The following is a 142,686-nucleotide window of genomic DNA, read 5'->3' as shown; positions in this document are numbered from 1 at the left end:
AGTACTTTAAATGAATGACTAAATGAAAGGACAAAATGGCATTTGGGCATTTGAGTCAATTAATTTAGCTAGCTGTAAAGATATGTGAGTCGGTTAATTTAGCTCGATATAAAACCAAAGCTGTGCTTTCATTAAATGCATGGGAACAGGAAATTTTTATTAATTCAACTCTTCCATGGTAGTAGCCACAGTTAACCATTAAAGGAATGAGAAAATTTTCACTTTGCTTGTGGTGGGCACTCTGTGGACTTAGCACGCATGTCCCCCCGCCTGGGGCTGTGTCTAGCACTTATCTCTCGGTCGCTCTGCACACTGGGCCTGAGAACGCCGATTCCCACTTCTGTGAACTCTGGAGTTGGCCCGGAGGTGGAAAGAGCTCCTCATTTAGATCTAAGCACAGTAGCCAGTAGGGGATCCTACTTGAGCCTGAAGCCCAGGCCATTTTTACTAGGACTTAGCTTGTACCAGTTGTGTTTTGAGATATCAGGGGCTGGCCTAGGCAGTCATTGGGTATTATTTCCATTCTTACTGTCTTGCTGGTTTAGGGTGTTGTAACTCCCCAAAATGTCCTAACAGACATTTACTTCTAGAAGATCAGGGTGCCAGCATGGTTGGGTTTTGGGTAGGCTACAACCTGTTCCTTGTCTCCTCATGTGACGGATGAGAGGCTCAGAGAGCTCTCTGGAGTCCCTTTTCTAACCTTATTCATGAGGGCTCTAAACTCAAGATCACCTCCCTTAGGCCCCACTTCCTAATACTATATCACATTGGGAGTTAGGATTTCAACATGTGCAATTTTTCAGAAATTACTTATTTTATTTATTTGAAAGGCAGAGAGACAGAGACAGGGAGATGGGATCTGCCATGTGCTGGTGCACTCCTCAAATGTCCATAATAGCCTGGGCTGGGGCAGATAAAATCCAGGAGCCAACAGCTCAATCTGTGTCTTCCACATGGGTGGCAGGGACCCAAGTACTTCAGTATCCCAGGGTGCACATTAGCAGAAGCTGGAATCAGGCGTGGAGATGGAACTAGAACCCAGGCACTCCCATATGGGCTGCTGGCATCCCAAGCAACACCACGCCAAACACCCACCCCAACAGCATATGACTTTTGGAGAGACACAAACATTCAGTCCATAGCACTTCTTTTTTTTTTTTTTAAGATTTTATTTTATTTATTTGAAAGATAGAATTACAGAGAGAGGTAGAGACAGAAAGAGGTCTTCCATCCGCTGGTCCGCAACGGCCAGAGCTGCGCCGATCCAAAGCCAGGAGCCAGGAGTTTCATCCAGGTCTCTCACATAGGTGCACAGGCCCAAGGACTTGGACCATCTTCTACTGCTATCCCGGGCCACAGCAGAGAGCTGGATTGGAAGAGGAGCAGCCGGGACTAGAACCGGCGCTCATATGGGATGCCGGCGCTTCAGGTCAGGGCTTTAACCTGCTGCACCACAGCGCCGGCCCCGGCACTTTCAATATTGCAGCTGTGTGAGGAGCTCCATCAGGAAGGAGAAAGTTCCTGAGTTAATGCCACAAAGAAGCGACCTTTACTTTTACCATGAATTCTCACATCTGCGTCATCTTTCTCTTTCAGCGTCTTCATGAAGGCCAATGAAAGGTAACAACAGGCCTCTTCTGGAACAGAAGAAATAAGAAAGGACAACGAAGGCATCTTCGGACACCTCGACTAAAGTGTAAGCCCAAGAGAGCTCTGGAAACCAGACTGGTTTGCCTCTGGGGGAACTTTTGCAACTCAGGTTTGTTCCTGGGAGCTAAATTCTTTAGGTCCTTCTGTGCCCATTGAGATAAGGAAGAGGAGAGGGAAAGAAGGATCTGGTGCTTTGTGGATCCCGATGGCTTATCTAATGCAGTTCAGGGGATGTGGAGTAAGTTCCTTGAAAGTGTACAGCTGGCCGGCACCGCGGCTCACTAGGCTAATCCTCCGCCTTGCGGCGCTGGCACACCAGGTTCTAGTCCCGGTCGGGGCACCGGATTCTGTCCCGGTTGCCCCTCTTCCAGGCCAGCCCTCTGCTGTGGCCAGGGAGTGCAGTGGAGGAATGGCCCAAGTGCTTGGGCCCTGCACCCCATGGGAGACCAGGAGAAGTACCTGGCTCCTGCCATCAGATCAGCGCGGTGCGCTGGCCGCAGTGAGCCAGCCGCGGCGGCCATTGGAGGGTGAACCAACGGCAAAAGGAAGACCTTTCTCTCTGTCTCTCTCTCTCTCACTGTCCACTCTGCCTGTCAAAAAAAAAAAAAAAAAAAAAAAAAAAGTGTACAGCTGCCAGCCCTGGCTGAAGGGTCTCCCAAACGAACTCGCCCTGATCCGTGTGCCACTGGAATGCTGATAGCAAAATAGCATCTTGTCTAGAGCAGGCTGATAACTAGTGCGAAGGCCACACCCTAGAACAATACCCAGCATTTCATATGGAATAAAGACATTTTATGAGTGAATGAAAAAAAAAATTGAGTAAGAGAGAGGAGGAGACAATGCCCATATTTAAAAGCTTCCACTCCTTCATCACCCTTGGATGCGAGCTCAACTCGCTGCAATGACCTACAAGACCCCACGTGACCTTGGCTGTGACGCCTCTCATTTTTGCTCACTCAGTGCTCACACTGACCTCCTGGCCCTGGACAAGCCAACCTATCTGCCTTTGCCTGTGTCAGAAAGGCTCTTCCCCCAGATCTTCCCACGGGTGACTGCCTCACGTCCATCTGTCTAACTCATCTTCTGACAGCAGCTGCCACCAACTACCCCCCCCCGCCAACGCCTGCAATGGACCCTTTGTTTTCGTATGGAGCACTTAGCACTTTATGAAGTTAAGCTTGGATATTTATTTGTTTATTTTCTATCCCCTCTCCAAATAATAAGCTCCTTGGGAATTAGGACTTTATCTTACTCACTACACCCTTAGCTCCTAAGCCATGGCCAGTAGGGTATCAATACATATTGGTTGAATAAATAAATGGAAGAACACATTTCCTGCGAGGTCTTTCATCATGATCTAATTAATCACCTTTTGCACAAGACGCAGGTATACCCCCAAACCTCGTGAAGATCCTGAAAGGTAAGGTAAGAACAAATTCACCATGTGGGAGAATTCTCAAGAATGTCATGGGCAGGTATGTGTCAAAGAGTGGAGGTCTACCCAGTGAATCTTAGCCTGAGTTCCAAATGATCTCAGGAGGGGTGTGGCCAGAGGAGTTCCCATAAACCAAATCACCATTAAGGGTCTGAAATAACAGAAATTCGTTTGTTATCGTTCTGAGGGCCACAAGGACCAAACCAAGGTGCCCGCATGGCAGCATCCTCTCCAGGGGCCCCCCCAGCTTCTGTGGCTGCTGGCGTCGCTGGCCCTGTGGCTGTATCACTCCAACCTCTGCCTCCGTCCTCACGTGGCTTTCTCCTTTGTGATTCTGTCCTCTGCTGTCTCTGTCAAATACCCCTCTGCCTCTTATAGGCATACTTGTCATTAGATCTAGGGGCCATTTTCCATGTGATCTCATTTCTCAAGATCCTTAACTTTGGGGTGGATCTTAGATGAATTAAGATACTGCATGAGATGCCGGCATCCACACCAGAGGGCCTGGGTTCGAGTCCTGACTCCACTTCTGCTTCTAGCTTCCTGCCTGATGTGCATCTGAGAGGTAGCCGGCGATGGCTCAAATCCTTGGGTCCTTGCCACCCATGTGGGAGACCTGAATTGAGTTCCCAGCTCCTGGCTTCAGTGTAACCGAAACCTAGCTTTTATGGACATTTGAGGAGTGAACCAGTGAATGGAAAATCCATCTCTGACATTTTCTGCATTTCAAATGTATGAAAGAAATAAAAATAAACAAAACTGAACTTCTTCCAAATATTAATAAACAATCTTTAATTTTATCCCTGAAAAGATTCTTTTTCTAAATATGATAACATTCACAGTTTCTGGGGATTAGGTCATGGGCAGGAGGCAGACAAATCTTCTGGGGTCTCACCCTTCAACCCCATCCGTATTACTCATTATTTGATAAAGCTGACATAATTATCTATCTTTCTAATGTTTCCCGGGCTTCAAGTTGTGTAACCCAAAGAATATAGCCTCCACCTTACGAGTCTCTAATAAAAAGTGTTTGATGTCAACCATGCCTAATTTAATGTTATCATTTAACGTGCATTTTTTTTTCTAGGACCTGATTCAAGAGGCTCTGAAGAATAGCAACTGCCATTAGGAATGTCTAGTGTTCCAGAATGACCAACACTATTTCTAGCAGCTTCCATCTTGCCATCATTGACATGTTAATACTTGTGGTCAGAATCCAACCATCTGATGGGAGTGAGATTTCCATTAATATGTCCAAAACAGGCCTGCTCCATGTTCCCAAAGACCTGCCTCTGCAAACCACGGTCTTAGATATTTCGCAAAACTCCATATCTGCGCTTCAGACAGCAGATGTCCAATCACTCTCAAACCTGAGGATTTTGATAATTTCTCACAACAGAATCCGATATCTCGATTTCAGTGTGTTCAAATACAACCAGGAATTGGAATACTTGGATGTGTCCCACAATGAGCTGTGGAAGATTTCTTGCCACCCTAGTGTGAACTTCAAGCACTTAGACCTCTCGTTTAATGCGTTTGATGCTCTGCCCATATGCAAACAATTTGGCAACATGTCTCAGCTGAAATTCCTGGGGCTGAGTGCAAGCCAGTTACAAAAATCCAGCGTGCAGCCAATCGCTCATTTGAATATCAGTAAGGTTTTGTTGGTCTTAGGAGACCATTATGGGGAAAAAGAAGAGCCTGACGTGCTTCGAGACTTTAACACAGAGAGTTTGCATATTGTTTTCCCCTCCAAAAAGGAATTCAGCTTCCTGTTGGATGTGGCAGCCAGCCCTGCAGCAAGTCTGGAGTTGTCTAATATTAACTGCGTGCTACATGACAACGAAAGTTCTTTCTTCCTAAACGTTCTGTCAAAACTTCGAAAGAATCCAAGGTTATCAAATTTTACCTTACACAACATTGAAACGACTTGGAAGTCTTTCCTTAGGATCCTCCAGTTGGTTTGGCCCTCAACCATAGAGTATTTCTCAATTTCAAATGTGAATGTTCAGGGTCCACTTGACTTCATAGATTTTAATTATTCTAACACTTCCATAAAGGCCTTGTCTATAAACCAATTTTCCAGTAGTACGCTCAGTCTTTCCCAAGGTAACATCTACAAAATTTTGTCAAATATGAACATCCAAAATTTCACAGTGTCTGGGACACGTATGATCCATATGCTTTGTCCGCTCCAAATTAGCCCATTTTTGCATTTGGATTTTTCCAACAACCTCTTGACGGACACGATTTTTCAAAACTGTGGAACCTTAACTGAGTTAAAGACATTTAATCTGCAGAGGAATCAATTAAAGGACCTCACAAACTTAATTCATATGACCACGAAGATGAAGTCTCTACAACAGTTGGATGCTAGCCAAAATTCACTAAGAAATGATGAAAACGAGGTAGACTGTTCCTGGACTGGAAGTTTATTAAATTTAAATTTGTCTTCCAATGCACTTACGGACTCTGTTTTCAGATGTTTACCTCCCAAGGTCAAGGTGCTTGATCTCCACAATAACAGAATAACGGCCATTCCTAAAGATGTCACCCACCTGGAGGCTTTGCAAGAACTCAATGTTGCTCTCAACTCCCTCGTGGACCTCCCTGGGTGTGGCCCCTTCAGCAGCCTCTCTCTGCTGATCATTGAGCACAACGCAGTGTCCCACCCATCAGCTCGTTTCTTCCAGAGCTGCCAGAAGATTACGTCAATAAAAGCGGGAAGCAATCCATTCCACTGTACATGCGAGCTAAGAGAGTTCATCAAAAGTATGGGCCAGCTATCGAGTGAGGTGGCGGAGGGCTGGCCTGATTCCTATAAGTGTGCCTACCCAGAAGGCTACAAGGGAACCCTGCTCAAGGACTTTCATGTATCTCAGTTATCCTGCAACATAGCCCTGCTGATGGTCACCATTGGGGCCACCGTGCTGGTGGTGGCTGCTTCCGTGACCTGCCTCTGCGTCTACCTGGACGTGCCCTGGTATCTGAGGATGGTGTGTCAGTGGACCCAGGCCCGGCACAGGGCTCGGAACATCCCCCTAGTGGAACTCCAAAGAAATCTCCAGTTCCATGCTTTTATTTCATACAGTGGGCATGATTCTGCATGGGTGAAGAGTGAATTAGTACCCAACCTAGAAAAAGAAGATATCCAGATTTGTCTCCATGAGAGAGACTTTGTTCCTGGCAAGAGCATTGTGGAAAACATCATAAATTGTATTGAGAAGAGTTACAAGTCCATCTTTGTCTTGTCTCCCAACTTTGTCCAGAGTGAGTGGTGCCATTATGAGCTCTACTTTGCTCACCACAATCTCTTCCATGAAGGATCCAATAACTTAATCCTGATCTTGCTGGAGCCCATTCCACAGTACTCCATTCCGAACAGCTACCACAAGCTCAAAACCCTCATGGCACGGAGGACTTACTTGGAATGGCCGAAGGAGAAGACTAAACATGGACTTTTCTGGGCAAACCTAAGAGCAGTCATTAATGTTAAGTTGATGGAGCAAACAAAAGACATAGATCACACACAGGACTAAGAATATTCCTCTTGTCAGCATTGCTGTTCTTGAGATTTCCAACAATGACTTTATTTTGTATCCACACATATGTAAACACAATTTGGAGTTTACAACGTAGATGAACATACGTACAAGTACATGGTGGTTAAAGTTCATGAAATAATATGATTTTGATCTAAACAATTCATTTCTAACACATGGAGCATTCGCCTGTTTCTTGAATTACCATGAAATCCAAAGAAGTACATGTTTCTTTTTAGTGATGGAATCCTGGTTGCTGGTGTTGATATTAGAAACTCCATGACTTTTAGGCCAATAGATGGATTTCTGTTGCTGAATTGTAGAGCTGTTGGTGCCCACTGCGATTCTGCTCAGTATTTGCCTCTACAGGTTGAAGGTTGATCATTGCTCATGTTTGAGACTCAACACCCAAAGGGATTCCTTGCTGACCATCAGGGCCAGACAGTGAGTAATCCAGAAGTGTTGGACAGTTGCTCTTGGAAGCAGTCTTCAATCTGTCAGAAAGAGAACTGGTGGATAAACACCCCAACTTCCTCACCCACTTTTGAGATAAGACTGGGGTATACTTTTCACTCTCCTTGAGGTCTCCAGTGGGATAAAATTCTGGTTGTCCACAGTAGAAATGACTTGATAAAGTGTTCTTTATTTTCTTCTTTCATATTTTTTTCTCCTTTACTCACTCCTCAACAGGTGTTTGATGGAATCACTTCTGAAATAAACTAGTTTCAGTTGAACACTTGTCTCATACTCTGCTTATGGAGAACCTTGGCCAAGAGTGTGCTCTACTTCATTCCAGATGGAAACTCTGAGACCAATTTTCTATGGCTGGTGATTTTGCTCAGATTCCAGTTGTATGAACTGACATGAACAAGAATCTTAACTCTTTTTTGTCATTTTTAAGCACAGTTAAAATCATCTAGAAATTCTTTTGTTAATGAAAAGTCCTTTAGCAAGTCACTATTAAAAGTGAAAAACCTAGAGTACAAAATTGTATGACTTGGTCTCAACTATGTTAAAATATGTATAGAAAAAGGTCCAGATAAAATATGCAAAAGCAGGCCGGCGCCGCGGCTCAGTAGGCTAATCCTCCGCCTAGCGGCGCCGGCACACCGGGTTCTAGTCCCGGTCGGGGCGCCGGATTCTGTCCCGGTTGCCCCTCTTCCAGGCCAGCCCTCTGCTGTGGCCAGGGAGTGCAGTGGAGGATGGCCCAGGTGCTTGGGCCCTGCACCCCATGGGAGACCAGGAAAAGCACCTGGCTCCTGGCTCCTGCCATCGGATCAGCGCGGTGCGCCGGCAGCAGCGCGCCGGCCACGGCGGCCATTGGAGGGTGAACCAACGGCAAAGGAAGACCTTTCTCTCTGTCTCTCTCTCTCACTGTCCACTCTGCCTGTCAAAAAATAAAAAATAAAAAAAATAAAAATAAAAAATAAAAATATGCAAAAGCATTATCACTGCTTGCCTGAGGTTGTTGCTTGTTTTTGTTTTTATCCTCTTATACACTTTAAAAATTTGCAATCAACAAATAAGAGGTAGAACAGTAGAGAATAAAGGAGATGAGTCTGGGCTCTGGATTAAATCCTGGCTCAATGTCTTTGTAGCTCTGTGCCCTGGGATGAGTTCCTTAACCTCTCCCTGGTCTGTCAAGTGGGCATAGTAATGGTGCTTCTCTCATAAGGTTGTAAGAAGTCAATGGTTTAGTGGGTAGCAGGTCAGAGTCAAGCTATTCAGTGTAGAGGTGGCACTCAGTGAGCAGGTGGAGCGTCTCACACACAGAGCGCTCAGCCTGAATTCTGCCTCTTCCTCCTGCTCTTGACCTTGTGTGGTTCTGTACTTCTGTGCTTTATTATTCAGGATGTAAGGCTAGAATAATAATACCTGTGGGGAGCAGGGCCCGTCTCCCGTAACATGGCAGGGCCCATCGCCCGGGAGACAAATAAGTATTAAGACTGTGAACAAATAAATACTGAGGACAAATACTGAGATTACCGAGACTAGACTAAACTACTGGAACTGCTAAGACTAACTCTATGCATCTGATCTCCCACCATGTGGCGCTGAGAGGGAGTAAACAACTTCCACACAGCTGCCTCACCAATTTGACTAACAAGCTGCAGGAGCTGATCCTGCCCCTGATTGGAGGAGAGCAGCATGCTCAGCGCGTGGGGAGAGAACGCCAGCAGAGTTGGGATTGGTGGAAGAGGACTATAAAGGAGGAGAGAGACAACATGCAGGAGGAACATCTGAGGAACCCCTGAGAGAGCTGGCCGGCTGTGTGCCGCTCCTCCGCAGAAGCGGGGGAAGCAGTGGGGGAGCCGCCCCTCCGCGGAGGCGGGGGTGGGGGGGCGGCAGCTAATCCAGGGAGGACCAGGGAAAGAGACAACAGCAAATCCGTTGCCGCTCCTCTGCGAGCCTGCAGAGTGAGCGACAATACCTTGAACTATTATTACAAGAATTAGATGAGCTGATACATGTGATATACACAGAACAGAGCCTGGCCCAAAGCAAAGCTCAATAAATGTCCAGAATTATGATAGTCATTACTATCCTCATCATCTTTATTCTAAGGTGTATTTATTTGTTTGAAAGGCAGGGTGACAGAAAGAGAGGGACAGAGAGAGGAGGAGAGAGACCTTCCACCTGCTGGTTCACTCCCCAAATGCCCCCAACTGCAGGGCTAGGTCAGGCCAAAGCCAGGAGCCGGGAGCTCCATCTGGGTCTCTTGGGTAAGTGGCAGGAATCTAAGTACTTGGGCCATCATCAACTGCCTTCCAAAGTGGATTAACAGGAAGCTGGATCAGAAGCAGAGTAGCTGGGACTTGAACTGGCACTCCAAGCAACAGCTTAACCCGCTGCACCACAACAGCTGCTCCTATCCTCACTGTCTTACATCACCCAGTGTGGAAGTGGAATTGAGTTGCTGGTTGTGTTTAATCTAGACTATTCTGAGCTTTCAAAGAATAAATAAAGTCAGAAAAGAGACAAAATTTAACTACATAAAAACTGGAAACAGCTCTGTGTAAAAACATACAAGCAAAGGAACAAATAAATAGGACAACTAAAAATGGCAAGTAGGGAAATAAATCAGGAGGCAAACAGGTAGCAAATGAGAGAGAGAGAGACAGAGAAAGAGAGAGAGAGAGAGAATAGAATAGATAAGAAAGCACTACTAAGATCTCACTCGATATGCCAGCAATGAACATGGATAGCTCGAAACTGGACCTAGGGGGGCTGGTGCCATGGCTCACTTGGTTAATCCTCCGCCTGCGGCACCAGGCGCCCACATGGGTGCCAGGTTCTAGTCCCGGTTGCTCCTCTTCTAGTCCAGCTCTCTGCTGTGGCCTGGGAAGGCAGTGGAGGATGGCCCAAATGCTTGGGCCCTGCACCTGCATGGGAGACCAGGAGGAAGTACCTGACTCCTGGCTTTGGATCAGCGTAGCTCCAGCCGAGGCGGCCATTTGGGAGTTGAACCAATGGAAGGAAGACCTTTCTCTGTCTCTCTCGCTGTCTAACTGTCTAACTCTATCTGTGAAAAAAAAAAAAAAAACTGGACCTAGTTAGAGAACAACCCACAGGGTCTGTGTTGTGACAAAGTGGGTTCAGCTTCAGATACTAGCATCCCATTTGAATTCTAGCAGAAGATGATGGCCTGAGTCCTTGGGCTCCTGCCACCCAAGTAGGAAACCAGAATGGAGTTCCAGTCTCCTGGCTTTGGCCTGGACCATTCCTGGCCCTCGCAGGCCATTTGGGAAGAGAACCAGCTGATGGAAGCTCTCTGTCACTCTGCCTGTGGAATAAATAAATAATCTAGCTTTAAAGCAAGCAAAACAAACATGTGAAAGTTTTGAATCATGCAGCCAGGTATCCTCAAGCCTTCTAGTTTTTGAGCTGTCACTCCAAGCACAATCCCTGGCCTCCCCAGCCCGCCTGGCTGCAGGAGCGCAGTCTGACCCGGGGAGATCAGAGAACGGCTGGGTTTTCTGGCTGCCTCTCCCGTTCTCTTGCAGCGGCTGCCCTCAGGGACCAGCTCACCGCTGCCTTCATCGGTTGGTGCAGAGCGCCTGGCAGATCATACCCTCAAACTAGGACACTGTCACTTCCTGAGTTCCCCCAGGAAACACGCACGCAAGTGGATGAGAAGCCTTAATAAAAACCCATTATCAAAGTTAGCCAAAGAAGTCCCAAGCCAGGTGCTTTGTGAGGCAGGGGACAGGAGTGCTTCCTCTTGATGATAGCAGTCACGGGCAGCCCTACAGTGGTGTCACCCTCCCTTGCAAGACAACTGGAAGCTATGGTGGGTACTTCTGAGAACTTAAACATTGGAAAGTCTCCTCCCCCAAAGAAACAGAAGCATTGGAAAATATGCTAGTGAATTTCTAAAAGGGACCGGCGCTGTGGCACAGCAGGTTAAAGCCCTGGCCTGAAGTACCGGCATCCCATATGGGCACCGGTTCTAGTACCGGCTGCTCCTCTTCTGATCCAGCTCTCTGCTATGGCCTGGGATAGCAGTAGAAGATGGCCCAAGTCCTTGGGCCCCTGTACCCACATGGGAGACCCAGAAGAAGCTCCTGGCTTCGGATTGGTGTAGCTCCAGCCGTTGCGGCCATCTGGGGAGTGAACCAGCAGTTGGAAGACCTCTCTCTCTGTCTCTACCTCTTTCTGTAACTCTGGTTTTCAAATAAATAAAATAAATCTTTAAAAAAAAAAAAGAATTTCTAAGAAAGTAGAACACAATGACTACACCTCATAACAACGTTAGAGTTACTGGGAGCGAGCGAGCGAGCTACCTTCTACCCTTTGGTTACTCCCCAGGTGGCTGCAATAGCCAACCCTGAGCCAGGTGCTTCATCTGGGTCTCCCCCATGGGTGGCAGTGGCCCAGGCACTTGGACCGTCTTCTACCTCTTTTCCCAGGCCATTAGCAGGGAGCCAGATTGGAAGTGAAGCAGCCAGGACACAAACTGGTGCCCATGTTGGATGCTGGTGTTGCAGGCGGCAGCTTGACCTGCTATGCCACAATACCAGCCCTGATGCATTGTCTTAAAACACGTTCCTGTCATTAAATAATGCATAATGCAACTGCCAATGCAAGAGAAAAAAAATAAGAAATAAAAGCTTAGGTTTGAGAGGTTTATGTCCACCTAATAGGTGTCCCAGAAAAAACAGAGGGGAAGACATGACGAAAAAACACTAGGTTGTGTGAAAAGAACCAGCAGTCAAAATGAGACCGCGCATGTCAATAGAAGATGGAAAGCTGGAAAGTGCTAGAGCAATGTCTTCAAATTGTGTGGGAAAACTATTAGAACTGAGAACTTTGTATTCAAACAATCCATGAAACACAGGGCTTGATGTTCAAGTTCTCCCTTCCTGTTAACCAGGAAGGCATAATGCACCGTTTCTCCAGAAACTTCTGGAGAATTTGTTCTGCTATTACCAACAAAAACCAAGAAAGACGACACTATGCATTCCAGGAAATGGGGTCTAGAGGAAGGACAGCCTCCTGGGATGATAGCAGCTAAAGCCGGCTCTGTAGCAGTGTCTGGTCCACACCACAGCAAGTGACAGTCATTGGAAGGAGACAATAATTTGTAGATAGATTTGCTTTTAAACTTGATTTGAAACTTGATTTAAAAACTTGACTTGAGAGCTATTTGATAATGTGGGAAATTATCACAGATATATAAAAAAATGAACAAAATAAAATGCAAGGCGATTAACTAGAGGAGAACCAAGAAGGGTAGCTTCAGATGGTGATCACAGCATAACAGTTTTTAGCTATGCCCCAATAATTCCATAGATCATAATACTGTAAACACTGAATAATTTAACTGAAAGAAAGAGGTCATTCACATGTAAATCTCTGTCAAATTATTGCTTTTATGAGCAGTGAACCATTAAGTTAGAGAAATGTTTTTTTCTTTAATATCAGATATAAATAACACTAGATACAATGCTGGTTAATATAATGGACCTTCAAAAATTCATGGAAAATGTGTATGATGAAAAATCCATACGTGGATTTCAAACTCTTTTGCACCCCAATAACTTGTCTTTTAATTCTGCTGTCCACAAACTTTTTGAAGTTCTTTCATACTTAACCTCAAAAAATAAAATTCTGACAAATTGACATTTTCTCCACTGCTTTCATTTGTCAAGAAAATTAACAAAACAATAATGTATTGATTTACAGTGTTCACCAATGTCATGGTGTAAATACTCCCACAACAGTGAATTTCGAGGTACTAATGTGAAGTCTCAGAAGATGGAATTGGAGGGGCTGGCACTGTGGTGTAGCTGGTAAAGCCATTGCCTGCAGTGTTGGCATCCCACATGGATGCCAGTTCAATTCCTGGCTGCTCCACTTCAGATCCAGCTCCCTGCTAATGCACTTGGGAAAACACTGGAAGATGGCCCAAGTCCTTGGACCCATGCACCCATGTGGGAGACCCAGAAGAAGCTCCTGGCTCCTGACTTTGGATTGGCTCAGTCTTCAGATGGAAGACTCTCTCTCTCTTTCTCTCTGATTCTCCTTGTCTGTAACTCTGCCTTTCAAAAAAATGAAATCCTTTTTTTAGAAAAAGATGGAGTTGGAATCAATTGCACGGGATTGATGCTATATGTTTCTACCACACTATCTATATTTGATATGATTGATACTATATGTTTCTACCGCAGATATAATAGACATCAATACCCCAAGAACATAATAGTAATAAATAGTAAAATCATTAGTTTCCAGTACTTAAAACCTTTATTTTCAACATAGTTCATCTAAATGAATATATATAATTTGATTTTTAATAATGATTGCTTTTAAGAGCAGGATAATTGGGGCCTGTGGCACAGCAGGTTAACGCCCTGGCCTGAAACCCCGGCATCCCATATGGGTGCCAGTTCTAGTCCTGGCTGCTCCTCTTCTGATCCAGCTCTCTGCTGTGGCCTGGGAATGCAGTAGAGGATGGCCCAAGTCCTTGGGCCCCTGCACTTGCATAGGAGACCAGAAGGAAGCTCCTGGCTCCTGGCTTCAGATTGGTGCAGCTCCGGCTGTTGCGGCCATCTGGGGAGTGAACTAGCAGATGGAAGACCTCTCTCTCTGTCTCTACCTCTCTCTGTAACTCTGTCTTTCAAATAAATAAAATAAATCTTAAAAAAAAGAACAGGATAATGAAATTCTTGTAGATTAAAATTGGCCAGTACAAGCTAGTGTAAGCTGGCTCTAGCAAGACAGGAGGTATTGAAAAATATCTTAGCAAGTATGAGACAGTGTGTAATTTTTTAATAGTCAATCAGAACAATGGAATTTGGAAACAAGGAAATATGGAGGAATTCCTCATGCTGACTTTTTTAAAGGATGTTTATTAATTGCCCGAGATCAATGCCAAGCAACCCATCCATCATCCATGTACTTGTCAATGATAACTACCTGAAATCCAGTAATTCTCTTTTTCATTCTCTTTCTCCTTTGCTTTCCCTCTCTCCGATTTTCTCCATTCTTTTTCTCTCCATCCCCACCCTGTCCTTTGCATTCCAGTCTCATTCTCTCCATTTGGTTGTCCATTCTCTCTGCCGTTTGGCTTTCTCTTGACTACAAGGGAGAGAGCAGCCACAGGGACCTCCGTCCCCCAAGTGTGACTTTCCCGCCCAGCAAAACAGGAAATGGGAGCTGACTAGCAGGTGGTCCCCAAGCTCCTGCCAGTAGAAAGTCCATTTTGGGCTGGGCTGGGAGGCAGAAGTCCACTCGGTTTTCTATCTCGGGGCAGGTACTGTCAGGATGAGCTGCCTCCACTTTGACCATTGTGGGGAGCAACTCGGACTAGACTAAGTTACTGGAATTAAGACTTATTCTATGCATCTGCTCTCCCACAATATGGCGCTGGGAGAGGAGTAAACAACTTCTACATAGCTGCCTCCAGTTCGACCAATAACCTGCAGGAGCTGACCCTGCTCCTGATTGGAGGAGAGCAGCGTACTCGGCGTGTGGGTAGCAGAGTTGGGATTGGTGGAAGAGGACTATAAAGGAGGAGAGAGACAACATGCACCAGGAACATCTAAGGGGAACATCTATCTGAAGGAACACCTGTGCAGCCCCCGAGAGAGCCGGCCGGTGGTGTGACGCTCCCCCGCGGAAGTGGGGAAAGTGGCAGGGGGAACCGCCCTTCCACGGAGGTGGAGGGGTCAGCAGCCAACCCAGGAAGAACCAGCAGCAAACCCGGGAAGGGCCGAGCAGACAAAAGAACAGCACAGGGTCCTGTGTCGTTCCTCCGCGAATGGGGGAGCGACAACCATAAGCCACAATACAGAGCCAGGGCTGCAGGAAGATACAGAAGCAAAAGGCAACAAAGGCGAAGCAGATTGAGGAAGAATCAAAGAGAAGTCGCAGCCAGAGCAGAGAACAGCCCTGCCCACTTGGGACGGGCACAGTAAGATGTTCTGACCACCAGGGCAGGTTCTCTGCAGCAGCGGGGCTGGGAGGGGTCATTGCTCCAGGGCTCTGTGAGGCCTGTGGTACCACGATGCACTTCCCCACTTCTTGAAGGCATGGGGGGAGGGGCGGGGGAAGGATGGGGAAAGAGTGTGCGAGTGTGTGTGTGTGTGTGCGCGCGAGAGAGAGAGAGAGAGAGAGAGAGAGAGAGGAAAAATTTTTAAAGGCATAAAATAATTACATCCCCAAGTAATCAGCAGCTCTGATTGAGAGCACACTTTCCTTGGTGGCTAACTGTGGAGGAGGAATGAAAGATTTCAGACCCCCCCAAGCGAAGACAAAGAGGGCTGCATAAACCTTTGGACACCTGGACTAAAAAGACAACCGTGGCCTTGGGACCGGACAGACTCAGTTCTGAATCTGGGCTTCATGTCTTCCTGGATGAAAATCTCGGGAAAGTTTGCTGTCCTCGCTCAGTGTGTTTCCTCATCTGTCAAACGGAGATAACATGTATATTCGACGCGGATGGTGGCGAGGTTTAGCTGACAGCTGTGTGCCCTCATGTAATACTTCCTGCACCTAGGAAGCCAATGCAAGCTTTCATGATGATGATGAGAGGACACAAAGCACTGCTCCCTTAATACACTCAACTTGCTTTTGGCAAATAAATTAAAAAATAAGTAAAGAAAATGACTTCATTTTCCGACAGTGTGAAGAGTTTACACATGTGGCCTCCCGGCAAAGGGAAGTTCATTCTTTGAATGAGAAAAACCCCAATATGAATCCACATATGCCAGTGAACCCTACCCTTTAAAATGGTGAAAATGATGGGTGCCATGTTCTGTGTATTATACCATCGTTGAAAACAAGGTGCCCATGGCCGGTTCTGCGCCTTAATAGGCTAATCCTCCTCCTGCGGGGCCGGCACACCGGGTTCTAGTCCCGGTCGGGGCGCCGGATTCTGTCCCGGTTGCCCCTCTTCCAGGCCAGCTCTCTGCTGTGGCCCGGGAGTGCAGTGGAGGATGGCCCAAGTGCTTGGGCCCTGCACCCACATGGGAGACCAGGAGGAAGCATCTGGCTGCTGGCTTTGGATTGGTGCAGCGCCAGCAGTGGCGACCATTTGGGGGGTGAACCAACGGAAGGAAGACCTTTCTCCCTGTCTCTCTCTCTCTCTCTCTCACTGTCTAACTCTGCCTGTCAATAAAAAAGAAAGAAAGAAAGAAAGAAAGAAAGAAAGAAAGAAAGAAAGAAAGAAAGAGAAAGAAAGAGAGAGAGAGAGAGAGAGAGAGAGAGAGAGAGAGAGAGAGAGAACATGAGGTGCCCTGAGATGCTGACTTTACACAACATGCAATACCACTGGTGTGCAGTAGGGGGAAGGGACTTAAGCTTCACAGACAAGCTGGACTCAGCCCATTCCTGCAGCCACTCTGATCCTGCCAAGGCAGCCTCCACACACCTGCAGCTCTACTGAAACCGGCAAGGCCTGGGGTAAGAAGAACCGGCTTTGTTTGTTGTGATGCTTATGAAAAGATTTGCTTGGGTCTTTCCTAAAGAGGAGAGAATTTGAGCCAGTACAGATGGAAGCAAAGTAAACATTCATATTTTATTATTGATTATTTTGCCTGAAGATGAACAATTAGTGACCTTGGGGTGACTTATCTGGAGAAATGTCACACAGGTGCCTGAGGTTTGGCTGTCCCTTCACTTGGTGCAGATCAAACCTGGTCAGCCCCTCTATCCACAGTGGCCCACCCCAGGCACGGTGAGTTTTCTCTGCTTTTTATTTGCCTATGGTACATATTAACAAGAAATGTATGTAACATGTTTGTCCATAAGTGTACAAAATATTTCTGCAAAATATATATTAACAACACCTGCTGGATGAGACACTTGGCTATTTAAGGTACATTTGTTGCTGCTTTACTGAGTTCAAAAGTTCTGCCTTATTATGTGCATCTAAGAGTAGGGGAGCCCTGATGGGTCTTGTACAGTGCAATAGTGGCTCAATTTCCTGCTCAGAAGTCCAGAGCAGCCAAAAAGGCTGAGCGGCTGCTGTGCAGAGGACGGCTCTCGGCATCCAGGCATCAGACTCCGACGAGAGCTTGCTCACAGACCTACGTGAACTGTTAATTAGGATGTGTGCACTTCGAGTTGATTTCGAGTCCTATGAACTTCTAACTCTTCTCACAATATGTTTACACACAGGCAAAGCCTCTAGCTCTGTGACACCTAGCAGAGGGCCCTATAGCAGCGGTGCAACTATCTGGAGATGGGCACACAGGAGGGAAGGGAGGAAGAGGCAACTACAGCAGCCGCCCAGGCCGCCCAGGACCAGGAATCAACCTGGTCCTCTTGTGCCACCCTTCATGTCGGGACTTGAGATGCCTTCAGTCTGGGTTTGGCTGCCAACCAGAGGGGAACAGAGAGCCGACAGGTTGGGGACAAAACCCGTCCCTGCTGTTCATTTACAGGGTGGCCTTGGGCTTACCCTCTGGGCTTTAGCTCTCCTATCTGTAAAACACGAATAATTAAAGCTACCATTTTGTTGGATTTTTGAGAGAACTGAATAAAATAATGAACGGAATGCCCAAAAGTTGATGTCCTATTTTTAAAATGTTTTAACAAAATGCCGTAGTGCATATTCCTCACCTGAAACATAGGACCGTTGCATTTTATTAAGAGAAGTTCAAGAAAAGTTAGTTCCTCTCTCACTAGAGTTTCAGTTAAGGTTTCGGTATTGGGCAGGTGAGTAAGAGATGGAAACTCTGACGTCTCAACCCAGGGGACTCCAGATATAGCCACGCTGCTGCATTTCCAAGCCCACAGCTCTCAGACCTAAGCTTGAAGTGGCTACAAATTAAAGTGCTCCGGGGATAACACTGGAGACAGCTTTGTTAACATATGATTATGACTGCCAGAGCCCTGATGAGGCAAGAGAAAAAAAAAATCAGTAATACTGATCTTATCTCTATGAAAAATTTTGGTATTTTGTCCAAGACAGATTTTTGCATTAACTTTGATTTTAAGAAAGTTTTCGTTGACAAATTGTTTATCTTGATGATTGAGTTCCTTGGCATCCCCTTAAAGTCTGTGCCTTCCTAGCCTCACGCTGGCCTTGGCCTGATGCTTCCCTGTTATGCAGTGTGCATGGTGTTATGTGTGATGCGGCAGGCAGGGTGCTGAGTGGTTTATGTTTGTGATCTATTTTATGGCTCTGCACAGGCACTTTTTACTGATGAGAAAGAGGAACTCTTCAGAGGTTGAATAGGTGGTTCCGGTCCCACAGCCTGTGAGCAGTTAACATTGGACTTGAACGTAGGTCTATCGATCCCTGAAACCAGACTCATCTTTGTAACCATCATGCACTTCACCATAGGAGGTATTCACAACATCATTCATTCAACACGTTTTTGGAAAGCATATTAAGTACATTCTGTTCTAGGGAACAAAATGTTGGTATCATTCATTCCTTCCCACGTACACTCAACAGGCATTTACTGCCTTGTGCCAGGCGCACTCTAGGGGCAGGGGCTGTGGAGAGAACAGAGACAGATGGCTCCCCTGGCATGAGGGGCAGAGGAAAGAGCCAGCAGGCCCACAGACAAAGGCTCATCTATTAATAAGTCATTCAGAAGTAACAGTAAACTCATGGGAAATTATTTTCCATATCTAAGTAGTGCAAAAGTTAAGACTGTCCGAAACTCTATGAGTGGTTTTAAGGAAATAGAAAGAAAACGTCACTTTTAAAGTTACATATTAGATACCATGGCATAATATTTTGAGCAGTAATTATTCCTTGAGGCAACAGCTGTACACTGATTTTCTATTAGGAATATTTAGAAGGAGATGTCAAAAACTTATTCAGTATATAATAATTTGAAAATCCATAGGGAACTAAATTAAGTAAAATATGCACTTGTTTCTTCTTATAGTTTACATATTAATGCAGTGTATTTTTAGCATATATATCACTCCAAGGAGTCACTAACATCAGGGCCAAGAACAATATTACTGAAGACATCCTAAATCATTGGAAGCCATGTTTCTCTAAGTTGACATTTTAACAAATCATGTCATTGTGGCGACCTCACCAAAATTAGTGTGTTCTTTTCCCCCAAGATATTTGAGAGCGCTTACCAGAACAGCAGTTTATGGTAGATAAGGATTATATCATCGAGGCAGATCGTTCATATTTTAAAAACTGGAATTCTCCAGGAGCACAAGGTAAGAGAATTCACACAGACACCGTGAGGACACGTGTCACCAAGGTCAGGGATGAGAGGAGTAAGATTCTGTGTGGCTTTCGTGGTATTAATGGCTACCTGGAAAACCTAGGCTCGCCGGCTCTCTCGGTCTCTCTCTCATCCTTCACGTGACAATACAATGAGAAGGCACTGTCTCTAACTCAGGACTCGAGCCCGGACATCCTGTCATCCAAGACTGTGAGAAGTCCACACTTGTTGTCTAACCCAGTCGATGGTGGTTTGGGATAGCAAACTGAACTAAGACAAAGTACTTTTGTTTGTGAGTTATTTGGGGGAAATAGCCGCATATTTTCTAAAGGTTCTTCACTTCAAGAAAAAAAAATAAACACATTTGGGAAGTTTCTAGGGAAAAGAAATCCAAATGTGAGAGAGTATCCTACGTGGCCTTCTGTTTTGATTCTGCCAATTTGGTTGTCCCCCGTGTCTGCATGCCTCTCTCTCTCTCTCTCTCTCTCTCTCTCTCTCACACACACACACACACACACACACACACACACACACAGCTCTAGAACAACAGGACAGCATGAGAAGTCCAGAGGCCTCTGCTCTGGGTCTCATCCAACACCGTGAAGCCTAACCCCAAACACTCAGCATTCCACATCCAGGAGCTTCCTCATCTGTAAAGTCGGAGTGACAGTACTCCTTCACGGAGCAGTGTGATTGAAAAAACAGTCTAGCCGGCGCTGCGGCTCACTAGGCTAATCCTCCGCCTTGCGGCACCGGCACACCAGGTTCTAGTCCCAGTCGGGGCGCCAGATTCTGTCCCGGTTGCCCCTCTTCCAGGCCAGCTCTCTGCTGTGGCCAGGGAGTGCAGTGGAGGATGGCCCAAGTACTTGGACCCTGCACCCCATGGGAGACCAGGAGAAGCACCTGGCTCCTGGCTTCGGATCAGTGCGGTGCGCCTGCCACAGTGGCCATTGGAGGGTGAACCAACGGCAAAGGAAGACCTTTCTCTCTGTCTCTCTCTCTCACTATCCACTCTGCCTGTCAAAAAAAAAAAAAAAAAAAAAAGAAAAGAAAAGAAAAGAAAAAGCTTAGTCTATGTGTCGGCATATTGAAAGCCACCCAAAAAAAATAGAATTTTTTTTTATCATTGCTATTATTAATTGGCAGTGATCCAGACTGCTTTTGTCACCAACCTCAAGACCCACGGAGGTCAAAGGACAGGAATCGTCCCACTTCTGTGTTTTGGGCCGTCCATGTTTATGGGTAAGTGTTAACTGAAAGTCAGATATTCGCTTTGGGGCCTCTGTGGGAGTACAAAAATTGAGGAAGAACTCCATGGTATGAATTCGGTGATGCACAATAGTTGGAGGTTAAAAAAAAAAACACTTTCAATTTTCTTAAAAGCTTTGGTCTATATCAAAAGGAGATGTTAGAGAAAATGTTGAATCCAACCTGGAAATATAATTTCTAAGCTGAATTGGGAGTGAGGCACTTCTCCCACCCATGAAGCTATGTTAAAAAATTTGTGAAAAATGAAATTAAAAGTTTACTATAATTTGAAAATATTTTGTAAGCCATGGATAATTTTTTCATAATATTTATCTCCATGAACTTCATTGATGGCCCCGGCAACCTTGAATCATCTCAGGGATGGGACATGGGACATGGCACAGTAATTGGCTCAGAGCCTCTGAGACCAAGTCCAAGAAGCAGTGTGGGTTGGAACATTTTCCAATCTCTTGGTAAATACTCCCATAGTCAGATGTTGGCATGAAAAATAAAATTAAAGTCCTACAGGATTTAACAAAAGAAATGAAAAATGTAACATCATTTGCTGTTGTTCTAAGGGTTTGAACTCATCTTCATCATAAATTTGAGGGAACTGGAAAACCCTTGGAGAGACCATGAGACTTATCAGAAGCATTTACTTGTGTTGTACTATTGTGATATCAGTGGAGGGCTGGGCCCCAAAGCTGCCAGAGGAAAGAGAATTGACAACCAACCTCAGCAACTTGTCTCTGAGAAAGGTTCCCACAGACTTAGCCCCAGCCTCAACCACAGTAGATTTATCCTACAACCTCCTTTCCGAACTCCAGAATTCAGATTTTCATTCCGTCTCCAAACTGAAAATTTTGATTCTGTGCCATAATAGTCTCCAGCAACTGGATATCAAGAGCTTTGAGTTCAACAAAGAGTTACGATATTTAGATGTGTCTCACAACAGACTGAACGTCGTAACCTGGTATCCGTTGGCCAGTCTCAAACATGTAGATCTCTCCTTTAATCGTTTTGACACCATGCCCATCAGTGAGGAGACTGGCCACATGTCACAGCTGGAAACCCTGGGGCTGAGTGGGGCAAAAATCCAAAAATCGGATTTCCAGAAAATTTCTCACCTGCATCTCAATACTGTCATCTTAGGACTGAGAACCCTCTCTCATTATGAAGAAGGCAGCCTGCCCATCTTAAACACAACAAAACTTCATATTGTTCTACCGATGAACGTCAATTTTTGGGCACTCTTGTGTGATGGACTGAAGACTTCAAAAATACTAGAAATGACAAATATAGATGGCAAAAGCCAATTTGTAAGTTATGAAACTCGACACGATCTCATTTTGGAGAATGCCAAGACATCCATTCTGTTATTTAATAAAGTTGATTTGCTCTGGGATGACCTTCTCCTTGTATTCCAGTTTGTTTGGCATACTTCAGTGGAATACTTCCAAATCGAAAATGTGACTTTTGGAGGTATTGTTTATCTTGACCACGAATCCTTTGACTATACAAGCACTGTGATGAGAACTGTAAAATTGGAGCATGTTCATTTCAGAGTTTTTAATATCCCACAGGATAGAATCTACTTGCTTTTCACCAAAATGGACATAGAAAACCTGACAATATCAGATGCCCAAATGCCACACATGCTTTTCCCTAATTCTCCTACAAGGTTCCAGTATTTAAATTTTGCCAATAACATCTTAACGGATGACCTGCTTAAAAAACCTGCCCAACTGCCTGATCTGAAAACTCTCATTCTGAAGGGAAATAAACTGGAGACGCTTTCGTTGGCGAGTTGCTTTGTTAGCCTCACACCGGTAATGCACTTGGATCTGAGCCAAAATCTATTACAACATCAAAATGATGACAATTGCTCATGGCCAGACACCTTGCTTACCATGGATCTGTCGTCCAATAAATTGGCTGGCTCTGTTTTCAGGTGCTTGCCCAGAAGTATTCAAACACTCGATCTGAATAATAACAAAATTCAAACTATCCCTAAGGAGATTATCCATCTGACGTCCTTACAAGAGTTAAACATCGCATTGAATTTTCTAACTGATCTCCCTGAATGCAGTCATTTCAGAAAACTCTCAGTGCTGAACGTTGAAATGAACTTGATTCTCAGCCCCTCTCTGAATTTTTTGCAGAGCTGCCAGGAAGTTCGGACTCTAAATGTGGGGAAAAATCCATTCCAGTGTACTTGTGACTTAAGAGATTTCATTCAGCTTGGGAAACACTCAGAGGGCATGCTGCTTGGATGGTCCGACTCGTACCTCTGTGAATACCCTTTGAATCTAAAGGGCACTCAGCTAAAGGATGTTTACCTTCCCGAATTATCTTGCAACACCGCTCTGTTAATTGCCACCATTGTGGCTATTGTGCTAGTTCTGGGGATGGCTGTGGCCTTTAGCTGCCTCTGCCTGGACCTGCCCTGGTATCTCAGGATGCTAGGTCAATGGATACAAATACGTCTCAGGGTTGGGGAAGCAACCCAAGAACAACTCAGGAGAAATGTCCAGTTCCATGCCTTCATTGCATATAGTGAACGTGATTCTCTCTGGGTGAAGAGTGCATTGATCCCCAGTCTAGAGAAAGAAGATGGTTCTGTCTTGATTTGCATTTATGAGAGAAACTTTGACCCTGGCAAGAGCATGACTGAAAATATCATCGATTGCATTGAGAAAAGCTATAAATCCATCTTTATTTTGTCTCCCGACTTTGTGCAGAGTGAGTGGTGCCATTACGAAGGGATTGCCCACCATGATCTCTTCCGTGACAATTCTGATCATATAATTTTTATCTTACTGGAACCTGTCCCATTCTACTGCATTCCCACTAGGTATCAGAAGCTGAAAGATCTCATGGGAAGGAAAGCACTCTTGGAATGGCCCAAGAGTAGGCATAAGTGTAGGCTTGTTTTGGCAAACCTTCGAGCTGCTATTGATGTGAATTTATCAGATAACAGACAAGCGTGTGAACTACAGACATTCACAGGACTGAACGAACAGGCCCGAGGTTCTGCAAGCTCTCTGATAAGAACCGACTGCCTATAAACTGCGCCCTCCAGGGGAATTTGGGGACCACATACTCATTCACTGCTGCTGGCATAGACATTGGTATAACCTTATAATTGGCACTTTGGCAATATCTATTAAAATGAAAAATAATTATTCCTTTTACATCAGTTCCTGGAAGGATTTCTAAAAAGGTACCCTACAGAAATACCTGTACAAGTTTGTAAAGGTTTATGCAAAAAGATGTTCATTCCAGTATTATTTATAATCACGAAAAACTGAAAACATTCTAAATGTCCATGAAATTCAGACAAATCAATAAACTACAGTACCTTAGTGCAACAGAACACTGCATGCCACTGAAAAGAATGAGGTAGCTCTACATTTACTGGTGTGGAGAAAGTTATGTAAATATGTGTAAAATAATCTATAATTGGATTACAGGGGGCATTTGATTTCTAGAGTATGTTTTCACAATGCTAGAAGTGCTTAATATGAATCTGTATTTCTTATGTAAATACAAAATACAATAAAACTTTTTAAAGCCTACACATCCTACTCATTTTGTTTGCTTCTTCACTTCTTATCACAGGAAGAAAAGGAGTACTCCTGAATTTTGGAAAATTATACTTCTAAAACAAACATCATGTCACTTTCCTGGTTAGAAAAAATGCTGTGATTTCCTATACAATAAAGGAAGAAAATGTCACACACCTCAAGTTCTGACGCCACTTTCCTCGGAGGGCTTGGTAGCCGACGATTCTGCCCTATCGAGTTCTTGGCTCTTTCCAGAATGTTCAGTCTTCTTTCAGACTCTGGACACCACATTATGCATTGTGCTGGCCTGCGATACCTCTCCCTCCCTGGTTTGTTCAAGTTCCAAAGGTTAATTCTTGTTGGAAATCTTCCTCTAAGCAGGAAGCTCCTCAATTCTCCTTATCAGGTTGCAGGTATTTTTGTCACCAGACTAATTATGTTCTTTTACAGTTTCCATTTCTTCCTGGACTATGAATCCTCAAAGGCTAGGACATACTTATACTGCCCTTGTGGCCACAATGGTTTCCTCAGTGATCAAAGAATGCTTGTGGGTTGAAGTTGGATTAGCTAGAGGAATTAGTGGGGGCTCAACTGGCTTCAGGATAGATGATGGAATTTGTAGGAATTTTTAACAAATTCATTTGAGACACACGCACACATACACACAATGAGAGAGAGGGAGAGAGAGAGAGGGAGGGAGGGAGAATGGGCACACTCCCAACCCCTGGTTCCTTCCCCAAATGCCTGAAATGGCTAGTGGCTGGGCTGAGAACGAGGTCAGGAGCTGCAAACTCAACTCAGGTCTCCCGTGTGGGTGGCAGGAAGCTGACTACATGAGCTACTGCTTCTCAGTGTCTGCAGTAGCAGGAAGCTGGAGTCAGGAGCCAGAGTCAGGGATTAAACCCAGATACTCCGATATAGGACATGTTAACGGACATATTCCAGAGGGTGGGACTGGGAAGCACAGTGCGAGACACTGGGGAAGAAGAGCAGGAATAGTTTAACCTCAGGCAAGAAGTCAGAAAATCCAGAATGGAAGGATTCCTGAGCCAGCCCAAGTCGCGTGAAATTGCCAATATTTGCTTGCACTTGACCTACAAAGACATCAATTTTCCCCTTGTCCAACTGAACACATGTCCTAAGAGGTTCAAAGTGGATTCTCCCTCTGCTTTTATTTCCTTGTAGTCTGCACTCCCATGAATTCCTCGTGATTATTATGCTCAACAGGACCAGCCTGAGAGAACAGGGAGACAGCCAGGCACCTGACCAGAGCCAGGTTGCGCTAGCATTGGCTGTGGCTAGAGCTGAGGAGTGAGAACTTAGAAGTCTCGGTTGCGCTCTCTGCTGAGCCCACGATCTGTTTGGCAGAAGGGGAAAACCAAGGAGATCAGAGTGGTGAGGGTCTTTCCCGCGCAGAGCCACGGAGAGGAAGGTGGTTCATGGCTTCTGGGGCAGGGAGCCAGGTTCTACTCAGGGCTTGTAAATCATGGGTGGACCTCGTATTCTGAGCTCGGCTTCCCTCCTGGTGCGCTGTGCCCTTGGACCCCGAGCCCTCTGCAGCCCTCCTGGAAGGGTGACTTGAGGGAGGGCATCCTGCAGGTCCCATGGTGGTGGTGGGGGCACAACCAGCAGCTCCTGGGTTAGGAGGTGATCTCTGCCTTAGCAGCCAGCTGCTGGGACACTGCCTGGGACCCCTTCACAGACAAGGGCCCAGGAAGCTGCTGGGGGTGGGGGGAGACCCTGTCTTCCAGGGGTCTCAAGACAAAGGTGCAGCCAAAGGTAGGATTATGTGGGGTCCGGGCTACTGAGGCTGGGGTGGAGGGGCTCCTGGCCAGTGCCATGCCAGACATCAGCCTCACGTGTGCCTCTGTATAATGGGACACCTTGTCTCCAGAACGTGCCTCACCCAAGCTGCTCATGGGTAACCACTCTAACTGGGCACGCATGTCCAACCATCAGGGTGAAGGATTTGAATGAAAATGGAGCAGGTGCTAAGCCCGCTCACATTTTCCCACGACATGTCAATATTCCCACCGCCCTCTGGATCTCTGCTCCAGCCTTACTGGCCCAGTCGAACAGGGAGGCACTTCTTTGCCTCTCTCCTTGTTTCTAGTTTGCCCTTAGCGTTGGCCACCTCGTGAAGTCCAATGTCACTTTTCTGTTTCTTCAGTTAGAACTGACACTGTCTCGGAGCCACGCTTCTGTGCTCACGGGGATTGTCGGCATCCCTGCCACAGCCGTGCCGGGCTCACAGTCACTCCCCACATGCTCTCTGCAGAGAACGGTTTTCTGTGGACCCTTTGTCGATTGGGCTTGGCTCTGCTCTGCTGAAGTCCAGCAGAGCTTCTGCCACCATGGCTGCCTGTGCCAGGGTCATTTCCTGTTGTTATAAACCAAGGGTAGGGGCCGGAGCTGTGGCAGAGCAGGTAAAGTCACCACCTGCAGTGCTGGCATCCCATATGGGTGCTGGTTCGAGTCCTGGCTGCTCCACTTCTGATCCATCTCCCTGCTAATGGCCTGGGAAGGCAGTAGAAGATGGCCCAAGTTTTTGGGCCCCTGCACCCACATGGGAGACCCAGAAGAAGCCCATGACTCCTGACTTCAGATCAGCTCAGCTTCGCCATTGCAGCCATTTTGGGAGTGAACCAGCAGATAGATGACCTCATTCTCTCTCTCTGCCTCTGCCTCTCTGTAACTCTTCCAAATAAATAAATAAATCTTAAAAAAAAAAAAAAAAGTAAAGCAAGGGTACAGATTTTACTCCTCGGAGCATGCTTCTCACCTGCCTTAAATCTATTTTTGGCTGATGCTTTCTGGACACTGCCATCATTGCCCTGTTGGCCCCTATTGCCCCCCACCCCCACCCACACACTCACATCTTGTTTTTTTGGGAGCTGCCTGATCAGAAGACTTACTGTGGGCAGCCCTTGAACGATCTTGGAGCCTGCAGATTGCACGACTCACCACAAATGAGCTTGTATGGCTTCCCTGCCCCGACCACCAGCCTCTGTGCAAGAGACGGGCAGTACTGGGCCCACAAAGCCTTGGCCGTGACCTGTACCCAGCACTTTGGATGGCCCTCCTATATATCTGTGAGTCCTTCTCGGGGCCTGGCACTGTGCTCCTGAACACCGGTCCAGGCCCAGATACATATGAACCCCCATTTTCACTGTTCTCCTTCAAGGTGCCGCCTGACCTTCAATGGCAAACGTGGGGTCAACGGTCAACGTGGGGTCCCGAGGAGCTCTGGCACTCATACCTTTGAGGTCCTCTCAGACACTAGTGGTTGGGCCCTCATTTGAGGCAGGTGGCTGGCAAGCAGCCCACTCCTGGTGGCCCAGGCAGTGTGGGATCACCCCAGGTGGAACACGTGCCCCATGTGGACATGATGATTTGGGTGACTGTCACATTAAACACAAGGCTGTGTTCAGGGCTGTGGATGACTGACCGTTCACCCCCAAGCCTTGGGCTTGAGTCGCTGGTACAGGTCCCTGTCCCTCTGGGTTTTGGCTGCGGAGCTGCCTCCTGTCTATTACAACACCTGTGGATGGCAGGCATGGTGGTAGGGCCCCTGGGACAGGTGACACTATTCCTGCAGGTGCTGGGCTGTGTGCTGCCAGGCAGACCTTGGAGGATGGCTTTCCAGACCAAACACCAATAGACTGTCCCATCATGGGCCTCTCTTGCCTGCTGCGCATGCGGCCACATCATGCTCTCCCGGGCCCCGCCATACACTGGCCCTGACCAGGAAGGCTACTTCTCCTAGGGGCGGGCTACTCTTCTCTCTCCTTGCAGAGACATCTTCACCAGCGCTCGCTCCTGCTGTTGGTGGCTTGTGGAAGGCAGGAGTGCGGTCAGCAATGAAAGGGCTCCCGTTCCAGGACTGCAGTGAGCGCCACCTCAACAGGCCCAGAGGAGGCACGACTGGAAGATGCTGTATCGCCACTAGCAAATTCTGAAAGGTGGGGCCGGTGCTGTGGCATAGCGGGTAAAGCTGCTGCCTGCAGTGCCGGCATCCCATATGGGCACCGGTTCAAGTCCCGGCTCCTCTAATTCTGATCCAGATCACTGCTATGGCCTGGGAAAGCAGTGGAAGATGGCCTAAGTCTTTGGGTCCCCGCACGCATGTGGGAGACCCAGAGGAAGCTCCTGGCTCCTGGCTTCAGATCAACCCAGCTCCAGCCATTGTGACCATCTGGGAGTGAACCAGTAGATGGAAGACCTCTCTCTTTCTCTCTGTATCTTCCTCTCTCTTTGTAACTCTGCCTTTTAAATAAATTGTAAAAAGTCCTTAAAAACAAATTCTGGGCCGGCGCCGTGGCTCACTAGGCTAATCCTCCGCCTAGCGGCGCCGGCACACCGGGTTCTAGTCCCGGTCGGGGCGCCGGATTCTGTCCCGGTTGCCCCTCTTCCAGGCCAGCCCTCTGCTGTGGCCAGGGAGTGCAGTGGAGGATGGCCCAGGTGCTTGGGCCCTGCACCCCATGGGAGACCAGGAAAAGCACCTGGCTCCTGGCTCCTGCCATCGGATCAGCGCGGTGCGCCGGCCGCAGCGCGCCGGCCGCGGCGGCCATTGGAGGGTGAACCAACGGCAAAAGGAAGACCTTTCTCTCTGTCTCTCTCTCTCTCTCACTATCCACTCTGCCTGTCAAAAAAAAAAAAAAAAAAAAAATTCTGAAAGGTAAGCTCAACAGGCCCAGAAAACAAACAGGGGGCTCCTGTTCTCCTGCGTGCTCTAGGGAAGACACGCATGAATGAGCCTCATCTTCATTGCGACAGCTTAGAGAGTCACTGGGCGCCAGAGGGGGTGGACGGCGCAGTAAACATGTAACCAGCACTGTAGCCATGCTACAGAACCTCAGAGACAAGAGACTCAACATGGTTTCACATAAGTAGGTTCTGAACAACTGTGCCCCAGGGGGAGAAATGCACCCAGCAGTAACAGTACACTGGACAATAAGATGCACAAAAGAAATGGCTCTTGGAGTTGAACTTGGACTCTACAAAGAAGTGTCACATGTTCTGATGGGACAATAAACAACACATAAAGCCAGCACCACAGCTCACTAGGCTAATCCTCCGCCTGCGGCGCCGGCACCCCGGGTTCTAGTCCCAGTTGGGGCGCCGGATTCTGTCCCGGTTGCCCCTCTTCCAGGCCAGCTCTCTGCTGTGGCCCGGGAGGGCAGTGGAGGATGGCCCAAGTGCTTGGGCCCTGCACCCCATGGGAGACCAGGAAAGCACCCGGCTCCTGGCTTCAGATCAGCGTGGTGCGCCAGCCGTAGTAACCATTTGGGGGGTGAACCAACAGAAGGAAGACCTTTCTCTCTCTCTCTAACTCTGCCTGTCAAAAAAATAAAAAATAAATAAATAAACAACGTATAATTTACTGCTCTGCCCATCTCTGTGGATCCGTCACTAGGGCTCACATGGGTCCATATATTCTGGAACACATTTAAAAAAATCTATTCAGTTACATAGACAGGTGCTCTGCACTGTCAAAATCTAACAAATCTGTACCTGGTCCCTCCACCCCCGAGAGGCAGTCTTAAGAAGGGAAATAGATGAAGGGTCATCGAAAAGGTCACAGCATAGGTTAATTACCTTTTAATTCCATCCTCACTTCCGGAAACCCCTCGCACTGCCTGCGTCTCCGGTGATGATGGCGTGTTTGGGTGGCAGAGCAAGTCGCTGGCAGCGGGCCACTTTTTATCTCCATGCTGATGGATGATGCACGGAATTCAGTGCCGAGACCTAGTGCTCTCACAGATTGGAACAGGCATGTCCTAATGCCATAATGTTAATGTTAACACTTTTTTTTTTTTTTTGGCATTTCTTATTTTATGTCATGATGGTCAGAAGTGGTCAAGTTGCTGCCTAGGATACCAACACCCCATCTTGGAGCTCCTGGTTCAACTCCCGCCTCCTCTGCTTCCAATCAAGTTTCCCACTAATGTTCACCCTGGGAGGCAGCAGATGATGGCCCAAGTACTTGGGTCCCCTAACACCCATGTGGGAGACCAAGATGTATTTCCAGGCTCTTGGCATCAGCCAGGCATAGCCCTAACTGTTGTGGGCATTTGGGAGTGAGCCAACAGATGGAAGATCTCTCTGCCTTTCAAACAAAATGAAAATAAATACAAATTTAAAAAATAAAGTACCACATTTTTAGGTTCTGTTCTCTGTGTGGAAGAAGTTAGATCCTTAATGGTATCTGGGAAGTTTCTTTCTTTTTTTTTTTTTTTATTTAAAATGCAGAGTTACAGAGAGACAGAGAGAAATGTCTTCCATCCTCTGGTTCACTCCCCATATGGCCACAATGGCCAGAGCTGGGCCCATCCAAAGCCAGGAGCTTCTTCCAGGTCTCCCACATGCGTGCAGGGGCCCAAGCACCTGAACCATCTTGCACTGCCTTCCCAGACTGTAGCAGAAAGCTGGATCAGAAGAGGAACAGCCAGGACAAACCGGTACCTACATGGGATGCTTAGCCCCTCTGCCCACTATGCCGCAGCTCCAACCCTAGGAATTTCTAAGCTTAAGCTTAAGGACTTTGTCTTTCCTGGCACAGTACCTTTGGCCCTGGGGGAAAAAATAGACCAGAGGAAGATGGTGCAAGACCCTGTAAGGCCAGATTAGCTCTGCTGTTCCGACAGGACCAACCCTTTCATTTGCTTCTTGGACCCACAGCTCCAGGGAGATCCAGAGATCCACCGGCTCTCACCCTCCTGCTGGTTCTTTGATCCCTGGGGAAAGAGCTGAATCAGTGCACATGATACTATTGCTGGTGCCCTGGCCCTGTGCTTCACAATGTCACTTGGCGTGTACCAGCCACGGTTCCAAGGCTATTGCAAGTTATACTTGCTAAACCGTATAGGCCAATGAGTGTAATTTTATCATTATTCCCATTTAACAGATAGAGTGCCCAACTGAGAGTGAAGGTTTCATAGCTGATAAGAGACAGGGACCCGAGGCAGTCTGATCAGAGTCTGTTTCCACAGCAATTCTGTTACACCCCCTCCCAAGAGCTTGGTAACTCTACTCTTGATTTCTTTCAAACGAGGCATACTCAGAAAGTTCATGGACAAGTCATATAATGAGGAAACTATGTACAGATTTCCAAGAGTTTTTGCACCAGAGGACAGTGGAGTGGTATGGTAGGTTAAGCCACCACCTGCGACACCAGCATCCCATATGGGCACCAGTTGGAGTCCCAGCTGGTCCACTTCCGATCCAGTTCCCTGTTGATGTGCCTGGGAAAGCAGTGGAGGATGACCCAAGTGCTTGGGCCCACCTGGGAGACCCAGATGGAGTTCTAAGCTCCTGGCTTTGGCCTGTCCAGCTGAGGTTGTTGCAGCCATTTGGGGAGTGAGCCAGCAGATGAAAAGACCTCCCTCCTTCCCTCCAACTCTGCCTTTCAAATAAATAAATAAATCTTTAAAAAAAAATTTTTTTGCACCAAAATAGACTTTAACTCCACTTTACAACACAAACTTTTTGAAGTTCCCTGTTATTTGTAGTCACCCTGGAAACACTTGTTCCTGCAAACACTTATTCTCGGGTGGCGGTGTCTGGTTACATAAGAGCAATTCTCATCACGTATGAAGAGTATAACCCAAATGCCACCAGTCCTTGCTGGCCGAGGCTGCAAAGAAGGCACAGCAACATCAGCGACCCCACTTCTTGTTGTCACTCACAGTCCCCACGAGAGTCCCAGGAGCCTCACGAGTGTCCCACAGCACACTGTCAGCTGTTTTCTCCAGTGGTGCAGCCATGGTTGACTGCATTCCCGCCACAGGTGGCTACACCTGGAGACTTCCAAGGTCCTTGTGAATCTCTTATCATTGACATTGCTCAGTGGAGGTGCCTTGTAGATGATGCTAGTGTCCATGCTGAGGGTGCCTCCTCCCAATAACCCCCAGTCCATCATCCTTGAGATGAGGAGTCGCACTGGTTCAGTGTCTCCCTCTTCCAAACCCTGTGTTAGTTTCTCAGCATCCCATGGATGCCCATGTGATGCTGGGTGTCAGAGCCTCAGCATGGAGGCTCTCGGAGATCCATCTGTTCAGCACTTGCTCCCCTCCTGCAAACCCATCCACCGGGCGGGAGGCTGACACAGCAGCCTGCTCCTTCCGCTGAGCTTGCTCCTCTAACCTCTGCCTCCCGACCCCCTGAGTACTCCTCCCTCCTCCTACCTAAGCCACCAATCCGTGCACATAGAGGAAGGGGGCTGAGCCCAGGGAAAAGTCACCTTTTAGTTTCTGGCTGGGCATCGCTAAGGATACCCTGCTACATATTTTAGCCAAACTGGATAGGGAGGTATGTCCCATAAAGCTGCCTAGGAGAGGGTTAGGTCAGAGCCTTAGAGAAAACTTAGAGCCAACATGTCCCAGAGCAGGAAGCCAGATAAGCTTTAAACTGAACAGATAGGATAGACAAAAACGGTTTAGATGTAATTTTGGTTTTACTTTTTAATCCTGTCTCAAAATTCAGATTTAGGCCCCCCCAAAAAAAGGAAAAAAAATGACATAAGAGGATCATTAACAAGGAAAAGCCAAATCTAAAAAATGAAAGTAGCAGGGTGGACGTTTGGCACAGCAGTACGGATGCTGCCTGGGATGCCCCCTCCCCGTGTTAGAGTGGCGGCTCTGCTGCTGTCTCCAGCTTCCTACTAACGCACACCTGGCAGGCGGCGAGTGAAGACCCCAGGACTTGGGTCCCTGCCACCCACACGGGAGACCTGAACAGAGTTCCTGGCTCTTGACTTCGGCCTGGCCCAGCCTTGGCTATTGCGGAGCACCTGGAGGACTGAGCCAGTAGTTGGGAGAGCTCTGTCTCTCTGCCTTTCAAAGAAATAAAAATTTTAAAAATAAATAAATAAAAGTGCTAAGGGAAAAAGAAAGAGCAGGCGCTCTCGTGCAGCTTCTGATTTTGTACAATGTGACCGCTTTACCGCCAGGGTTGCTGAGAAGTCAGGCGCCCCACAGAGGGTTAGAAGTGGTTTCACTTCAGGAATTGCTCCTGAACAAGCCCTTCTCACTTGCGAAAGCAGAAGTTCATGGCATGAAAATAGACCTCACTGTGCATGCAAGAGCAACGCCATCAGCAAAGTGCCTCTTCCTGTTGCCGCACTTCTTCAAATCGGAGCGTGGCCCTCTCCCACCCTTCTCTATGGGATCTATTGCAAAGCTCGGCTTGGCTTGGGGGAAGCTGCGGAGTGCTTGCTGGAATATTTGTGGCCACTTCTTGTTTTGTAAATTCTGTACAGAGAACGAGTGTGACTGGAAGACCATTCTCCCCTTTTCCAAACTCCCCTTCCCCAGGGCACCTGTTTACAGGACAGCAGTGGTGGGATTGCAGTAAGGGAAAGCTGCCCTGGTTGTGTGTGTGTGTGTGTGTGTGTGTGTTTTCTTTCTCTTCCTCTTCATTACCTCCTACAGGCATAGACTTGGACTGCTTTGGGGTCTAATTAATTCTCTCTCCTGTCCCAAATCAGAAACAACAGCGGAGAATTGTGGAAAGCTGGCTAGAACCTGCAACAACACTGGCATCGCCCGAGCGCGTGTGAGAAATGCAGAATTTCAGGCGCCATCCCAGATTTACTGAAATATAATCTGCATTTTCATGAGATCCTGGCAGGCTTGCGCGCACAGAAAACATCTGACGGGGCACTGTTAAGGCTTTGAAAAAGAACTGAGGCTGCTGTGTGAGGGTTTTTGGTCATAGCGACACCTCGTGGTTCCTCGAGTCATTGCAGGTGAGCTGAGCTGCCCGTCAGGACAGCCGTGCGCTCCTTGGTCAGCGGTGGAAACAGCTGATGCTGGGGCTGGAGCTGAGGTCCACGACAGTGACCACAGTGTCCAAGGATGCTTCCCTCCGAGCTTGGGAGAACTCATAGGCTTGGCATGTTCTCCATTAAAATCAACCGCATCCGCAGTCCTTCCTTCTCCCAAGATGGTCCATAAGATTTGTAAAGCCACGAACTTAGAGACACAAAGGATCAGGTTTATTTTGGTGCAAAAACCAATTTTTAAACTCATGCATAGTTTTTTCACAATACCTTTTTTAAAAAAAGATTCATTTACTTATTTGAAAGAGTTAGAGAAGCAGAGGCAGAAAGAGAGGTCTTCCAATTGCAGGTTCACTCTCCTAGTGGCCGCAACAGCCAGAGCTGGGCCAATCCGAAGCCAGGAGCCAAGAGCTTCCGGGTCTCCCACACGGGTGCAGGGGTCCAAGGACTTGGGCCGTCTTCTGCTGCTTTCCCAGGCCATAGCAGAGAGCTGGATCAGAAGTGGAGCAGCCAGGACTCAAACCAGCGCCCATTTGGGATGCCGGCACACCAGCTGTGGCTTTATTTGCTACATCACAGCGCCGGCACGCCCCCAACACAGTACTTATTTTCTATGACTCTTTGAAGGCTCCTTCCACATTTATGTGAGTGTAATGACCACCAAAAATTAGTTTCCATTGAATAAAATCCATAACTTGTCATATAAGATTTATTGTCTACCCAGCCTCGGACTACTCCTCGGTTGAATTAGGACCTTTCGCATCAGCTGCAAAACCATCTAAAGGTTCTTACTCTAAGAGCTGGTGTTGTGGCCCAGCGGCTTAAGCCACCCCCTGCAATAGCAGCATCCCATATCGGAGTGCTGGTTTGGAGCCTGGGTGCTCTTCCTCTGGTTCAGCTCATTGAGTGCAAGATGACCCAAGTAGCCTGGGCAGTTTGCAAACAAAAATCTAATGCCAATCCACCTGACAGCTGCCTCTCCCTCCGTGTCCCTGTGACCTGCGTAGACTTCCTCCCGTTCTCTGGGTTGCCCAAAGAAAATGAAGGCATCTAAGGCCACCTAGTGGCCAAGATGAGCCTCCCGGGAGAGTGCCTTGGTGAAGTCACTTGGAAGGCAGTGATAGGTCCGGCCCAGCCCCCCAGCAGGGAGTTTCGGAGGGGAACAGAGCAAGACGGCCCTCCCTGGAGCCCACGCACCAGCGTGCAGGAAGCAGGATTACTCAGCTGACCCGGAAGCCACACTCTGGTGGCATCCTCCTCTCCAGGCCCCATTGGGAGAAACGGCCTAACCAGAACCCTGCTTGGTCAGCATGCATCTTGGATGTTTCTTGTATCTGGCTGCCCAGAGAGTGAATCATTGCCCTTTGAGGCCTTCTACCCTTCCATATGGTCTCCAAAGCAATCACCAGGATTCCTCCACTCTCTGGTTAGGGGCTGAAGTGGTCCCAGTTCGGACAACTGCATGCTCTCGTCCTGGTGTTTGGAGCTTGACCACAGCGCCAACGCGCTAGAAAATAACTGCTTCATTGCAACAGTGATGCCCCAGCCTTACTGGCCCACTTGAAGCCTTGTTGGTGTTCTGCTAATCCTATCCCCAAAATAGCCTGGGTTTTTGTTCTAGCAATAGCTGCCTGGTTTGGTGGCTTTTTGGTTGGAGAGGAACAGATGTTGGAGAGTCACTGAATTCATAAGAAGCCAGGAGCTTCATCCAGGTCTCCCACATGGTGGCAGAGGCCCAAACACTAGGACCATCTTCTGTGGTGAAGCGGCCAGGACTCCAACTGTCAGCCATGTGGGATGCCAGGGTCACGGGTGGCAGCTTTACCCACCACGCCACAATTCCCCCTTTTTCTCCTTAAATGCAACATTGTTGGAACAATCTGCTGTCCTACAGTCCATGGCCATAGCAAGTCACATGGTCTAGTTTCAACTCCACTGCGTGGGGACGCATCACCCACCTACTCGGGAACTGTAAGATCACATATAAAGGACATAGATCCATGACTGTACTGAGAGTACAGAGTACAGAGTTTGGGCCCATTGCCCTCCCTGTGTGAACCAGAACATTATAAAACCTTAACTGGCATTAATATGAACATAGTCCCATTGATCCGTCTTGCATTGAGATTTCTGACTCTTGTTCACCAAACTGTCTGCCGCTGCGCCATCAGGAGGACGTCCTTCTCTACCTGGTTCATCACACTTCCTTGTCCAGCGTCCAGCGGAGCTGGGGTAGAACTCTAATGACTGATCCGCGGCCTGATAGCATTGTGTTTTGTTTTACCAAGTCATCCTGTTCCCATTGATCTGTATCGCCCTCTGGGTCTTTCTGGGCTCTGTCTTCTGTTTCACTGTTCCATTTCTCAACTTCCAGATTACGAGTTCTTGAACACTGCTCAACAGCTTGCTTCGAGTTAAAGATTAATATAGAGAGAAGAAAAATATTCAAGACGACAAATCATCCTCCCTGTGAACGTGGAAGAACTTTGTATTTATTTGACTCATCTTTAATTATATTCAATAACATTTTATAATGTTTTCCCTAAAGGCTCTATTCATCATTTATTAATTTATTCCTAGACACCTTACCTCTATGTTATTATAAGTGATACAGATGAGATATTTTAAAATTATATATTTTAACTATGGGTTGCATTGTATGGAATATAATCTATTTTCACTTATCGATCTCAAAGCCACATCGAAATACAATCATAATAGTTAAAATGTACAGAACTCTCACTGCGTGCCAGGCACAATTCTAAGTGTCTCATATGAATGGAAGACATGTGGGGGTGTTTTTATTGTCACTATTTGTAGATGAGGTCCAAGGTCATGGGGGAAGAGCCAAGATTTTAACTCATTGTCTGATGTCCAGGGCTGGAACCATGACTTTATATTTGCCTCTTCCTTTTGTGGTGCTCTGTCATCCGTGCTAATAATTTGCCTATTCTTGGGTTTTCCACAAGAGCCACGACTAACCCACCACACTTTAAAAAGTCAGCTGGAAAACTCAGAGTTAACGCCCTAGGAAAGCAGTGCAGCTGTGGGTGTGGGTGTGTGTATGTTAGCAGGGGGCACGGAAGAAGAAAAGGGAATGGAATTCACCCAGCCCAGGGGATTGCTGCTCTACGCTTCCCCAGGAGCAAGGAATTTCATGCATTTCAGCCTGGGCCAAGTCAGGCCATCCTCAGAGAGGGCTGCAGGCTCTGGGAGGCCTGAATAGGGAGTGCGGCCCAGGGCCAAGCCCAACAAACAGAGCGCGCCCCATAACAGGCCTGACCTTCCCCACCCCCACCTCGGGCAGACTCAAAAGGCCATTCAAGCCCCTCCCTGCACAGGCAGAGGCCACTGGGGCCATCCCCCGAGGCTGGAGGGAGCGATCCCACGGGCTCCCACGCACCACACAGCCCTGTGTCTGAACCCACAATGTGCTTGGCTTCAGTTTTACGCACATTTCTTTCTTGTTAAAAAAAAAAAATGCTGCAAAAAAAAAAAAAAAAAAAAAAAAGGAATTAGAAGAATGAAAGGGAAAGTTTTTGAGAGATGGGGAATTCTTTTGCCAGTCTAGTGAATGAGGTTAATAAGTGGAAAAATAAAACTACTCTCCGTGAAGGGTCTTTGGAAGGGTTACCAGGCCAGGATCATTAAAGACAAATGAAAAGGCTCCATCTTTCATCCAGCCTCAACTCCCCCCCACCCCGCCCCGCCCCAAGGAAATGAAAATCTATTTGGGTGCCTGGGAGCTGGGAGAATGCGCCTCCCTGGTGGGGTGGGGAGTTAACTGTGAAACAGGAGTAGGACACCTGTGTGTGCTTCTCTGGGGCTGTCCCAAAGCTGATGGAGGGCTTGAATGCATGATAATGCACCTCAACTGTTTCCCAGTGTTCTGCACGGTGTGAAAAGCCACTGGAGTCTCTCTGGCTCTCAGGCTGTCCTCTAAGGAGACTGTAAACCAGACCAGAGTGCAGAGTCCTCTCGGAAGCTAGCACAGGGAGGAGGAAGGGAAATGGAGGAGTTCACCAAGCAAGTTGGCCCCTGCTTGCGTCTATCATCTTTGCCCTTGGACCACTTTCAACACAGCCTGGTGGGGCAGTGAATTCTAGCAGGGCTTGGGTCTGGGCTTTGCCACTGTCTTGACACTCGCAGGCGACTTCAAGGTAGGAGCCGCCGTCTCCACCCTGGCTGGGTTCGTGGGGTCACCTGAGGTGGGGTAGAAGGTCCATGGCAGCTTCAGGTCTTCCTCCAGAACCCCGGGGAGATGGTGCCCATCGCAGACTGTGCCAGTGGGAGGCTGTCGCCGGGCCTGTGTGGAAGCAAGGCCCGGCAGATTCCATCCGTATTTTCCAGAAGCACCACGTGAGGCTTTCCGTAAGATTCTGTCACCATCGCCCTGGGAAGCCACAGTTGGGTTGTGAAGCTTTTCCTGTGTTTTCCTCAGTTATGCACTGCGCTAGAGCATGAGAAGGCTGGTGTTTCTGCTTGGGAGTCTGCTCCCCACCTCTCCTTTCTAAGTCAGAAATGAGGATTTTCACTCGGAGACCCTAGGCCCTGGCAAAGTCCCTGCCCTACAGTGGTGACTGTATTTGCCAGAAATACAAACAGCAATATTTCCAGTTTCATGCATTCTTCCCCGGACCCCCAACTCTCCGTCACGAGGCATGATCTACTTTTCCCCCTGAGACCCTGGGTGCCTAGATAAGTAGAAGGTTCCAGAATGCTCCACTCCCAAGGCTAGATCACAGAAAGCAATTAGGCTCCTGCCTGCTTGCTCTCCCCTGGGTCAGTCGCCCTGGAGACCAGCCACCAGGTGGTGAGGGAGCCTAAAGCAGCCTGCTAGGGCCGGAAGTGGTTTGCCCCCACAGGTTCATGGGTTTGGTCCTCAATGCTGTGGTGTTGAGATGGTACAAGCTTTAAGAGGCGGGGTCTGGAGTGAGTCCTTATGACATTGGGGAGGGGACTACTCCTAGAGAAGATTAAGGCTCATCTGTAGGACTCTGGTTAATTCACGCAAGGGTGAGTTATGGGGTCAGGCATTTGGTACAGCGGTAAAGGCACTGCTTGGGACCGTCTCATCTATATGGGAGTGCCTGGGTTCGAGCCATGGCTGTGCTTTCCATTCCAGCGTCCTGCTGAGGCTCACCCCAGGAAGCAGCAGGTGAGGGCTCAAGTACTTGTAACCCTGCCACCCACGGGGAACCTCACTGAGTTTTTGGCTCCTGACTTCCGCCTGGCCTACCCCTGGCTACTGCAGGCATTTGAGGAGTGAACCGGTACCTGGAAGATCTCTGTCTCTATCTCTTTGCCTTTCAAAGACATTGAATAAAAAAATTATTGAATAAATAAAAATCATTCAATGAAAAAGCGAGCCAGACCCCCCCCTGCTCTCTGGCTTCCTGTCTTGCCACGAGGCCTCTCTGGCACCTGCTCCTACCATGGTATCTTTTGCTATTAGGTCCCTCACCAGAAGCCAAACCCATGGCACTGTTTGATCTTGGTTTTTCAGCCTCCAGTACTGTGAGCTAAATAAGTTTTAAAAAAAAATACATTACACAGCCTCAAGTATTTTGTTGCAACTATAGACAACCAACTCATACACAGTCCACGTAGACAGCAAAAGATGCCCCCCGCCCCAAAACTGGCTTCAACCACCAGCTGAGGGAGGAATGAGCCTCAAGATGATTCCCGTGCAGCCTTCAAGTCTTCTGTTCAGGCCTCAGACACGCTAGAGCTGAGCAGAGGCATCCCAGGTGTGCCAGTCCAAGCCTGGACCCACAGGACGTATGAGCACGCCGCCTGCCTGCAGCTCAGCACTCTGTGATGGGGCTCTCTGATACACAGCCACAGCCGCTGCAGCAAAGGGCCAGGGATTAGACTCTGAACACACTAATGAAGCAGCTGTTCAGACCCGTGTACCCACCCACAGGGTAGGGAAGACAAGACATATTCTAGGAAGTGGGTGAGAGCATACCATTTCACTTTGAAAGTCAGAGTTCCAGAGAGAGAAAGATCTTCCATTGGCTGGTTCACTTCCCAGATGGTCACAATGGCCAGAGCCGGGCCAGGCTGAGTTTGGGGATTCATCCAGGTGGGTAGCAGTGGCTCAAACACTTGGGCCATCCTCCACTGCTTTTCCCAGGCCATTGGCAGGCAGCTGGGTTGGAAGTGGAGCAGCCAGGACACGAGCCAGCGCCCATATGGGATGTCAGGGTCACAGGGAGCAGCTTTACCTGCTGTGCCACCCTGCTGGCCCTTGTTTTTCTAAAGTTTTAAGGCATAAATCTTTACAAATAGTGCTAGAGCAGGAAAAATTCTTTGAAAACTTAGGGTCCCATTAAGTCATGAAATGACATGGAGACATTGTAATGCGTATGGGGAAGTGAAAGAAGCTAATCTGATAATGGTTGCGACCATAATGCACCCTTGAAAAGGTGGAACTCTGATAACAGGAATAAACAGCTGTGGTTGCTAGAGGTTAGCTAGGAAAGGGGGAACAGGCCGGCGCCGCGGCTCACTAGGCTAATCCTCCGCCTGCGGCGCCAGTACACCGGGTTCTAGTCCCGGTTGGGGTGCCAGATTCTGTCCCGGTTGCCCCTCTTCCAGGACAGCTTTCTGCTGTGGCCAGGGAGTGCAGTGGAGGATGGCCCAGGTGCTTGGACCCTGCACCCCATGGGAGACCAGGAGAAGCATCTGGCTCCTGGCTTCGGATCAGCACGGTGCGCCTGCCGCGGCAGCCGTTGGAGGGTGAACCAACGGCAAAAAGGAAGACCTTTCTCTCTGTCTCTCTCTCTCTCACTGTCCACTCTGCCTGTCCAAAAAAAAAAAAAGAAAAAAAAAGAAAAGAAAAAGAAACGGGGAACACAGGCAAAGCTCAGGGAAGCAATATGGTGTTCAAACGTGATGCCACGTGACTGCCTCACATATCTGCAAAAACCCACGCACTGCACAACAGTAATAGTGAAAGTTCATGTGCACTGTGGTAATGACGGGACAATGCAAGTTTATTGCAACGTAAATACCGCTATGCTCTGGGATGCTGACGGTGGGGGAGATGGTAGGGGCAGGGGTAATACGTGGGAATTCTGTGCTTTCTGGCCGATTGGGTTTTTTTCCTTCCCAATTTTACTGCGAACTTAAAGCTGCTTTAAAAATACAGCCTCCTTTTTCAAAAGGGTCATTGACATACGTGTTTGTCTGAGGACTTGGGCACCCCTTTGTCTTCTCCCACCCCCTCACAGATCAACAGCTTGTGCAGCCTGTGGCAGAATTGCTAGGTTTGTCTCATTGCATTGTAGCTGGGGGTCACGTTGCACGTCCACCAGGAGTTAATTTACCTTGGCACTTATTCTTTCCTTCCCTTCTTTCTTCTCTGGAGTGTGCATTACCTGCGAGCTGATTTATTTCTAACATGACTTAAGGAGTCCTTGGTTTTCACCTTGAGTGACGGTGAAAAAAAAAAAAAATACCAAGGCTTAAAAGGCACAGAACTAAATGAATGGCTCAGGATGAGATTATAGCAAGGACTCCAGCGCCCCTTGAATAATGAATTAAGTATTCATTATTCCTAGCTTTTCCTCTCTAGCCTTTATTAGTTACTAACTGCTTTCCAAATATGTATCAGCGGGATAATCATCCTTAAAATTGACCAAAGTGAATGTGATGCTTAGTTCTGTGTAATAATTAAAGCTAGAGGCTGCCAGTGGGTGTTATCACCATGTGTATTTGTTGAATAAATTTCTTCTCAGAAAACCCAGTAGGTGACCGCACAGTTCTGAGTGGTTATTTGAATGGAAGGTGACTGCCTGGCATTTTTACAGCTTTAAATGCATTTGCAAGGATTATTCATGTGTTTGGTTTAAGCAGAATCTTTCGCCCAACTTGCAAACATCCTGCAAGAAGGGTGGCTGTCAATTTCTATTCTAGAACTTCCACAGTCTCCATGGAAGGGAGGTGGAGGCAACTTGGTGGCAGTGGGAATCCGCCAAAGCCACCCAGAGGAGTGTCCAAGAAATGCTCCAGTGACTTTTTTCACATAAAAATGAATATAGCAGGTACTGCTTTTAATTAAGTCTTTGTTCGTTAAAAATTATTGTGAGGATGTATTTACTATTTGTTGTATTTGTTGGCTTTTTAGTTTTTAATCAGAGTTCTACAGGTCCAAGGTTTAATAGGTTTAATGAGTCAAATGGTCCTGATATTTCTCTCGAAAATTAGCAGACTTACCTTTGTCCATCCCCAATTCCCTCTGCACAGAGGCAATTGCAGGCTTTTCTTTTAAAAAAAATTATTTATTTTCATTTTATTTGAAAGAGAGAGAGAAAGAGATCTTTCATCTGGTGGTTTACTCCCCAAATGCCTGCAACCGCTGGGGCTGGGTCAGGAGCCCAGGACTGTCTGAACATCCTATGTGCTTGACAGCAAAGCGGGTTCTCGAGCCATGTGCAGCAGTAGGAAGCGGGATCTGAAGCAGAGGAGCCAGGACTTGACCCAGACATTCTGATATGGGATGTGGGTGTCCCAAACTGCGACGTAGCCACCATGCCAGACACCTGCCCTATATCCATTTCTTAAAGCGTTGCTTTGTGGTTTGCTTCTACTGCTTTTATACCCTCATCTGTAGGATGGGTTTTAAAACCTCATATGATTACTGTGACCATTTAAAGGAAGTAACTCAAGAAGCACTCTTAACCTTGCCTGGAACTGTCATGGTTATATTGATTTCCCAGTTTTAGTTATGGTCTTCCTGCTATAAAAAAAATTATGACTCAATTCTGTTACAGTACTCTCTTCACACACACACACACACACACACATACACACACACACATACCCTCCTGCCATCTGCCACTGTATTTCTAGCATAGATTGTTAAGATCAGTATTTAGGGTTTACATCATTATGACTTTATGAACAGCTATAGCTGAGCTGCATAGAATATTACTTTTTTTTTCCAACTGTATGTTTTCACTGGCATTTATCATCTCATTTTTTTCTTGTTTGCTTTTCTGCACACCCATACTGAAATCATTCCCAAGCCCACCACCAGAAGTGCAAATCTCTCCTGTGTTCTACCAGTGTGAACATGGTTTTGGAAGATGTGCTTCCTGGACCCTCCCCACTCCAGCACAGTCTGGACCACCTGCTCTCGAAGCCGGCTGCACAGCTGTCACTGAGGGATTTCCTTATCACCAACCACAAATTTCTTTCCGTTCTCCTCTGTACGGGATCCCCCCTTCTTTTGTCTCATGGAATCCTTTCTTGCTTTCTACTTTCGTTTTGAGCAAACACATTTTCCAGTAGTCTCCAGATCATGAACGTTTAGAAAGTGATGCCAGCCTCATACATGGCTGATGTTGGGCTAGGAACAGAATTCTGAGTGGAAATTTCGCTTTAGGGATTTGAAGGCCTTGCTCATCCAGCTTCCGATGCAGCTATTGAGAAACCGTAGGCTTTTTCTTTTGAATATTGCCTATTATTTCTCTCTGAATACATTTAGAATCTCCCCTTTGTCTTTGGAAATCCAAGATTTTTATGGTGATAGGCTTTGGCATGAGACTTTTTAAATCCGTTATGCAGGGGATTCCAAGAAGCCATTAGATATGAAATTCATGTCATTTAGTGCTGAGAAAACTTCTTGAATTATTTTAAAATTTATTTACTTAATTAATTTGACAGGGACAGAGAGATCTCCCGTTGGCTGCTTCACTCCCACTCAGCTACAAGCTGGGGCTGAGCCAGGCCGAACCTGGGAGCCAGGAACTCAGCTGGGTCCCCCATGTGTGTGGCAGGTGCAGGAAGCTGGAACTGAGAGCAGAGCCAGGACTTGGGTCTTGGAACTCTGATATGCGTTGCAGGCATCTTAACCACTAGACCAAATGCCTGCCCCTTAATTATTTTTCGAATGGTTTCAACCCTCCTTTTGTTTGTTTGCTTGTTTGTTTTTTGTTTTTTTGTCTGGAACTCGTATTTTATTCAAACATTGTAATGCTTGGCCAAGCTTCAAATTTTCTTATGTTTTCTTTTTTCCAACTCTAATTTTTTTTCTACTTTTCCAAACTGTCTTCCAACTTATTATACTTTGTACAATAAACTTATTCTATAACTGCCTAATTTCCTTGAACATATCAATTATAGCTTTGTTTTTTTCTCTACTCTTTTCTTCATTTGTTTCTACTGAGTTCCTAAAAAACCTTCAGGCAAGCACTATGGTACAGCGGATAAGCCACAGTTGGGACCCTGCATCCCATATTGGAGTGCCAATGTTTGAGTTCCATCTCCACTTCCGATCCAGCCTCCTGCTAATGTGCACCCTAGGGGACGGCAGCGATACTCAAGAACCTGAGCCTCTGCCACTGACATGGAGATTGTGATAGAGTTCCTTGTTCTTGTTTCCAGCCTGGGATGGCCCAGACTGTGGTGAACATTCTGGGGGAGAGAATTTGGCTGGAAGATGTGCCTCGCTCTTTCAAATAAATGAAAATAAAATCTTTAAAATCTTACTAATTTTTTATCTGTTTTCCTATTAGAATGTTGGGTTATCCTTGGCTCCCATCTCATACTTAAGAATACAAAGCTGGTTGGGAGCTGTGCAGTGTAGGTGTGGCCTGTGGGTGTGTGCACACACACACGGTGCTATCGGGCTGTAGGTAGCTTGTCTGTGGGTGGGGCTTCCTGCAGGGTGATCTTGCTGAGCTGCTTCACTGGGAGGGAGGCCCCCATTCACTGGTTGCTTCCCGTCTCTTTTTCTTAACCTCATCAGTTTCCCATATCTTCTGTTATTGGACAGACAAGCCTGGTTGTCAACATTCCGAGACGTGAGTGAAGGAAAGGGGTTGAAGGTCCACTGTTCAGGGTGGAGAACCCAGGGGCCCCCAACTTTCCATGGGGTATCTTGCCTTGATGCCAGTGAAGCCCAGATCTCTCTATTTGACTTTCTTTGCTGAGTCAACCGCTGGACTTCTGAGTTTGGAGACAGGAGGTGGGCAGGTTGGGGGGCTCTACATGCTTCTTGTACAGACGAGTAGCTGATTTTTTGTTCTCAGTCTCATTTGCACCTTGGAGACATCAACTCCTGCCTTTCTGAGGTTCAGCTACTCAAGCCAATCTGTTTTCCAGGCTGCCCCAATATGGACCTTGGCTTCAGCTTCCTTTGACCAGCTAAGCCAGTAATCTCTTGTCCATATTCTCTCTAGCTTCCAAAAGACTTATTATCTTTTCTCTCTGTCCTTGTGGGTTGCTGCTTTTTTTAAACACTCACTGTCATTTTGGTGGGACTGATGGAAACAAGGGCAAAGCTATCAACTGTATTTTCAATGTGCTGCATTGAGCAGAACTTTTGAATGATGGAATTCAAACAATGTTAACAGTGAAATACACACTGAGCTGCATTGATTTAGTTCTGATTCGAGAAAAAGTCTTGACTTTAAATATTTCCCGGGGTGCTAAATTAGGTAGTTATTACAGGGTTTCATATTTTTATGTGTCCTATCTGGGTTAAATGTTTAGATCAGAAAAAAAAAAAAAGAAAAGCAAAAATTCAATGAGGCTTCTCCAGGATTTAGGAATAGATTAGCAAATCATTCCCTAAGAAAACTGAAGGGCAGAAATAACAAAGATAAAAATAAAGTGAAGTAGAATACAATGTAGAAAGATTCAGCAAAGTCAAAAACAAAACCCTGGTGAGAATGATCATGAACAACAGAGAAGGGCTCAATGACTGATAGTTAAAGTGGAAAAGGAGACCGCCCTTGGTCACTGATTACATCCTAAGATGGGGGTATCTATAATAAATGCAAGACTTGTAGATGAATCAGATTCTTAGAAATGGAACCCGCCAAACTGACATGAAGAATCTAAACAGCCATATAAATATAGCCTAAAACTCAATCTGCGATTTGATCCTTCCCATAAAGAAAACTCCAGGCCTGTCTGCCCTCACCAGAGGTCTGACCGAAACTTTCAGTAAGAAATAAGACTCATTTCACATAGACTCTTCTGGGGCATGGAAAAGTATGGAAGACTCCTCAGGTTGTTCCAACAGACCAGGAGAGCCTGGTCCCAGAGTCTGGCGAGGATGTTCTCAGAAAGCAACATTGCAAACCAGACCCGCAGAGAGATGAAGTAGCCTAACTCAACTACCAAGAAGGGAATCCATCCGCATATGAAACATATAAACCATCACGAGCAAGTTTACTTATTAAAAATGTTTATTCTGGAAATTGGAATCTCCTCTCCAAGCTCCCTATCATTCATCACCTGAGGAGAAGAAAGGCAGCATTTGCCTTGAGGTGACCTTTTAAGGTGACTGTTGCCAGAGATCTGGGTAACTTGGTAGTTTTACTAATAAAACCAAAAATGAAAAATTTTGTCCAAAATCGAATTACAACTCCATTCATCGAAGGGGCTGGAGAAGCAGGCAGGCCAGGCAGCATGAGGAGAGACCCGAGGCTTGTCCCGAATGCCAAAGGATGGAGGACTGGGTCAGAGATCCGCCAAGCCCTGTCCTCACTAGGAAGCAAATCCCCTCCCTGCCAATAAATACAAAGGCTTCCCAAAGACAGCATGCGTGCCGGTTTTCCAGATGTGATAGCAATCCCAGGAACTATCCAGTGTTGCATCACAACCACCTGGCCCAACTTCCTTTGATAACATCTCAGCCGGGTGTGGCCCAGTTTTCCATGTTCCAGAGTCAAAGGTGCTGGTCATCCCTGACACATTGACCCAACACAGCGAGGATGGTAGGGCCTAGCAGCCAATCTTGTCATTTCTAAGAGATCAGCATCTTGGACATACGGCTGTATTTACAGTCAGCCATACATTATTTCCCAGAATCTTGGGTTTTACCTACTCATTGTACCCAAGGTTGGTATTGTGATACTTTTAAAAAGATTATTTATGTATTTTCATTCTATTCGAAAGTCAAAGAGACACAGATAGATCTTCCATCCACTGTTTCACTCCCCAAATGCTTGCAATAACTAGGGCTGGGCCAGGCTGGAGCCAGGAGTTGAGAATTCGATGTGGATCTCTCAGGTGGGTGGTAGGGATCCAAGTACTTGAGTCATCACTTGCTGCCTGTCAGGATCTGTATTAGCAGAAAAGTGGGTTGGAAGCCGAGGAGAACTTGAACTAGGCACTCTGATATGGGATGTGGGTGTCCCAAGTGGTATCTTCTCTGCTGTCCCAAATGACCTGCCCCTCAATGCTTTCCTTTCTTTGTCTTAGCAGCAAAGGTCTTCCTGAATGGCTAACATCTTAGCTTCTGAAGACAGACCATGCTGGGTTCAATACCCATGTTGTCAACTTATGACACAGCTGTTGGTTTCTTTTGTAGTTCCAGAAGAGATATGCAGTCAGTGAGGGGTGGCGATTCCCTTCCTCACCACCAGGCTTCCAAGCTCTAGTTCTGCACACGGACAGATGCTTATTAAGCAGAGAGGAGCGAGCAAGTCCAGAACTGTCTCTGTGAGCTGTTCTTTAAGGCTGAGGGAAGCTCCTGCTCCCTGTCCCTTTAGGAGCTCTGTCTACCACTTTGCACCATGAGGTCATTCACAGCAGGTGCACCAAACCTTCAGACACAGATTCTGTGGCTCTGACAGCTGGCACTGGATGGAGAGTGCTATAATTTGATTATGATTTGGCCTCCAAACTCATGGAGACATTTAAACCCCAAAGACATAAGGCAATAAAACTAAGGCAGGTGGAGACTTAGTCCAATTATGGAGCTCAAGAGGTGGGCCTGGTGGGAGGTGCTTGAGTCACTGGGGACAGGGCTCAGAAGGCAGTTTTTTTTTTTAAAGATTTCTTTATTTACTGGAAAGGCAGAGATACAGAGAGGCAGAAGCAGTGAGAAACAGAAGTCTTCCATCTGCTGGTTCACTCCTCAAATGGCCACAACAAAGCCAGGAGCCAGAAGCTTCTTCTGGGTCTCCCACAAAGACACAGGGGCCCAAGAAGTTGGAATATCTTCTACTGCTTTCCCAGACCATATCAGAGAGCTAGATCAGAAGTGGAGCAGCCGGGACTAGAACCAATGCCATGGGATGCAGGCACAGCAGGCAGAGTCTCAGCCCAATGTGCCACAGCGCTGGCCCCCAGAAGGCAATTTTTGTGAGAGGGCTGGTTACTGGCCTTGATGCTGTCTCTGATTCCTGGCTTGCCAGGAGATCCTGCCATTGCACTGATTCAGGATTTAGTCTAGAGCTTTATCCCTAAGGGGGAAATTGTAGATGCAAAGGTGCTTGTATATCATTTGTGCCAGTTGTGAGGAGTATCTCTAAAACATTTTAAATACCTTTCATGGCCCACTTAGAGCAGCCCACTAAAATCCATCCTGATTTACAGGCCATGATGATGGCAAATCAAACCCACTTCTGACACTTGCTCTGCAGATTGCCAACCTAGCGGCTCTTGACTGAGACCCAGTAACGGAAGCACATGCAGAAGCTGCCCTGCGAGCAGCATCTGCCTGCCCCTGGCTGTTGCACTTGATTTCTCAAAAGTGTTGCAGTGGATTTGTTTCTGAGAGGAGGAGCGTAGTGGGGGCAAGAGGCGCGGAGTCAGGAGTTGGGTGAAAGCGGGCTTGAGGCGAGCAGCCCACAGACTGGTTTATTTCAGTTGCTACAACAGCTTATATAGCCAAGACCAGCCAATCCGGTCAAGGGGCGGTCTATGCCCCAACCAATCACAGCCTGTTTCCAGGCAGTTTCCAAAGCCATCCAATCACAGCCTGTTGCCAGTCAGGCTCTTGTTGCCAGGCAGTTTCTGAAACCATCCAATCACAGCCTGCTGTCAGGCTCTGTTGTCATGTGGTTTCCTCTGTTGTCATGTGGTTTCCAAAGCCATCCAATCACGGCCTGTTGCCAGGCAGTTTCTGTTGTCAGCGGCCATCTTGGCATGACCTTTTCACCTCATTCCACCACACCTGGCACTCCTGATCACCCCACATTGCTCATTCACACCCGTGTTGTAGCCGAAGTCATACCTACACAAGCACCCTGTACATGTGGAAGTAGTTCAAAGTAAGCTGGAGACTTTGGAACAGCCATCTCTGCTGCATTCTAATGAACAAGCTAGACAAATTAATCAACATTTCGGGGCTTCAGTTTCCTCTCCGTCTGTATGCATGGGTTTTTGGGCCCATAGAATGTACTAATGTGCCCAAAGTACACAAAATTGTGCCAGCACACCATAAGCAGATGCTTATCAACTGTCTAGTGCATACCACTCTATGTCATCTACTTGTCTCTCTTTGTTCAAGTTTAGAAAGTGAAGATGGAGAGATGAAACAGGTCCTCCCAGGTATGCTGCTTGTTGTTATGTACCAGGCCCTTGTATTGCCAGAGGTAACTCACGATAACTCATGATAATCCTTTTATAAATCATAATGAGTCTGCAGAGGCACAAGTAATCAAAGCCAAAATTGACAAATGGGATTATATCAAATTGAGAAGCTTCTGCACTGCAAAAGAAACACTGCACAGTGAAGAAGGAACTAACAGAATAGGAGAAATTATTTGCAAACTATGCAATGGATAAAGGATTAATAACCAGAATATATAAAGATATCAGTTAACTCAACACAACAAAACAAACAAGCCAGTGAAGAAATGGGTAAAGGACTTAAACAGATATTTTTCAAAAGAGGAAATCCAAATTGCCAACAGACGCATGAAAAAATGCTCAGGATCACTAGCCATCAGGGAAATGCAAATCAAAACCACAATCAGGTTTCATCTCACCACAGTTAGAATGGCTTTCATACAGAAATCAACATACAACAAATGCTGGCAAGGATGTGGGAAAAAGGTACCCTAATCCACTGTTGGTGGGAATGTAAACTGGTAAAGCCACTATGGAAGACAGTATGGTGATACCTCGGAAATATGAATACAGACCTACCATATGACCTAGCCATCCCACTCCTGGGAATTTACTCAGGGGAAAGGAAATCAGCAAATAAAAGAGTTATCTGCACCCCCATGTTTATTGCAACTCAATTCACAATAGCTAATACATGTAATCAACCCAAATGTCCATCAACTGAAGACTAGAAAAGAAATTATGAGATATGTAACCATGGCATACTACACAGTGATAGAAAAAAAATGAAATCCAGTCATTTGCAACAAAATGGATGAATCTGAAAAACATTATACTTGGTGAAATAAGCCAGTCCCAAAGAGATAATACCATATGTTCTCCCTGACCTGTGATAACTAATAAAGTACCTAAAAGGCAATCTGTAGAAGTGAAATTGGCACTTTGAGAAGCAATGACTTGAACAGCCCTTGTCTTGACTATTGAGGAATAGGTTGTTTTTTTTTTCTCTTCTTCATACTATTTGTTAAACTCTTTATGTAACATAGAGTTAATCAGATGTGTATAAAGTCAATTGAAAATAGATCTCAGTAAAAAATCAGAGCAGGAATAAGAGAGGGAGGAGGAAAAGGGGTGGGAGGGCAGGCATGGTGGGAAGAATCACCATGTTCCTTAAGTTGTTAATTATCAAGTTTGTAACATAAAGCTGTATAGTTCTGCATACATTCCTATGGACTTACCTCTAAGGATACAGTTTAAAAACTTGCCATGGGATCCCACATCCCCTTAAATTGGGTGATAAAAATACCATTTTAAGTGTTAAAGGGATCATATAGATAGGATTAAGGGTCTGGTAATAATAATAGATAGAATTAAAAAGGAGTGAATACTACAACATGAGAAACAGTCTACACAGCGGAATCATAGAATGACAATCATTTTAAGTAGCACTCTGGCCTTAAGGCATTCTGGTCTGGATAAAAAGCCCACGGAGCATTTCAGGCATGGAAAACCCCAGACTTGTGGCAAAAAAATATCTTACATGAAGGATCTCTGTGAGTAAGACCCCAGCAAAAAGAAGTGGCCACCAAAGAAGGATGTACTTTTCTCTGAAGGGAGGAGAGAACTTCTACTTTGCTTATGGCCTTGTCTAAATACTGATGGAATCTGTGGATTCAAAAGGCTTCCATAGCCTAGGCAGCTCATGTCAAGAGCCTTGGGGGATCACTGACATCATACATAAGAGTGTTAATTGTTAAATTAACAACAGGAGTCACTATGCACTAACTTCCCATGCATGACCTCTGTCCTCAAAGAGTTGTATTATAATTATGTCTAAGTGCTTGAAAAAGATGTATCATTTTGGGATGCTTCTTTGAAATTAATTAAGTTTCTAAAAAAAAAGTGAAATTAACCTCAAAGCTTCAAAGACTTTGAATAGCCCTTGTCTCAACTGTTGAGGAACAGTTGTTTTTTGTTTGTGCAAGTTGTTTAACTGTTTACTTAGTATAGAGTTGGTCTTCTGTGTATAAAGTTAATCAAAAATGGATCTTAGTGGAGAATGGGACTGGGAACAGGAGAAGGAGAAGGAGGGGTGAGAGTGTGGGTGGGAGTGTGAGTATGTGGAAAGAATCACCATACTCCTAAAATTATACTTATGGAATGCATGAAGTTTATATTCCTTAAATAAAAGGTTACTTTGGGGGAAAATAAATAAATAAGTAAATCATAATGAGAAATCAAACTACTTGAATACATTTGAGTTCTTGGCAGTAAGCCATGATGTCTTTTTTTTTTTTTTTTTTTTTTTTTTGACAGGCAGAGTGGACAGTGAGAGAGAGAGAAAGGTCTTCCTTTGCCGTTGGTTCACCCTCCAATGGCCGCCGCAGCCGGCGCGCTGCGGCCGGCTCGCTGCGGCCGGCGCACCGCGCTGATCTGATGGCAGGAGCCAGGAGCCAGGTGCTTTTCCTGGTCTCCCTTGGGGTGCAGGGCCCAAGCACCCGGGCCATCCTCCACTGCCTTCCCGGGCCACAGCAGAGAGCTGGCCTGGAAGAGGGGCAACCGGGACAGAATCCGGCGCCCTGACCGGGACTAGAACCTGGTGTGCCGGCGCCGCTAGGCGGAGGATTAGCCTAGTGAGCCGCGGCACCGGCCGCCATGATGTCTTTAGGTCAGGCCCACTTTATGCATTGGATATATTCCTAAAGATTGCATTATTCAAAAGTGATACATTTCAAAGCAATTTTTCCCACATTAATAACTTTAAAGTCTGGAAGAATATATCTCCAGAGCACATAAATCTGCACCCAATGGTGTGTAACTGCCTTTTAATGATGCTTTTCATTTCTTGAGCGAGTTCTCTGATATTCTCCAGAGATCAGTCTGCTACATTCTAAGCACATCCTCCGTAATGGCTACGCGGGCTTCAGACATCGGAAGTCGGCAGTAAACGCACCGCCCTTGGCGCTGCCCTGCACCGCCCCCTTACAAACACCCGCACGACACTGGCCCTGGCGCTCTAACACAGTCGTCACCAACAGCACTTGAAAGTCTAAGCCGCGTGAATAACTGCGCCACTCGCAAGATGCTGGCAAAAGCAAGAAAGCATTTGTGTTCTAGAACGGAAGCAGCACAGTATGCAACTCACTTGTCTGGGCAGGTTTGACATTGAGAAAGTCTTGATCTTTTCAATTGCAGGATTTGCACCATTTCTCATTTTTGAGCACAAAGTGAGACTTTACAAATGTTCTATATTCCCTCATTTCAGATACGTGTGCACTAGTCCCTTGCTCGTGATGACAACCGGTGGCTGGGGCTGGGCACTTACAAAGAAAAGGTTTATTTGACTCACAGTTTTGGAGGCTGAAAGTCCAGGCAGCGTGGCGCTGGCTGTGGTGAGGGCCGTCTCGGTCGCGTCACCTCGTGCTGGGAGGCACCGCAATGGCAAGGGCATGTGAGAGGAAGGGAGAGGATCACCAGGCAGGACAGGAGAGCAGGCGAGGGTGAGGGGCCAGTTCTGCAACCTCCCACTAGACCCCACCTCTTAGAGGTCTCCCCTCTTCCACGCCCCCTCACACCACCACACTGGGGACCAAGTCCTAACACACAGAGCCTTGGGGACACATGAAAAGCCAATCATAACTCAAATTCATTTAAACCACAACTGTGCTGTACTGACAGATTATATCTGTCTAGATCTGTTCCTGGGGGGGCAGTGTGGTAGAAAGACCTTGACTTTGGAGCCACCGGATGGATCTGCATCTAATTCAGTTCTTTGTCATTACCAGCTGGGGGTGACGTAGTTGCTTCATGTACAAACTGGGGCTTGTAAATGCCTGTCATAAAGTAGGATTCTGAAGGTGAAGGATAACTGCTCTCATTTGCAGGGGCTCCCTAGTCTACTCAGCTCACTGCATTCATTTTACAGCAGCTCCATGCAATAGACATTATCACGCCCTGGAGAAAAGAGGGCTTGTGGGGACACAACCGAGACCATATAGCGGAGAAGCAGGACTGAGATGCCAACTCAGGTATGAACTCACTTGCAGCCAAGACACTGCACTCTCCCTGGAGATGTCAATAATGGCAATTATTTTCTCCATTACTATAGTAACCTCTTTCCCTAGACACACACACACACATACACACACACACTCCCCAGAGAAAGGGTGAATGAATCACGGCTCACTGCAGGAGGGTTTGGGCATGTCTGAAAACCGAAATGCAGGTTCCAAGTTTGGCCACCCAGCAGCTTGCTCATGGGGCACCCAGGGGAGGTCTAACCTGTATTTTTGCTCTCCTGGAAGGCATGTTCCTGATTGTCAGAGACAGCCTAGTTTCACCAAAATCATTGCCTCTTTTTCCTGGGCATGGAGCTGTACTATACCAGGTATCTTCAAAAAGTCCAAGGAAAATGCATATTATAAGAAAAAAAGACATAAATTTTAATTCTGTGCACTAAAATAACATCTTTTAATTCCATTTTTTCCATGAACTTTTCGAAGGAGCCTGGCATCTTGCACCTGTCTTGAAGTCACACTGCTGGAGAGCGTTGGCCGAACCTGGACTTCTCGTCATAAGGGGACCGAATGTGATGCGCCCACTTCCATGATGGGTCCACGAACTGCCCCATCATCTGCTCCTTTCCTTGCTGCCTGCTTGAAGCAGATGGGTGCAGCCGCTTGAAGTCAGGAGTTGGAGTTGATGGAGCCATAGGATGGAAGCAGCAGAGGAGAACCATCAGGAACCCCATTGTAGACTTGGTGAGGGGGCAGTTCTCGGTGCTATAGAGGCTGAGAGAGAGCACCAACTCCAGTGCCAGGAAAGGGGGAGATGCCACACACCTTGTCCCAGGCCAGAGGATGGCAGAGCTGTGCCTGCCTCAGCCACCAGCTACCCTGAACACTGTGGTCTTCTACTCACCTGCTACATCCTCTACACCATCACCTTCCTTCCTCAGCCCTGCTCAACTTCCACAGCTATCATACCCTCTCCCACGCATTCCTCCCCACTGCCCCCCCCCACAGCCAGCATCCCACACAAAGGGGCGTAAGTACCTGTAAGGCATTCAGGACGCATGCACATACACACAGTCTTCAAAATGCTCACAGTGCTTATGTACATGCCAATTGCCTTGAAGTGGAGTATAGATCTACTCATGCCTGCACACATACACACCCACGCACCGTGTGTGCCAATGCATGCACCTTGCGTGTGTGAGTATGTGTGAATAATCTCCAAATTTTCAAGGACATGAATTGTTCCGCTGGGGTTATCTGTCTCTGTATCAGATGCTCAACTTCTTTAAACTTCCCTAGAAGTTGCAATAAAAGGTAGTTTCCAGCTTACTTTGCTTTTGTTGAGCCAGGCAACAGATTCAGCAAACTTTGGAAGTGCCTGACTGCTGATACGGATGTTATTCCACCTCTCCACTTTGAGGAAGAGTATTAGTGAGTTGTCCCCTTCCTTGGGTACCTAGAAGAATAATTATGGTGGATATACACCAAGGTATGAATGACTAACAGCTGGCAGAAATTGATTGCTTACTAAGGAACAGGATGGATGTTACCTCCCTGACCCTCCCCCTGCAATCAGCCTGTTCATGATTCCAAATTGTTAGGAGTTTTGGTAGCCATGACAGTGACACTCAAGGCAGTCTTTGAGACTACTTCTTTGAGGTCTCAGGCATTATGTGAGAAGACTCTTAATATTACCACCCATGAGAAAGATGTGGCATAGAGAAGTGTAATGACCTGCCCATAGACACACAGTGGCAGTCAGGACTTGAACCCAGGTAGTCTGGCTCTGGTCTACTCCCTTTGTCACTAAGCTATATTGCCTTTACTGTGAGGTTCTTGTGCGGTACTGTCCTAGAAGGACAGGAAGGAGTGGCGCCATCTAGGGCTGAGGGAGGGACTTGGAGATCCCTCAAGATCCCAGGCCCTGAAGCAAGCCCCAAGTTTGTCTGGGTCTTCCTGTCCAGCAGGGGGCGCCAAGAGCCCACCTTTTTCGGGTTCCTATTTAACCACAGAGAACTGGAACTCCCAACCCTTTGAAGGAAAAGTCCTGATCTTTAAAAAAAATTCTACCATTCTTTTTTTTTTTATAAATCTTTTTCTTTTTTTTTATTTTTTTTATTTTTTTTTGACAGGCAGAGTGGACAGTGAGAGAGAGAGACAGAGAGAAAGGTCTTCCTTTGCCGTTGGTTCACCCTCCGATGGCCGCCGCGGCCGGCGCACCGCGCTGATCCGATGGCAGGAGCCAGGATCCAGGTGCTTTTCCTGGTCTCCCATGGGGTGCAGGGCCCAAGCACTTGGGCCATCCTCCACTGCACTCCCGGGCCACAGCAGAGAGCTGTCCTGGAAGAGGGGCGACCGGGACTAGAACCTGGTGTGCCGGCGCCGCAGGCGGAGGATTAGCCTAGTGAGCCGCGGTGCCGGCCAAATTCTACCATTCTTGAAGTACAGGTATTTCTAAAAGTTCACGGAAAATTGACTTAAAAGTTTATTTTAGTGAAAATATATTTCTTCAATCCACACATAAGGGAGATCTTCAGAAAGTTCATGAAAAATGGACTATGGAAAAGCTATGTGTGGATTGCAATATTTTTTGCACCCCAATCAGCTTCTCTTTAAATTCCGTTCTCCACAAACCTTTCAAAGTTCACTCACACTTGTACTGTGCTGACCAAAGGAACGAGCCAGTACATGGAGATCACTAGGCAATGATCCAGTGCCTTCTTGGAGGGCCTGCAACAGGCGTCCATAACAGGAGCCCAGCAAAGCCACAGAGGCCCCACGCTCAGAGACACCGCAGAGACCTGTGGGCCGGGGAGTTTTCTTAGCAGCCTCAGAAAGCTTGCTGTTAAAGCTGAGGCCACGCCCGGGGGTGGGAAGAGCAACCTCGAATGTAGCCATCCTCCTAGCTGGCCTGTGAGGTTAGGGGGCCCGTGCTGTCCTCACCGCCCTCCTCTGCATCCGGGGTGCTGTCACTCTAATGACTTTGCCACATCTTCTGCAGGCTATTAGCTCAGAGGAGCACCCTGGAAGGCCAAACCTCAACCTGCACCAGAGGCAGGTGCGCCAGGTGGCCAGGTGCGGCAGGATCAGTGCCCCATGGTGGCACTCTCCCCAGCCTCTCAATGCCTCTGCAGAAAAGACTGGGTGAGGGGCCTGACTTCTGATGGGGCCTTGTCAGAACAGGGGCAGGAACAAAGCTGATTGATTGCCCTGGAAATGCAAGTATTTCTCCAGGCACCCATACATGCCCCAGCTGATGGGGGGATGGAGGGAGCCCCAGCAGGGGACCCTCTTCAGCCCCTGGGATAGCATATGAATGTGTGTGCCCCACCCCCAAGTCCACATGCTGACATCCTAACCCCAGGGGTGAGGGTGTTGGGAGGCGGACACTTCAGTGAACTTAGAAAGGGGGCCCCAAAGAGCGCCCTCGCCCCTTCCTTCGTGCAGGGACACAGTAAGCAGGTACAGTCTGAGCACCAGGGAGCGGGACCTCACCAGACACGAGCTGTGATGGCAACTCCCTCTGCACTTCCAGCTTCTAGAACCTAAGACATTTCCTTTGCTTATGAGATCCTTGGCCTATGGTGTTTTGATGGAGTAGTTGGGTCAGAGTTATCCCCTTTCTGGGCTTAAGACGTGCAGTTCAAAACTAAATCAAGGGGAGAACACACAGGGACTCCCCCGCTGCCAGCCTCCAAGGAGGGGCAGGAGGCCTGGGTCCAGGTCCTGGTTTGTGCCCCTATGTGGGCTGAGCAGCGCTGGGCAGGTTAATCCCCTCTCTGCACTACGGTTTATCTCACCTGCAAAATGAAAGCAGTAAAATCCACCGGGAAGAGGGGGGTTGTTGAGTGCGTTCACAGAACGAGCACCACTTTGAAGCCCGAAGCGGGTGTCCGGCCCGCAGGAAGCACAGATGGGTCTCAGCCGTGGTGATGACGCTGCCTCCTGCAGGCACCTCCCAATGTCCCTCTGCTGTACTCTGTACCAGGACCCTCACTGTTTTTCCTGCTCTGGGTGGCACTGGCAAGCTTCCTGCTCTCACCTGCCCGGCCTCTCCCAAACACAAACGCCCCCCTTCAAGGTAGCCGTGACAGGCCGTGCACCATGCACCCAGTGTGGCTCCTGGAATCCGGCTCCTGCCGCTCATGCTCGGTGCTAACTGGTTTGCCGCACAGGTCAGCTGGAGGTCAAGTGGGCCTCCATTCCGACGGTTCCCATTTATTGATTCTTGGCATTTATAAGCCAAAGTTCCCGGCCAAGGCCAAGGCCAAGAGGACAGGCACAACAATGCTGTCCTTCATCGCTGGCCCCCTCCCTTCCTGGAGCAGGCAGGGTGTGTGCAAACTTCTGGGTGGCAGGCGCACAGGGTGTGGCGAGAACTGCGGGTGTGGCTGCTCCCAGCCAGGCCTTGGAGAATGGGACAGAGAATGGAGGCGTGGGGCCAGGTGCCCCAGGTGTGAATGCCGGGGCCACCGGGGCTTCCTGCTTTGTTTTGGGCTAGCTATGGGGGACTCTAGTTCCCTACTCTTTCCTCAGCTGTGAGAACACATACCTGCATGGAGCACTTGCTAGCCACGCTGGCACGCCGCGGCTTTCCTGCACTGGCCTGGGGCGTCGTCACTCAGCTTCTTCCTTCGTTAGAAGAAGGGCAGGGAAGAGTGGCTCTCTTGGCTGGAGGATTAAACGAAGTGCCGAGTGAGTGTGAGCAGCCATGGCGGGGGATTGCACAAGTGTGAGTCCACGGGATTCTCATACAGGTCCTCTCTGGTCGGAGGCCTGGGGCACCCTGAAAGAAGCCGGCAGAGCTGAGATGGGACCCCAGAGGATTCTCTGCCTCTGAATCCCAAGCTCTGGACTCAAAACCACTTGGCCTTGCTGTCTGCCTTTAGCAGCTTCACCTGCGGGAACATCGCTGGTGCACCTGCCCTGAGCCAGGCGGTGGCGACCTTATCTGGTTGGTTGACCGTTGCAGTTTAACTCAGTTCATCTGTCCTTGCAGGGTAACTTTCCGCCGGGTTGTGGGAAACTTCTGGAGCTTCCTTATCTCTTTGGAGGGTCTTCATGGAATCTCAAAATTCCCGTTTCTAGATTGAGGTTTAAAATGGACTATTAAATGCAATGAAAGGGACTCCGAGAGGCATTTACCATTGTCCGTTTACCCTTGGAAGGCAACTAGAAAGATCTGCTAAGGGTCTGGGCGAAGGAAGCAGGATACACCCCCCCCACTTTGGGAAAAGGGCCTCCTGCGAGCAGAGGGCCGTGGAAACTCATTTCTGGATTCTGGACGTGAGGAGAGGAAAATGTTCCTCACTGGGAAACTAGGAAGGAAGCTGCCGATGCCACGGCCTGCTTCCAGGTATAACCCACCTCCTGGAGGTGTGCTGTAATTGCCGCCTCTGGAGACACCAAACACGCAGATCCAATCCACGCAGCAAGGAACAAGTGCTTATGGGATGACTGGTAGATGCTGTGCTTGGGTTCTCCAGAGAAGCAGCCGTGGGACTGACTGCCAGGCCTGTGTGAACTGAGTACTGTCCACCTAGGGCCAGGGCCCAGGGTACCTACAGCACTAGTGGGAAGGCAGTTTCAGTGCCTGCAGAAGACCGGTAGTGCCGTGGGCAAAGCAGGGACCCTGGGGCCATTTGGCGTTCTCCCCCATCTCCGTGGCTGTAGGAGGCACCTTGAATAAGTGACATACCATCCTGAGACCTCACTCTTGGCATTATTGCAGGGGACAGAATATCCACCCCATGTGTTCACTGCCAGCATTAGACAGGCCGCCAGGGTTTAAAGTGCTTGCAACAGCCCCGGGCACAGGGACAGTCTAAGGACCAAGAGATAAATTTGCCCCAGGTAGGGAGAGGCCTGGAGAGCTTGCCCTGACCCAGCTGGGACCTGGGTCCCCCCCGGGGGAGGGGGATGAATAAACCCTGGAAGAACATGGGGCTCCGGTATGCCCTTCCTAGGCCACCACGCAACCCACACACTTCTGCTGTCCCACGAAGGCTCAGGCCCTCACACGCCGGGGCTTCCCTGAGCCGGACAGTCTTGGGGTGCTCAGAACATCAAAGAACCAAAGCCGAAGCAGATGAGCCCAGGGCACGGCTCGAGACCCTGCAGCAGCAGAACTAGGTCCTCAACTGTTTCCCCAGCTCTGAGCTTAGGCTTCTCACGTCTGGAAAGGAAAAGAAGGGCCTTGAGATGCACAGGACTGAAGGGCTGAGACGGCCACGCTGGGCTTGGAAAGATGTTTTAAAGCACCCAGCGCCTGTGGGTTTTTCCCTAGCATTCACAGGGCCCGCGCTCGCTGGGGCAGGGGTGGGGGTCTTTGTAGACCTCCAAGAAGGGGAAAGGAGTCCAGGCAGGCCCGAGGCCTGGCAATGGCATTGAAGGTGGACAAGCCTGGTCTTTAGACTTTTGGGGTGTGTGTGTGAGGGCAGGTGGGATGGAGGACCCTGTGCGGCTCTGGCGTACTGTGAAAGGAAGCCAGTTCGGCAGGAACTGGAGGCCTGATGGAGCCTCAGAACGGCTCCTGGGAGACTGCCAAGAGAACCTCAGGGCTTTGTGCGGTCAGAGGCGGGCCCTGAATGTGCAGCAGGTAGGCTGGGGCGCGGCCTGGGAGTGGGGGGGGGGGATAAGGTTCCCCACTCCCCGCCACATACACTTCCAAGCTCTGAAGGCCTTAGAGCCAGCGGCAAGGGTTGCAGTTCAAGCCTGGGAGGACTTGGGTCGCCCATGCTGACAAAGTCTTGAGGGAGCAGGGCCCCAGGGGGAAGGCACCTCTGGAACCCAGGAAACCGTAAGGATCCAGAAGGCGCTCACTGTTTAAGTCCAGTGAATTCAGTCCAGCGCAGTCTTACGAAGCACCTGCTGTGTAGCAGACCCTGTGGCGCAATTCAGCAGTGCACAGATGGACAGACTTGCCCCGCCCATGGGAAGTTCATGGTCTAGACAGAGAGCCCAACTGAGAACACAATGAAAAGTCTTGGAAGCCCATCCATGACATACGTGCCATCCCACCTCTTTACATTAATAAACGAGGAGAAAACACAATGAAAGTGACATGTAATGACACACACAGGACAGCCCCAGAGACAGTTGTGCTTGGAGGAGAAAGCACAGCTGCTTCAGACAGGGGCACCCAGGAAGTACCCCGCCCCCCACAGCAGGTGGCGCCCCCAGGGGAAGGTGGCGGCTCTCCCCTCCTCTCCCCAGCACCCAGACCCGCCCTTCTAAGCGTCCCCAAGGGTGTTTTATAAGGGCTTTTTTTTTCTAATTGCATCTTGTTTTTCCAGTTTTTCTTGGCAGAAGCTGTTGTAAGCTATTCCATCCCACACACAAGTGGAAGTCACGTGACTTTTACTTTCATGTATTTTTTGTGTCTTTTTTTCAGCTGTACAAATCGCACACGAATGTGATATCTTGATAATGACCGATTTAAAACAGGAGGAGCCGACCAAGGGCGCCGAGATGGTTCTGTTGGCCCCTTTCACCCGGGGCTTCCTGCCATTGGGTAACTGCTGTTGGGGGGGGGGGGCCTTTTCCAGGACCCGTGGTGATTCTCCTCCAGGTGAACTTGGGCTGCCCCTAGCCTCCTCTCCCTCCCTCTCACTTAGCCCCGAGGCTGGGGCAGAACAGCAGGTGGCTGTACCTGGGGAGCAGATTTCCCAACACTGGGCGTGCTCAGCTCACGGCTTTTCTTTCTCTGCCTGACACTGAGCTGTCTGCAAGAAACACCAATTCTCCCCCTGCTTCTCCAGGCCCCAAGTGCTACCCGGGCACCCCAACTCACCCACCCGGCTGGAGGCAGGCCACCAGGAACCCCTGTTGCCCTGACTGCACAGGGAAGCTGGCCACATCCGGGCTTCCGTTAGGAGCACACCTGGACCTCGCCCAGAGCCTGGGGGCCTCTTCCAGCGAGAAAAGAAATAACTTAGTTAGGTCTCATCGCTCATGCCTTGAGCAGACCCTGATTCCCACCCCAAGTCTCAGCTGCAAGGGAGCCTAGAAAATGTGATTTTTAGTTTTCCAGACCACAGTACTGGAAAGTGAGGGACTGCAGAATTTGCCAGCCTCAAAGATGCCACTTTGGCCTATGGAGTATTTTGAGCTGACGGCAGATATAAGACAAGCTCTCTACCCTCCTTCTATTTGCCTAAAAGCACAAGATAAAGTTGTACGGACGCTAATTGCCAATACCACGAGGTCCTTCTCAGCACAGAGGTGGCCCCAGAGGGCTGTGTATAACCGACTTCCCGACAAAAACCTCATCTGCTTTCCATTAGTCATCCATCTCCGTATTCTCCTTCCCACGGCCTGCCACCTAGAAACTCAAAGTCCGTTCCCTTTGTTGTGTCACTTCTGTGAAATGTATTGCATGTGTGTGTGCCTGAGATGCTGTAAAGCCCAAATTCTAACCACTTGCTTGGATTATCTACCCCTGGGCTGCTTTCACACAGCTGAGTATACGTGATATCCACGCCGATAAACTTCTGCTTGCTTGTCTCTGGTTCGTCTGCCTTTTGTTACAGAGCCCCAGCCAGGAATCTAAGGGGAGGAGGAAAAAGATTTTCATCCTCTACAGAGGTATGTTAGAGCAAGGTAACACGAAACCCAGAGGGCCAGCTTACCCTCCCACCGCGAGCAGACGTGTCTTCTACAGCTTAGCTTGCGTCTGCGCCCTAGCGACAGGGGTGTCAGCCCTGGAAATACCCTAATCAGAAACCCGGTATTAAGGTTGTACCACCTGGAATCCACTGAGTTTTAGCAAGAAAACCTGGCATCTGTAGCCCAGTCAAGGCAATTTAGATCCACTTGCAACAAGTTCCTAGGAACCGGGAGAGTGGATGTCAAAGTTTGATACACACTATCAAATTTCTTTTTAAAAGATCCTACTCAATCTTCCTACCGCCAGTGATTGAAAACGTCCTTTTCCTGTAGCCTCAGTGACTCGGGTCTCTTTTCAGTTGCACAGGTAGTAGTGGAGTGAAAGTAATCACGGTCATTGATTAGCAAGGCTCTGTGTCACACCTGCAGGCACTTTACAATCACTATTCCATTGATTCCTTATTACCCCACGGCTGGCTATGAACTGACCCATTTTACAGAGCGGGCAGCTGAGGCCCATAGGGGTGAAATAACTTGCCAGGGTGCATGATAGTAAGAGAAGAAACAGGAAGAGGAGCAAATACAGCCTGTTCTGAACATGCACACTGAGGAGTAAAGGCGTCAAAAAGGGAGACAGACTTAATGCCAAGGTTGTTATTGATGTAAGAATATGTTTTAGTTGGTATTTCGTTGTTGTTCAAGTGCTCTCTCAAGGTCATAGTTATAAACAGCAAGTCTCTCACCCTCCAGCAGTGCAGAAATAAGGTTTATTTTATTTTTTTATAAAGACAGTAAGTTTTAACTTTATTTACTGGAGAGGCAGAGGAAAAAGAGAGAGCATGCTAGTGTCCACTGCTTCATTCCCCAAAAGCCTGCAGTGGCCTGGGCCAAAATTGAGAACTCCACCCAGATCTCCCACATGGGTGGCAGGGACTCACGGGCTACAGCCATCACCTGCCGCCTCCTAGCGTGAGTCCATAAGAACTGGAATGGACAGTGGGGCGGGGGGGGCTGAGACGTGAACACAGGTGCTTTGAGATGGACTGTGAGCATCTTGGCCACTGTGGCAAATGCCTGCTTCTTCTGAAGACTTGTTTGTCCGATGCAAAGTCAGCCTTAGGATAGAAGGAGCTTCCTACGAACCCCAGGTGGCTCACAAGGATTTCATCAGCTACCTGAGTGGCCTCCATTCTAGGACAGAGAGAACAGCAAAGATTTCCAGTTTACCGGGGCCAGTCCCAGACTCCAATCCAACGGGCTCAGCTCCTGACTTAATATCTGCCAGCTTCATGGTGGTGATTTAGAGGAAGTCACGAGGACCGAGTGTGTGCGCATGCGTGTATGCACATGCCTTAACGGGAAGTACAGAGGGAGAAGCAGGATGTGTGTGGTAGCTGTAGCGTAGAGTTGGCCATGGTCCTCCTCTCTGGCGGCCAGGTCACAGGCTGCCAGCACTGGCACTAGAGACAACAATTCCAGGAGACGTGCTGTCCCCCGCATGCGCATCTCACCTGCCCCGCTCCACTTCCCAAAGCACTACTTCTGCTCCCCCGGTTCAAGCAGAAGGGCCCTTGGCGTCTGTCTGTCCCTGTAGATGAGTCTGAGGAGCAGCCAGCCTGGCAGACCAGTAGGGAGGGCCAGAGGCGGGTTTTCAGTGAAGCGAATGACGCTACAGCTTCAGGGGCCTTTGCAAATCCTGGAAGGAGGCCCCTCCTCGCCAGGTGGGAGTTAACTCAATAATACCACAAATATAAAGGAATCATCTATGCTTTTCCTTTTTTTTTTTATTTTATTTTATTTTATTTTTTTTTTGACAGGCAGAGTGGACAGTGAGAGAGAGAGACAGAGAGAAAGGTCTTCCTTTGCCGTTGGTTCACCCTCCAATGGCCGCCGCTGCAGCCGGCGCACCGCGCTGATCCGATGGCAGGAGCCAGGATCCAGGTGCTTTTCCTGGTCTCCCATGGGGTGCAGGGCCCAAGCACCTGGGCCATCCTCCACTGCACTCCCTGGCCATAGCAGAGAGCTGGCCTGGAAGAGGGGCAACCGGGACAGAATCCGGCGCCCTGACCGGGACTAGAACCCGGTGTGCCGGCGCCGCAAGGTGGAGGATTAGCTTATTGAGCCACGGCGCCGGCCTGCTTTTCCTTTTTGATAGATCACAGGTTTCATTAGATTTTCTGTATTTGCTGGGGCACAAACCTATAGCACTCCTACAAAAGGAAGTACACCTGTGTGTGCAGTCACTTTTTAATGCATCGAATGTTTAGCAATGAAACAGACATTCTAATCTGCTCTTGAGGAAAGACTGGCTTGTCTTTCTATGCTCTACAAACAAGAATGCAAAGGCTTTGTCCTAGGAAAGGTTTATAAAGACTCTGCGGCCAGAAGATGCAGAGAACAAGGGTTGTAGACATGACCAGGAAGTCATTAGGACATCCTCTGAGATCCTTTAAATCTTATAATGTTTAACATGTCCACTGCAGCTGTTCGGTTTTGTAGTTTATTGGGGACTTCTTTTCTCAGTTGAAATAAATAGTTACAATCATAACCAATAGTATTCATATTTTCCTATTCTATTTCTTTTTAAAATTTTATTTTTAAAAAATTTATTTAAATTATACAAGTTTCATGAATTCCATATATACATTTTTAGGAACATAGTGACACTACCCACCCTATCCTCCCTCCTGTCCATGCTCCAACCCTTCTTCCTCCTCCCTCTCTCATTCCCACTCTTAATTTTTACGAAGATCTATTTTCAGCTTACTTTTTTTTTTTTTTAAAGGAAGCAAGGACATCAGTGCACGGGCAAGCCCAGGGGCAGATGTGTCCCTACATTTTTTTTAAAGATTTATTTATTTATTTGAAAGTCAGAGTTACAGAGAGAAAGTGAGACAGAGACAGAAGTCTCCCATCCCCTGGTTTACTCCCCAGTTGTCCACAATGATCTGAAGCCAGGAGCCAGGAGCTTCCTGTGTATCTTCCCACATGGGTGCATGGGTCCAAGGACCTAGGCCATCTTGTACTGCTTTCCCAGGCTATAGCAGAGAGCTCGATCGGAAGTTGGAACAGCCAGGACTCGAACCTGTGCCAATATGGGAGGCCGGCACTGCAGGTGTCGGCTTTACCTGCTCTGCCACAGTGCTGGCTCCTTCAGTTTACTTTATACTCATAAGGTTAACCCAACACCAAGTAAAGAGTTCAACAAATAGTATGAAGAAAAAAGCACTGTTGCTCAACAGTATAGACAAGGCCAGTAAACAAACATCAAATCTCAAAATGTCAATTTTACTCCAATACATTTTAGGTACTTTATTAGTTACCCCAGATCAGGGAAAATATATGCTATTTGTCTTTTTGGGACTGGCTTATTTCGCTAAATATGATGGTTTCCTGTTGCATCCATTTTGTTGCAAAAGACAGGTTTTCATCTTTTTTTTTTTAACGGCTGAGTAGCACTCCATAGTGTATATATACCATAATTTCTTTGTTCAGTCATCAGTTGATGGAATCTGGGTTGATTCCATATCTTAGCTATTGTGCTATTCTAATTTTTTAAGCATTTTATTTATTTGAGAGGCAGAGTTACAAAGATAGAGGGAGAGAGATCTTCTATTAGTGGTTCACTCTCCAAATGGCCGCAATGGCCGGAGCTGGGCTGATCTGAAGCCAGGAGCCAGGAGCTTCTTCTGGGTCTCCCACGTGGGTGCAGGGGCCCAAGCACTCAGGCCATCCTCTACTGGTTTCCCAGGCCATAGCAGAGAGCTGGATCAGAAGATGAGCAGCTGGTATGAACTGGCACCCATATGGGGTGTCCATGCTTCAGGTGGAAGCTTAGCCTACTATGCCACAGCGATGGCTCTACTATTCTCTCTCTTTTCTTTCTTTCTTTCTTTCTTTCTTTCTTTCTTTCTTTCTTTCTTTCTTTCTTTCTTTCTTTCTTTCTTTCTTTCTTTCTTTCTTTCTTTCTTTCTTTCGACAGGCAGAGTTAGACAGTGAGAGAGAGAGAGACAGAGAGAAAGGTCTTCCTTTTTCTGTTGGTTCATCCCCCAAGTGGCCGCTATGGCCAGTGCATTGCAGCCAGCGCACCGTGCTGATCTGAAGCCAGGAGTCAAATGCTTCCTCCTGGTCTCCCATGTGGATGCAGGGCCCAAGCACTTGGGCCATCCTCCACTGCACTCCCGGGCCACAGCAGAGAGCTGGACTGGAAGAGGAGCAACCAGGATAGAATCCAGCACCCCAACTAGGACTAGAACCTGGGGTGTCGGCACCGCAGGTGGAGGATTAGCCTAATGAACCGCGGCGCCAGCCGATTCTGTTTCTTAAACACTCCCCAGTCCCCTATTCCCACAAAATTGGGAGTTACCCCTGACTAATGGCACTGTATTTCTTAAGATTTTATTTGTTTGAAAGAAGAGTGACAGATCAAGAGGAAGAAGGAGATCTTCCATCTGCTGGCTTATTCCCCAAATGACCACAATAGCCAGGGCTGGGCAAAGCCAAAGCCAAGGGCCTAGAACTCCATTTGGGCCTCCCACGTGGGTGGCAGGGGCCCAGAGACTTGGGCCATTCTCTGCTGCTTTCCCAGGTGCATGAGCAGGGAGCTGGATCAGAAAGAGAGCAACAGGACTTGAACAATGCTCTGTTACGGGATGCTAGTGTCACAAGTGGTGGCTTAACCTGCTGAGTCACCATATTTAAATTCTTATGCCATCAGCAACAGTGATTTTTGTGATGCCTGGCAGGCTAAGTACTTGTGAACATATTAACTTTGGTCTAATTAAAAGCTCAAATACAACCAATTGCTCCCTCTACTCTTTATTAGGAAAGAGAAGCCTTTGGAAGAAATTAGTTGGATAATTCCTTTCTCATTTCGAATATTCAGGTCAGCCTTTAGCTCAAACCATTTTATTCTCAATAAAAAGGAAATTCTGATTATTCAAGTTGAAAGCTTGAAGCTTATTGAAAAAGAAAAACAACAAACCCAGGCAGGGCTGCACAGTCTTCCCTGGACTGTCAAGGTTGAGAGTGGGGAGAAAGCTCGAAGCCAGCCTGCAGCTGGTGTGTGACAGAGCTGAGGCCTTCCAAACACTCACTGGAGAGCAGTTGGTGCAGGGGTTAAAGCTCTGCCTGGGCATGGAAGCCAACACACTGTGGCAAAAAAATGTTCTACATGAAGGATCTCTGTGAGTGAGACCCCAGCAAAAAAGAAGTGGCCATCAAAGAAGAATGTACTTGTCTCTGAAGGGTTAAGAGAACTTCCGTTTTGCTTATGGCCTTGTCCAAATACTGACAGAGCTTGTGGACTCAAAAGGCTTCCTTAGCCTAGACAGCTCATGTCAAGAGCCTCTGGGTGGTCACTGACATCAGATGTAAGAGTGTTAATTGTTAAATTAACAACAGGAGTCACTGTGCACTAACTCTCCATGCAGGACCTCTGTCCTCAGTGAGTTGTATTATGAGTTAATTGTTAAACTAGTTCTCCCTGTGTGTGTGTGCAAATTGTTGAAATCTTTACTTAGTATAAAGTTGGTCTTCTGTGTGCAAAGTTAATTGAGAACGAATCTTTTTTTTTCATATTTTTATTTTTTTTTTCCTTTTTTTTTAACTTTTGTTTAACAAATATAAATTTCCAAAATACAGCTTATGGATTACAGTGGCTTTCCCCACCCATAACTGGAGGAGTGGTGGGAGTGTGGTTGGGAGGGCGGGTGTGGTGGGAAGAATAACTGTATTCCTAAAGTTGTACTTATGAAATTTGTATTCTTTAAAAATTAAAAAAATTAAAAAATAAAAAAACTCTGCCTGGGTTGGGAGCACCGGGTTAGAGTCCTCCCAGTTCCAGCTTCCTGCTTCCACTGGCCCTAGGAGGCAGCAAGTGATGGCTCAAGTGCTTGGGTACCTGCCATTCACGTGGGGGACCTGGATTGAATTGTGGGCTCCTGGCTTTGACCTGGCCCAGCCTTGGCTGTTGAGGGCATTTGAGGAGTGAACCAGAGGATGGGAGCTTGCTTGCTCGCTCTCTCCTGTATGTGTGTGCATGGGGGGGGGGGGTGTCTTTCAAACAACAAATAGTTCAAAAAATTGTTCTAAAACACACCAAAAAGTTTATAGAAAATGCTTATTATGAAAAGAATTGGATGGATTTCAAAACTTTTCTGCAGCAAATAAACTTAGCTCTGAATTCCATCTTTTCCATGAACTTTTTGAAGTATCTTCGTACTGGCTACACGCTTTACAGTGCTTTTTCGCCTTAATTATCTGCTGTGTAGAACAGTTACTCGTTTACAGCCTAATGATGACCCTACACTCTGAGCCGAGGTGTTAGCGCCTCATTTTCTTTTCTGCTTTCTTCTCTAGTTCCTGCTCCCTTTCTCCCACCCCCGTGGATACCCACTGTAATTTGTTTATGCTGTGACATTAAATATGCATGCATTCTGGCAAAACATGTCACTTTGTCTTATATATCAGCACGTATCTAATTTACCTGAGTGCTGTGTGATACTAATACGGCTTCCTACTTTTCTCAACACTATTTGGAAATCTATTGAAGCTGATTGAAAGGTTGTGTTGTTGTTGTTGGGGCTGACGCCGTGGCTCACTTGGTTAATCCTCCTCCTGCAGTGCCAACATCCCATATGGGCACCGAGTTCTAGTCCCGGTTGCCCCTCTTCCAGTCCAGCTCTCTGCTGTGGCCCGGGAAGGCAGTGGAGGATGGCCTGGGTGTTTGGGCCTTGTACCCGCATGGGAGACCAGGAGGAAGCACCTGGTTCCTGGCTTTGGATCAACGCAGCTGTGGTGGCCATTTGGGGAGTGAACCAATGGAGGGAAGACCTTTCTCTCTGTCTCTCTCTCTCTCGCTGTCTATAACTCTACCTGTCAAATAAATTAAAAAAAAAAAAAAAAAAGATTGTGTTGTTGGTACAGTTCTTGTATAGATACTGGAAATATCTCCATTATGTTAACTCTTCTGTCTATGCTTGCTAACTTTGTCAGCTGAAAGAGATGAATTCTGATACAATCTAATTCATCAAAAGTTTGCCATGGGTCCGGCACTGTGGTACACTGGGTTAAAGCCCTGGCCTGAAGCGCTGGCATCCCATGTGGGCGCTGGTTCTAGTCCTGGCTGCCCCAGTTGCGATCCAGCTCTCTACTATGGCCTGGGAAAGCAGTAGAAGATGGTCCAAGTCCTTGGGCCCCCACACCCATGTGGGAAACCCGGAAGAAGCTCCTGGCTCCTGGCTTCGGATTGGCGCAGCTCTGGCCGTTGCAGCCATCTGGGGAGTGAACCAGTGGATGGAAGATTCTCTCTCTCTGTCTTGACCTCTCTCTGTAACTCTTTCAACTATATAAAATATATAAATATATATAAAATAAATCTTAAAAAAAAGTTTGCCGTATGGTTTATACCTTCTCAGCCTTACGAAGAGCTCCCAGTGCTGGACTCCTGGTTGTGGATTTTTCTCCAGTTGGGCTTCAGGGTTTTCTCCTACCTGAGTCATCTGTCTTCGTAGAGGAGGTGAGGAAGCAAAGCCAACTTTGCTGTTCCTCAGTAGTGACCAGTTCTCATGTCATTCCTTGAGTCCCTTCTCTTTCCCCACACTAAGATTTGGCACTTCCTGGCCTATATAACCCATGTCTTTCTGACCCATTTCTTCAGTCCTGGTCTCTACCTGCTCTGGTTAATCACCAAAACAAAATCCCAGGTATATGGAAATGGAATAACAATACTGCTAAAGTAACTCTTAGATTACAAAAAAATCGCAGAACAAATGCAACACTTGGGGCTGAACACCAACCCTACCTTAGGGTTCTCCCTTACGTGACATTTCTGGTTGAAGCAGACAAAAGGCACCTGCTCTGTGTGAGTGCAACCCGAGAGGCTCCAAGCAGTGAGCTACAGGTCCCGGGGCAAGGCCGCAGTGTCTTCCTCCTGCATAGATCCTCCACTCACTTCCTCAGCAGGCTCTGCACAGGGAGCAAAACGCACTGCCCTGGTGATACCCCGCCCGTGGAGACCAAGGGCCAGGGCACCAAATTCAACCATAACTCAGAAAGGGATTTATAACTTGCAATACACTTTAAGAAACAAACAAGGAAGCTTAAAAACGGGTGACTTGGGCAATTATCTTAAGAACTTAAAAACACTACATAGCAACAATGCAAACCTAAAGAAGAAGGAAGGAAATAATAAAGAAATAAAAGGAATTAGAAGCTAACACATTAACACAAAGCAATTCAGGAGATTAACCTAAAACAACACAGTTGGCTGTTTGAAAAAATTTTGGAAGATAACTCTGGCAAGACTGATCAAGAAAAGAAAAAAGTCAATAAATACATGAAGTACACAATAAGAAGGGAAACAGCTATAGTTGCCGAGATGAAAAGAATTGTAAAATACTGTTATGACTGTTCTCAAAAAACATAACTGAGATGAACTAATTACATTTCTGGAAAAACACGAAGGGCAGCAATGGGTGGAAGAAGAGACAGAATGTTTAGATAGAATAATGATCACTAAAGCCTCAGAGGGTATCCCAAGACCTCCTTGGCCCAGGATTTGATCCAGTTAGTTTTTCAGAGAATTTCTACCAAACTTTTAAGGAAGCATCTTTATTTTTTAAAAGATGCTTCAGAAAACTGAGAAAGGGTGAAGGTTGCCCCAGCCAGTTGAGACTGACTATATACACAGATGAGGGATAGATCATAAGTAAAAATACAACTATGACCCACAATCTGCAGCAACTAGTCCAGGAAAGTAAACATCTTAGAAAACCAACCTGCTGGGGCAGGTGTTGGGCTCAGAGGCTAGTACATGGCTTGGGATGTTTGAGTTGAGTCCTGCCCACTCCACTTCCCACCCAGCTTCCTGCCAATGCACACTCTGAGAGGCGGCAGGTGGTAGCTCAAGTCCTTAGGTTCCTGCCGCCCCTGAGGGAGACCCAGACTGAGTTCTGGGATCCTAGCTCCAGCCTGGCCCAGCCTGGGCCTTTGTGGTCATTTGGGGAGCAAACCAGTGAATGGAAGATCTCTGTCTCTAACAGTGTCACTCTGTCTTTCAAGTGGAATAAAAACATGTAAATAAAAAATAAAAAGAGAGGGAAACTTCCTAAACAAAAGACAAGGTTCCATTTAAAGAAAACCAGCCTGCTATCTACAAATCAGACTTGCAGGATGTCAGGCCACTATCCCTAGCCAAGAGTCCAGGAAATCAAATAGAAACCCTTGTAGCAATCCGTCCAAAAGAGCCAGGACTTGACTAATAATCGACAGTTTCACTAATGTCTGTACCCCTGCTTCCAACTTAGGAGCAACCTGAGAAAGCTACATATGCATCTAGTCAACGGGTCACCTGGGACACCTGGCTTCTAGAGAGCTCAGCTCCGGCTCCCCCAGGCCAACAGCGCCCTGGAAGAACACACCCGAAGCCTTCCTTTTTTCCCACTGCAGCTTCCCCACCCTGCCTGCCTTTGAGTCTCTGCCAACACCAGTGAGGGTGGCTCGCTCCTTTGCCAAGCAAGCTCTGAACAAATCACATTGTACCTGTTATCTGATTGCTCTTTGCTTATTGCAAAGGTTAGGAAGCTGGTGAAACCTTGTCTGGCGAGGTAAGCTCTGTTCACAGACACAAAATCTTGAATAAAACATTATATAGCCAAATTTACATTTTATTAAAATATACACATTCATATATCCTGTGCGCAAGCAGGATTTTTATAAGAAATGTAAGGATGGTTCTGCATTAAAAAAATTCTATCACAGTTATTTACCATATTAATGTCTCAAGGACATAAATTCTAAGAGTATCTAAATAAGGAAAGCATTTGTTAAAGTTCAATACCTATTTAAGGCAAATTCCCTTGCCCCAGAAAAAGAAAAGGCCCTCTAAATTTGTATACCAAAAATCCAGATACGAGGACTGAGGGGCAGATCAAGCAGTTATTACTGCAACTGATGCAAGTATTAAAACAACAGCAACAACAACCAGTAGCATCATCAGACAAAGCAATAGAGCTAATTAAATAGTTCAGCCCTTGTGCTAGATATTTATTTATTAGCTATTTTAATAAAAACAAAGCCTTACAAATGCTGGTATTTAATATCTACCTGTGGTCAATGTGACAACTCAGTAGCATGCTTCACACCTGTTGGGTCTGACCTCATCTTTTTTTTTTTTTTTTTTTTTTAAAGGAGAGAATCCTGGGTGGTTTTTTGTTTTTTTGTTTGTTTGTGTTTGTTTTTGCTTTTTTTTTTTTTTTTTTTTTTGACAGGCAGAGTGGACAGTGAGAGAGAGAGACCGAGAGAAAGGTCTTCCTTTTGCCGTTGGTTCACCCCTCAATGGCCACTGCGGCCGGTGCGCTGCAGCTGGGGCACTGCGCTGATCCAAAGACAGGAGCCGGGTGCTTCTCCTGGTCTCCCATGTGGGTGCAGGGCACAAACACTTGGGCCATCCTCCACTGCACTCTCTGGCCACAGCAGAGAGCTGTCCTGGAAGAGGGGCAACCGGGACAGAATCCGGCACCCCGACCAGGACTAGAACCCGGTGCCCATATGGGATGCCAGTGCCGCGGGTGGAGGATTAGCCTAGTGAGCCACGGTGCCGGCCTATCTTTTTTTAATTTGTGCAGTTTTCAGCAGTTTGATTATGGTGTGTCTGATTGGGTTGATCCTCTTGAGGTTTGCTGAGCATCTTAATTCTGGAGTAGCCTTTTGTCTTTCAACGAATTTATTCCTCAAATATTTTTTCTAGGCCGGCGCCGTGGCTCACTTGATTAATCCTCCGCCTGCAGCACCAGCAACCCATATGGGCACCGGGTTCTAGTCCCGGTTGGGGCGCCGGTTCCGTCCCAGTTAGTCCTCTTCCAGGCCAGCTCTCTGCTGTGGCCCGGGAGTGCAGTGGAGGATGGCCCAAGTGCTTGGGCCCTGCACCCGCATGGGAGACCAGGAGAAGCAGCTGGCTCCTGGCTTCAGATCGGCATAGCTCCGGCCGTAACGGCCATGTCGGGGGTGAACCAACGGAAGGAAGACTTTCTCTCTCTCTCTCTCTCTCTCTCTCGCTCTCGCTCTCGCTCTCGCTCTCTCACTGTCTAACTCTATAACTCTGTCAATCAATCACTGCACTTCCTTCTCTTGCCTGGGGCTGTGACTGTCAGCTGTGCTGTTGTGCCACAGGTTCATTTTTTTTCCAATCTGTTTTCTTTCTGTTGCTCACATTGAATAATTTGCACTACTCTGTGTCAAGTTTACTCATCCTTTGCTCTGTGATCTCCATTTTGTTACTGAGCCCATCCAATGAGTTTTTCATCTTCATACTTTCAGATTCCCTTTTGATTTTTAAGTTTAATATTTTCCATTTTCTTGCTGGGATTTTTCTAGCTTTCCATTTGTCCCCAGACTGTTCATAATTACTGCTGGGATAATTTTTCTGATATTTGCTTTTGTCAGAGAATTCCAGCATTTCAGTTATTTGGGTTCGAGTCTGCTGATTTCTTTTCTCATGCAAGACAAGACTTCGCTGGTTCTCGCTGTGCCCAGGAACTCGGGATTGTGTCTTTGCAATCTGGGTATTGTGTTATAAATCTGTTTCCTGTTTGAATCTTCTCTTTTAGCAGGCAGTCAACCCATTTAGAGTTAGCGCACACACCCTTGCCCACTTCTGAGCGCTGTGGGGCGAATGTTAATTGAGTTTCTGAGACTCGGCAGCCCTGCTCTGGTCTGCGGCCCGCGCCTGCGCAGCTCAGGGGAGGGGGCGGGCTGAACCCTGGGTGGCAACCCACACTGCCCGGCTCTCAGAGAGCTCCTGGGTGGGGCCTGCCCAGGCCGGAGGCTGGGACTGCACACTTCTAACTTCTGCTCCTTCCTTACCATTCACGGTCCTCTCCCAGCCCTCTCAGTGAAAGGGGAGGGAATGCCTCCTCTTTGGGGTTTAGTGCTGGCTGGACATTGTCCACAGGGCCCACCCACAGTCTGTCCCTGGGCCTGGAAGGGCTGCCTCCGCTTGCCTTGAGCGCATGCGGACCAGGAACCGTCTCCACTGCCAGGGGAGAGGGAACGGGGAGGTGCTTCCTTGCTGATGTTCCCTGAGTGCAGAGCGAGGAACTCTGATCGGCTTCCATCTTGCAGCCTGTGCGGGGCGGTGGGCAATGAATGGGGCAAGGTCCTGTTTCCGTAGGATGTTTGCTGGAGTAGGGCGGTTACTTTCCAGAAAGATCCAGGTCTTGTAGAAAGGGAGTGGGGTTTTGTTTTTTGTGTGTGATTTCTAGCTGTGGGCTGCGCCAGCTGCCAGACCAGGAAATGCAGGGGTGGATTTAGTCCAGGGAACCTAGGGCTGCGTGGTTCCTCTCGGGGCAGCCTGCTGTCTTTCCTTCACCCTCCAGAGCCTGCTGATGGCAGCTTTCCATGTTTTACCATAGAGCTTCTAGTTGTGAGGAGCGGGAGAAATAGATGGGGTGCGTGTATTCATACTGCGACTGGAGCCAGACGTCGTGTGTGAAGGCATCGATTAATGCTATTGTGCCAAAAAGCGTCCCAATGTATAGTTTTCTGACAATTCCGCTGGATGAATTCCTTGTGCTGTGCCCTTCTCAGTGTCTGCTGATTCTCGCTCATAATGTGTTTCTTTATGTGTTTTGTTAGCTTGGCCTGTGAACTTATTCAAAGCAGGGCTTTCTCTGGGCAAACCCTCTGTGTCATGGGTTAAGTATGTTCTACGAGTGTTTTGTGTTTGCTTATGCCCTGGGATTTATGAAGCAGGTCTCAGATCCAACTCTTGGTCTCACTCAAAGCCACATTTGTCATCTCTCCCTCTGTGCCTGCTAAAATCCCTTGCATGGACCCAGTGAAAACAGCAAAAAACTGAAGTGTGAAAAGTATAAGCCTAATTAGATAAAGGTAAAATCTGTACATGAAAACGACTAAATTCCAATGAAAGAAACCAAAGAAGACTCAAATAGATGCTGGAACAGACCATGTTCTTAGACTGGAACATTCAGTTACTGAGATGTCAGTCCTCCCAATGTATCTATAGATTCAATATAATCCCAATCAAAGTCCCAGCAGGCTTTTTCTTTTAGAGACTGACAAGCCGATTGTAAAATTTAAATGGAAGAGCAAAGGAAATAGAAAAAATAATTTGTAAAAAGAATAACAAAGCTGGAGAACCGATTTCAAGGTTTAGTATAAATCTGCTATAATCAGAATGGGTGGTCTTAATGAAAGGAAAGACACATAGGCTAATGGAACACAACAAGGAGCCCAGGAATTGACTCACACCTGAGTATGTGCTTAATTGATTTTTTGACAAAGATACAAAAGCAATGTAATGGAGAAAGAACGGTATTTTCAGTAAATGGTGCTGGGATGGCTGAGCATGCAACTGAACCTGACTCATACCTTGAACCATATACAAAGATTAACCCCCAATAGACCATAGGTCTACATATAAACTCTGAAACTATAAGGCTTCTAAAAGGAAAAAAAAAATAGAAGAAAATGTTTGTGACATTGGGTTAGGCAGAGATTTCTTAGAAAACAAAAAAGTATGATGCATAAAAGAAAAAAATAGGTAAATTAAATCATCAAAATTAAAAACATCTCCTGTTCAAAAGGCATTGGGAAGAGAATGGAAGCACTAACCATGGATGGGGAGGGCACATGGGCAAAATAGGACTTACAGCCACAGCATAGAAGAGATGTCTGAACTTAGCAATGAGGAAGCAACCCAACGCAGAAGCGGCAGAGCACTTGAACAGACCCTCCACCCAAGCAAATCAGCACGTGAAAAGATGTGCATTGTAAGTCATAAGGGAGATACAAATGAAAACCCCACGGAGGCACTGCTCACCTGTGCGGCTGGATAAAACACAGTGCTTGGCAGTGTCAACACTGCTGCGGCGGTGGAGTACTGAGAGCTGAGACATCGCTGGTGCAAGTGCGAAAGGCGACAGCTACTCTGGAGGAGCACTGGCAAGTAGTTAAAGAGCCAAACATTTATCCACCTACGAGCACATCCTTAATAGTATTTTTCTTACAATCTAGCAATCTCAGTCTTAAGTATGTACCCAATAGTAACAAACACAAAAACAGAAACTGAGCAAAGAAAGATTAATACACAACCTGTACATGAATATATATATATATTGGCTTTATCCATAATTGTCTCACACTGGGAACAATCCAAATATCCTTAAATATCACACCTGTTGTGGTGATACCCATAGTCAATAACTAAAGGAACATGCTGCTAATACATGTCTCCACACGGAGGAATCTCAAATACATCATGCTTGTGAGAGACTCAAATAACACACACCCCAAAAGGCCACATACATACATTCAAAAGGCAAAACTACAGGAAAATAAAATAAGCCTGGAGACGGGGGTTAAATACAAAGGAACATGAGGGGATTTTAAGACCACCTGATTGTGTGCATATATTAAAAGGAATGATTTTACTTTATGTACATTCTACAACACGTCTGACATAGAAAAGTACACCAGGAACAGGTGGTTAGCCTAGTGGTCGAGATGCCTGCCTCCCGCACTGGGTTCCTGGGTTGGTTCAATTCCTGGCTCCGGCTCCTGACTCCAGCTCCCTGCGATGCAGACCCTGGGAGGCAGTGGTGATGGCTCAAGGAATTGGGTTCCTACAATCTGGGTAGAAGATCTGGATTGATTTCTCAACTCTGGCTCCATCCATTGAGGGCATTTGGAGAGCAAACGAATACATGGGAGCTCTCTGTCTCTCAATTAAAAATAAATAAAATAAATACATTGACTCTTGTTTATGGAATCCAGGGAACTTTCTCCCTTCTGGGTACGTAAGTATTGAGTCGTGAGTAGTGTGTTTGAGTCATGAGTAGTATGTTTGAGTCATGAGTAGTATGTTTCTAGCTGAGGGGTGTGCATGTGGGGAGGGGGGGACCTGGGGGGAGGGGGAGGGCGTCCTGGAAATGGGTCAAGTGCACAGGCAATCACATGTGGGTTAAACTTTGAAATGAGGCATCAAAATGGCCTGGAGCCCACCCAGACCAGAGAGAACATGTAATAATTCAGAGAGGGAGCCTGGGGGGGGGGGTGGAGCGGGAAGTATTGCTATGTTCCTACATCTGTATATATGAAATACATGAAACCTGTTGTCGCTCCCCCTCTTCGTGGAGGAACGACACAAAACCCTGCCTAGGCTTCATATCCAAGTCACGGCACCATTATGTCGCTCCCCCTCTTCGTGGAGGAGCGACACTAGACCCTGCGTTGTTCTTTCGTCTGCTTGGCCCTCCCCGGGTTTGCTGCTGGTTCTTCCCGGGTTGGCTACCGTCCCTTCCACCTCCGTGGAAGGGCGGTTCCCCCTACCACTTTCCCCACTTCCGCGGGGGCGCACACCGCCGGCCGGCTCTCTCGGGGGCTGCTCAGGTGTTATTCGGATAGATGTTCCTGGTGCATGTTGTCTCTCTCCTCCTTTATAGTCCTTTTCCACCAATCCCAACTCTGCTACCCACATGCCGAGTACACTGCTCTCCTCCAATCAGGAGCAGGTCCTGCTGCTTATTGGTTGAACTGGAGGCAGCTGTGTAGAAGCTGTTTCCTCCTCTCCCAGCGCCATATTGTGGGAGAGCAGATGCATAGAATAAGTCTTAATTCCAGTAACTTAGTCTAGTCCTGAGATGCTCCCCACAACCTGTAAAACTTAAATTAAAAAAAAAAGTAGTCCAGGGAGAAGGCTCTGGAGTTAGACAGCCTAAATGTGAACCTGGTTCTTCTGTTTTCTATCTTTGTGACCTTGGATAAATTACTATCTGTGCCTCAATTTCTAATTGTAAATAAAAGAATGATAATCATCACATGCCTTACAGTGTTGAGAACTAAACTAATTATTGCCTGCAAAGTGCTTAGAATAGGGCAAAACATGTAGTACATACTCAATTAATTAACATTAGTTTCGATTGCCCATTTGCTCATTCAACACACCTTCTTTGCCACACTTCTGAACTCACTTCTGAACCCTCCCTACTTTGTGCCTGGCCCTGGGGATTGGACACTGGGCACCTGGAATAGCATATGAGGAGGATCTGAGATGTAGTGAGGAAAGGAGGCAGAGGAAAGGAGGCAGGGCCATTATGATTAAGGATTGAGAGAAAGGCTTGCAGGGCCATGGGAGGAATTAGGGAGACAGCACCTCGCACCTCTTGTGGGGAGGGAGAGTGGCATTCACCCAAGACAAGCACAAAGAAGAGGTAACTTCTTTTTTTTTTTTAAGATTTATTTATTTATTTATTTGAAGGCAGAGTTTCAGAGAGGCAGAGAGAGAGAGAGAGAGAGAGAGAGAGAGGTCTTCCATTCTCTGGTTCACTCCCCAGATGGCCACAATGGCCAGAGTTGAGCTGATCCTAAGCCAGTGTGGGGAGCAATCCGGACTAGACTAAGTTACTCGAATTAGGACTTATTCTATGCATCTGCTCTCCCACAATATGGCGCTGGGAGAGAAGTAAACAGCTTCCGCACAGCTGCCTCCAGTTCAACCAATTAACTGTAGGACTTGCTCCTGATTGGAGAGCAGCGTACTCGGTGTGTGGGCGGCCGAGTTAGGATTGGCGGAGGAGGACTATAAAGGAGGAGAGAGACGGCATGCACCGGGGAACATCTATGGGGAACATCTATGGGGAACATCTAGCTGAAGGAACACCTGTGCAGCCCCCGAGAAGAGCCGGCCGGCGGTGTGCCGCTCCCCTGCGGAAGTGGGGAATGCGGCCAGGGGGAACTGCCCTTCCACGGAGGTGGAAGGGATAGTAGCCAACCCGGGAAGAACCAGCAGCAAACCCGGGGAGGGCCGAGCAGATGAAAGAACAGCGCAGGATCCTGTGTTGCTCCTCCATGAAGAGGGGGAGCGACATAATGGTGCCGTGACTCGGATAGAAAACCTAGGACGGATAGGAAACCTAGCTCGGATAGGAAACTTAGGACGGATATGAAACTTAGGAGGGAAGAAACGGGAAGAACTGGGAAAATATCGGAGAGAGAAACTAGCAAACAGCCTAGGGAAAATATCGGAGAGAGAGACTAGCAAACAGCCTAGGGAAAAGCCGGACGAAAAAGGAGCCGGAAGAAGCTATTGAAAGCCTAGGCATAGACTCATATACGGACTACGGGGGGAAGCTGGGAGAAATCTCTAAGGGCGAAAGCGAAAGTGAAAGCTAGAACAAACAGACTCGGACTCGGACTGTGGGGAGAGGCCAGGAGAAATGAGGGAGGAGTATTGTTGGAAGAAAACTTAGGGAAACATACCGGGTAGAGAAAAGTGTTAGGGAAATTGAAGCCGCGGGGGGCAGGCCGAGGCGGATACGAAAGCCACTTTGGGATTCTCAAGTTAGCCCGGGAATAGGGGGCGAAAAGTTGAAACCAGAAGCTGAGACGCAAGCCAGGTTGGGATCTGTCTGATTAGCCCGGGGAGCAAAGGACGGGAAGCCAAACCGTGGGGCGGAGACGTACGCTGGGTTGAATTCGCCAGGCTAGCCCGGGGAACTTGGATTGAATGCTAGTGGTGGAGACGCAAGCTACGCTGTGTTACTCGCGGAAGCCGCCGCGTGCAGAGAGAGCACGGGGCGTGAATAGATAGGGAACGCTGGCGTAGGCCGTGGTTCAGACGCGAAAGGGTTAAGCGTGGAGACCGCGGAGCGCGCTAACCCGAGCCGCGCAAAGCCGGGAAGCTGCGCAGATGAGAGAGGCGCGCGGGCTGAAGCGGCGCAGAGCCCGGAACCCGCCGGCGGGGCGAGGTGCCGGAAAGCCGCAGGGATAAAAGAAACAGAAGTTTAGAAGTAAAGTGAGAAAAATAGGAATGCTGGAAGATAGAAGTAAAATGGGAGAAATAGGAATGCCCGGAGATAGAGAAATAGAGAAATAAAAAGGCCTCCCTACAACACTGCAATGTGAGAGCTTGGATTCGGTCTGCCTAATCAAGTGAGGCGATGAGCACCTGCGGGCAGCTAGCAGCTTATGCGCCGCAGGTCACCGAAGACAGGCACGAATTAACATCAGTAAGGCTTCCCCACAATACAACAATATTAAGCTTGGATTCGGTCTGCCTGATTTAAGGCGGTAAGCGCCAGCAAGCAGCTCGACCAGAGTATGAGCTGCAGGTCACCGAAGATAGGCACAAACCAACACTAATAAGTCTCCCCCACAATACGGCAATGAGAAGGCTTGGATTCGGTTTGCCTGATAGGTCTTGTAAGTCCCCTGCAGGCAGAGCAGAGCATGCGCTGCAGGGCACCGAACACAGGCACGCATCAGCGCCTAAAAACCTCCTCACAACATGGCGAAGAGAGGACCCGGATTCGGTTTTCCTGATTGATAGGACTTGTAAGAGCCTGTGGCAACTCTAGCAAGTAGAGCAGAGTGTGTGCCGCGGGACACCGAAGACAGGCGCGTATCAACGCTAAAAAATAAAAAGAAAGGGGGATCTGTGGGGAGCAATCCGGACTAGACTAAGTTACTCGAATTAGGACTTATTCTATGCATCTGCTCTCCCACAATATGGCGCTGGGAGAGAAGTAAACAGCTTCCGCACAGCTGCCTCCAGTTCAACCAATTAACTGTAGGACTTGCTCCTGATTGGAGAGCAGCGTACTCGGCGTGTGGGCGGCCGAGTTAGGATTGGCGGAGGAGGACTATAAAGGAGGAGAGAGACGGCATGCACCGGGGAACATCTATGGGGAACATCTATGGGGAACATCTAGCTGAAGGAACACCTGTGCAGCCCCCGAGAAGAGCCGGCCGGCGGTGTGCCACTCCCCTGCGGAAGTGGGGAATGCGGCCAGGGGGAACTGCCCTTCCACGGAGGTGGAAGGGATAGTAGCCAACCCGGGAAGAACCAGCAGCAAACCCGGGGAGGGCCGAGCAGACGAAAGAACAGCGCAGGATCCTGTGTTGCTCCTCCACGAAGAGGGGGAGCGACAGCCAGGAGCCAGGAGCTTCTTCTGGGTCTCCCACGCAGGTGTAGGGGCCCAAGGACTTGGGCCATCTTCCACTGCTTTCCCAGCCCAGAGCAGAGAGCTGGATGGGAAGAGGGGCAGCTGGGACTTGAACTGGCACTCAAATGGGATGCTGGCACTGCAGGCAGGGGCTTTACCTGCTATGCCACAGCACCAGCCCCAGAAGAGGGGACTTTTGAGTGAGGTAATAAGAAATTAAGTAGGGGGTTGATTAATTTCTCCCTGAATGCCTTGTCACCCACCAAAGTTGCTGAATCTGGCAAGTGTTTGAAGGTTCTCGGGTAGGGGTGGGAGAATGAGAACAAAAACAAAAAAACCCACAAAATTTCAATGACTGATGACCGATGAGGCTTTAAAGGGAAAGAGGTGGAATCAAGACGAACCAGGTTCAGGGTCAGTGAGGACTGTGGAAGGATTTTCCACAGAGGGGCGGTCATGTGATGAGATGTGAGGCTGGCTTGAGCTGGGACAGGTGACAGCAATGGATGGAGGTCAGGCACAGGAGGGCCTGCAGAGGTGGCCAGCTGGATGCACAAGGGTGAGAGAGAGGCTGGAACTGCAGCTAGCAGTTAAGCCGCTATCCCAGGATACCTTTTCTGTGCGTCGAGTTGAGGACACAAAGGCGGAGAAGCCCCAGCCCAGCCGGGGGGCTCTCATTCTGGTGGACGCACACCTGCGCTCTCAGGAGCGGAAGGAGAGCCAAGTAGGTGGAGGAGAGTGGGCACTGACGGTGACCCCGAAGGACCACTCAGGGGATCTGTGCTGGACTGAGGGCCGGCACGAGCAGTCCGGGAGGCCGGTCACGGACAGGCGCTTGGACGTCTTCAAGCGCCTCCTCGCCTGGACTATTTTATAGACACCCAGTCCCGCGCTGACAGAGCTCCTGAGTCTTGCGAGAAGGAAGAACGCAGTGGCAAAGCACCGTGACCTCGGAGCTTGAAGATCCAGTTGCTGTCTTCCAAGTCAACGCCAAGCATTCAGGGTGCTTGTGGGAAACACAAAATCAGGGGAGTCGTGAGCAGAAGCACTCGAAGCTATGCGCGTGTCCACGCCACAACGCCAGTCTCAATGCACCTGAGCTTATCTCTCCACACCATCCTTCCCTGAAAAGAGCCCTTTCTTTCCCTTCATTCACATCTGGATTAATAACTTGCCCCCAGCAAGACTTCTATTCTTACTTTTTTCAACTTGACAGCATTTAAAACGTTGGGCGATAACCATGTCTTCCTGCTGTGTGCCCAATCTCCTCACCGCCTTAAAGATTCCTGTATCTCATAGAATCCGCATTGGTCAGCACCCTGATCATTCACACGGGCAGAATCCAGCTTGTAGCATAATATTCCCCTAGAAAGGTGGGTGAGGGTCACATCATCCGTGCAGAATACACACACGGTGGGAGGAGTACACCAGCCAGCTGGACAAGTGCAAGCCTACCAGAGCCTCACAGTCTTTGAAAGAGCTTGTAGTCAACTCCCTCGGGGTAAATGCAGAGGGGTTTCCTGCGGACAGCTGATGAAGAAATACTCCAAAGGCCTGGATTCGGTCTTCTCCTAGCCTCCTCCCACTCCCCAAGCTCTCTAGGCAAAGCCTGTGTCAAGGGCCAGTCAGACTTTATTTTGTGTTTTGCCAAGACGAAGTCCAGGGCGCTGGAAGCTGCTGAGACCCAACCAGCTGTATCTGAGTTTCAACTATGTCGGAAGGAGAAAGGGAGAAGTCAGTACGTTCTGCCTTAAACAAGAGCTCTAAATCCGTAGTCATCGCTGTCGGCTGGGGCGCCGCGGACTAGCGTCCATGGGCACGAGTACTCGGGCCTGGAGAAATGATCATGTCTACCCAGATGGAGTTTAATGCTGCGACTGTCTGGACACTCCATTCCCTAAATCATGACTCCTGATGTTTCACACTAGCCACAAATTTAGTGTCCTTCACACCATACTTTTAAGACAAGTGTCTTAGTCCTCTCTCTGTTAGTGTAACAGTTATCTGAGACTGGGTTATTTATAAGGGAAAGTAGTCCAAGTTCAGGGGGCTGCATCTGATGAGGACTCTGTGCTGCTTTCTAACACAGCCGAAGTCAGAAAGGAAGGAGAGGGGCCGGTGCTGTGGTGTAGCGGGTAAAGCTGCAGCCTGCAGTGCTGGCATCCCATATGGGGGCTGGTTCGAGTCCCGGCAGCTCCACTTCCAATCCAGCTCTCTGCTCTGGGCTGGGAAAGCAGTGGAAGATGGCCCAAGTCCTTGGATCCTTGCACCCGCGTGGGAGACCCAGAGGAAGCTCTTGGCTCCTGGCTTCGGATCAGCTCTGGCCAGTGTGTCCAACTGGGGAATGAACTAGCGGATAAAGACTTCTCTCTCTCTGCCTCTCCTGTCTCTCTACATAACTCTGACTTTCAAATGAATAAATCTTTAAAAAAAAAAAAAAAAGGGAAGGAAGAGGACAGTGCAGAAGGGGCGAAACACAGGACGTGGCCTTGCTTTACAACTTGCTCTCAAGGTCACTCATCCAGTTCCAGAATTAGCCCAGGCAAACAAGGGCATAATCCATGCATCAGGAATCTGCCTCCTTGAGCCAAACCCTCCCATGAGGCTCCACCTCCCAGCACTGCTGCCTTGAGGAATTAAAAGTTCCAACACATTCACTCTTGGGGAACACAAATAGCTACAAAGGCTGAAAATTACATTTGGAAGCAGGTAGCTTTTCACCCCTTTAACTAAAATACTTGAGAGGAGATTCTTAGGAAGGAGGTGTTACCTTGGCTTCCAGTTTCGGAGGTAAGCAGTCCGACTGGACAGCCCCACTTAGCCTAGTGTCTGGCTAGGGTAGACTCATGCAGAGGGAGGAGCACATGGCAGGCCAGGAGGTAGTTGGAGAGCACACTTCCTCTACCCTCTGTGGTCTCTTTATAAAGCCACAAGGATTCCACTGTGGGGCCCACTCTAGCAGCTTAATACCGTCCAATCACCTCCCAAAGGCTTGCCTTCAGACACCACAAGTGCACCAAGTTCCCACTGTAATGCACCAACCATTAACCCATTGAATATTAGGCCTTGGAGCTAAACGTCTGCATGGGTTAGGGGAACCCTAACAGTAGAGATCATAAGCAACAAATATTCCAAGAATGCACTCATTGAGTCTAGTTATGCAGGGGTGCCAGCAGCTTTATAGTCTGAGGTTAGACTTCCTGTTGGCTTCGGGGCTGAATTAAGATTCCAGTTAGATCTTTTTCCCTCCCTCCATCAACAATGATTGAGTGACTTACCCTGACATTCCAAGGCGGGGTCTCTTAACATTGCCCTGTAGGATCTGCTCCCAGTGATCCATAGTAACCACATGATCACATTTAATATTCTGATGGTTTTATTAACAAGTATATAATACATATATTGCATACTGTATATAGTATATGAGGACTGTACAGTACAAATTTATGTTCACAGTTTGACATGACAAAATGTCATTACTGAATTCCCATTGGACTACAGAGTAGAAACAGAGAAGGTACATTAAACATTCACATCTTTAGTAAGAAAGATTACCAAAATGTTTCAGTATTTGCAAGTATACTAATGCATGCTAAAAACCTTTACCCATTCAGTCTTATTAGCTTATAAAATATATTACACTTTATTAAAAATTTCTGCATAGTTTATACAAGTATTAAAGTACTGTAAATGTAATAATCCTGCTATACTTGCAGGTATGGTTTAAGAGATGCTAAGCAGAAAGATTACTTTGACCCTCTAACACTAAGTACATAACAGAGAAAAAAAGTGCTAGTATTCGTAAAATGATATTTTTGTAGCCCTCGTTTAATGCATGTAAAATGGCTTTGTAAATGTATTATTTAAGTGAATTTGCAATCATCTATAAATTGTTAACCTTTGACCAAGAAGAGAATAAAAACTGAGTAACTTCATGTATGATAGCAATTCCTTCAAGACAACTGTATATTTTCAGACCAAATTCTTTCAAAACCTTAGATCTTTCAGATTGTCTTTAAAACAATCTAAATCAGGAATGACGTGCAGATATACAGTATCAGTAATATAGCCTTTCAAATTCCACATTAGTGCAATACTGATAGTGCAGATGGGTGTTTAACAGGATATACACACATATATATAGTCCCCTTTCATTCTGTTCCAAGGCTCTTGAAACTTCTGTGTATTTAACATCTCCTTAGTTCAATGTAGCCATGCTGCTAACACATTCTCCAAACCAAGTGATTTAGAATGTTAATGCCCATTTATGATATAGATTCACATTTCAAAACTATGATGGATTCTTACTGGATTTTTCTAACTTCTTCTCCAAGATGACACTGGAGTAACAACTGCAGAAAATCTCTAACAAATAGAATGTACATGAGACCAACTCCACGTTCACCAAATCATTTTCATTTACTTAAAACACTGCAATTGAAATCACCATCGATAGTAGTGTGGTATATCATTGAAACCACATGTTCAAGGGCATCTCATCTTGTATTTGAGGTCTTCCATAAGAACAGCTAAAAGTGACTAAGAAACTAAATTTCTCAACTATTATAGCAAAATACAAATATATATAAGAAAAAATTTGGTAAAGGCCAATCGCATACTAAAAGATATTGACCAGCATGGGAACAGAGAACAGCTTCTCTGGGTTACTTTCCTTTCAGAATTAAAATGATATTTGTTAGTGAACAATGTGAATGATACAGTCTGCAGGGTCTTGCTTGCTCTTTTGAAAAAATTTATGTATGTCATAGCAAACACATCAAATCTCCTGAGAATCCATGAAGTTTCTATGACCTGGACTCAGCCTCAAAGCTGACTCAAAGGTCAGTGTACCCTTCCTTAGCCCCCTTTCCCTTTCAACCAGAGTCTGGTCACCCCTATCAGGACAAGAGTTCCTTGCATGCCAGCTGGATTCTCGCTGTGCAGTGGAAAAACTATCTCAAGAGATGAACATTTTGACAGGAACGTGACTAAGCATTTACAATACAGACAATACCTATTTTTCCAAGAGCCATTTTTATTCCTCAATTCACGTCATAGTTGCAGAAAAAGAAAAAAAAGAAACAGTCCAATTACAACGTTTTCATATTCTAAACAAATTTTGCAGTGCTGAGAAAAAAAAAAAAAGAAACGAAAAGAAAATCAAACCCAAGTGCCAAGATAACAAATTTCTTTGCCTTCTCTCAACTCCATTTCCTTTCGGCTGGTTCCAGGGCGGGTGAGTAGGGCCTCTTAGGGACTAACGCTTATTAATACAGGGCCATCAAAGCAAGCCCCCCACAGAAGTCACAGGCCTCCAGAATCACTCGTCCACGGATGTTTTAAAGACGATGCGACAGTGCATTCCTCCCACTCAAAGTTGTGTTGGATCCTAAGTTGTGGCTGGGCTGAGGACTCCATTCTTCTCTCTTCTCCTCCTCCATCCTCCATGGAGGGACGAAGGGGCATTCGGTTACACGCACCCACACTCGACCACCGTCGCCCACTTTCTTCAAATTTAGGATCAATGGCATCTATGTGTATGAATTTTTATTGGCATTTAGACGACTCATGGTGCTCAAAAGCCTGCTTTTGAAAAAATTCCCCCAATAACGGTGCTATTTATATTTAACATAAACACGAGTCATTATTATGATTTTTTTTTTTCAGTTTATTCTTCTGACAGTATACTTGGTAATGATAGGAAATTGCTAGCTCCACTAATAAATTTTTGGGAGTTTTTTGAGCTACATATATATAAATCCCTGAACTGTGGTTTTCTCTATTTTTCATAAATCTACATTTCTCAAAATAAAGATCTGTGTGCTTCACAATGAGTTGTATTTGCAAACAGGGACACTCGGGCCTTCCCTGATGGATTGACTAGAGCGTTAGCAGATGCTTCTAGATGATGTCTGTCATGACCACAAATGACAGCCGATTTGGCACCCTACAGCTCACAGAGAAGAGCTTCTGCATCAAAAGTAGGCAATTAACTTGATATGGGAATATAAGTACCACTCAACATTTCCCTGTTTGCAAACAAAGCCACGAACAGGGTGTAAGAGAAAGACCACCCACGCTCTCCCCCTAGAGCCTTTTTACTGCTACGGAGCCCATGTGTTTGCAGACTCCCTGCTACCACTGCGTCACGCAGGAGTGGAGATCGCTGCATGGATGACCCCACTGGTGTCTGGCTTGGCTGTGTGGCTTTGCATAGCTGAGTGCGGAGACTGAGGCTGGGAGACTGCACCGCACAGCTAAGCAAAGGCTGCAGCCTCAGTGACAACCCCGATAATGGGAGGGACTGTCACCTTCCTCCTTTGTGCCCGCCCCCCTTCCCTCCTCAAGGCCACTCTGCTGCTACTCCAGGCTACGGAAGCACGGCATCATCCCTTGAACTCTACATGTCACCCACCTAAATCGGCAGCTCTGGCTCGTCTCCCCTCGATGGCAGAGAACTCCGTCTGAGCTGCAGGCACAGAGTCGGGCCAAGACCTTGATGAGAAGCAGCGGTAACTCCAGGCCAACCAGCAGGCTTTGCGAAGGACACCGGAAGAGCTGACCGCACTAGCTCTGACATCTCGCTGCACTTGTGCTAACCGGTGAGGGGACCGCCCCTGCTGGCGCTGCCGGGCATCCACTGCGATCACAGGGCACAGAGGTACGAAGGCTCTGGCAAGGATTAGCAGGCTGTGTACTGTGTTTCTAATACATTTACTTTGACATTCTTTTGAGGCATACACGGACAAACTGACAACTGGTCGTGTTAGTTTACATGTTCCCTTGTTCTCATGACATTAAACGTGTCTGTAAGAAGGGTTTGCTTAGCATCCCCGGAAAAAAAAAAAAAGTGTTCACATTCTTTAGGTCTGACCCGTGGTAAGGAGAGGGAGGGTTAGAGTGTCTGCTACTGACCATACGGAAGTTTTGAATGATATAAATTCAGAGATTCAGACCAGCTGAATCCAGATGAAAATGTACATGTAAAAAATGCGTTAGACAATGGGAGGGAGGACAGACGAGAGCCAGGAGAGCGGGCACGGGGCTGTGGTGGGCGGCAGAGGCCTTCAGACCAGCATGTGGCGCTTCCGGTGCAGGGCCAGGTGGTCGGAGCGGGAGAAGCTGCGGTCACAGTCTGGACACTGGAAGGGTTTGATGCCAGTGTGTTTTCGGAAATGTCTTGTCAGTTCATCAGACCGAGCAAACTTCCACGTGCACCCTTCCCACGTGCATTTGTAGGGCTTTTCTCCTGCGGAACAGAAGAAGGGGAGAATGGAGGTGAGGGTTCGCCAGCGGAATGCCCCAGAAGTTCACCTATTTGCCCCCTGCCACAACACAAACAAGGGGGACAGATGACAGCTCCCGACGTTCAGCTGGCTCTCTGCCGAGTAGAGGGGCAACTGTGAGGGTTCTGAAGTCCACGGGCAAGCCTCCTGTGGGATGATCGTTTACAGTTGAGAAAGAGGGCCCTTGGGGGAAAATGCCAGGGAGAGCCAGGAGGAAGGCGCTTACACATTCGAAGCTACGCAGGGCAGTCACAGTTCCTACATTAGTAATAACGGGTATCACAGATTAATTCCTGTTTAATTCCCCCACGCTCTAGAAACCTTGCAGGATTCCCATTCCTTGGCACGTCAATGTGATATTCAGAATTGCATCATCTGCTTCACTGCACACGGCACACATGCAGCGAGGCGCTTTCCTGTTTGCCACCCAAGCATGTACTGGGTTTTAGGTTCGAAGCTGCTTACACCCGCCTCCTTGGGTCCACTGATGCCCCGAGAATGCAGGGAGAGAGGAGCAGGCACGCTGTCAGGGTGTCGCCCTGCACGCCCATTACCACCCTCTGCTCTGCCCAGGCCAGCGCTCCGCTGAGGCAGGCACCGGCCGTCCACAGGGCGATCCTCCCCTCTGCCTCCTGGCCAGGGCTCACTTTCACACCGCCAGACACCTGGCTTTCCTTTTCCCGCCCAAACCCCGGAGTCCCTCTGTAAATAATCGTACTAGCAACTCCAAGTCACGAGATTCCTGAGGTTCTGAGTTCAGAAACAAACAAACAAAAAAAAAAAATAGGGTAGGCAATGGCACGGAGCTTTCTCAAGTTTAAAAGTCCAAATTATCCCATTTCTTCATCTCTCTCTCCCTCCAAGTGTTCTATTTGAACCCCATTTCTACTCAACTCCTGCATTTATTTACTCTGTACAAGACTGTCTGCTGTGGTGACTCTGATCGTTTGTGTGTGTGTGTGTGTGTGCGTGCGTGAATGACAGCTCTTATGTGTGGGGAGCGACTGAGACTAGACTAAGTTACTGGAATTAAGACTTATTCTATGCATCTGCTCTCCCACAATATGGCGCTGGGGAGGAGTAAACTTCTACGCAGCTGCCTCTCGCCAACTTGACTGATAAGCTGCAGGAGCTGATCCTGCTCCTGATTGGAGGAGAGCAGCGTGCTCTGCGTGTGGGTAGCAGAGTTGGGATTGGTGGAGGAGAGACAACATGCACTGAGGAACATCTGAGGGAACACCTGAAGGAACACCTGAGCAGCCCCCGAGAGAGCCGGCCGGCGGTGTGCCGCTCCTCCGCAGAAGCGGGGAAAGTGGCAGGGGGAGCCGCCCCTCCACGGAGGTGGAGGGGTCGGCAGCCAACCCGGGAAGGACAAGCAGCAAACCCGGGAAGGGCCGAGCAGACAAAAGAACAGCGCAGGGTCCTGTGTCATTCCTCCACAAAGAGGGGGAGCGACATTATGGAGGCCGCATCCTGGACACCAAGAGCACTCGCTCTGTCCAGCAGAGGCGGCTCCACTCCTTCCCCTACCCCCTCGCTGGAGAGTGCAGACTCTCAAGTCAGTGTCAGGGGCTTGGCCACAGGGATCACTCTGAATCTATTCCGATTTAAGACAGAGGTAAATCATAACCCAAAACTTCCTTCTTGATGATGGGCAGACATCTGCAGATGACCGTAATAGCTTTCAGGACGCTAGGAAAACCATCATCGATCAGAGTAACCTCTGAGAGCCAAGCACTGCCTTCCACCCCTTCTTAGGAGAGAAGAGGGAGCTGCGGTTCCTCTCACCTGTGTGCGTTCTTCTGTGTGCCTTCAAGTGAGAGCTTTTAGTGTACACTTTGTTGCACCCGTCATAATCGCATCTGTGTATCCTCCGCTTCCTCTGGGTGTCTGGAGATTCCACAGGTAAAGGTCTCTTCCCAGGCTGGACTATGACTGAAGGGTGATTCCTGCGAAAGCCAAGATTAAATACAAAAGGTTGAGAGCAGGCGCTTTCTTTTCTCCAGTCTACTAACAGCGCCCACAACACTGGGCAGAACCCAACATAAGAAACCAAAAAGAAATGAGCTGATCATCCCGAGCAGCAGTGCTGTATTCATTCAACAAACATTTAGTGAGCACCTAGCATGAGCCAGGCACTGTGCCCGGCACTGGGACACAAAGATGCATAAAAACAGGGTTCCTGCCCTGGAGGAGCTCACAGGCTAGGCGGAGAGACAGGGAGGGAAGCAAGGACAGTGAGAAGAGTCAGGAGCTACGCTGGCTGGAGGTGCCAGGCGCCAGCTGAGGCTCACTCCCTGCACACACACACACACAGGCCTGCTTGCAGGATGCTGTGGCACCAGGCAGTGCCGAACCCCGGCTTCTCCAGGCGGCCCTGATCATCATGCCGGTCTTTAGGGGGGAAACGAGAAGACAGGATGCAACTATATTTTATCCTGTACTTCACGGGCATTTCCTGTGTCTCCTAAAGATGGCCAACACACAGCTGATTCTCGGTTGGGGGTTCTGCTCAAAAAGGAAGCTGGCCTTGCTGTCTTCCCAGATGCAAACTTGAAGGTCACCCTTACCCCCCATCGGGGGGAATTTCAGCGTGGTACCGATGGGCAGTCAGGTGAGGCAGGCCAGCACCTGCAACCCCGGCCCTGAAGCAGCCCAGCCCCCTCACGAGAAGCCTGTCTCCCAGTCTCCCTGCCTTCTCTCACATCCCTCAGGCTGCATGATCTTCCCAGGTGGGTTACTACAAAGCAGCTGCTGCAGAGAGGAAGGTGCTGGGGAGGAGGTGCATGGGGAACAGCTGTGACGTCTGGCAAGTTCTCGCAGGTTCTCCTGCTGATTAACGTAAGCAACTGGAAAGTTCTCATCTGCTCATCCACGCTCCTGAGTGACTAGTCACTCAGCCCATCACAATCCTCTGTCGTTGGCTTTCAACTGTAATAAAAGGATTTCTTTTAGATTTGGTCCTACAGCTCCTAAGATGTTCCAAATGCGGCGTGAAGTTTTATTCACGTGTGTACAGGAAGAACAAAACGACCCGTGATGCACTGGGGAGGGTAGACACTCAAGGTTGTGAGATCACAGACATCAGGAAGCGTGCCTGAGAGGAACCAGGGAGTCCACCTCCCTGGTCAGTGGCCTCTTCAGGCACGCTAGGAAGTCAACCAGGAAAAGAATGGAAGTTGTGTTTTCATGACCTTACTGCTCACACTTGTCATTTTAGCAAAGAGAACTGTTTTCTGTGCCGTTTTATCTTCCTGCCCTGATGTCCCGAGGAGGGTGCAGGTGATAAAACCCAGGTTTGGATACATGGAAAAGGGAACATGAAGTAGTGTGAAGGGAAAATAAAGACTTCAGTTCACACCCACGCAAAGGCAGAGAAAACAGAGAAGCGAGAGGTTTACAGACAGATACAAAAACTCTAAGGCTTCATGATGCACTTAGACTTTTCAACCAAAAGAAAAAAGCTACCAGTTTACTTTTTAACTGGATGCCATCCAATGAAGAAGTCCCACTGTCATTAAGAAATTAGGAAACTAAGAAATTAGGAAATGCCCGGACAGACCTCTCCTGCGCCTCTGGGATCCTGGTCTAAGAAACCCCCACAACGGGGCTTTACGGGGTGAGAGCCAGCAGTTTCTGTGCAGACTACTTTTCTCGGTTGTCTAACTTCATATATAAAGGCATACGGCCAGGCTGCGGCATCCACCTTTAACTTCCTGCTCTACCTGGATCCTCTCTGTGACGCAGGGCAAGGTACTTTGAGCCCCAGGCTGTACTCTGTGAAATGGAGATGTTGATAAAAAAGTTCTCTCTGAAGGCTACTGTGCGAGATGCACGCAAAGGCCTTGCCGCCACACTGGTAGCTGTGAACACTCGGATATTCAGAAACACTTTTACCCACTTGGAATGCTGCGCTCCAGTTGCTGATGTCAGGAGAAGCTTTTCTGGAGAACGTCCCACTGTCAGATCAGGATAGCTCTACCCGAAGTAGCATCTGCCTCACAAAGCAGCCACATTCAGAGTGTGGTCAGCAGCCCTGCTCTCCGGGAGCCTGACGCCGGGTCAAGCTGAAGCTACAGATGGGGGTCCTGGGGTCTCACACTCTATGGTCTTTCCATTTGGTCATGTCTCAGCTCAAGAGGGAAAATGGATCCCCAAGTTCTTCGTTCCAAACACAGATTTCACATATTCGCCAAGATACGACAAAAGGAATCCGATACACCTTTGAGCGTCCCAAACAGCCATGCTGTTTGCCATAACTAGGGTCAAGCCAAAGGATTTTACAGCTGTCTCGTAAAGTCAGCCTCTAGAAAGGAGGGTTTGCGAAGGCAAATATTACTGGGGCTGCCTCACCACAGGGGCGCCTGTTTCCAGTGACTTCCCTGGCTACAAGGTTTCCAGTGTGGGCTGCTACTGGGCCCACTCCAAGACATGACTTAATAACATCTGCGAGGGAACTACTCAAAGAGCGCGCGTCCCAGTTGTGGCTGATGTGCTGAATTTTTCTGAGGCGCACACTGCATTCTGAGGTCAGCATTCAAATGAGCGCTTTACTCATTAATCATTAAAGGGTACTGAGCTTGAGATCATCAGAAGAACATGGAACAGGCAAGGAAAAAAGTTTTCTCTTTCGGCAGCATTCACAGCACGTAACACTGCCTTCAGATGGCCTTCTGTCGTGCTTTGCTCTGCCGTGCGCAGTAACCTCGACTTTGGAACAATTCCTGTTCCGTCAACGCGCCCTCCCTGCGCAGGCAGGCGCCTGGCTTCAGCTCCATGGCATTTTTCCCTCACGCGGACAGGAACAATTACAAGTGCATGTCATGTTGCAAGCTACCTTGCCAGAGCCACCCCCGTCATCAGGAGGTCCCTCAGCCTACAAGATGTCTCTTCTGCTTAGTCACCCTACTTTTCCTCGCACGCAAGCACAGGCCGTGGGTGGGAAATGGATGAGAAGGCAGGAAGACCACTGTACCAGAAGCAAGTGCTTGGGCCTGGGTCCCCCCTGGTTGCTAACAGTGTGCTTACAGACCAGCTACCTAATGCTTGGCTTCTCAGTTCTCATCTGATCCGGCTCCCACATGCCTGTTACAGGCGCATGCGAGAATTCCTTTGAAAACACTTGGGAAAGTGGAATGGGCTGTGTGCCACGGTGAAGCCTAACATACAACTGCAGCACAGACCCTCTCCCCACTGGCTGTGGCTGGGAAAGAAGATCCATGCTCTTCTTCATCCATCAGGGAGTCTGGGACAACCAAGAAAGAACGATGATTTGGCACAGCAGAAAACAAGTGACGATGGAGGCGCCCCTCTGAGCTGAATGTGGCTATGATGAGAACGTACATGGAGGTACTAGAAAGAGAGGCTCTACAGCCAGACAATTCACATTCTGCTGCAGGTAACTGGGCAGGGGAGAGGAGTGGACAAGATCGGCGGAAAGGTGGGTGGCACGTTTGGTCAAGTTGGGAAAGTGCGGGGACAGGAAGCTGGCCGCTGAGTCCAATGCCGAAGCACCACAACACAGACAAAGTTACACCACCACCACCAATCATGATCAATAACAATGGCCTCCACCATAACCACGGGGAGACGGCAGAGAGCGCCACAGTGGCAAATCCTACCAATGACATGACTTAACCCCAGGGAGGGACCAAGGTACCAGCCTGGTGGACCTAACACATACCCCCACTCAGGCGCTTGATGCTGACCGATACAGGGCAAGCCTCCTGCTGGCTGGCCATTCCACAGAAGGAATATTCTGTGAGCACATGTGATTGAAAAGACCCGAAAATGAAGAGTTCTTTCAAAGCTAAGCTTCTCTGTGCTCCAGGGACAACTTCCTGCTGCCACCACTGTTTATAGAACTTGTTTTGGAGTGTCTCTCTTGGGCTTGTGCGTGGCCTGTAGATTTTGACATTCCTCATGGTAGAAACCATATACTTGATTGATTAGAAGTGCTAACTTGGAGTGCTAGATGTATCCACATGAAAACTTTTCACAATCCAAGTTTAAGTTGCCTATCCAGATCACCAAATTCAAGCTAGGCCAGAATTGTAGGTATGGGGAAACTATGTATCCATAGCCCAGAAGGGTGAAAAAAAAAAACAAAAATGCTTCCTGTGGTAGGGTGCAGGATCATGGGTACATAACTGATGGAAACTCAGCATAACTTGTGCTCATGTTGTCCGTGCAACAGAGCACACAGTGTTTTTGGAGGACTTCTCCCATGCTGACCAGCGATACTGAGCCACTGCCCAGTGGTCATTCACAGTACATCACACATTTGAAATCTGGTCCCTCCACGCCAGGTCCCAAGACGTGTGCCACTATGGCCATCCCGGGTAGGCCTCAGCATACTTACTCTTGCAACAATGCTTGCGGGGGGGACACTGAGTTCATTAAAGGGGGTGACATTTCTTCAGGATAATAATCTGTCCTCTGTGGTTCGATCCCAGGTTCTATTTTAATTTTTTTCTGTAATATGGGCTTCTCATATGATTCAATTACAGGTACTAAAAAATAAGAATGCAAGAGTCAGTCTATGTACAATTTACCAATTTCAGCTCTTAAGAGTTTACTGCGCAGTTCCTATTCACAGTACTGAGGTGTGAGTATCGATTTGCCTTTGGCAAAGTTATATATAAAAGGGACACAACTAGGTGGTGGCGGGGGGTGGGAAGGATTCTCGTTTCTTCTGATCATTACCGTGCCAGCAAGCAGCAAATGCAGAGACTCAGAATTCTCCAAAAAGGACTTTCTCTTGGGATTTTTGGATTCCACCTTCCACCCCATACTCCTCTGGCTAAGACCAGCTGGTATACAAGGCAGCTTTTAATTACCACCACGATCAAAAAGTATTTATTAAATGCCTTTCTGTACCTAGAACCATGCTGGCATTCAATAACACAAAATTATGAAATCAAGACCGTGACTATCCCAAAGCTGACAATCATATAGTGAAGGTAATTACTGCACGGTATTAGACAGACAGCCTGATCCTTGGGAGCTCTCCCACTATCAACACTTCAACAGAATCAAAAGGAAATGCCCGAGGCAGGCCAGTATTTCCTTTGAAGAAAGTGTGCTCTGTGCTTTCTCATAGTACGCTGGCGCACAGTCTACCACGCCGGTGCAGCTGCTCGGCTCAGCGGAGGAAGTTACCTTGCATGCTGCTGTTCGAATTTTCCATCTCTTCTGACAAGGAGACCATGAGCGGCTGCTGGAGGTGACTCGTGTACATGAAGGGGACGGGCTGCACCACGACTGGCTGGATGACGGGCAGGATCCCTGGGCTCCGGATGCCGTGCCGGGAGAGAGCAGCTGCCATCACCGGCGGCATGGACAGCGGCACGCCGAAGGGCTGCACGCCTGGCGAGGGCGGCGAGTATTTCTTGATGGGCGGGCTAGAGGAAGGCATGCTCAACCCGGGCGAGGCTCGGCGATGCGAGGACGAGAACTTCAGGGATGAAGGCGAATTCCCAGCGGAAGGCGGCGAGCTCCGCTTGTTCACCGTGAGGTCCACCGGTTCCATCTGGATCCCGTGCGACAGGCCTTCTGGGGGCTGAAAGAACTTATCAGGCAATGGTGTAGAGTAAATGACCCCATACTTGTTGGGCTTCATCGACTCCATGTAATTAGATGGGTAGGACTATTGGAAAGGAAGAAATAAACAACATTTGTAAACAGCCAAGTAAGTGTATTTACTTGAAACATGAATTAGGACAAAAATACATGCAACAAGGCACTTTCAATCACGTGGGCCTTGAAAAGTAATTTAGACTTGGATGGATGAAGGTACTTGAAAACAATTCATGGCAAAATGCAATTAAGTTTATTACATGCAAAAAAACCCATGCATGTTCCTTTCCATGAGCTATCCGAAGACCCCTTGCATTCGGTTCATTGGTCAGCAAGCCTGGTTTACCCGGCTGGCACTGTAAGCCCCCGCCCCAGGAGACGTCTCAGTTGCAAACTGGGAGGGTCGGTTACCCACACACCTAGGCAGGCACTGAAGGCCAGCTCAGGAGGACTGTTATGTCCTTGGCTCTAACTTTTATGATTTGGAAGTGAGACTCACTCAGGACGCAACCAAGGCAGGAGGAGAATTTTCACTAATCCAACCTCAATCAAGGACATGAAGGACACAGTCAGGAAATACAGAACACCTAAATTATTGCTTTTAGCAAAATCTTTGAGTTATGTATCGAGGATGGAAATTAAGAAAAAACTCTTTCTACGTTCCTTCAGAACCAGGCATACCAAGTACAACACTAGGTAAGAGGTCCACAGCAGGCACCAACATTAATACTGCATGTAATTAGTACAGCCATTATTAAAAGAGGCATAAAGTTCATTAGCAAAAAAAAAAAAAATCATAAGTCATGTATAATGAGAGTTTGAGGAAGTAATTAAACAGAGGGGGAGGAAAACTCCTCCCAACACTAAAGCTTAATGCACTTTATATAATTCTTTAAAAGTCCTGGAACCAGCAAAAAAAAAAAAAAAAAAAAAAGGACTGGGGGAAAGGAATGTGTTCAGTGACCAATATGCAGCTTCTCCCTTAATTTCAGCCCTGGTCTTCCCAGACCTCCCTGTGACCTAGATTAGAACGCCAATAGATATTGGCAGCTATACAGGAAGCAAAATGAGGACATACTTTTACTGCTGTCACTGCTAGATTGTTCTCCCTGTGGGGTGAGGGTAAGGAAAGCAGGGACCTAGAGCCTGGGAGATCTGCAAATTTAATATTCGCAGCTTGTCAAGCCATCAAAGAGAAAAGGCCCACAGCAGCTAAGTTTTACAAATATTATGCACAGTTTCACTGGGAGTCTGCTCTCAGTTGAGCGCCCCCAGCACCTTTATCGATGTGGATCTAAGGTACAAGGTCAATGTAGGCACCCGCATCTGGACCGGCACCCAACCCTGAGCTCATCATTCACCATTTCCAGTCTGACTGCCTCACAAAAGGGTGAAGAAATGTGGTCCCTCAAACTGGCTCACCAGCCAGCTCCTTGTTTACCAGAACCTTCTATAAGACAGGTTTCTTTGATTAATTGGGTGGAGCACTCAAGCTACTGCAATTAGCTTGCAACAATCTGGTTCTCCATAGGGGAAGGACCGATACAGGGTTCGATCAGGGTGTGCCAGGGGTGGTACACCCTGGTAACAGCTGCTTCCCCTTTGTCCCAGGCCATTCTTATCTTCTTACAAATAGGCGTGGCTGCGCCGGCTCAAATCAAAGGCCAGTGTGGATGAAGTGAACACCGCACCTCTGGTCCCTGTGCACGCCCTGGACCCTGTGTCCTGGTCCAGAGCAGCCCAAACAGGAGACTGCCCCTCCCGCAGCGGTCCCCACTAGGGCTGGGGAAGGGTTTACTTTGTCCAACAATCTGTTACCACGGCAAGTTCCTTCCCTGTGTTGGGTCATGCATTCCCTCTGTTCACATGGCTACGTTGTGTGCATCTGCTGGTGCCCACTGGAACGTGAGCCCCCAGCCTGGCATAGGTGCTCAATAAATACTTAATGAAGGTCCGAGGGGAATCCATGCACTCTCTCAGCACCACCAACAGGGAAAACAAGGCTTGCACTGTGATGGGGAAAGGGATATAACTCCAGAACTACTGCTCTATGCCCAAGCAGGACTTTCAATTGTTTCTTTTATTAGGAAGAGTTTTAGCAATTCGCCCATCATGGGTGGAGCTGACTGAGTGAAACATGGATGAAGTCTATTTCACTCTTCATTAACATGGAAAAAAGTCAGCATGCGTGGCAAAGGCGAGTCCAAGGAACCTTCACACCCAAGGTGGGACTCCCAGCACGGAAGGTGTGGCACATGCGCACACACACACACACACACACACACGCCAACAGTGTGCCCCTTCATCGCAAACACAAGGGCAAAGTTCTCTTCCTGCCTAGCTTGCAGAAGTTACCAAGTTTCTGTTAGAGCACAGGGAACAAGTCATCTTACAGAACTAGAAGACTATCTTTAAAAGTGTGGTGTCTTTGTTTTGACAATTTGTTTTCTTTCTCACTTCCTGACTTGAGCCCTTTAATTTTCAGCCTTTCTGGAAGTGGTAAAAAACAATTTCTTTATATGTGCATTTTATGCGCATTTTGTATTTTACAAAAAAAAAAAAAAAAAAAACGAAAAGAAAGAAAAGGCAGCTGGTGGAACTTCCGGTTGCCACTGCTGGGCGGACGGGGAGCAAGCAGCAGGGTGCCACAGCACAGCCCCCATCCCACACACTTTCACAGGGTAACCCCAAACCTCAAAATCCAGGGGTTCTCAGAACACAGAATGAAGGAGAAATGACATTGTCTCACATTCCTCACGCTACAGCCAGATACCACATAAGCAGATACCTTCTGCTGTGTCGGGAAGGTGCGTTACCCTCAAACATCTTTATTCATACTTGGTATTTAAGGAAAAACTTGCACATGCCCTATACCCATAGTGCCTTCATGTTTGTACCACAGACTTGAATAGCTAAGACTCTGACCTTCAGGTCAAAGACTGAATTAAAAAGCAAGAGGAACAAATTAAGTTCAATACATTTCACTGATGGAGGAAGCAAAGATTAAATGTTGAGATTTAAGAGTGGACACAAAAGCTCCTAATTTAATTTTCTAAAGTGAAAAAAAAAAAAAAAACCACCAACACCCCACTCCTCAAATGTCTCAGTTAACCGAGGTTTCGCTGTTTAGGAAAGGAACCATTTGTTCTTTTCAATGCTAACTTTTGGTGAAATCTAATTCTAAATTCTATGGGTATTGACTGAAGACTAGAGCATGAAGGAGAGAAAAGATTAACTGTAAAAATACTTCTATAAATTTTAGCTTCATGTAGTCACACAAGCTACAACATCACAAGTTAACAGTTACTGCCAGTTCATTTTGGTTCCCATTTTTTTCGGTTAAGTGCATTTCCGTGCACTTAATTATGATCACACCAACTTAGCCATGTGGCTCTTCATTTTCGCTTAAATTGGGCTCTTGAGTCCTATTTTCACGCTTGATTAAAAGCACTCGAAGTACACCAAATAGTGAAACGCATCATTGATGGTTCTGCATCATTTATAAAATTAATCACATTCTCCAGCACTAAAAACCCATTCATAATTCAAGGATCTAATTAATGGAGAAATTTTATACCTTAATTTTCCTCCACCGTGATCATGCAATAGTTGAGAGGAATGACAGCACTGAATTATCATCAGAAGTAAATTTACTTTTCTGATTAATAAAATTCTTATTATCACACGCAGACACTCAGTTATCCAGTTCTCCTGCTGGAATGTCAATGCTACTTCCTCAAAGCCAGTCTGACTTGATCCTTCACTATCGACACTGGTGAACACGTCACTGGCGAAGGAGTATCCTTGGCAAGTCAGCTCCACGGGCCCCAGCCTGACCCCCTGTTCTCGAAGGACGGCCGCAGCCCCAGTGTGTGCGGATGACGACCTAAGCCTCCAAGTGTATCGTTGTCAACCTTCAGATACAAGCCCGGCTCGCAGAGGGGCTGGCTGAACACGAAGGTGCTGGCAAGGACAACGCACCCAATTTCCACCCAGCCACGGACTCTCCCGAGCGAAACGAGACTCCCCGCTCTGGGCCAAGTTCTTTCTCTCGCTGGCTGGCTTCTTGAACATTTGAGGCTCCCTGGCTCCATGTGGCTGTCATCAATGTTTTTTTAAGCAAATTGTTATTCTTAATACATTTTCCCCTTGTCTAGGGCCGGAGTTTTTGTAAGCCTCCTCCGGTCACGACCCGACTTACCTGTGGTCCAGGTCTCTGAGGACTCTCTCTCTCTCTCTCTCTTAGGGGATGTGGAGCCCTAGTCCTCAGGAAGCCACAGGTCCCCCATAGGAGAGGGTGCCCAATGGCTGGGAGAGTGTTTACCTCACTTACTTACAAGGAACACTGAGAAAGGTGCACCTTGCAAATGCTTGTCAAATCATGAGTAATTTGGAGGAAAAACATCTCACACACACACACACACACACACACACACACACACTAATGCTCTCATCCCTTGGAAGAACTGGAAAACTTACCACGGAGACAGGGTCCCTGGCCTCTTGCTTGACAGGCACCGGGTCAAACATGAGCATTCTTCTAGCTGGACTCTCTAGGGTGTTCTGGAGTTTGGCCTAGGGAACAAAACACAGTGTCTACCTACAGCCTGAGGTCACTTTCAGTGTAAACCAGCGAAAATAAAACCTCCCTTCTCCACCCCTTCCTCTCTCTCTCTCGCCCCCACCTCTCTCTTTCCCTCTGAGAGATGCCATTTTAGACCATGAAAGCCAGAGGAGACGGGAGCCTAGTGGCCTTTCTAACTGCACCAGGCGAACCCGTCCATTTCTAGAACCATGCGTATGCCTTCAGAGCCTGCGCGCTTGCTGGGGGCCGCTGTGCAGCGCCATCGTGACGTCCAATTGCAGGGCTGTTAAACACCTTTGCTCCAGACCTTCCGCGCATTACTGGAAAACCAGGGGGAAAAAGACCAGCCCAAAGCAAACCCAGGACCAACCATCACGACTATCTTTGTGCCCCACCTGGCCCGTTTTGAAAATGACAGCATGCTATAGGTACTAGTTAGAACCTAGACTGCCACATAGTTTGCTGTGAAAACGTCTTCTTCGGTGAGCGTTATCCCACCGACTGCAGCACGCCACGGTGTGAACAGATCGGTTTACTCAAATTCTCCCTTTTCACTGGGCACTTAGAGCGCTTCTATGTTTTTGCCAGGACAAACAGCAGTGAGCTTCCTTCTATCTTCCTGCATGCCCTTTCCCAGTAATTAGGATAAATTTTTCTGACGGAGAATTCTTGGGTGAGACGCTTGTACACTTCACAAAGCATTTGAGGCACCATTCAAAGACGCTCCATGATTTTTTAAAAAAAAGATTTTTATTTATTTATCTGAGAGGTAGAGTTACAGACAGAGACAGAGACAGAAAGGTCTCCCATCCACTGGTTCACTCCCCAAATGGCCACCAATGGCCAGAGCTGGGCTAATCTGAAGCCAGGAGCCAGGAGCTTCTTCTGGGTCTCCCACACAGGTACAGGAGTCCAAGGACTTGGGCCATCCTCTGCTGCTTTCCCAGGCCATAGCAGAGAGCTGGATCAGAAGAGGAACAGCCAGGACTCGAACCGTCGTCCATTTGGGATGCTGGCTCTACAGGCAGCAGCTTTAGTCCACTATGCCACAGTGCCAGCCTCTCCATGATTTTCATTAATAAAATAGAACCTGTTTCCCAAAAATATGTATCAGCAACAGGCTTTAGCACTTAAAAAATTAAAAAAAAAAAAAAAAAACAAAAAAAAAAACCTTGGCCAAGCTTTTAATCTTCAAATGGCAAACTATTTCTAAACCTAAACTGATTTTATTATCAAAATTGAATTATTGAATTTTCTGTTTACATTTCTTCTTTTGAGGTCTACCTGCTCAGAACTTGAGTCACCCCCAGCATGCCATCTTATTGTTTTCTCAACACTTTTTATTTAGGAAGAATAGTTGCTGGTTTTCATCCCAGCTTCTCCTTGACAGGAACTTAGCCTCATGTAAAGGCCATACCCATCCCAATTCTGTCTTGTTCCTTCTCTTCTGTTGTCCTGCTTTCCACCACACCATTTTCTTTTGTGGGCTATCTCAGTCCACTCCTAACAGGAATCCACATCAACTGCTTCCTCCCGGGGCCAAAATATTCAAACCCACTCCACCTCACTGCACCGCCCGCAGAACCCCTGCCAGATCCCGACGCAGGTCTTCAGGCCCTCACTCGCCCTTAAGTGCTCAGGGCTCTGGTTAGGGGCCAGGTCTTCACCAACCACTCTGGTTCCAGAAGCCAAGCGAGCACGTCCTAGACTGAGCTAGTTCTCCCGGCTATCTCAGCATTAAAACCCCCGCCCTGGCCTCCACAGTGGCGCTCCTGTGGTCTGTTGTGCCTGTGCACCACCCGTCACCCACCTCTGCACGCCAGTGGCACACGAGTCCCTACACTTCTTGTTTCACCGCTCTGTTGAAGCCCATGCTGGCTCCCCTATGGACACGTGAACTCCACCAGTGTCCCAACACGGGGCCCCGGCCTCAGAAACCACACCTGCCTACACCACAGGGTGTGTTACAATCTCCAAACGCAACTGAATGCCAGGCTGCTCAAACCGAGGGTGCTGCTACCATCTCAAGTGGCCAGCAGGACCAGACTCCAACAGCCAGCGACAAAATGAACAAGTTCATGAGGAGGGGTGAAACTCCTTTTGTTCCTCGGGCTCTGTCATTACCAGTTCCCAGGCTAGCAGCCGTAAATGGCGCACACGGTTCTAAGACTTGCTGTTCAGGGCTGCACAGCGGACCATAAACAAAAAGTGAGGTCCGACAGTTTAGTAACCGTGACCCGCGGCTGGCCACCCCGCCGGGAGCCCCTGCTTCCCCACCTCCACCTCAAGCCTTATAATCTGAACTCCTTTTGAGGGATTCATCCATTTCACTCGACAGTACCTTGAGGCAAAGCCTTCTAAATGAAAGCACTGCCTTCTCAGGTGTATAAGGAAACAGCCCTTCTCACAGGGTCAGCCCTGTCTACGCCTTCCTCCTCCTCTTCAAGGCTTTAAGGATGATCAAGGATTAAGACTTAAAAACAAAGCAAAACAAACAAAACCACCCTTTGCCTTCTCCATTGTTTCCACCAGCAAGCAGGTACACAACGTTTAGCCATGCAGACTGCACACACAGCACCAAGCCTCTGGAGCACTGCCTGAGAGGTGCCTCGCTAGCACACCCGGCCTCAAAGGTCAGCCTCTCACCCCGAATGAGGCCGAGGCGAAGCCCAGTGTAACAGTCATGGAATCCCATGTGGCACTTTGTCACCTGCTCAGCGCACTGCCAGCACTGCCACCGGCATCGCCACACCTTGTGCCACCTTGCCCCTTGACTAGCACCACAGGACAATCAATTAAGAGAATGGGCTCTTAAGAGAATGAGTTCCTTTTGGTTCAAATTCTAATTGCACCTCTGGGCTCAGCAGCCCTCAATGACTCTATCTAATGCCTGTAGCAATAACTCCTGAATCCATTTAGAAGCGAATTACCATTAACCTGTGGTATCTCTGATCACTTTCAGAACTGAAAATCACGTTCTTTAATTTTTATGATTTACCTAAGTGTAAGGAAATGGGTGCTTTGCAAGATTTGTAACCGTGAGAGAAACAAAGTGTGGTAAAAACCAGTCCTAATAAAATCTTTGCTAAACAAGGATTACAAGGCTGTTTATTTGTTCAGAACTGTACCACAAAGTCATTCAAATAATGACAAAGGATATTCTCATTAGAGGAGTAGGTTCAGGGACTGGCATTTTAGTGCATCTCACACTGGAGTGCCAGTTGGAGCCCCAGCTACCCCATTTCCAATCCAGCTTCCTGCTACTGCACCTGGGAAGGCAGTGGAAGATGACCCGAGTGCTTGGTGGGAGACCCAGGTGGAGATCCCGCCTCCAGGCTATTGTGGCATTTGGGTAATGAACCAGCGGATGGAAGCTCTCTGTCTCTCCTCATCCTCCCTCTCCCTCTGTTGCTCTGCCTTCAAATAAATAAATCTTTAAAAAGTATTTCAGCTAGCGAAGAAAGAACAACACAGTTGGAATACCTCATTTTTAAAAAACGCCTAAATAACTGCATTGTCATTGGACAATAAAAAGTCCGTGCAAAATTCCAACACCACGATGAACAGAGTCAAACTCACTGTCTTTGCACAAACAAGTCTGGCAGCACTCGGTTCCTAATTTGGAGCTCCCAAGCCAACTTTTAAATGATGATCCTTTCAGTGGCAGTCACCGGATATGAAACAAGAACAAGGGCCCGCCCAGGAGCTCCCTGGGAGTGGCGGTGGGGGGTGGGACAGCTTCATGCACACCTGGGTGCTCACTTGTAAAGTTTAGTAATTCTAGAATTAAAAGCTTTAATAAAAACCAGTAGGAGGGAAGCTAAGCTAAAGGAGCTAAATTTAGGAAGAGAATTAAACACATGAACGTAAATCGGGCTTCTACTTACTTACTTGCAAACACTTTTTGTACTCTGCCCACATCTCTCAACAGGCCACGCTTGTTGTCCGTACTCAACTGTGTGTTTGAGTTCTGGTCTAGGACCAGAAGAAAAGCGACAGCAATGTCTTCCAAGTGCCTCCCATACAACCGAGCAGTAACTTAGGCCCTGGAAGAAGGAGGGCTCCTGAACTTGGTGGCCTTTGCTAGCCAGGATAGTTCAGTCTCTGGAAACACCCCCATCATTTTAAAAGAAACCTTACCCACAGATGCTGCAGAAAATCCATTACCCAGCCCTGACAGCAATCTTAAGCAGAACCAGTAGGTGGCGCCCGAAAACAGGAATTCGAGACTAGGTCTCCACACTGGGGAGTGGGGGGGTCTTTAAATCGGATGGGTTTTAACCCGGCTCAGGGATTCTGTTAACCCTTGTATAGGGCGCCATGGAGGGCAGGGACTGCAAAGGTGGTTCTTTTTTTTTTCAATATTTTTCAACCATGAACACATTTACATCTCATATTTAACTCGTTTAACAAGGAATGAATTGTACAGCTAAACAAAGCAATCCCAGGATAACAAAACCTACATTTAAAAGAGGAAAAAAGTAAAACCGTTAAAAAAAAAAAATCCTCCAACTTATCAAAGTGCTTCAAAGCAAACACAGGACTATCACCACTGCCAAAATAAACCGTAACTGCACCAAACGCTCTCCCGCAGCTCCCCGATGTAGCGGGGAAGGGCCCCCCGTATTTGAATTTCCACGAGGGCAGCAACAGACTTCCCGTCACACTCTCCACTTAGGAGCCTGACTTTGTCATTTGTCAAAACCCGGGTCCGATTTCTGTCAGAATGCAAAACTGCGTGATTACACATTAAAACGCTCGGTGAATCATTGACGCGGCGCTTCAGAAGCCGGGCGGCCGCGCGGCTGGGCGGCAGGGCCCGGCGGGCGGCCGCGCGCGAGGGAGGGTCCCGGGCGGCCACGCCGAGGCGCGGGCCGCGCGCTGACGTCAGCACGCCGGCCGTGGAAGCGACGGGGCTCGGACGCGGGTCGTGCGCGCGCTCGCTCTCACACACACACACACGCGCGTGCGCGGGGGAGACGCTGTCCCTCGCACCCTCTCCACATCTCCCTTCTTCCACAGCCTGATTTGTCCCCTCAGATCCTCAAAAGGTCCCTTGCATTCCCTTCCCTCAGCCTCGCTGCATCCAGAGGCGCCACCGAAGCAATCCTGGGGTGGGGGTGGGGGTCCCCAGGTGTAGGAGAGGACACGGGGTGGGGGCAGGGGCGCACACCAGCGTCCACTAGCAAATCTCCCAGGGAGGAAGCATGTCACCCCGCCCCGAACTCTGCAAAGGAAATCAGGGGACAAACTGTGAGAGAGGGAGGGAGGAAGGGAAGCTGGCCCTGGGGGGCCCCGGGCAGGCCAGGAACAGCCCCGTGGCACGGGTTCCTTTCCAGAGACACTCTTCTGTCCTCACTGCTGTCCCCAAAAGCCACAGGCCTGGAGGAAGATTTCCTGGCAGTGGCCTTGGCCAGGAATACAAGGGGACAGGCCACGGATGTGAGTGGGCATTTTAAGTCGCAGGCTCCTTTAAGACAAGCTGAACGCTGGCACCTACCTGGCCACAGCCTCCATGCCACCCGCGGGGTCCCACCTACCTCAGTCCTTCTCTGTGGCCGGTTAGAAAGGGGAAAAACTCCGCGGGCTACTCCCAAGTCTTTGCCCCTCATAGGTTCGGAGGCTTTGCACGGGCCGTGCGCATCGGCCGTCGTTTTGTGAAGGGGAGAGCACTGAATTAGTCCATCTCGGATGAAGTGGACCGAGCCAGCGAGCAAACACTCCGCCCTCCCTGCCAACAAGCCACCCCGTTTTACTTTCCTCCCTCCACCCATCTGCTCCACCCCATGGAGAGCTGCCAAGGCGAGTCCAACTTGTCCAAACAGGACATGGCTTCAGATAAGATTCTGCCCACACCCTGTACCGAGTGAAGCAATTGATTTTGCATGTAAATAAGGACAGGTGCAAAGGTAACAACCCTGCGAAATCTCCACTCGGCCAGGCAGGGCTGGGGGTGGGGCCGCTCACACCCATGCTGCCCCATGGGGCCCTGCTCCCAAGTACAGCACCACCTGCTGAGCCCCATCCCACCCTCTCGGTAGAAAGTCCCAGCAGGCCCAGGAGGGCTGCACACCTGTTTTCCTCCTGGAGGTGTGTGGACACCTTGCAGTTGCAGTATGAAGGGCAAGCCAGCTGGGCTCAGCGGCGAGGCACACAGGCCGCCTAGCAAGGCGGCGTGCATGGGCGCACCAGGCCTGGCCCTGGCCTGGCAGCGCTCCTCCGTGGAGCGTTATATAATCAACTCCAGAAGGGCTGCGTGAGGCCACGGGCTTCTCCTCCGCCTCTCGGTGCCCTCCCTATCGCTGGGGACCCACCCTGCTCCGCCTGCCCGCCCGGGGCCTCCACCCATGGGGCCCCACCCTGTAGGGAGTGGGAGGCTGGGAGGGACCGCCTGGCTCCCGGCAGCAGCCAGTTCCTGGAAATTCCGGCCTGGACAGGGATGGCAGGAACCTTAAAAATAACCAGAAAGAACTGCCGGCGTGGTGGTTGATTCCCTGGGCTCTGAGGATCCTGCATTTGAGCTGATCCGAGAGCCACTGTCCTTTGGGATCTAAACCCATGAGCTAATACTGCCCGCTCCCTTCAAAAGTAAACAAAAAGAAACAGAAAAGCATTTTGAGGCCCTGCGATTCCCCAAGGCCCCAACCCCAGCCCTCCTCCCACCAGCTCCTGCCCTGTCCCCACCCCCCATTGGCTGTATTTTCTGGTCATTCACCATGGAAACCCAGAGGTCATCTCTGACGCCCTCCTCACCTTCTTTTCTTTCCGCTTCTGCCACCGCCATGGGGGCCAGGCCCTCAGCGCCTCCTGGCCTCCCCACCCCCTTGCCACCTGCATTCCCACCGTCCTTGTCTCATCTGGTCCTTCTTTTACAAACCTTACACACCCACACTGCCCAGGGCTTGCACAGAGGGCTCAGGTGCCGGTGCTTGGCACCCCCCTCACCACCAGCTGCCCCCAGCCCCAGTGCGTGCCCTTCACGCTGACGGCCCCGTGCCTTTGTTCATTTTTGGCCCCGATGCTGGGCAACCGGCGAGGAATGCCCCCCTCCCCTTCCGGCTTATCTAAATCCTCCTAATTCTTCAAAGACCAGCTCAAGGCCCTCCCCACTCGGAGCGGCAGCTGCCTCTTCTTACCTTGCCACGCCTGGTCTCTGCCCTTTCCCACTGGGATGCTGACCCACCACCAGGACTGAGGGCAGAGAGGGTGCCTGGCTCCTCACTCGCCAGAGAGGACATGGGCTTTTCTTCCGTCGGGTCCAGGGAGCTAACCGGGAGCGCTTAGCTGCAGTCACTCCCCTGGTCCTGTGAAGGCACTGCCAGTTGCCCTGCAACCAGGCCTGGGGGCGAGCGGGGGCCTCAGCCTAAAGGAAACCTAGCAAACAAAACTTCCTTAAACACAGTTCTTGCCCCAACCTTAACCTTGCCTGATACAGGTCCTTCAGGCCTTATCTGTAAGCAGCCTCACAGAATTACTGTCCCCCCACAGTGAGGTCTTCCAGACAAGTCTAGTGCCAAGGTCTCTCCTCCATTTAAAAACCTAAAATAGAAAAAGAGAGAAGGGGTAGAGGGAGGGGGACGTGGGGGAGGGGAGGGTGCGGGGTGGGGGGTGCTTTGCGTGCACGCAGGGGCCAACAATAGGTTTTCTCAAAAGGTCAGCTCTGTTCACCAAGGAAAGCAAAGGGCTAGGTGACATCACAGTTTCCTGCCAATCACCACCTGAGACCCACCAGGTGCTCTTCTGTACCTGCTCTGAGTCATTTAACGCCTGTGAGGTGGGTACTGCCTTCCCAAGAACAGAGAGATCAAGTAGCCTGCCCAACAACACACAGCTGTGAAGTTGCAGTCAAGATGCCCACTGCGGTAGCCTGGCTTCAAGGCAGCTCGCTGGGGCACTCCACTCAACTGCCTCCCCAGGCACACCCCAAACAGTAAGGGGGGAGGGTAGTGATGGTGGCAGACAGATTGGTCCCTTGGGGCTATGGAACAGAGTCCAGTCGGGCTACTTAAGCAGAGGGATTTCAACTCCTCCCACCCAGCCCCCACTGCCTACCCCAGCTCCGGGTGTGCATGCTTGGACACAAGATCAAAAGACACATTCTGAAGGCCCCACATTAGGCTATTATTCCTCACAGCCAGTGCACCTGCAACCGGTCCATAAAACTGTGGAGCAAAATTGGCAGCTTTACCCAAGTAAATACGGAAATCCTCATAATAACTATACAAAGGTGGAAGGGTCAGGTCCTCATCCCCATTTTAGAAATGAGGAAATGGAGGCACAGAGGTGAAATGACTCGCCCAAATTCGCAGAGCTGGTGGGAGCTATAGCCAAGTACAGAAGTGTGCTGCCTGCAGACCCAGGGTCCTTTCTGTTCTGCTTCTGAGCCTGAGCTGTGGCAGCGACACTGAGATGCATTACCTTATCCCGGGGTCACTCTCTCGGCCCAACATGGAGCGCGTGCGTGCGCAGCACCGAGCGGTTCCATGTTTAGCAGGGCCGTGGGGGAGGCTCCAGTGGGCAATTAAGATTTCCAAACACCTTTGCAGGTCAGATCACTGCAGACCTACTGCATCCTGTGGCATAACCCAGCATAATGATTGCACATTATTTCAGATTAGCTGTAATGAGTAGGTGCTCAATAAATACCTGTGAGGTGAACACATGCATGGATGTCAAACTACGCTTCTCACATGCTGGGATAAAACGAAGCGATAAGGGATGATTACTTACTAGGTGTTCCACACAGAAAATGGGTCCTAGGGCCCATGAAGTCACAGCCTGAAAAATCACCTTTGAAAATGCAGGGTAAACGGGAAAACGTTGGGAGGGGAAAAAACTCGTTTGTTTGGAGACTCAGTGAAAGAGGAACTTGATCTTACTACTCAACAGAGCTTGGAGTGCGAAGCTCTGGCAGGCACCAGGGGATAAAGTGCAAGAACAGAGAAAGGAGTGGACTTCGGTGATTAGCCTCTAAGGACAGCAGCAGTGGAAAGAATAGCACAGGGGCAAAGGAGCAAAAACCCACACCTGATTCATAGGTCGCTCTCCAGGGTAGAACGCACTGACCTCAATATCCACTTGATCTCTCATGTCTAGATCTGGCCAGATTCCACTGATCTGGGTTGAGACTAGCCCTGGGCCAGCCCTGGCGGCATCCCCAAGTCTTCCAGAGGCTGGCAGCCACCTTGAGTGCGTCCCTGGACAAGCTGGGCTCTCCAGGGTCCTCCATCCCCTCCCCTGGAAGTGCATGGCCCGGAAGGCCACATGCACAACTTGCTGCGTCTGTTTTCTCCGGCCCCCCTTAATAATGAGCTGGGGAAACGATAATATTCAGCCTGCCGATACAATGGAGTGAGTTTCAAAAACCTCCAGGAACCTGTTTTGCTACAGAAAAAAACTTTATTACCAACACCCTGACCAAAGCACGCAACTCATACAGATGACTTTTTAAAAGGTTGCACTGAAGATGAGGGCAAAAAGAACAGGCCTAGTCCTGGTTCAGAAACTTTGTCTACAGCACTGTGTCTCTTTGATTACTACTACATTTCAAGGAAGGAGTTCAGGGGGCTGGAGAGGGGCTGAGCAGGGCTACCTCCTTTAGACAATGCTCTCCCTTATCAGGGCAGACTGCTGTCTGGTTTCCTGTCTCAAGCTCCAGTCAGACTGCTCTAAGATGAGAGCCCAGGTCTGAGACAGGGCCAATCAGGCTGCAAAGGAGAGTGCTCAACACCACGAGAACCCCCCTCCTCCTCCTCACTCCCAGATGTGCATCATTTGTGTCCTGCACATATTAGCAAACCAGGTACCCACTGCTTTAAGACCCCCTCCCCCCCCCCCACCAAAAGCTAGAACAAATGACAAATGAAAGAAACCCAACTGCCAGAATCATGCAATGTCAGGATGCGGTTTGCTTATATTTATTTATTTTTACTTTTCTTAAATGCAACTGGGCATGAAAACAGAGGAAGAAATGCTTCCTAAGAAAGCTGTCATTTTGTAGCAAGAACGTCTCTTGGAAATATTAAGAAAGAAGGCCAGTACCTAAATGGGGAATGGAGATACAATGGAATTAAATTAGGGCTAATGATTTACACATCAAAAGCTGAAACTGTTCTTTCCATTTTAATGATGATACAAACTGTCAGATAGCATAATTTTTTGACTGTTTTAACTCAGTATTTAAAAGCTTGCAGATTTTTTCTGACAGAATGTAAAAGACCTTAATCATCTCTTTTAACCACTCCCTCCCCCAAGAAAGGAGAGAAAAGAATGACCGCGGAAAGTCAAAGACACTGTCCACCAAACCTGGATGGACTATCGTTACTTATGAATTTCTGTTTGCAGGCCTCTTGGCCTCCAAGTCAGCTTCAATATTTCAAGCTGATTTTTCCTAGGGAGAAAGGAAAAAATCTTTCCAAAGCTCCCAGCGTTTTTTTCCAAGGAAGATTATCAATAATTTGATCCTAGTAACTTTCTTAGTATCACATTGATACTATCATATTGTTCTATACATAAAAAAAGAATATGGTGAGATATTATCTTTACAACTAATGTGCTTTTATCCTCAATTTTGGGAGCGCATAGGCCCTGATTTGCAGCTTCAGCTACTCTTTGAATTAATTCCACTAGGGAACACTGTAGATAATTCCTGTATAGATTCTGAAGAAAATCTTACTAGAAGACGCTTTAAAAAGACACTTGCCGAAAGTTTTCTTTTCCAACCATTTCTTGAAAACTTACTTTCTGAAGAACCAAGAGAAAAATAATTTGTCAAGATAGATTTTAAACAGTTAACCCAGTTCATTAACCCATAACTGAGAGAATATTAAAAGGGATTATGAAAAAATTTGTCACTGTGAGAAAAAAAGCCATCCCCCTTCTGTTTCCAAATGACAAGATTAAAAATTTCCAAACTACCATTAAATGGATTTCTTATGGCTAGTTCTCGTTTTCTTTTGAGCTTTCTATTCTTAAAGATGGTTTGGAAATCAAATCTAGAATACAGTAATATCTCTGTCTTTAAACAAATTATTATGCTGTTTAAATCTTTCTCCTTTCAAAGAAACAATCCTGGGATTTTCTAAATATATCTTCTGCTCGCTTCAATTTTTCTCTCAAGATTTCTTCTTTAAAACATAAACAAGACTTGCAGCTCAACCCGGGCTGCCAACACTGCACACCCAAGCCTGTCCTGAGGGCGGGGTGGGGGGGTGGGCTGAGAGTGGACAAGGCGGGGCCACATCTTTCAGATAATGCTGGGTCTTCTGACCTGTAAGGTGTTAATCCTGATCCAAAATTGACAGCTTCAGGGCAAAAAGCCTATCTTAACACAAACACCCTGCCAAACCCCTCCCTCAACGGGAGAATTAGAACAACCTCCTTTACATTTCTTTGCCAATCCGCACAGGAATTCCCTTAAAAATCACAATCCGGACAATGAAAAATAAAAAAGGCAAAAGTGTTGATTCACCTATAAACACAGTGGAGCAAAGGGTGCATGTGAAAAGGTTAACTGACTTCTCATGATGACATAACCGGAGCATCTTGAGCAATCTCAAGTGTGCAGAGACATGATAACTCCCTGGGTGGGGATCCGGGAGTTGAGGGGCAGGGACTGAGGCCTGGTCTGGGCTACTGATCTACCAGAAAACAGCCCGAAACAGGAAAGAGCACACATATGCCACTTGGAATGTATGACGCAAACCCCAGCCTTGAAACAAAGAACAGGAAACAGCTCTGCTGGCTGTGCTGGAGAGAAAGCACAGAGAAACATTTAGCCGGCCCTCTCTGACCCTATATTCATGAGCAGCTGGAGTTTTTTAAGACAACAACAGGGGGGTGGAGGTGTTTGTTCTATGGGTGTGAATAATAACACCAGCTTTATACCGGGACCTGCCCTGTTTACAAACAGGAGCTGCCACATAGAGCCAGCATCACAGCGAACATGTGACTTTATCCTATCTCTGCAGCAGAGCCCTTGCACAGTTTCTTTTGTCCCTCGCTGCCCCATCCCTGTGGCTGGTCCCTAGCCCTGATCGAATTCTGCGTTCTGCTATCCATAGCCCTGCAGCCCAGGAGCATGAAGGGAAGGCACTGCTGCCTCACATTACAACCGGGCTGCCCCCACACAACTGAGCTGCACCAGTTGAGTCCTCTTTCGTCACAGAACTACATTTCAAGCCCCAGGACTGTGGGACACTTAGAATCGGCCAGTGTTGTCACTGTTTCAAACACATAGCTGCAGACACGTTGCAGACAGCTGCTCCTCTGCTCCACACACATCTACAGAAATTCACCTTCTGAGAAGGTAAGATTCTGTTCCTGACATTTAATCCAAAATTGTTACGCAACCTGTACACGGGCTCGAGTACCAATTTTCACAAGCCACTCTAGAATGCCTATATCCCACTGGGCACAAGTGTTTTTAAGGTAGTTAAGAGTCCACTCACCATCTCTTCCCCATTATTTCTCCTACTCTGCTAACCTGCACTGTTCAGCTCGAGTTTCCATGATCAGAGATTTAAGCATCTGTGTGTAGACATAAATACAGGTAACAGTAACAAAAAAGCTTCACCATGCCCATAAGCCTCAGCTTTTCATTTAGTGACTCTGCAGCGGAAGAAAACACTAGCTTTCCCCAGAGCAAGTTGTTTTATATCTGACAAGGTTTTGTGGTCTGAGCAGCCACTTTTCTTTGTTATTCTCACGTTGAGATTTGCATTCCCCTGCATGCAAGCCAAGTATTCCTTACAGTGCGGCTCCTACTGAACTCACCAATAGTAAGTGCATTTGGCTTTTCTCTTCCAAGTTTTACAGCAAGTCCCACTGACGGTGGAAACTGGGAAATCAGTTTTTCTAGGGAGCTTAAATCCATCAAATGTCTTATTTCAGGTCTCTGCTAAACAGCTGACTAAGGTCAAATAACATACCTCATGCTCCAACTCCAAGCCAAAGAAACCATTCGTGGACTCTTTAAACAATACTAACAACTTGCAAAATTTTAGAGATGTGGATGCTAGCAGATCGTTTTTTCTCTAAAAACAAGCCTTCCCGATGGTGAGACAGATTACCATCCAGATGGATTTCTTATAAAAATGCTTCTCAAATTCAAACATACAAGCGCTTACAAAAGGACAGCACAAAATTGCTGCGGGAGAAAAAACCTATAATGAACAACTGGCCCATTTCTCACCGGATTTTGCTTAATAATTAGAGCTACCAAACCGAAGTGAAGTCAGAATTCCACTCCATACTTTTCCCCATTACACCCGACTCTTTTGAGAATATAATCAATATATTTCAAGTGTCTCAGGCGATACTAATGGGAAAATAAACTGAGTAAAAAAAATCCAGTGATCCAAATGAAATGTTTATTTTCATGAAACGCAATAAGGTGAGCAATTTCCATTTAATCTTTGAAAAATAAGTCCCATTCCCGTTCTTCATCTGGTAGCACTGCACGGTGCCGTAAAATTTAAAGCATCTACCAAAGAAATGAATATGACGAGTCCAGGTCTTATCTGCCACCTCCGAGAAAGCCACTCTGAAACGTCAGGTAGGGCCCGTGGGCCAGCCCCTCTGTCCGCCGCACACGGCTCGGGTCCCTCCGGCTGCAGGCTGCCGCCCCAGGCGCTCTCCGCCTCCAGCCACGCCGCAATCCCCGCTCCAGGCACTGCGGCAGGTTCCCTCCGTGCCCCCGGGAGAACTCCGGCGACCCGGCCGGCGCTGTTTCCCCCGCCCCCGAGGATCCAGACGCCCCGGCAGCTGCCGGGTTCCAGGACCTAGAACGGGATGCTGCCTGCCGTCCCGACGGCCCCAAGTTTCTTCCCGCAGGGCCCGAGAGGCTGCTCCAAGTTTGCGCTGCCAGGCGAGCGGCCGCGCGCCCCGTCCGGGGAGGGGGGCGCGGGCGGGGGCGGGAGGGGGAGGAGCAGCGGCGCGCGGCCTCGGAGCTACCTAGCTCCGGACAACGCTGCCGCACGCGGACCGCACCGGGGATCTGGGGCTTTGGGGGGGAGTCGGGGGCGGGCGCAGGCCGGGGGACCACACAGGTGAGCCCCCGCCCGCGCCCTCCCCGCCGGCCTCGCTCGCCGGCACCCAGGATCCGCACGGTGTCTCCCCCAATCCCACACTTTCAACCGCGAGCAGGGGGCCTCCTCCCCTCGCCTTCCTCTCCGCCCCCACTCCCGGCTGCGAGGAGCTGCTGCACTTTCCCAAGCGCACAGGCGCCCCCCGCGCTGCACCCCAACCCACCCCCCGGCGGGCCATACCCACCCCCCCCAACACACACACACACCCCCGCCAGCCACCCACCCACCCGTAAGAAACAAACGAAGGCAGCGGAGCTGCGGAGAGGGCGGCAGGAGTCGGGGCAAGCAGGCAAGGTGAGGGCGAGGGGACTTACTTTGCTAAGCGCGGTGCAGAGCGCTGGCGACCGGAGAGAAAGGAGGCCCGGATCCGGGCTGCCCGGAGCCCCGCGAGCGCGGTGGTGTCAGCGCCCCAGGCCGCGCAGCGCTGGCGGCGGCGGCGGCCGCAGGGGACGGGGTCGGGCACGGGGACGGACGCGCGTGCGGCGGGCGCGGCGCGGTGAGGGCTCGGCGGGCGCTCGCGCTGCGCTCCGGCTCGGCCCCGGCTCCGCGCGGCTCCGCTCCTGGCTCCCCTCTGGCTCCTGGCACCAACTCCGGGCAGTCACATGACGCCGGCGCCGCTCGCTCTGCGAGCCTCCCGGGGCTGGCGGGGTAAGTAGAGGCTGGGACCCGGGGTGGGAGGGTCAGGGAGGGGAGAGGGAGCCGCCGCGGCCGCCCGGGCTGGGCGGGTCCCCACCCACTTGGGTGGAGGCAGCCGCCCGAGGGGTCGGCCGAGTCACTCGCGCAAACACGCACCCCGCCCTGCGCCCTTCCCCCGCCGCCCCCGCCTCCCGCGCCGCCTCCGCCCCGCCCCGCCCAGTCACCCGGGGACGGCCTGACAGACACTCATTATTCCCCGGAGCCGGGCGCCGCCCCGCCGGCCGAACCTGTCCCGCGAGGCGCGGCGCGGCCCGTGGGGCTGGGCGTGCGCGGCCTCCGCCCTCCGCCCCCCGCCCGGCGCGCCCGGCCCCCTCCCCGCGCTCTGGGCCGCCGCGCCGCCGCCCGAGCCCGGGGGGAAGGAAGGGCGGCGCTGCCCGCTCGGGGCGTCGCGCGGCTGCAGCCCGCTGCGCCGCTTCCAAAACACACAGCCGGGCTCGCGGGCGAGCCGAGGCGGGGGACCCGGGCGGCCGCGGCCATCAATCAGCCGGCTCCGGCGGGAAGGGCGGCCCTGGGCGCGGCGGGAAGGGCTGGGCCCCGCGGCCAGCGCGGCCGCTCCGGGGCCAAGCCTTACACACAACTCTAATGGGGGAAAAAAAAACAGCACAGGCGGCGGCGGAGCGGGTGGCCGGGACGCATTCGGAAGAACGCGGGCGGCCGCCGGGGAAGGACAGGCTCCTGGAGCGGGCGGACTTCGGCCTAAAATGGCCCCTGGCCTCCAAGGGTCCGCCGACTCCCTGTTGGCGCGCTCTTCCTTTGTGCCCCAGGGCGGCAGGCCCCAGGCGGCGCCTCCCGCCTCGGGAGGACTTCTCCCTGAGAGCCAGGAGACCCCGGGGGCCAACCTCCCACGGGCCGGGCCTGCGGCCCAACTTGGCCAAGTTGGGCCGGGTCCTCCCGCCCAGGCCGAGGGCTCGGCCCGCGACCTCTCCTTTCGCGTGGCGCCCCTGGGCCCCCGGCGCGCACGAGCTGGGCGGACACGCGCTTTCCCGGCCAGCCAGGCCCTTCGCGGCACTTTGTGGAGCTTGGTGCTAGAGTCCAATGCCTTTCTGAGTTTCTTTTTAAACAGAATTAATGTCATAAAGAATGCAATAAAAAGAACAAAGAACAAATTGGTTCGATTGTTTTAGCCTGTGTAGTGTTTAAAAAACGCCCTTGCTGCAGCCGATGGCTTCTTATTGCTTCAAGATGTTTTAAAGGCCTCGGGAGTTCACCATTCTCACTTTGAAGCCCCATCCGGGCGTGGTACTACTGGAAACGCAGCGATGTCTGTATTCCGAGCTCCTTCGTGTAACCACACGGTGTGGTAAAATTAGTCCGAGCCCCTTCGTGTAACTACACGGTGTCATAAAATTCACCTCAGGGAGTGAAATTTCTGACTGTAAAAGGTGCGCGCACATGCACGGCCATGTGGGGAGTCCCCAGCACCGACCCGCCCCATCCGATTAAGCTTTAAAATGCAAAGCGATGGAGGGTTTTTTTTTTTTTTTTAATTTTTAGTGTATCAAAGAGAGATGCAAAACATAAAGTTAGATCCGTGTTAGTTATTTGCAATTCGTTGATCACTGGCATCATTAAGTGTGTGGTTAGCTGCCTTGTATTTGTAGGAGCTGAAAAACTGCTAGTGATGACTGATGGAATTGTTTGCTTGTCAGTGCCTGGGGCATAGTAGGTGCTCAGAAAAGAGGGATTTCATGCCAAGGACACAGAGTGATGAAACCTGAAGTGTGTGAACTGTGTTTTCTGTGTTCCTCATGTGAGTGAGGACCCAAAGAGTGAAATAGGTCTATAGGAGAGAAAGAAGTGTGGTCCAAGATAGGAAGGGAGTGGCTTTGGTATGGGAGGCAGCTAGGGAGAGGAAAAGCCATAAAAGGTTAATTAATGAACACAGTGTTCCTGCCCTGCAGAGGCAGCTCAAAAGCCACTAGGATGACAATGAATCCAGGCAGTGCTGGGTACTCGGTGAGGGACACCACTGTCCCTCCAGTATCCACACCAGGGCTGCCCAAAGTCATATTGACTCCTCCCCTAACAGGTCACAGCTGGTCACTCACTGCATCCTGTTCTGCTCTGGGCCCTACCCACTCCTTGACCACTGCTTGGTCCAGCCTGTGGCCACCATGTCTCCAGCTTTATGTGAGATGGCTGAATGTGGGCAAGGGATGAAGAGTGCCTTTTCTAAGATGCAAACCTAAACACGTTAAGTCAGTTCCTTGAACAAGAAGCCTCTTAGGGTAAAGTCCAAGAGCGCCCCACCCCTCTCTGCCTAAACCACAGACTAAGCTCTGCCTGTTCTCCCTTCCTACCCTGTTCTCCAGCGATGGTGAACTCTGCTTCTCTCTGTTCCCCTTCAGCTCTCTCTCTACCTCTGGCCCCTTTGCTCATTTTTCTAGGTGGAAAAGCCTCTCTGTTTTTTTCATGAACTAATGCCTTCCACTCTTATTTCTTTAAATCCTATTCACTCATTATGTCTTGGATGACATTTTCTCCAAAATACATCTCTCACCACTATCCCTCATCTCGCCTTTAGATAAATTGAGATACTCCTTCTTAGTGCTATGGTCCCACCTGAATTTCACCTCTTGTAATATTTTCTTTTTTCAAGATTTTATTTATTTGAGGGGTAGAGTTACACAGAGAGAGAGACAGAGACAGAGACGAAAGTCTTCTATCCACTAGTTCACTCCTCAAATGGCCACAAAGACTGGAGCTGGGCCGATCCGAAGCCAGGAGCCAAGAGTTTCCTTCAGGTCTCCCTAGAGGGGCCCAAGCACCTGGGACATCTTTTACCGCTTTCCCAGTCCATAAGCAGATATCTGGATCGGATGAAGGGGCACCCAGGGTGTGAACTGGTGACCATATGGGAGGCTGGTGCCCATAGGCAGAAGGAAGCTTAGCCTACTAGGCCACAGTGCTGGCCCCTGTTTCTTTCTTGTAAGTGGCTAGTGAATGACCGCTCCCCAGCACTAGCATGGAAACTGGACAAAGGCAGGGACCTTGTCTATACAGCAAAATTGTGTTCCCAGGGCCCACATTTTCAGTGAGTGTTTGTCAAGGGAATAAATGTACCTGATTGAGAGGAAGAAGTCATTTTAACTTAAAGAGATGGGAGGAATAGCAAGTGACTGTGAACTGGACCTCAGGAAATCCAAGGGCTTTGTGAAGAGGACAAAAGAGGGAGGTCCCCTCCCTGAATTTTATTTTTTTAAGATTTTTATTTATTTATTTGAGAGGCAGAGTTACAGACAGAGGGAGAGTCAGAGAGAAAGGTCTTTCATCCACTGATTCACTCCCCAGATGGCTGCAACAGCTGGTGCTGTACCGATCCGAAGCCAGGAGCCAGGTGCTGCTTCCTGGTGTCCCATGCGGGTGCAGGGCCCAAGCACTTGGGCCATCCTCCACTGCACTCCTGGGCCACAGCAGAGAGCTGCATCGGAAGTGGAGCAGCGGGGACTCGAACCAGCATCACGGGCGGAGGCTTAACCCACTATGCCACAGTGCCGGCCCCTCCCTGAGTGTTTTTAAGCAGCAGAGTGAGATGGTCTCAGTGGTGCCCAGGTCTTGTTTTTGTCCCTAAAGCCAGCACAGTGCTCCACAGGTGACGAGGTGTTCAGTAAATCCTGACTTAAGCTTGGTCCTTGCCAACTAGCAGGTGCTGTAGCTTAGGATTCCTCCACCCTTGTCCCAGCAGAGCCCTGTTGCCGCACCCAATATTGCAATCTGGGTTCTTGTGCCAGTGACGATTGGAGAGTAGATATGGAGTATAGTTCTGGCCAGTGGAATATGAAGGAACCTGTGCTGGGGGGGAGGGGACAAGGCTTATGGGAAATATTTTCCTTCCTCATGAGACGAAACCTGCACACCTGCTTAGGAAGTTGTTGTGTGAGGATGTGATGTGTGAAGCTGTGGCAGCCATCTCCTCACCATGAGGGAAAGACCAGGTTGCGGGTTTCTATATACATAGTTGTTTTTCATCATTTTGTTTTCAGCCCAAATGTTACCTCTTCAGTGATGACTTCCTTACCGGTAAGGTCAACCCCGCCCCCTGCCCCACTCAGTTACTAGTTACTGTCCTCTTTTACTTTCTTCTCTTTACGAGTCATTAACTCTGGTTACTTTGTTCAGTTTTTTAATTTGTTACCTTTTTTTCCCACTAGAATGTGAGCTTCCTGAGACTAGGGGCATTGCTTCATTCACTCCTTTTTCCCGAGCTCCTAGAACAGTATCTGGTAACTAGAAGGTGATCCGTAGGAGTTTGCTGATTAATGGATGTTAGCTACACTATGCCAAGGCAAGCACGCCATGTTGAAGTTGATTCAGGGTCTGGCAGGCACAGCCACCACGAATCTCCACTTTCTCCTTTGTGCTGTGTTTCAGTTATTTCCTGCTTAGACAATCTGATACCCAAATACATGCTCTTGAGATTTCTTCTTCCTTTGTTACTCTAGAGTTTGTTCTATTCCTTCCCCAGTAAAAATCTCCTCTTCATTTGATGATAGACAAAGTTACAAAGGCAGAAAAATGTCATGTGCTTGTGCAGTTTGAGCAGCATGGATACATCTACCTTAAAGGGAAACAAAGTCACATGTTTTGAAGTTGGAGATATAGGTAGACCAAGGTTGTTCTATCTCTAAATCATTATGGAGGATCTGCATATTCCAGCATCTGTATGTGTTTCTGCCTGTATTATCCATCCATTCATCCATCCATCAGTCCAGCATTCCATCCATTGATACATGCATGCATCCATCCATGGATTCATCCTTCTGTTTATCTCCTCAGAATTGCCAGGAAATACTGAGGTTGAATTAGGTAGCCAGCAGTTCTGATAAAGATCAAAGTATTGGATATGTGATCTGCCCCACTGCATGCCCCAGGAGCTGTCAGCATTTCTAACGTAGGTAGGTAGCTGTTCTAAATGCTGTTTGGTAGGACCATGCAATTGAAGGACATAGCACAAAAATAGTTGAAATGTCCAATCTTGAGATCCAGGAGGTGAGTAAAACTGAAAGAGCTCCTGAAGAGATAGCCAAGGGATGGTGCGTTCACTATTCGGAGTAGGTGGGAGAGTGAGTGTATTGGGAATATTGGAATGAGCAACTTGGAAGGGTAGGAGGTGAGTTGGAGAATGGGGCCCTGTGAGTTGAACATTCAGAGGTGAAGCAGCCCCAAGGGGTAGCATAGAAAGGCTCTGGGGGTGGGAGGCAGGAGAGGCAGAAAGGAAGGAGTGGCTGGGGTGCTGAATGTAGTTCCGGGTAGATCCTGAAATTACTCAAAATGGTGGCCAGACAGGATATGGAGTAAGACTGAGCCCCCAGGCCACGTCTCATTTCATGAGAAAAAAAAATCTCCAAGCAACTGGTGGACACTGGCAGCCAGAGAGAGTGGCTGAGCAATACCCTTCCTCCTGTTGTTAACTGCTGCCTTGCATCCTGGCTGTTCAAGTTGTCATCACTCACAGTTGACTGTTTATTGGTTGTTTTACTAGTAAAATAGATCAATAATTTATTTTTCTTCTTTTTATTATAAACATTATTTCTGCCTCATTGGGAATTTAAATCAGCTGTGAGGGACTTGTCAGGGATCTTAAAACATTATTTATAATATTTCCCAGGGAGATGATTCGAAATTTCTGAATCAATAACCCACACATAGGAAGCTTTAGAATGTAGTTTATTGCTGAGTTGGGGACCACCTGGGTTTCTTCTGTGCTGGGAGGCAGAGTGAGGAAAGAACACAAGGCCCACAGGTAGGAACCACGACTTTCCTTATTTTAGAATGAGAAGTTGACTCCTTATGTTTCTATTCCTGTCCTCTGTGTTAAGGAAAAATTATAGATATTTATATCTTGGATTGAATTTAATGCACTAAGTATTGCTTGAACCTCTACCATAGGTCTGGAGTGGAGTAGGAGTACAAGAAATATATATAATATGATCCTTGCATTCAAGGAATTTGAGAGAATACATAGATTGCTTAAGTAATTAAAAGGACAAGAAGTAAATGTATTTGTTCAAAGAAATATGACTCATCATGTAAGGTTTGGTCTTTGTCTTAAAGGAGTTTATAGGCTTGCAAAATAAATCTCATCAGGTCAGGAAGCCCCCAAAAACCATCCTGGAGGGGGTGCTGCCTGTTTTAGAACTCCATTGCTGGTGGGGAAGGCACTGCAAGTCACGTTTTGGGATCTGGAAGCGGCTTGATGGCAAAGAGCACATGGCCCACCCGGGAGCGGTGTGAGACAAGTTGGGACAGGTCAGCTGAGGACAGGTTGTAGAGAAAATGGGAACTGGCCATTGGGAAATCAAGACAGGTTTTTGAAAGGATGAGTTGCATGATAGCATATCAAAATGACATTAAATATAATTGTGATAGGAAGTTCTGGCAGAGCAGGAGACAGCAGTTTGGAATGTGTATCTACAAGTGGAATCCACGCAGATGCCCCTAAGCTTATGACGTAAGTCAAAAATGCATCGAGTACACATGCCCTCACCTCCTCACCTACCCTGCAGCCCAGCCACGCAGCACACTGTGGGGGCTCGGTTCCTTCCCTCTCGTGATTGGGGAGCCTCCTTCCAAAACTGGGAGCTGCAGCTCGCTGCTGCTGCTGTCCCAGCATCCCAAGAGAGCTGCTCACGTACTGCACGTCGTGAGCCCAGGAAGAGATCAAGATTCAATGTACAGTTCCTACTGAATGAGTATCACCTTTGCACCATTGTAAAGCTGAAAACTTGTGCGTTGAGGACTGTGTGTACTTGTGTTCATATACCATCTCCACCTTGCTTGCCCTACATACACACAGACACACACACGCACACACATACACACACGCACACACATACACACACGCACACACACACACGCACACACACTATTCTCATACTTTGTGACTAAGCCAGGGAAGCAACACTGTGTGATTTGCACTTGAGGGAGGTGGCCTTGCCATCTTTCTGTTCATTCTAAGTGAGTCATGTGCCTGCATTTCCCAAACCCTCTCCCTCCACGCAAAAATGAAGTTGCCTTCCTGGTACCTGACTGGGATGCGGACCCCAAGCTTTAATTCTGTCTCCTAGCCTGGCAAACCAGTCTCCAGTCACAAATACCCTGAAATTGTGTTAATCTGTCCCAGTGGGGGATTGGCACTGTGGCAAAGCAGTTTAAGCGTCCACCTGAGACCCTGGCATCCCATTTCAGCACTGATTCTAGTACTGGCTGCTCCACTTCTGATCCAGCTTCCTGCTGATATTCCCAGGAAAGCAGCAGAAGATGGCCCAAGTGGTTGAGCCCCCGCCATCCTTGTGAGGGAGCTAGGTGGAGTTTCTGGCACTGGTCTGGTCCAGCCCCAGGCATTGTGGCCATTTGGGGTGTGAACCAGTGGATGGAAGATTTTTCTCTCTCTGTCTTTCAAGTAAATAAAGAAATCTTTAAAAAAAAAAATAGCTTGGGGCTGGTGCTGTGGCGCAGCAGGTTAACGCCCTGGCCTGAAGCACCAGCATCCCATATGGGTCTCGGTTCTAGTCCCGGCTGCTCCTTTTCCAACCCAGCTCTCTGCTATGGCCTGGGAAGGCAGTGGAAGATGGCCCAAGTCCTTGGGCCCCTGCAGCCTCGTGGGAGACCCAGAAGAAGCTCCTGGCTCCTGGCTTCGGATCGGCACAGCTCTGGCCATTGTGGCGAATTGGGGAGTGAACCAGTGGATGGAGGACCCCCCCCCCCCCCCTCTCTGCCTCTCCTCTATGTAACTCTGACTTTCAAATAAATAAATAAATAAATCTTAAATAGCTAAGTAAGATGTACTTAAATGCAGACCCTCAAGCATAATTTGACAAGGTGGCCCCTGACCAGGAGGTAGGATTCCCTATTAGGGAGTCTGCAGAGGGGGAGGCCTGGAAGTGGGGGATGAGGATGTGAGGGCTCTAGAAGAAGATGACCATCTCCAATTACTGTCTCTTGGGCCTTGTAACAGCTGCTTAAATAACTGGACCTGTGCAGCTTCTGCAAACTGGATTTCTTCCTCAAAATGGCATGTTTTTACCTGAAACCCTCCCCAAGGAGAAAAAGCTAAAAACCAGAAAAGCCAGAAAACTCCACCAAATAGAGCTCCAGTTTGCATTTGAAGAGAGAGACAGAGAGACAGAGAGACAGAGAGAGAAATGTACTTCTTGGAGCCCGCGGAGTGTGGATGTCACAGGGGTGCATGTGTGAGAGGTGGCTGTGTGCACCCAGCTGGGGGATTCTAGCCTCTCTCCTGTTTGTCTGTTACTGTGTTAAGGTTTGCTGGTAACTGTAAGCAACAGCCCTTGTTAGTTCCTCTTGAGATTGTCCACCACTCCCCACCCTTCTTTCTCACCTCCAGCATCCTGTTTGTCTCCCTGCCTCTGTCCTCTGCCACCCCATCCCCACCCCCTCTCAGCTGCCTGTCCTTTAAGCCAAGCTTTTCTCTCCTCAATTAGTCAAGTTAACTCTTTTTTTTTTTTAACAAAGTCATTCAAATCCCCAAAGACATGCAATCTATTCATCTTTTTCATGCATTGATTTGTGCTGCTACAAATTGTGAATGCCTTTAAACTATGTCTACGTATGCTTGTTTATTCCATTCAGTATTGAAGATCGTGTATTTCCAGAAAATTTTGAACAGTGAGGAGGGAGAATGGGAAATTGGGGAACTTCTAACTTTGGGACTTTTCTGGTGGTCTTTGCCTATTTAAATTGGCTTGGTTCTGATAGGAACAAGAAACCATGTGTAGGGTGTCTATTTTCACATCAGTGTGATGTTTAGCTTACTAGATTTTAAAGACATTTTAACTAGTCAATAATTTTGCATCAGCTATGAAGACTTACATTTCAACTTCGCTCACTGTTTTTACAAATAGATCTATTAATTGTGACACATTATGGAACCTAGCACTTCAGTTTTATAAGTTTATGGAACATATTTAGACATTTTTTAGGATAGCATCATAAAGAAGTCATCTAGCACAAATGAGTATAAAATTTTGCCCAATAGACACAATATCCTCACAGCAGAGAAAACTGATGTTAAAAAAAGAAAATAGTTCATTTTTAAAAGGAAAGAATTACTGTCAAAATTTGACTTTTACTACATAGAAATTTGTCTGACTAGCCTCTTTTTCTGTGGTGCAGATAAGAGAAATGAAGATGCAAAAGAAGCAGACTTAGGCTCCTGACTCCAGCTTCCTGCCAGTGTGGACCCTGGGAGACAGCAGTGATGGCGCAGGTAATGGGATCCCTGCGGGAGACTTCTCGTCCTGGGTTTGGCTCAGCCCTGGTTGTTGCAGGCATTTGGGGTGTGAACCGTTTCTGGAAGCACTCATTCCCTCTCTCTGCTTCTCAGATAAATACATTAAAAATCAGAAATTGATGCTGATGGTGGTGGAATTCTAAACTCCTATCAATATCTTCGATTTCTCTTTCTATTTTGTGATAGCTGAAAAATGAAGATTTTCCCTCAGATTCACAAATTTTTCTTCCTTTCCATATTTGTTCATTTTCTTATATGGCAGATTTTTCAGATGCAATTCATTTTTTTTTTTTTTTTTAAGGTGAGGACGTCTTGAGGAAGTTCCTGAGGTTCAGGGGAACAGAAGTCTCCACCGGGGAGCTCTCTCCAGATCCCAGGAGAGTGACCCTTGGTAGAGTATCAGTTTTTTGTTTTTTGTTTTTTTTTTTTTTTTTGACAGGCAGAGTGGACAGTGAGAGAGAGAGACAGAGAGAAAGGTCTTCCTTTGCCGTTGGTTCACCCTCCAATGGCCGCCGCGGCCAGCGCGCTGCGGCCGGCGCACCGCGCTGATCCGATGGCAGGAGCCAGGAGCCAGGTGCTTTTCCTGGTCTCCCATGGGGTGCAGGGCCCAAGTACTTGGGCCATCCTCCACTGCACTCCCTGGCCACAGCAGAGGGCTGGCCTGGAAGAGGAGCAACCGGGACAGAATCCGGCGCCCCGACCGGGACTAGAACCCGGTGTGTCGGCGTCGCTAGGCAGAGGATTAGCCTAGTGAGCCGCGGCGCCGGCCGTAGAGTATCAGTTTTACACTCTTCCTCTCAGCAGGTATCTCCAGCTATTCCCTATTGTGTTGCATTTGAAACTCTAGAACTTTCCAAAGCCCAGTCCTCAGGACTTGTTTGTTTTGTTAGGTGAGAATGTGATCTAGTTAGTATGATTTGGGGGCAGGCATTTGGACCAGTGTTTAAGCCATATCAGAGTACCTGGATTCAATTCCTGACTCTGCTCTCTTCCAGCTTCCTGCTAATACATTTCCTGAGAGATGGTGGCTCAAGTACTTGGTCCCTGCTACCCACATGGGAGACTTGGCTGGAGTCCCTAGCTCCCAGCTTTGGCACAGGGTGGGGGGTGGGGGTGGCTGGGGCCCTTCGCCCTTTAGGGGATGACTCAAGAATGGGAGCTCTTTGTCTGTCTCTTCTCAATTAAAATAAAAATCAGTATGACAACTCCAAATTAGCCACAATTCTTTAAAGATTTATTTATTGATTTGAAAGGCAGAGAGAGAGAGAGAGAGAGAGAGAGAGAGAGAGGCAGAGAGTAAGGGAGGGAAGGAGAGAGAGAGAGGGAAGAAGGGAGCAAGGGATAGGGAGGGAAGGGGGGAGGGAGGGAGAGAGACAGAGAGGTCTTCCATCTGCTGATTCACTCCCCAGATGGCCCCAATGGCCACAGCTGTGCAGATCCAAACTCAGGAGCCAGAGCTTCCTCTGGGTCTCCCCTGTGGGTGCAGGGGCCCAAGGACTCAGGCCATCATCTACTGCTTTCCCAGACCATAGCAGAGAGCTGGATTGGAAGTGGAGCAGCCAGGACTTGAACACGTCCCCCCATATGGGATGCTGGCACTGCCACAGCACTGGCCCCTACAATTCTTAATATATTTCTCTTGACTTTCTTCTGTCTTCAGAGAAAAAGATATGGTTAGATGCTTAAACAAACAAACAAATTTTAATGGAGCCCCTTGGTATAGAAGACTAGACAGCGATGTGTTGTACAAGTCAGACAGCGATTGCTGTGCCTGATGGCCAGCCTGAGAACACTGCTGACTGTGCCCTTTCAGTCCCGGGTACCACTCTTTCTAGCCCACAGCCGGTAGGAACGAGGGGAGGAAGGCAAGGCTCATTTAGCTTACTGTCGTGAAAGCCTGTCCCTTAAACTTGCTTTAAAAAAGAAAAAAAAGTGTATAATTTAAATTTTTGTTTCAAACCCAGATCCTCCAAAATTTTTAAAAAGCTCTTTTTCTATTTGACGCTGTTACCTTTCCCCTACACAGTTTATAAGTATCGTTAGCTTCACCTCTGGTAGTTGTTCATAAAGTGGGGGAAGGGCTTTGTGGTTTCTGTCACAACTCTTTATACTTAACAGATAGATTTATGTTATTTTTTTAAAAAAAAGATTTAATTATTTATTTGAAAAGCAGAGTTACAGAGAGGCAGAGGCAGAAAGAGGTTTTCCATCCACTGGTTCACTCCACTCCCCAGATGGCTGCAAAGGCCGGAGCTGCACCGATCTGAAGCCAGGAGCCAGGAGCCAGGAGCCAGAAGCTTCTTCTGGGTCTCCCACATGGGTACAGGTGCCCAAGGACTTGGGCCGTCTTTTACTGCTTTCCCAGGCCATAGCAGAGAGCTGGATTGGAAGTGGAGCAGCCGCTAGCCCTGATTTATTTATTCTAACAACTAATTTCCTTGGCTATAAAAATTACTTAAGTTTAATTTTATTCATATGAGAGGGGAAAAGAGAGGGCTTTTCCATCTGCTGGTTCACACCCCAAGGGCCAGAAATAATTTACATTGGGTCTGGTGCTGGGGCTTAGTAGGTTAAGCCTCTGCCTGTGGTGCCAACATCCCATATAGGCACCAGTTCAGGTCCTGGCTGCATCTCTTCCAATCCAGCTCTCTGCTAATGCACCTGGGAAAGCAGTGGGAGATGGCCCAAGTGTGTGGGCCCCTGCACCTATGTGGGAGACCCAGAAGAAACTCCTGGCTCCTGGCTTCGGATTTGCCCAGTTCTGGCTGTTGCAGCCATTTGGGAAGTGAACCAGCAGCGGATGGGACACCTCTCTCTGTGTCTCTGCCTGTCACTGTCTGTAGCTCTGCCTCTCAAATAGATAAATACATTTTTTAAATCTTGAAAAAAATATTCTTAAAAAAAAAAAAAAAGAACTGAGGCTGAGAGCTGGGAGCTCTCTCCACGGGGGTGGCAGGAACTCATTTGCTTGAGGTGTTACTGCTGCCCCTCCTCCTCCCCCAGCCCGCTCTGCATTTGTGGGAAGCTGCAGTCAGGAGCCAGAGCCAAGGACGGAACCCTGATGTTCTGATATGGCACATGGATGTATTGGCAGCCACGCCAAATGCCTGCTCCTACAAATTACTTTGTCCATTTGGATTTCTCTGTCCATAGAAAGGATGCTTATTCTATTATTTACATTGTATTGATATGAATTATTATATATATATATTTAAAGATTTATTCATTTATTTGAAAGACAGTTGTAGAGAGAGAGGAAGAGACAGAAGCAAAGACCTTCCATCTACCGATTTACTCTCCAAATTGTGCAACGGCCAGGGCTGAGCCAGGCCGAAGCCAGGAGCTTCTTCCAGGTCTCCCTTGTGGGTGCAGGGGGCCAAGTATTTGAGCAATCCTCTGCTGTTTTCCCAGGTGCATTAGCAGGGAGTTGGATTGGAAGTGGATCAGCCAGGAACCACATGGGATGCAGCAGTTTCACCTGGTATGTCAAAACACCAACCACCGAATTCTATTTTATTCATTATTGCATACACTTGTTTCAACATCTTTGGGATACTTATTCCTGAAAATACAAGCTATATTCAAAATAGTGGTTTTTAGAAAGGTATTTTCCAAAGAAAATACTATTATTAAATATTACATTTAAAATATTACCATTAAAAGTTAGATGAAAAATGTCTTCCTACAACACATAAAAATGGAGTGAAAGTTAGGCTGGGGGTTGAGTGACAAATGCTTAAATTGTTAAAATAGCCGAAGACCATGCTGTCCATGACTAGTGTGAGGTTAGGGTCCTCTCTGCCAGCCCCAATTATTATTATTATTATTTTTTTGAGAGGTAAAGTTACAGACAGAAAGAGGGATAGACAGAGACAAAGGTCTTCCATCTGCTGGTTCACTCCCCAATTGGCTGCAACGGCTGGAGCTGGGATGATCCAAAGCCAAAAGCCAGGAGCTTTTTCCGGATCTCCCACCAGGTGCAGGGGCCCAAGCACTTGGGCCATCTTCTGCTTTCTTAGGCCATAGCAGAGAGCTGGATCAGAGGAGGAGCCGCCGGGACATCGCAAGCAGAGGCTTAGCCCAGCCCCAATCCCCATTATCTTTATTATTATTGCTTGGTTGCAATTAAATTAAAATAGGCACAATGGATTTTTAAAGGTCATGTGATGTTGGCATAAGTGGTCAGAAAGCAACTAGAGGAATATCACACTCATCTTGCTTAAAGCCTTTGCATTAAATCAAGAGAAAAGAATTTTCCTTCTGCTGGCTCATGTTACATAGCAAATGAATCAAAAAAAATCACTAATGACAACAAATTAATTCTTTTTTTAAATAGTTTATTTCTTGGTTATATTTTTCTGGTTTTTTTCCCCTTCCTCTTTTTTTTTTTTTAATAGATGTATTCATTTATTTGAAAGGCAGAGTTACAGAAAGGCAGAGGCAGAGAGGTCTTCCATCTGCTGGCCCACTCCCCAAATGGCCACAGTAGCTGGAGCTGAGCCTATCCAAAGCTTCTTCCAGGTTTCCCATGCAGATGCAGGGGCCCAAGGACTTGAGCCATCTTCTACTGCTTTCCCAGGTCATAGCAGAGAGCTGGATCGGAAGTGGAGCAGCAGGGACTTGAACCAGCACCCATATGGGATGCCAGCATTGCAAGTGCACCAGCCCCAAAATTAATTCTTGATGTTATTTCTTCTACCTATGATTGTATAGACGTACTCCTGCTGTTGCTTAAGCCCATGAAAGCAGAGCTAAAACACATTTCCACATCCTGCTGCCGCTTTGGTTATCTGAAGCAAGCGCCTACCCGATCAACAGGAACAGCGAGAGGAAAGAGTAGTCCGAAGCCTTGGAAAGGAAACTCCCAGCCTTCACCAAAGTTGTCAGGCAAGGAAGGGGACCAATGTGTTCACCACATGGGCACAGCGGTGCAGCCTACCCTCTGGGTGCCACCACGGCACTGCTGACTCTGTCACTGTGATTCTACACGTCCTGCTTTGGGTAGGACATAGAGAACAACTTGTGCTCAACTTGTTCAAGAGACCTGGATTGTCGCGTGCCTTCTCCACACCTTGCACTGTCCAGGCTGGGATTGGGTGTTAATATCGACTGTGCTTGCTGTCTTTCCAATGATTTAATTAAAATCTGTGTTCAGGGGCCGGCACTGTGGCTCAGTAGGTTAATCCTCCGCCTGCAGCGCCTGCATTCCATATGGGCACCAGTTCTAGTCCCAGTTGCTCCTCTTCCAGTACAGCTCTCTCCTATGGCCAGGGAAACTAGTAGAAGATGGCCCAAGTCCTTGGGCCCCTGCACCCACGTGGGAGGCCCGGAAGAAGCTCCTGGCTCCTGGCTTTGGATTGGCACAGTTCCAGCCATTGTGGACATCTGGGGAGTGAACCAGTGGATGGAAGACCTCTCTCTCTGTGTCTGCCTCTCTGTAACTCTGCCTTTCAAATACATAAATAAATCTTTAAAAAAAAAATAAAGATCCTGTTCTCTGGGCTGGCGTTGCAGTCAGCAGGTTAAGGCATCTCTGTGGGTACCTGCATTCTGTATGGTAATACCTGAGATTGAGTCCTGCCTCCACTTCCTGTCCAGCTTCCTGCTAATGTGAACCCTGGAAAGCGGTAGGTGACGGGTCAAGTATCTGATCCACAAGTTGGACTTCCTGGATCCTGGCTTTGGCCTGGTCCAGTCCTGGCTGTTGTGGGCATCTGGGAAGTAAAGCAGCAGATGGTGGAAGTCAGTCTCCTCTCTCTCTCCCTCTCTCTCTCTTCCTTTCAAATAAATTTTTTTTTTTGGACAGGCAGAGTGGACAGTGAGAGAGAGAGAGAGAGAGAGAGAGAGAAAGGTCTTCCTTTTGCCATTGGTTCACTCTCCAATGGCCGCCGCGGCCGGCGCGCTGTGGCCGACACACCGCGCTGATCCCAAGGCAGGAGCCAGGTACTTCTCCTGGTCTCCCATGGGGTGCAGGGCCCAAGTACTTGGGCCATCCTCCACTGCACTCCCTGGCCACAGCAGAGAGCTGGCCTGGAAGAGGGGCAACCAGGACAGAATCCGGCGCCCCGACCAGGACTAGAACCGGGTGTGCCGAAACTGCAAGGCGGAGGATTAGCCTAGTGAGCCGCGGCGCCGGCCATCAAATAAATTTTTAAAATGAATAAACACTTAAAACATTTCTGTCCTCAAAGAGATTTTAATCTAGAATGGAAACCGGTCAGATTCACTCAAAGATAATCAACAGTATGTGAAAGAAAGTGATACTTTTTTAAAAAAAGAATCCACAAAGACTGAAGTTGGCTCTCCGTATCTATGGCTATGGCATCTGGGGATTCAACCAAGCGCAGATCAGAATTTTTTTTTTTTTAAAGTGTCTGTACTGAACGTGTTTTCTCTTGTCTTTATTCCCTGAATGATACAACAACTGTGTCTATAGTATTTGCATTGCATTAGGTATTATAAATCATCTAGAGACATGTGGTGGGAGGGCATTTTGTACAGCAGCTAAATGTCACTTGGAATGCCTATATCCCATGTCAGAAGGTCTGGGCTCGGGTCCTGGATCAGATTCTGATCCCTCGTTCCTGCTATAGGAGACAGCTACACACAGGAGACCCAGATGTAGTTCTGGACTCCTGGCTTGGGCCTGACAAATCCTAGCTATTGTAAACATTTGGGAGTGAATCAATGAATTGAAGATCTCGCCCTGTCAGTCCCTCTGCCTTTCAAATAAAGAATAAAAATATTAAAACATTATTTTAAAATAATGTAAAAGTGGGGGCCGGCGCCGTGACTCACTTGGTTAATCCTCCACCTGCGGCGACAGCATCCCATAGTCCCGGTTGTTCCTCTTCCAGTCCAGCTCTCTGCTGTGGCCCAGGAGCACAGTGGAGGATTGACCAAGTGCGTGGGCCCTTGCACGTGGGAGACCAGGAGAAGCACATGGCTCCTGGCTTCGGATCCGTGCAGCGCCAGCCGTGGTGGCCATTTGGGGAGTGAACCAATGGAAGGAAGACCTTTCTCTCTGTGTCTTTCTCTCTCTCACTGTCTATAACTCTACCTGTCAAAAAAAATAAAGTATAAGTGAGGATGGACCCGAGCTTCTGAGGATTCAGGTATCCACAGGGGTCCTGGGACCGATCCCCTGCAGACACTGAGGGACAGCACAGCATCACTTTGGCTTCGGAGGATGAGGACGCATCCTGGGAGTGGGGAGTGTGAGCTGAGCCTCCAGGACGGTGGTGTGCCTGGAAGTGAGGCAGAGACCAGCGCAATTGCAGCGGGTGGACTCTGTGGGGGACTTGGAGAAATGAGGTTGATTGGCAGCAGAGAGCTATAGGGCTCTGTGCTTGAATTTAGGCCAGAGTTTAGATGTTAAACAGACAAGGCCCTACTCTACCCAAAGTTGGATTTTCCCAAGACCAGCTTGGATTTCATGAAATCTTGCCCTTTCCAATTAAGTGATCTAAGGGTGACAATATTTAAAAGTTACATCAAGTTATTTACAAGTCAGGTCGCATTTTTTCCCCAGCTATGTCCTGATTTGGTTTTGGAAACTAGAACCTTCTTTTTTTTTTTTTTTTTTTGGTAAGATTTATTTATTTACTTGAAAGTCAGAGTTACACAGAGAGAGAAGAGGCAGAGAGAGAGAGAGAGAGAGAGAGAGAGAGAGAGAGAGGTCTTCCATCCGCTGGTTCACTCCCCCAGATGACCACAACGGCCGGAGCTGCACCGATCTGTGTCGCTCCCCCTCTTCGTGGAGGAACGACACAGGACCCTGCGCTGTTCTTTCGTCTGCTCGGCCCTCCCCGGGTTTGCTGCTGGTTCTTCCCGGGTTGGCTACTATCCCTTCCACCTCCGTGGAAGGGCAGTTCCCCCTGGCCACATTCCCCACTTCCGCAGGGGAGCGGCACACTGCCGGCCGGCTCTTCTCGGGGGCTGCACAGGTGTTCCTTCAGCTAGATGTTCCCCATAGATGTTCCTCTAGATGTTCCTCGTGCATGCCGTCTCTCTCCTCCTTTATAGTCCTCCTCCGCCAATCCTAACTCGGCTGCCCACACGCCGAGTATGCTGCTCTCCAATCAGGAGCAAGTCCTACAGTTTATTGGCTGAACTGGAGGCAGCTGTGTAGAAGCTGTTTTCTCCTCTCCCAGCGCCATATTGTGGGAGAGCAGATGCATAGAATAAGTCTTAATTCCAGTAACTTAGTCTAGTCCGAATTGCTCCCCACAGATCTGAAGTCAGGAACCAGGAGCTTCTTCTGGGTCTCCCACGCGGTTGCAGGGTCCCAAGGACTTGGGCCATCTTCTATTGCTTTCCCAGGCCATAGCAGAGAGCTGGATTGGAAGTGGAACAGCTGGGCCTTGAACCGGTGTCCATATGGGATGCTGGCACCGCAGGCAGCGGCCTCACCCACTACACCACAGCGCCGACCCCTAGAACCATTTTCATCTGTGTCAAGCTCAGAACTAGACATTCTACTTATTTATTGGGTGCTATGTAACAGGCTCTGTTTTGGGCTTCTGGGGCCCATCATAGAGTGAAAGGAAAATAGCACTGCCCTCGTGGGGCTTTGATTCCTGGGAGTTTGCTAGGTCTGCTGCAGTTGGGGGGCTTAAATAGCAGAGGGTGGCTTTCACATGGTACTGGAGGCTGCAGGTGTGAGATCAGGGCGCTGTGGGCAGGGCTGATTTCTTCTGATGGCTGTTAGGGAAGGACCCGCTCCAGAGCTCTCCTGCTTGCCTTGTGTCTCCTCCCTGTGTCTTTGCATTGCCTTCCGTCTCTTCTTAGCCGTGTCCAAATTTCCCCTTGTAAGCATGCCAGTCACATTGCACTAGAGCCCATTCCAGTGATCTCATTGTAACTTAGTCACCTCTGAAAAGACCCTGTCCATCCCCAAATACAGTCACATTTTGAGGCACTGGAGCTTAGAACTTACGAATCTTGAGTGGGGACACAACTGGATCGACAACAGGTGGACGTTGGTGAGAGAGCCGTGAGTCAGCCCTGGAACTTGGTGGTCCTGGGCACTGCGCCACACACACTTCTGTGTATCACCGCCCTCAGAGCTTGTAAGTCGCCTGTGAGCGTGGTACACCCACTTCACAGTGAGGAAGCTGAGGGAAGTCCGTGCCACTTTGTGGAGGGCATTGCTTTGTTGGCAGTGTCTTTCAGGTTTTCATTGGCTTGAAGCCTCAGGATTGAAAATGAGCCACGGCCAAGTGTGTAAGGAAGACATTCTTGGCTAATTGAGATTTAGAACTGACCAGTTTTTTTTAAGTGTGTTTCTTTATTTAAAAGGCAGAATGGCAGAAAGAAAGACTGAGAGAGAATCTTCCATCAGCTCTGAGATGGGCAGAAGTAGGGCGGAGTCCTGAGAAGGAGACAGCGAGGCAGAGAGCCCTTCAGAAACGATGCACATGGGTCTTTGCTGAGTAGTAGGACACGGTCCCAAGTACCTAGAATGACACTTCACAGGGCCAGACCCGAAAGACAACAAGTGAGTCGTTAGCTGAGTCCATGTCAGAGCACACATGAAGTGGGAAATGTCTGGGGCCTGACGAGCCGAAGGAAAGCGCTCATTCTTCCCTGGATGTTCAGTGGCCACCCAGAACAGTCCTCCGTTAGTATGCAGGGCTGGACTCTCCTTGAAGCAAAGGATGCTCTGGACCAGGAGGGCAGTATTTATTCTTAAATTTCCAGATAGCAGATATTTTAGACTTGTGAGCAGGGTGGTCTCAGTCACACTAATCACTTCTCTCATTATACTGTGAAGGCAGCAATACACGATACATAAGTGAGTGGGTTTATGGCTGTGTTCCAATAAAACTTTATTAACAAACAGATGTCCAACCTCTGGGCTGTAGTTTGTTAATCTCTGCTCTAGACCAGTGTTGTGCAATCTAAATATAAAGCATACCATATGTAGTAAAAAATTTAGAAAACTAAACTTTTAATAACAGGACAATATATCCAAAATTTATCAATTCAACATATAATTAATATAAAAATTGTTAATGAGACAGTTTGGCTTCTTTTTCTCATCCATCAAGCTTGTATCACATCTCAATTCAGATTAGCTACATTTTGATAGCCAATGTAGCTAATGACTTCTGTACTGGCCACAAAGCTCTGATCTCTCTAGTTAAGCTCAAAAACAGGTCTTGAAGATTAGCAATTAACTTATCACCTGGAAAAGGAAAGTTCATTGCTCTTTAAAGGAAGATAACAGAATGCAGACACTAAATAATGTAACAATAACAATGGCAGCTTCAAATACAATTAGGCTAAAAAGCAGGAAAAAATTATGCACTACAAGGAAAGGAATCTGTTAAGAGAAACAGTCACAGAAATGACCAGATAGTGAAAGCAACAGTCAAGGATGATAAAATATTTTATCATGTATAGGCACTTAAAGGAAAATATGGAAATATCAGAAGAAAAAAAAAGATATAAAAGAGAGCCAATGAGAGAGAACTTCTACTTTGCTTATGGCCTTGTCTAAATACTAACGGAGATTGTGGATTCAAAATGCTTCCATGGCCTTGGCAGCTCAGGTCAAGAGCCTGGGGTGGTCACTGACATCATACATAAGAGTGTTGATTGTTAAATTACCAACAGTCACTGTGTACTTACTTCCCATGCAGGACCTCTGTCCTCAATGAGTTGTATTATGAGAATTAACTGTAAAATTTGTTCTCAGTTTTGTGTGTGTGTGTGTGTGTGTACAAATTGTTGAAATCTTTACTTAGTATAGAGCTGGTCTTCTGTGTATAAATTTAATTGAAAATGAATCTTAATGGAGAATGGGACTGGGAATGGAGAGAGAGGAGGAAGAGGGGTGGGAGTGTGGGTGGGAGGGCAGATATGGTGGGAAGAATCACTATAGTCCTAAAGTTGTACTTATGAAATTTGTATTCCTTAAATAAAAGATTTCTGTGGGGAAAAAAAAAAAAGAACCAAGTAGGAGTTCTAGAGATGAAAAATGCAATACCTGAAATGAGAATTTCATTAGGTTAGGATTAACAGCAATTAGATACTCACTGCAGAAGAAAAGATTATTGAACCTATACATATGTCAATTCATGTCTACGTAAGACATATTGGTCACCTTTGCTTTACTATAATGAAATACCTGAGGCAGGCTAACTTTAAAAAGGAAAGAGGGGCTGCAGTGGACTAGGCGTCTGCCTGCAGAGCCAGCATCCCATATAGGCACCAGTTCAAGTCCCAGCTGCTCCTCTTCCAATCCAGTTCTCTGCTATGACCTGAGAAAGCAATGGAAGATGGCCCAAGTGCTTGGGCCTCTGAGCCCACGTAGCAGACCTGGAAGAAGCTCTTGGCTCCTGGTTTCATATTGGCTCAGCTCTGGTCATTGCAGTCATTTGTGGAGTGAACCAGCAGATGAAAGACCTCTCTCTGTGTCTCTCCCTCTCTCTATCTATAACTCTACCTCTCAGATAAATAAATAAAATCTTAAAAAAAAAAAAGTTTTATTTGCACAGTTCCAGAGGTGCATAGTCCAAGATTGGCTGGGTGCCGTTGTTCTGGCCCCTGGTGATGGTGTTGCCGCTGGTGGAGTCCTGAGGTGGCACGGGGCACCCCAAGGTGAGAAACAGGAGTGAGCAGATGTCTGTCTAAATCTCGCCTTATAAAGCCACAGGATTCCATCCTGGGGGTCCCACACCGATGGCCCTACCTGAAAGGCCCTACCTTAAGCTGTAACTGGATTAAGTTAGTACCATCTACATAGGACTTTGGTGACTAAATTGCTTCCGTTCAAAGACCAAATCATATTCAAACCATAGTGCGAGAACCACAGAGAGAAAAAGGACTGAAGAAAACAAACGAACAAAAACCCAAATGAGCACAGAGCTTCAGTGATCTATGGGAAAGTAGCAAGTGGTCTATCAGACTAGGGAAAGGAAGAACGGGCAGTTGAAGAAAAAATGGCTAAAACATTTCCAAATCTGATGAAAATTGTATTTCATAAATCCAAGAAGCTTAATGAATGAAAGGCTGAAAAGCTCACACACACAAAAATTAAGGCAGATCACAATCGAATTGCCTGAGACCAGTATTGTAGGGAAAAATCTGAAAAACACTAAGAGAAAAACACGTGATATTCAGAGGAAGGTAGAAATGATCACAGACTTACCTTGGGAACGCCACAGGTCAGAAGACAATGAAATAGCATCTTTAGCATGCCGAAAGAACAGCATCAACCTCCAATTCCATTTCCGTGAAAACTTTCTTCAGAAACAAAAGTGAAATGAAAACTTGATCAGGCAAACACAACTTGAGGGAATTTGTTGCTCGCTGATATATACAAGAAATGTTCAAGGAAGTTATCCAGGCAAAAGCAAAATGATGCCAGATAGAAACTTGGAATACATGATGCCAGAAATGGTAGATATGTGAGCAAATAGAAAAGATTTTGTTTCCTCATTTTTAAATTTCTTAAAAGACAAATTGACTTTGTAAAGCAAAAATAATAACAGTGTATTTGAGATTTATCAAATACATAGAAATAAAATGTTTGACAACAGCTTGAAGGATAGAATGGTGAGAAATGGAAGCCCATAGTTGTAAGGATTTTACATTATACAGTATAATGGTACTTAAACACATATTATGAATTAAAAATGCGTATCCTAAATTTTAGAGCAATCACTAAAAATAGATTTTGTATATATGGGTGCTCCTTGACTGACAATGGGGTTACATCCCACCAAACCCGTTGTACCTTGAAAGTATCATTGGTTGAAAATGCATTTAATGCCCTGCTGACCATCATCATAGATTAGCAACACAGTGTACTATAGAGTATCAGTTATTTACCCTCATGATCCTGTGGCAGACATGGAGTTAGGCTCACTGCCAGTGCCTAGCATCCTGAGAGAGTACTGCACTGTGTGTGTATTGTTAGCCCAGGAAGAGACCAAAATTCAAAGTAGAGTTTCTACTGCATGTGTATAGATTTTACACCATTGCAAAGTAAAAACATTTTAAGTTGGGCCCATCACAAGTTGGGAACCATCTGTATACACACACATGTAAACCAGCAAAAAGTAGATTTAAACTAGCTATATTGACAATTATGTTAAATAGACATGGTTTAAACATGCCAATTAAAAGAGATGTCAGACTAGATTTAAGAAAAGGTAAGCTCCTATTACGTGCTATGTATAAGAAGACCACTTTAAATATATAAACCAGATAGGTTAGAAGTAAAAGGATGGGGCCGGTGCCGCGGCTCAATAGGCTAATCCTCCGCCTGCAGCGCCAACACACTGGGTTCTAGTCCTGGTCGGGGCGCTGGATTCTGTCCCGGTCACTCCTCTTCCTGTCCAGCTGTTTGCTGTGGCCTGGGAGTGCAGTGGAGGATGGCCCAAGTGCTTGGGCCCTGCACCAGCATGGGAGACCGGTAGAGGCACCTGGCTCCTGGCTCCTGGCTTCGGATCAGCGCGGTGCACCGGCTGCAGTGCGCCGGCCGCGGTGGCCATTGCGGGGTGAACCAATGGAAAAGGAAGACCTTTCTCTCTGTCTCTCACTGTCCACTCTGCCTGTCAAACAAACAAACAAAAAAAAAAGTAAAAGGATGGAAAAGTTGTATTATGCAGTCACTAATTTTAAAGAGGCTGGACTGAATACGTTAATTTTAGACACAGCAGACAATATAACAAGGAATACTACTAGGACTGAGAAGGGACTTTTCCTAATGATAAAGGTACTAATTCTTCAGGAAGAGGTGACAATCCTAAACGTAATAGAACTTCAAAATATGTGTAGCAAACCTGACAGAAGTGAAAGGAAATTTTTAAGAAATCCACAATGAGTGTTCGAGAGTTGAATGTTCTTTAATTAACAGAGAAAGGAGACAGAAAATCTGCAAAGTGTGGAAAACTGGAACAGCACCATCAGTTAGTTGGACTCTCCCCAACAATGGATACACGTTCTCTTCAAGTTCACATGGAACATTAATCAAAAGGTACCATATGTTAATCATAAAACAAGTCCCAACAAGTTTGAAAGTATTAAAATCATAGAGTATGTCCTCTGACTATAATGAAATTAAAATAGAAATTAATAACAGCTATTTGAGAAATCTCCAAATATTTGGGAATTAAACAACAGACTTCCAAACAACACATGGGTTGAGGAAGAAATCACAAGAGAACTTAGAAAATATTTGGAACTGAATAAAAATGAAAACACATATAAAAACTTACAAGATGTAGCTGAGGCAGTGTCTCAAGGCAAATGTATAGTATTAAATGCTTATGATGGAAAAGGAGAAAGGTCAAAAATCAGTAATATTCTGCCTTAAAGCCAGAAAAGAATAAATTAAATCAGAACAAAATAATAATAATAAAACAGAACTCAATGAAATATGAAACAAAATAACCAAGAAAGTTAATGAGACCTAAAGCTGGTTCCTGGAAAATTTCAACAAAATTTAATATTCTCTAGCTAGATTTAAGAAAATCTTAAATCATTAAGAAAAGCATTTCTTTTCATTAAGAAAAACATTAAGAGAAATAACAAATGATCAATCCCAGGAATGAGGGTGGGACACTCTGTGGATGCTAGAGACATCACAAAGCAAAGAAATTTATATCTTAAATAATTTGTTGTTCAACAGCTTAGGTGAATGGTGAAATTCCTTAGGAAACACAACTTAGCAAATGTGATTAAAGTAGAATACTTACATAGCCTTATATATAGTAAATTAAATGTGTGATTTGTCAAAGTCCTACAAAGAAAACTTGAGGCCTAAGTTGCTTCGCTTTCGAATTTTATCAAACATTAAAAAATTTTTTTTTCTGAACTCTTAGAAAACAGCAGGAGGGAATGTTTCCCTACTCATCTTATGAGGCCCATATCACCTTGCATGAAATCTATGAAAATATTATGAGACAACAAACTCACTCCAGAAAACCAATGTCTTTCAAAAAATCCATAGCAAAATACTAGCAAAGTGAGCATAGCAATCTCTTAAGGAAATGGTGTAACCTGAGCAAATAGATGTTATTGCAGGAATGTAAGAGATGGGAGAGGAAGGCCATGATGGTAGGGGTGTATGTCGATGAAAAGTCAAATACAGGTAAAAAGGAACCACCTCGACTCTCTGTATTTATAGCAGCTAATGTTGCTGAGCGCTTACTGTACCCCAGGAAGCACGTTCAGAGCGCTGTGTGAATTCTTTAGTTTGGTCTTTATAAAACCCCATGAGGCAAATCCTGTTGTTGCCAGTGTTTTATAGACGAGTAAACTAAGGCAAAGAGAAATTTCAGAATTTGTACTCATGCTCATCTGATGTCAGGCTCTGCACTCTGCACTAGTGCACACAACTACTTCTTGCCTGCGCCTTCCCCTGGCTCAGTGGGTTTCATCTCTCCGAAATGTTTATCTGCTTTTTCAGTCCATAATTAGGAGTTGCAATCTGAGTCGAAATGTTAAGTGGTTTCAAATGCAAAACAGTTCCAAAATAAAACTGTGTTTATTAAATTATAAAATGTATGAACCTAGAGTAGGTGATGACTTCTATTATCACCTCCTAAATTTCTATGTGGCTACAAATGTGGTCTTCCAGAACTTGAAAAGAGGGGCCAGTGCTGTGGCACAGTGGGTAAAACCACTGCCGGCAGTGCCAGCATCCCATTTGGGCACCCATGAGTCCCGGCTGCTCCACTTCCGATCCAGCTTTCTGCAATGACCTGGGAAAGCAGTGGAAGATGGCCCAAGTCCTTGGGCCCCTGCACCTGCATGGGAGACACAGAAGAAGCTCCTGGCTCCTGCCTTCAGATCGCCTCAGCTCTGGCCATTATGGCCATCTGGGGAGTGAACCAGCAGATGAAAGACCTCTCTCTCTCTGCCTCTGCCTCTCTCTAACTCTGCCATTCAAATAAATAAATAAATCTTAAAAAAAAAAAAAAAAAGAACTTGAAAAGATTACTTTCCCTTACCCATGTGGACAAAATACTCTGTCTTCTCTCCTTGTGTAGATCTTGATTTTTTTTTTTTATTGAGATAGAAGGAGAGAGGAGGTGAGAGAGAGAGAGAAAGAGAGAGAGAGAAGGGGACAAGGGAGAGAGAGAGAGAAGGGGAGAGAAAGCAAGAGAGAGAGCTCCCATCTACTCATTCATTCCCCAAATACTCAACAGCAGCTAGGGCTGGGCCAGGTCAAGGCCAGGAGCTGAGAACTCAATCTGGGTCTCCCATGTGGGTGACAGGGACCCAATTCACTTGAACACTGGCCGCCTCCCTGTGTTCACATTAGCAGACTGGGAGCATAGTGGGGACTTCAGCCCGGGCACTGCAGTACAGAGCGCAGGTATCCCAAGCAGCGCCTTCCTGGCTGCACCATCTGCCTGTCCCCTCCTCCCACCCTAGTGTGTTTTTTTTTTTTGTTTTTGTTTGTTTGTTTGTTTTTTTGACAGGTAGAGTTACAGACAGTGAGAGAGACAGAAAGAAGGTCTTCCTTCCATTGGTTCACTCCCCTAATGCCTGCTAGGGCCGGCGTGCTGCGCTGATCCGAAGCCAGGAGCCAGGTGCTTCCTCCTGGTCTCCCATGGGGTGCAGGGCCCAAATACTTGGGCCATCCTCCACTGCATTCCCTGGCCACAGCAGAGAGCTGGCCTGGAAGAGGGGCAACCGGGACAGAATCCGGCTCCCCAACCGGGACTAGAACCTGGGGTGCCAGCGCCGCAGGCAGAGGATTAGCCAAGTGAGCCATGGCGCTGGCTCCCATCCTAGTTTTTAACATACAACGAATGAATGTTTGTTTCCTCTACTTTTTACCTCATCCAATCCAACTTATTCCACTATATTTTTTCATTGCCCTTTGCCCCTTCTAAATAATCTGTATAATTTACTTATGCATGACATTTACCATTTGCTTCTCCAGAGTGAAGGCTCCAGGGGAGGATTGGGCTGTGTTGTTCATGCGGCATCTCCCAGCTCCTGGAGGTACATAGTAGATTCCTGATCACTACTGGGCCTGACTTGAAATGATTAGCAAATTTCTGTACTTAGGACATAATTATTTTGAAGCAAAGCGTAGGGGAGAATGGAGTGCTTGAAGAAATCATTTGTAATGCTATCTTTTTTCTCTCTCTGTTCTGCAGTGTGTATCCGTCACCTGCTGTGGGTCCGCCCTGCTCGGGAGCCCTCCTGCCAGAGGGGAAGCAGATGTGCAAGAACTGTATGGAGGCACGCTTGGGAGAGCTGCTCAGGAAAACACTGGCGAGCGCTAGGAAAGCACGGATTTGGGCGGTCAGGGAGGCTATCGCAGGCTGAGAAGTCCGTGAAAGAGGGGGCAGTAGCAGGGGGAGCCTGCAGGGAGAAGCAGCAGCAGGGCGAGGAGGAGAAAGCCCGCCGCGTGCCAGCTGTGGGGGGAGCCTGGCCTTCCTGTGGCAGAGGAGGTAGGCAGGGCAGACTGTGCAGCTTTGATGCCCTGAGCCCAAATCAAACTTTAGAGTCACGGTCCCAGCACCTTAGAGTGAAGAAGGATTTAGGGGTTACGGAGAGGAGCGGTTTGTAGTTGGGCCTCAGCAGACAAGTGTGGGTCTGGGATGTAGTTTTCACCCTCCAGGGCGACATGGGAAAAATGTAAGCCATGGGGCACGTGGCTTAAAAAGATCAAGCCGAATGCTTGCAATCTAAACGATGCTTTCTCTCCCCGATGTCAAGGCTGTTTATGAGTGATGTGCTAGTAGGTAGTGCTCTTTTGTTTTTGTTTTTATTTCCTTGGCAACCCTATGTTAGTTGTAAGTGCCTCCCTGATTTGTTTGATTAGTTTAATTGCTCTGTTAAACCTCAGGGATCTGGAAACCCTAGTTCCTCAGAACTGAGACCCAGAGAGGTGATGGCGCTGCCTGGAACCAAACGGAGAAACACATAGTGCAGTGCTTCTGCTGTTGTGTGTAAGGCAGTTGTGTGCGTTACAGTATATCCTGTCTGTTTGGCGTGACTGGTTTCTTGTGCAGCATTTTAGACTCAGAAATGAAACAGTCAGTTAACGCGTTTGTTGTTTGGCAACTGGAAGTAGGCTTGGTCTCTGAGAAGTCTAACCAGATGGGATTGCTGCCTGTCACTGTTCGCTGAGGCTTTCAGAAATGTCACAGTCACGAAGTCATATACATGTGCTGTTATTACTGACTTTGATATGCAAATAAAGACTGTTCTTTTTCAATTTTTGAATGCGTGCTAATTTTGAAGGTGTTGTAAGCAACTTGAAAAAAAAAGGAATGGGGCCGTGGCATAGCAGGTAAAGCCGCTGCCTGCAGTGCCAGCATCCCATATGGGCACCAATTTGAGTCCCGGCTGCTCCGCTTCTGAGCCAGCTCCCTGCTGTGGCCTGGGAAAGCAGTAGAAGATGGCCCAAGTCCTTGGGCCCCTGCACCCACATGGGAGACC

At 47.9% G+C, this 142,686-nt stretch overlaps 3 protein-coding genes and 2 long non-coding RNA genes across 22 annotated transcripts in view; 4 read left to right on the top strand and 1 right to left on the bottom strand.

Annotated features, from left to right (window-relative positions):
• TLR1 (toll like receptor 1) overlaps window positions 1-7,361 on the top strand; it is a 9,701-nt gene extending 2,340 nt beyond the window's left edge. Inside the window, exons 2-3 of one of the 2 annotated variants that reach the window (XM_002709270.5) lie at window positions 1,597-1,696; window positions 4,173-7,361. In XM_002709270.5, coding sequence (XP_002709316.2) covers window positions 4,234-6,624 — 2,391 coding nt within the window. In that variant the 5' untranslated portion in view covers window positions 1,597-1,696; window positions 4,173-4,233 and the 3' untranslated portion in view covers window positions 6,625-7,361. 2 annotated transcript variants of the gene reach the window in all.
• A 9,035-nt stretch (window positions 7,362-16,396) lies between these two features.
• On the top strand, window positions 16,397-24,103 carry TLR10 (toll like receptor 10). Of its 4 annotated transcripts, XM_008275023.4 has the most exons (4): window positions 16,397-16,533; window positions 16,724-16,807; window positions 20,424-20,519; window positions 21,104-24,103. In XM_008275023.4, exon 4 carries the CDS (start codon window positions 21,161-21,163, stop codon window positions 23,591-23,593), a length of 2,433 nt encoding a protein of 810 aa, XP_008273245.2. In that variant the 5' UTR covers window positions 16,397-16,533; window positions 16,724-16,807; window positions 20,424-20,519; window positions 21,104-21,160; the 3' UTR covers window positions 23,594-24,103.
• Window positions 24,104-84,139: 60,036 nt separating this feature from the next.
• On the bottom strand, window positions 84,140-114,942 carry KLF3 (KLF transcription factor 3). 14 transcript variants are annotated; one of them, XR_011386856.1, is made up of 7 exons: window positions 114,632-114,770; window positions 100,125-100,220; window positions 95,229-95,637; window positions 94,429-94,579; window positions 89,856-90,016; window positions 87,197-88,030; window positions 84,140-86,312 (listed from the first exon to the last, which is right to left on the bottom strand). XR_011386856.1 is itself a non-coding variant. In XM_070069638.1 (6 exons), exons 2-6 carry the CDS (start codon window positions 100,179-100,181, stop codon window positions 87,849-87,851), a joined length of 1,038 nt encoding a protein of 345 aa, XP_069925739.1. In that variant the 5' UTR covers window positions 100,182-100,220; window positions 114,632-114,942; the 3' UTR covers window positions 84,140-87,848. The 14 variants fall into 14 exon arrangements, 10 of the variants coding, with proteins under 10 accessions (XP_069925739.1, XP_069925741.1, XP_069925742.1 ...); XR_011386857.1 differs by having other exon boundaries at window positions 95,229-95,628; XR_011386855.1 differs by lacking the exon at window positions 114,632-114,770 and adding an exon at window positions 105,771-106,006 and having other exon boundaries at window positions 95,229-95,628.
• Window positions 112,183-113,378, top strand: LOC127490249 (uncharacterized). The gene is made up of 2 exons (XR_007918083.2): window positions 112,183-112,537; window positions 113,122-113,378. It is a non-coding gene; the product is annotated as an uncharacterized lncRNA (long non-coding RNA).
• On the top strand, window positions 113,609-142,462 carry LOC103352423 (serine/arginine repetitive matrix protein 1). Its single transcript, XR_011386818.1, has 9 exons — window positions 113,609-113,623; window positions 113,790-114,611; window positions 118,997-119,033; window positions 124,149-124,242; window positions 124,568-124,657; window positions 127,678-127,747; window positions 138,137-138,256; window positions 141,176-141,237; window positions 141,396-142,462. It is a non-coding gene; the product is annotated as a serine/arginine repetitive matrix protein 1 (long non-coding RNA).
• Window positions 142,463-142,686: the final 224 nt, after the last annotated feature.

This window comes from Oryctolagus cuniculus, chromosome 2 (genome assembly GCF_964237555.1).
Source record: "Oryctolagus cuniculus chromosome 2, mOryCun1.1, whole genome shotgun sequence".
NCBI lineage: Eukaryota > Metazoa > Chordata > Mammalia > Lagomorpha > Leporidae > Oryctolagus > Oryctolagus cuniculus.
Note: the sequence above shows the minus strand (reverse complement) of the source record. Positions and strands in the feature narration are given on the sequence as shown.

What these genes read in the sequence shown, in the direction of transcription:
- TLR10 (XM_002709387.5), top strand. Translation starts at nt 21,161, where the DNA reads ATGAGACTTATCAGAAGCATTTACTTGTGTTGTACTATTGTGATATCA.
- KLF3 (XM_008274992.4), bottom strand. Translation starts at nt 106,004, where the DNA reads ATGGGTGGAGGGAGGAAAGTAAAACGGGGTGGCTTGTTGGCAGGGAGG. An exon ending in GGCCACAGAGAAGGACTGAG is followed by an intron (nt 100,221 to 105,770) that starts GTAGGTGGGACC and finishes TTTGTTCCCTAG; the next exon opens with GCCAAACTCCAGAACACCCT. An exon ending in ACACAGAAGAACGCACACAG is followed by an intron (nt 88,031 to 89,855) that starts GTGAGAGGAACC and finishes TCTGTTCCGCAG; the next exon opens with GAGAAAAGCCCTACAAATGC.